Source organism: Gobius niger (genome assembly GCF_951799975.1).
Source record: "Gobius niger genome assembly, chromosome: 1".
Classification (NCBI taxonomy): Eukaryota; Metazoa; Chordata; class Actinopteri; order Gobiiformes; family Gobiidae; genus Gobius; species Gobius niger.
The window spans coordinates 38,487,480-38,607,558 of NC_136852.1; the positions used below are offsets into that span (position 1 = coordinate 38,487,480).

At 43.1% G+C, this 120,079-nt stretch overlaps 5 protein-coding genes across 5 annotated transcripts; 4 read left to right on the forward strand and 1 right to left on the reverse strand.

The window, feature by feature from the left end:
- Positions 1-40,022: 40,022 nt before the first annotated feature.
- LOC306973781 (nuclear GTPase SLIP-GC-like) lies at positions 40,023-52,346 on the forward strand (the record flags this gene model as incomplete). Its single annotated transcript, XM_079570776.1, has 11 exons — positions 40,023-40,231; positions 40,375-40,444; positions 41,719-41,791; positions 41,891-42,009; positions 42,376-42,540; positions 42,617-42,768; positions 46,052-46,169; positions 46,233-46,341; positions 46,442-46,569; positions 52,141-52,222; positions 52,285-52,346. The coding sequence occupies 11 exons, from the start codon at positions 40,023-40,025 to the stop codon at positions 52,344-52,346; spliced, it is 1,287 nt and encodes a 428-aa protein (XP_079426902.1).
- Positions 52,347-66,491: 14,145 nt separating this feature from the next.
- On the forward strand, positions 66,492-74,034 carry LOC306973792 (uncharacterized protein; the record flags this gene model as incomplete). Its single annotated transcript, XM_079570787.1, has 5 exons — positions 66,492-66,986; positions 67,777-67,991; positions 69,313-69,427; positions 69,986-70,151; positions 73,919-74,034. 5 exons carry the CDS (start codon positions 66,492-66,494, stop codon positions 74,032-74,034), a joined length of 1,107 nt encoding a protein of 368 aa, XP_079426913.1.
- On the forward strand, positions 73,979-79,410 carry dhfr (dihydrofolate reductase). The gene is made up of 8 exons (XM_079562768.1): positions 73,979-74,014; positions 74,078-74,131; positions 75,644-75,768; positions 75,843-75,892; positions 77,426-77,531; positions 77,609-77,732; positions 77,866-77,981; positions 79,276-79,410. Exons 3-8 carry the CDS (start codon positions 75,683-75,685, stop codon positions 79,352-79,354), a joined length of 561 nt encoding a protein of 186 aa, XP_079418894.1. The 5' UTR covers positions 73,979-74,014; positions 74,078-74,131; positions 75,644-75,682; the 3' UTR covers positions 79,355-79,410.
- Positions 79,411-91,491: 12,081 nt separating this feature from the next.
- Positions 91,492-98,302, forward strand: ankrd34bb (ankyrin repeat domain 34Bb). The gene is made up of 4 exons (XM_079570607.1): positions 91,492-91,697; positions 94,060-94,330; positions 94,502-94,658; positions 97,430-98,302. Exons 1-4 carry the CDS (start codon positions 91,513-91,515, stop codon positions 98,260-98,262), a joined length of 1,446 nt encoding a protein of 481 aa, XP_079426733.1. The 5' UTR covers positions 91,492-91,512; the 3' UTR covers positions 98,263-98,302.
- A 4,716-nt stretch (positions 98,303-103,018) lies between these two features.
- Positions 103,019-114,601, reverse strand: paxx (PAXX non-homologous end joining factor; the record flags this gene model as incomplete). Its single annotated transcript, XM_079570822.1, has 7 exons — positions 103,019-103,187; positions 103,293-103,383; positions 104,004-104,054; positions 106,428-106,603; positions 108,847-108,896; positions 108,967-109,027; positions 114,501-114,601. The coding sequence occupies 7 exons, from the start codon at positions 114,599-114,601 to the stop codon at positions 103,142-103,144; spliced, it is 576 nt and encodes a 191-aa protein (XP_079426948.1). The 3' UTR covers positions 103,019-103,141.
- Between the last annotated feature and the right edge of the window lie 5,478 nt (positions 114,602-120,079).

Here is a 120,079-nt window from a genome sequence, read left to right on the forward strand (position 1 = left end):
GTGTGTGTAACCCCTCGAAGTTTGACCCAGGCTGCAATGATGAGACAACTCGAACAGGTTTTGTGGCTTTATATGAATCTCTGGAATCACACATAACCAGGTGATTACAGGTGGTCTGATTCACTCTTCTGCCCCGTTGTCACATTACACAGCAGTCAAAGGGGCGGCATGATCGTGTAGTGATTTAAGTATTTACACAAAATTCAAACACAAACAACAATGAAACTGATATAACTGAAAATTACTAATATTACACCTGTGACGTGCAGTCAGTGGAGGCAGGGGAGGCAGAGCCTCACCTATCAATCTTGAAAAGAGGAGAGGGTTAATTATAAAATACAATAAATATTAATATTTGTCAGCTGGTATGTGTTCATTAACCCCTTTTTCCATTCGAATCCAAAATTAAAAATGATTTTTTTTTATGAAGTATTACAGAATTTCCGTACGTCCCATTCAGATACAGGGAGGAGACGCGCCGCGAGGCAGCACCTTGCAGTGCCGCTCAGTCAAGCGTGTATTCCGTGTAGTCCCTCATAAACTACGCGATGCTAAAACCCTCTGTATATCGCAAATAAAATGCTTTCAAATACTCCAATTATATGCTCTGTCTTTCCAGGATCATAAGAATGTATGAAATGTATTTATGAAACGTGTTTTAGGCTCGCAGATTAATCATAAAACCTCAGCAAAAAATCACTGGGTGCGGCAAACAATACGCCCGACTCATGGCAGAGGGCGCTTGTGAGCCCTCAGATTCTTGGGCCGCCGCCGCCAATCGCCGAAACACTACAATTATCTTCTTCGTTCTTTATTTACAATCCGTCTTATCAAAATGGAAGATTACATTCTCAAACTGAGAAAATTTGCAAATCTGGACTTTCAATCAAAACAAGAGGTAATAACCAAAGGAAGACCAACGCCGGAGCTGAGAGGATTACTTCAGACCACAGGAAAGAACGTCACTCAATCTTTTCAAACGGAGTGGTGCACCCGAAAAAACTGGCTGTGTGGATGTTCTACGAGAAACCGCCTTTTCTGCTTTCCTTGCCTTCTATTTTCAGCAAGTGACTGTGTTTGGACGCAAAATGGATATTGTGACATGAAGAATTTGCCCAGAAGCCTGAGCAAACATGAACGATCAACTACTCACATTCAAAGTCAGATAGCTTTGAAAACGTTTGGGGTTTCCCGGATTGACTTGGCTTTGAACGAACAGCGAAGACTTAACATTAGCCAACACAACGCAAAGGTAAAAGAAAACAGAGAGATCTTAAAAGACCTCATCAACGCAACCTGTTTTCTCGCTAAACAGCAGCTTGCATTTCGTGGCAACGATGAGAGTGGTGGCTCTGCTAATCGTGGCAACTATGTGGAACGACTGTATTTGTTTGCTGAGAAAGACGAAAGGTTAGCTAAACATTTAGATACATCCACTGTGTTCTCTGGCTTGTCAAATAGAATACAAAACGATCTCATTGAAGCAATCGGTGATGTCATTAGAAGTGATATTAAAAATGAGATTAACGCAGCGTTGTTTGTTGGAGTAGAAGTAGATGCGACAACCGATATTTCAAACAAAGCTCAGATCTCGGTAATTTTGCGTTATGTAGCCAAAACTGATGCGTCTTGTCAAGTGAAGGAGGCGTTTTTGGGTTTTGACGACGTGAGTGCAGATAGGCGAGCTCCCGCTATAGCAGAGTATGTCATGGGTGTGTTGGAGAAATACACTTGTGTTGAAAAGCTTGTGGCTCAGACGTACGGTGGGGCTTCTGTGATGGCCTCAGACTTGAATGGGGTGCAGGGTAAAATTAGAGAAAAGGTTCCCGAGGCAATGTTCACCCACTGTTATGCCCACAAATTGAACCTTGTGCTAATGCATTCAGCGAGGTCCATACCTGCATGTCGCGTCTTTTTTAAGACAGCTGAGGGACTCTGCGCGTTTTTTAGCAGGTCCACAAAGCGCAGCCACTTAATGGATGAGGTTGTGAAGCGACGTTTACCCAGTTACCCAGGTTCAGACAATAAGCATGCACCAACAAGATCTACGTACTTTATTCCACATTATGGAGGAAAACCCTGACAACTGGGATAATGACACACTGATGATGGCAACAGGATATGATCGGTGGCTGTCTAAAGCATCAACATGTTTCTTACTTATGATATACGAAGACATTTTTAGCGAAACTGATGCACTTTTTAGAGTGCTGCAAAGTTTTGGATATTCAGTATAGTTGTACGCGGATCAACGACACACTTCAAGTTCTAGAACGCAAAAGGCTGGAGTTTAACAGTTTTCATGATCAATTTGAGCAGAAATGCAGCGCACTTGACCTGACAGCCACAGGACGTGTAGAGTCAGTCAGAGACGAAAGAAGGCAATTGTTCTTTAACATTCTTGATAACATCAGCGATCAGATGAAAGCCAGGTTTGATAACTTTGGTGAGCTAGCTTTCCTTGGTTTAGTGGATTGCAGAAAATTCAATGAAATGTCACAACATTTTGACGACACAAAACTGCAGAGCCTGTCAAAATATGCAAGGTTTTTTGATTTTGTGAGACTAAAGGCGGATCTCATCGGACTGTACAGCTCAGAAACTGTGAGGAATGAATGCAGGTCTCCTGGACAGCTTCTCAGTTTTTTGGCCCAGAACGACCTCATCCAGACAGTTCCGGAAGCATCGAAGTTACTACAGTTGGTGCTCACAGTACCAGTGACAACAGCGTCTGTAGAGCGATCATTCTCTGCATTAAAGAAAATCAAAACATACAGTCGGAACAGGACTGATCAAGGACGGCTTTCATCCCTGGCATTGATATCCATCGAATCGGAGCGACTTTTAAAACTAAAGGACAACAAGGAGGACTTCTACAAAAAAGTTATTGACATTTTTGTTCAGAAGGATCGGCGCATGGATTTCTTGTACAAGTAAAGGTAAGGGTGAAGACCATAAACTTTTATTATTTATTATATAAGATATGAAACATGATCCATTGTTTGATGTCAATTAAATGATCAATAGAATATTATTTTGGGCTAATTTGTATTTGTAAATCTGATTCTAAAAGAGTCAGTGCCTCACCAGCTGCCAACCTCACCGCACGTCACTGTATTACACTCCCCATTTATTGCATACCTGGAATCACACATAACCAGGACAGGTGATTACAGGTGGTCTGATTCACTCTTCTGCCCCTAAACGCACCACACCAGATACAGAGTATTATTTACAAAGTATTAACTGTACATTTAATCCATGGAGCTATGGCAGTTACTCCCCTGACAAGCTAACTGACAACGATTGACAACATCTAAACTTGACCAAATGACAATATAAATCCTACAAAATTCAAATAATCACTTAAAACATAGATTTAGCAGTGTTATGTTGCAGATAAAACAAATTAAACTGATATAAAGTTGAGTAAAATTTCCAAAATGATCATAAAATCACAGAGCCAAACCAGTTACATACCGTTACACAGCAGTCAAAGGGGAGGAGCAAAGGGCGGAGCCATGGAAACCACCTCTGCCAGGCAAAATACACTCCGAATAAAAAGGGGGTTAAATCTGATTATGATTTTAATAATCGGATACATTTTGATGAAATTCAATAAATAACATTTCCTCGTTACATGTGGCAAGGATGACAACGGACAGATCAGTCACACAAGTAGCAACTGCAGCGTAACACCCAGCACCAATGCGATGGACAGTTCCAGGGCCACACCCAGCACCAGCACAATGGGCCGCTCCAGGGCCACACCCAGCACCAGCACAATGGGCCGCTCCAGGGCCACACCCAGCACCAGCACAATGGGCCGCTCCAGGGCCACACCCAGAACCGTTGCGATGGGCAGCTCCAGTGTAATGCCAGGCAGAGGTAGGACTGGCATATTAAGGGGGTCGTTAGAACTGCTATGGTCATATTCATGTGCAACGCCATATTTAGGGAAAAGGAAATCGGATGATTCAGAACTAGGACCTGGTCCAAACAAAAGGCTAAAAAGACTTGAACTTGGTAAATGTAACAAATGATATAATATTCACAGGATATTCACCTTCAACAGATTGGGCAGAATTCTTGTTTGTCTCATTTTTGAGCAGATCCGAAGCTGAAGAAGATAAAGGAGATTATGGGTCGTGTCAAGGAAAAACTCCCTGATGATGACTACAATGGTTTAATTGCTTTCTTACGGTGAGCCCCACCATCACCTGCATGTTTTATTTGTATTATGTGAGCTACATACTAGGTTCAGTAAAGGTGGAGGTCCTACCATTCTGTGCATTACAGCCAAAGATTGATGCCTTTATTGTGAAAGTTGTTCTAATCATTTTTCATGCATTTAATTACTATATTTATACATGTGAAGATGATTGACTGCTTCCTTGTTCTCACAGAGAGTTGATAGACAATCTGGACACGGACAAGAAAGAGCTGGTCGGGGTATTCGGTAAAACTGGAGCTGGCAAGAGCTCTCTGATAAACGCTGTTATTAGGGAAAAAGACCTACTGCCCACTGGGGATGGCAGGGCGTGTACCTCTGTCATCATCAAAGTGGAGGCCAACACTGAGAACCAGAAGTACATGGCCAGTGTTGAGTTCATCACTAAAGAGGTAATAAAGACTTCTAATGGTTAATGTTGATGGTATTCTGTTTAAATACAATTTAACAATACAAAAGAGAACTACACCATGGAAGACTTTGCATTTTATGAGATTGAAGTATAAAAGACTGTCCGAACTCACTGCCTATCTCTGCTACCTGCATTCACAAACCGTGGTCCACTCCATTAATAACAAGAGGGGTGCACAGACACCATGACAATAAGCTAAACCCTAAATATACTGTACATGTTCCGGAAAACACATTTGAGAGGAGAACTTTCATATAAAGATGGAGCTGTCAAGCATTGATTTCCTCGATTAAAACCCCAGAAAATACCACAGGTGTCCCCATACTTGGGGAACTGGGCCGTGGGCTGTCCAGGCTGCTGAGTTACCCTAGCCCATGAACATGAAATGATTCTGTTCACTTTTTACATTTAAACTGCAGCATTATGTGTAGTAGGGCTGAAAGATATATCGTTATTGTATCGATATTGAGATATGAACATTCAAAACATTAAAATAGAAAAAAGCAAGATATAAACAATATAGATTTTCATCAATAAAACTGCACTCTATATTATGGTATGTTTTCATTTTTCTGAAATATGCTTGGTTTTCACCTAACCCATAGTTGTATCGAATCGATGTTGAGATATCTGGCATGAATATCGAGATATGACATTTTGTCCATATCGTTCAGCCCCAATGTGTAGCAGCAGATGGAGTGATGTCCAAAAAGCATTAAACACCCATCCATCCATCCATCCATCCATCCATCCATCCATCCATCCATCCATCCACCCACCCAAAACCCACCCGACACCCCCCCATCCATCCATCCATCCATCCATCCATCCATCCATCCATCCATCCATCCATCCATCCATCCACCCACCCACCCACCCACCGACCCACCCATCCATCCATCCATCCATCCATCCATCCATCCATCCACCCACCCACCCACCCACCCACCCACCCATCCATCCATCCACCCACCCACCCATCCATCCATCCATCCATCCATCCATCATATAGCCCGATGTCACAACAGGCGTTTCCTGGGCTGCACAAAACATTAAAACAATGACACACAAAAACAACTAAATGTTCAACTATGCCATGGACAACTCTTTCTGTTAACTAAACAGAGTTTACATGAAGTTGCTCTCCTCAGGTTAGTTAGAAGCTGTCGATTGTTATCTTAGTTTTACCTTGCTTCTTGCTGCTGCATTATTTTCATGTGCGTGTCGCATTATGTGCTTGCTGTTGTGCCGCATTTGTAGTGGCAATCAAAGTCATACAAACGCAATAGGCAACATTTAAACAAAACATGCAAATGATACGTTTACCCCATAAAACTTAACATTCAACAAAACACAACCGACTTTGTGTGGCATTTGTGAATTAGAATGCACTGTATGTTGTAAGCTAACAATGTAAGGACAAAATAGATGTGTACTTTTTAAACCGACCCACCCACACCCGATGTTTGCTGTATTTTTAAGGTACCCAACCGAATCCACTACTGTGTATGTTTCCTCTGTTTCCCCTGCCATTAAAAACATGTACAATAGGCCAGGATGGATGTCAATCTGCCTGTCAGTCTGCCTAATGGGCAGCAGTGACTACAATAGTAGCTTACTACCACCTTGCTTCAACAAATGGGTAGTGATTGTAAACACAGCTCAAAATCCACAATGGACAACCTTAGGAGCTGCAGTCTTTGGCTCTCACAGTCGATGAACTAAACATCATTGAAGATTTGTGGATAAATCCCAAATTCTATCTATGACAGACAGCCCAGAAATCTCTCTGCTCTGGAAGAGTTTTGTAAGGAAGAAAACTCTTGAAAGATTCTTGGCTCCTAGAAAAGTGTGATACCTGCCATATTTGAAGGCTACGAGACATTAACTCATTGGCTGCCAGAACAATCAGCCTCATATTGTCAGGCATTTTAGATGATTTTCACTGATTTTCCAAGACCCACAGAATATTGTGTATTATGACTATGTCAAATCTAAAACCAGATTATGAAAGAATAGACTTTCTACTTTCAGCACTGTTGCCCCCCGCTGACTCAATAATAAATAATGTCTACAACTAAGATCTTTACATAGAAGGTGCATTAGGCTTTACTGCAGCCGTTCCCACTCAAAAACATAATAGACGTCAATGGCAGTCAATGAGTTAACTGCAGAGCACAAACCTTTCCTGTGGCCTTTTTACTTAAATATATATATATTTTATAATGTAAACGTTTGATTTACAGGTTATATTTATTTAATCTCTTAATCAGGGCAAATTTACCTGAAAAACTAAAGATTATTACAAAATCATTTTTATATAAAAGGTAATAGTTTGTAAAGTGGCATGAAATGGACCAAACAACAGACGTTACACACATGGGCATGGGCGTGTGACAGTAGTAGCGAACAGAACCATGGGACATGAATTTTGCAACACAAATGTGTTGTAACTCGGGCGTAAAAGTCTCGACTTATTCAGAGCATCATCTGCTCCTTAATATTAAGGCTCATATTCATACTCCAAATGCAATTTGGAGCAATATTCAGCCATTCACATGGTGTGTCTTTGAAGCCTGCACTACAGGATGACCAATCATTTTGTCTGAATTCTGATTTCGTAACTTTGTGCCTCAGGAGTTGGACGATTTGTTATGGTCCACACGACACCTTTTTGGAAACAGCTCGGGGAAAAACAAAGTTGACAAGGAGAACAAAGACAACTATGAAAAGATGAAAGCTCTGTTTGGAAACGACTGGTATAAGGATCCATATGAAAAATGTATGAAATCTGAAAAATACAAAAAAATCTCAAAAGCCATCACACAAAGAAAAGAACTGCTCGGTGACTCGGTGAGTGATTTTAAGTACCTAATGTCGAGAATGTGTAGAGTCAATGTGTCTGGTTTTCAAACCCACGATTTTTTGCTAATCAAGCGAAGTGCCCATCTTGGTCTGCGTGCTGCATTATGGGTAATTTAAATGTTTTGGCTACCAAACAATGCCACTGCCTACAGAGCAGCCGCCTCCGTCCCTTCCCTCAGTTATTTGACCAAATAAATGTGTGCAAGAAACGTCACTTAAGACTTAGGGCCCGATCTTGTGCATCAAAACGGAGACGATAGCGTGACATGTTGCCTCAGTAGCAGCACTTTGTGATCTTGCCACTCCAGACTTAGCGCATTTACGTGGGTGGAGACACACATTTTCCTCCAACCAGATCGACTCCGCGTCCAGGAGAGTGGTTGTGTGGGAGTGGGGGGTGAACATGTGCTTTTGTTTTGCTTCGCGTTCACGCCGAGCGCGGGCCGATCTGCGCCACAGCGGACGCTGTAGCTCTTTTTCTCTGGAGACGTGAACATGGTTTAGCTCACGATGGGGTAAATAAAGTTTTTAGTTTGACCTGTGAGAGCCTAAGGCTTAAGAAAGAACCCAAGACAGCGCAATGTAAACGAGGAAGTGAATGTCAGCCGTGTTTCCATCAGTGCAGTCACCTCCTCTTGTGACGCCCCCTCACAGGTGGCGGAGGCCAATGGCACATATAGCTCCGCCACTCGGAAAATAATTCGCCAAGAGCCTGCGCCGCCCCGTGCGCCGCCACAAGATCTGGCCCTTAGTCTTTAAACCAAAGCCTGTAAGGCTTACGGTTCATGGTCATGGCTCAATATACTTCAGTGTTCACGGTCCACTACCTGAATACATAACAATGGCGGCATGGATTCTTTGGTAGCTGAAATTTGGAAACTGGTTGACCCACGAATGCGCAGTCTAGATGGGAGCTTTGCTTATTGTTCACAAACATATTTATTTTCGTTACACAATCTAATTAAACACATGATACACTGATATTCAAAAATAAAATGAGGTGCCATTCATCTGCTGTACCACACTGACCTGGAAACTGGATTTATATCCTCCTAAGAGGAGAGCTAGGTGTGATACTAGCACAACCCTGTTTTTAAAGGGGGGGTATTATGCTAAATGGACTTTTTTAAGCTTTCCATCATGTTATTCTGTCATTCCCTCATTAAAAACATGGCTGAAGTGTTGCCTTGGCACATTCACGTACAGTATTTTTGAGTAATCTGTAAAAACTCTGATGGCGGCCATTTTAGGGATAGGTTTGCCTGAGTCCTCCTAGGAACGCCCCCACCTCCTGGAGACGCCTCCGAGCTTTTGTCACCAGCCGAGTAACCAACCACTGCTCCTCAGCAGAACCCCCTCCCCACTGATGCCACAGACAGCGTGTGGAGGGGGCGTGTCGGAAAGGCTCAGAGGTTCTTAAAGAGACAGAGGCCTATTTCAAGACATTCACTACAGCCATTTTGAGAGAGACATTTTATACAAGGCAGTTTTTCTAATTTACTGCATTAACAGACCAACAGAAGGTTTGCTCATCACTGTAGTGTGATATTCACCCAATGCGTGTGACGTCACGCCCCTCATTGGAACGCCCCTCCACTACGACAGACGTCAAAACAAACCGTGCGCGGCTAAAGAAGTTTGTGTGAAAAACTAGCCAAAGTTGCCCTGTATTTTGTTGATTTTTGTTGTTGTAAAGATGGTCATAGCTTGTTGCGCGGTCGGCTGCGTGAACAGACAAGGGTGTAAGCCCAATTTATCTTTTTACCACATACCTACTAATCGAGACAGAAGGCAACGATGGATAGCAGCCATCAGTCGTAAGGACTGGAAACCCTCCAAGTATTCACGTATTTGCAGCGAGCATTTTTTACAAGGTAAGAAGGTTAAACGTAAATATATTCCATAAGCAAGAAGACACAATCATAGCGTGTAAAAGAAGGTTAAAGATAATAAGCAACAATCAGTGACTGAAATATGTCCCTACAGATGCTTTGCTAAGTGCAGCCGCATTGGATTTGTTTGTTTATTTCGTAACGGACTATCTGTATCAATTATAGTGCATGTGGTTACATTTGAATTGTTCTTAGTAGCAGTAAACCATGGATCTATTAGTGGTTAACACACTGATGATCACTAAACTACTCATTTATTTTACCAGGAAAGAAGAGCCAGGACCCCTTGTCACCTGATTATGTGCCATCAGTATTTGCCCACACCAAGTCTCCGGCCAGAAGACATGCCCTGAAGACTCTCCAGAAATATGGTATCAGGCAAGAAATAAAGAGAAAAAGGAAGCTACTGTCATCTCAAAATGAAGACACTGGAGCACTCGTCAATCTCACTGTTGAGGCAACTGAACCTGAAGAGAACCATGAAAATGAAGCTAACATGTGTGAGAATGACACTTCCAATGGTGATGTGATGTGCCAAACGGACCTCAGTGCAGAGTACATTGAGGTACTTCAGAGTGAGTGTCAGGTTCTCCGAAGTGAGACATTTGCACTGAAAGAGAAGCTAAGCGTACACCTCCTTGAACAAAACAGTTTCAAAAACAAAGAAAAACTAAAAACACTTACAGGACTACACAGGTATGAAGTGTTTATGGCTGTTTTTGACCTAGTAAAGCCATTCCTCAAAGACACTAAACACATGACAAGTTTCCACCAACTGCTTATCACCTTAATGAGACTGAGAGGTAATTTGATGGTTTCACTTTTATCTTATCTTTTTGATGTTCATAGTTCCACTGTTTCCAGAGTTTTTACCAATGTGATTAATGTACTGAATGATATCCTTGTACCAGCATGTGTGGTATGGCCAGAAAGGGAGCATGTCGAAACATCCATGCCTATGTGCTTTAGAAAATCCTTCAAACATTGCATATCAATTGTAGATTGTTTTGAGATATTCATGGATAAAGCAAAAGATCTGAAGGCAAGGGTACAGACATACTCTCAATATAAATCTCACAACACCATGAAATACCTTATAAGCATTACTCCTCAAGGCGTAATTTCCTTCATCTCAAATGGCTGGGGTGGACGCACGACAGATGCACACATTACAGCAAACAGTGGCTTTTTGGATCACCTTCTACCTGGAGATGTAATCCTCGCTGACCGTGGTTTCACAATCCAGAACCAAGTCGGGCTGTACTGCGCCAAAGTTGAAACACCTGCGTTCACACGGGGCAAAAAGCAGCTGGGTGCAGTTGAACTGGAAGACAGCCGAAGACTTGCAGCAGTCCGCATACATGTTGAGAGGGTCATTGGACAAGCACGCTCAAAGTATAAAATGTTGCATGGACCGGTGCCCATTAGTCTTTTGTCCAGCGACGATGCAAAGTACACTACTTTGGACAAAATAGTGAGAGTAGCATGTGCCCTAACAAATCTGTGCCCTTCTGTTGTGCCAACTGATTAACAATCATCTTCAAATGTTTACTACACATCTACTGTACAGTTAGTAAAATGAAATCAGAAGAAAGAAGAAAGTGCAAAATCTAATTAATTTGTGTACTGTAACTTCACACATCAATGAAAAAAAATGAAATTGAACATGTGTGTTTTTGTAAAACAGGTAACATTGTGCAAGAACTGCAATTATTGACATATAGACAGTAAACAGTATATTCCAAATATAGACCCGATCAGTTAATATCTTACTATTTCAGCGATTAGTAGCTAAAACAAATCGATTTTAAAACTTGAACTATGAATACATTTTTTACAAATAGGTTGCGTTCACATTATGGAATTCTATTTCAGATGGAGGGTAGGTGTCAATACAACAGAGAGAAACAGTTTATGAAAGAAATTCCCAAAAAGAATATGTTCAAATGTTTTCCTTGATCATTATTTAAAGGAATAGGCCACCGTTTTTACATACTAAGATATGTTCTTACCTCACTTTAGTCGAGTTAATATATCCCCGTCTGGTCTTTGTCCGTGCGCTCTGTCACGCAAACGGAGCACATACGCAGCCTCTCCCACATGTCATATAGCTCCGAAAAAGCTCACGATAGAAGCTACCAAGCTCTTCCACGTGTTCCCTATTTAAATAAAGTTACGTGAAGTGTTTTCATGCGAAGTATATTTACCCAGAAATGTAACATGTCGATTTTATAAGCAAATAAAAAGGGGGACTATATTGTGAGGCGTAACGATACGAGGAGTAAAACGTCCGCGCAGTAACTCCTAAAGGTTATTGACGGAAGTGAGCGGGGGAAGTCTTTAGGAGTTACTACGCGGACGTTTTGCTCCTCGTATCATTACGCCTCACAATATAGTCCCCCTTTTTATTTGCTTATAAAATCGACATGTTACATTTCTGGGTAAATATACTTCGCATGAAAACACTTCCCGTAACTTTATTTAAATAGGGAACACGTGGAAGAGCTTGGTAGCTTCTATCGTGAGCTTTTTTGGAGCTATGTGACATGTGGGAGAGGCTGCGTATGTGCTCCGTTTGCGTGACAGAGCGCACGGACAAAGACCAGACGGGGATATATTAACACGTCTAAAGTGAGGTAAGAACATATCTTAGTATGTAAAAACGGTGGCCTATTCCTTTAACAGTGATTGTATTCAGGGTTCTCCCGCTGAATCATTGAAGTGCGTTGCTTTGTTTTGTATATTACCTTGTCTGTCAGCAAGACATGTTTAAGTTTGTGCTCCATACCAAGTATATGGTGTAAGAGCTAAAAAAATTAATGAAAACAAACCTGACCAACATCTCGCACGTGTTTTTGAATATTGTTTCTCCACTTTTTTACGCCTTTATGAGGAAACCATTAGCCCATAGTTCATATATGTTGGATGATATGAATTTGAACTTTGTGACAGTTTATTTTTCATGTGAATCGGCCCAATAATTACAGATAAATTGGCAATAAACGATAACAAAAAATGAACAGTTAAACTAGTTACTGCCAACAAATTTTCAGTTGCCCTCCATGTGACATATCAACATTCTACAGTTTAATATTGAGGTGAACACAACCTATTGCGCAGTCTTAACACAAACCACTGTAAACAAGAATGAAGAGAGCTATTATAAACTTGGCTTTACTACTCCTTCTCTCCCACCACTGACTCTGTGCTCTGTGTGGTGTCTGATAGTGGCATTTCTGGACATGTATATATTTTGGCCAATAGCTCAGGTAAAATTGCTGCCCTATAGAACATTTCTACATGTTGCAATGCTTCTGTAAAGAAGACACTATCAGGAATAATCCTTTGTAAAAAAACAATCTGATTCAGACCACACCATGAAGTCACAGTACATTCGCTCTGTCACAAACAACTGAGTTTGCACCTGGTAGTAGTACGCGTGATCTTTGCTCAGTGTGTAAATCCCATTTGTGTTGTCAAGGCAGAAAGTCCGGAGTCACAAACTCTCAGGTCCTGATGCTGTGGTCCAGCGATGGCTTCATGTGTCTGCCTCGCTATTTTTTCATGTTCGCATCCCCATCTAAACAAGAAAACCAAGTTATTATGATTTCAACCATTTCCTTTAAGGGTTTATACAGACAGAAGAGAGTTAAATTTAATGCTTTTTAATGTCATTTCTTAGAATTTGCAAACATTTCATCGAAAAGAGGAAAGATAATTGTGACTTCTATGTAAAAAAAAAAAATGTTAAATTTCAGCAAAAGCATGTTTTAGACCATCATTTTGGTATTTTTAATGAACTTATACAGTAAAATATGTTGAGTGATGCCATAATTTTTCCATAAATTAAATGCTTTTGAATGACAGCCTTGATTTTGGCTCAATACATTTTTTTGTACCCGCAGAAACCCTGTTCTCAGTCTTTAACTACAATTTTCCTACAAGCTCCTGAGACCGTTCCCTGAAAATGTCCTTAACATTGTAACACGTGTAAATAACCATCCATCCATCCATTTTCTTCCACTTTTCCGTTTCCGGGTTGTAATCCCATTGCACCAGCCCCGTATGGCTCCTCCTGCAGGTGGTGGGTCCACAGAAGGACGGCCTCACGATTAAACAGACCTGTTGGTCTCTCATAAGGGGCTTCTGAACTGCTCTCTGTCTGACCCGTCACCTATAGGACCTGTTTGCCCTGGTAGACCCTACAGGGGCACCAAGCCCCCAACAACAGAGCTCCAGGATCATTCGGGCGCTCAAACCCCTCCACCACGTTAAGGTGGTGGTTCCAGGGGAGACGTATAAATGTGCTAGTTCATATTTGATTTGAAAGATGTAAGCATAGTTTCACTATAAAAACATGTCTTGAATGTTCGTGTCATCATACACATGCCTTGTTGCCACTGTCGAAAAGCGGCCCTGGTTGGGATAACATATCTGCCTAATCAAAGATTTGGAAGGATTTGTAGGGTCGGTTCTTGCTGCTGATTTGAACCTGGACGCTGTCACCCTGCCAGCTCTCATGTCAAACCATAGCCTGGACTGTCCCTGTTGCCGTGTCTCTTCCTCTACTTTTACTGCCTACAACATTCAAAATAGCATTAAAACAACAATCGCAAATCAAATTTCAGTATATATAGCGTTGATTAAGAAAATCAGTTACCTGCTCCTGTGTGACTTCCATGTTCATGAATTCCTCATCACATTTCACCATGAGGTCAGAGGCAGACAACCCGCGGTTATGAGACTTGTATAACTCTGTCAGAGGCTTTGGTAGTTTGAGAGAAATCACCTTTGGCACGAACTGTTTACAGAACTCTGGCAATACCCTCAGGAGGCCACTCTTCTCTGCTGCTGTTGGGGCCGCATTGTCCAGATCTTTATAGAATTTTTCTATGGCAGCCGTAGACACATCTCTTTCCGCTCTTTTCTTTTCAGGTTGTCTTGTATGGGATTTGGTGTTTGTGTCATGTTTCTTGGCTGGATTTGAAAAGTTAATTGCGGTTGCTTCTTCATAAAGAGCTTTGCCTGTTTGGACAGGAGGAAGGCCCCACTGCCTAGGTCCATCGGTGCAACTTTTATCCTCTAAACGTTTCACCCCCGAGTCAAGTGCGTAGAGGAGCGCTGTGACATGAGAGCACACTTCTCCCAGACCTGCTTTGCATGTGCAGTGGCCACACATTACTGTCCCATCCTTTTTGACCGACACCCAGGGCTTGAGAGGAGCTTCAGACAGAGACTGACTGTGATGAACCTGAAATGATAAATAAAAGAGACTTTATATTGTTATAGTGGTGGACAGTGTTAGTCAAGTTTCTTAAAAAATGGAATATATTCTAGATTAGTAGTTACAGCTTTACTGTTTGTATTACATATTCCTGTATTAAAAATGTAGCCGAGTTACACTACATTACAAAAAATTGCAAAATATAGACTGAATATAGTAATGAAGCCACCGAGCAAAAGTGCAGTCAGAGATTTCCTTTTCATGCGCTTTCCTCCATTCTCTTGTGTTTTGTTTAGACGACATTAACTACAGGCTGCAGATCTTATTCACCAGTGTCCAACTTGTTTGGCATTTTTTCCTTCATACATTTAAAAGCTCTTGTAACTCGAGTTACTTGAATTGTAATGACTAGTATATTCCTGTATTTTGTATAAGTAATAGCTATGTTATATTCCTTAGTTTCTGAAAAAAGTTAAACAAAATTGTAACTCGCTACTTTTGTAATACGTTACCCCTCAACACAGTGCACATGCTTTTCTGTGGGTTATTGTAAAAATAATATTGATCCAAAAAGCCTAAAGGCGTACGTGTTAACACATATACTGTAATTAATAAGCATTGATTGAGCAGGTCTTACCTTTGCCATTATGAGATACATTGTCGCTCCAGTGTGACAGTAGCATCTCGTTGCGGTGACCCAGCCAGCAACAAAAAACTGGTAAGCGTCAAGACTTTTATAAGCTTTTAAATCAGCTCCAGTATAAGGAGATACACCGTTTACCACATAATGGTATAAATCATGAGGGGTGAATTCTGGCAAAGTTGGCGATTTGATCAAATCGGTAAACAAAGCAGGAGCGAGAAGGTACGGGTCTGTTGGCAAGCTAGCTATGGCTAACTTCTGTATATATCTCTGCCTGTGAGTCCCGACTAAATGTGCTACTTCAGCTGATAAGTCCACCGCGCTCGGACTTGCTGAAGCCATGGCTTTATCTTCAAAACAAAAACAACAACAATCGCAATCCTGGATCTTTCCCTCAGTGTAACACTTCCGTCCTGACTCCCGTCGCTCTCCGTGACGTCCGTTCCGGCTCACTCACATGATCACGTGACTATACGCAACGGGTCAATAGACTGGTGCTGTGTGACTGAAAAAAGCATAGTACCCCCTCTTTAAATGGCCTGGGGATACCCATGCTGCTTGCATGCTAGATTCATTTCGAACAGCTCAGCAGCCTGGAAACCAAGGCCGAAATCTTCGCATGGATTTGGGGACCAAGCGATCAAGCTTTCGACCGTTCTTAATAATTTAGCTTGAAAGTTCATTTTAAAATAAGACAATTGTACCCAATGACATACGCCATCGGGTGCAATTGATACGATTGGCTGTGGCCTCGTGCAGACGCATATGATAGACATGCGTAGCGCCCAATGAACGACTATGGACGATCGTAAACCACACCTCTCCTACGAGAAAATGAATTGGTGGTCCCCAGATGTTAGCCTGGCTAGTTGTTAAGTACAATGAAGGAACTTTTTACTGGTCACTTGCTTAAAGCAAGCTGGCCGAGCTGGCCTGGTGTCGCCTCGGGGTCCCCCCAGAACAGCTGGAGGAGGTGTGTGTGGATCGGGAAGTTTGGGCATCTCTGCTGAGACTGCTGCCCCCGCGACCCGGCCCCGGATAAAGTGGAAGAAGATGGATGGATGGATGGATGGATGGATGGATGGATGGATGGACTTGCTTAAAGGAACAGGCCACCGTTTTTAAATACTGAGATATGTTCTTACCTTGGCTTAGACGAGTTGAGTTAAATACGGTTACGTGAGTAGTTACACAAAATTAAACATGTCGAATAATGTGTAATAATACCTTAGGAGCACTTCAACGTCCACGCAGTAATGTCAAAGTGTTTATTTGACATGTACATTATTCAGCATATGAAGAGATTCTTGCCAGACTTTTCCATCTCCAGTCCCAGAGACATACAATTACAAAACACTACAAAAAGCATAAAACAATGCAGTTCAACAGGTCGGACAAACTTTTTTAGTGGTGGAGGTGCCACATTATTAACAATCTTGAATAGTAAGTTTAGATTGCCTGACTTAACTATATGTTCAAAACTGAGCATTTTACATTTGGTTAATATTTGACAGAGAAGATACTGTGATTTCCTATCTAGAAGTGCTGCTTACCTGTATCACACTGGTATATAGGCTGTAAGCTCTCTAGTCAATATGCTTTGATCTTTGGATATGCATGATTGTTGACAGGTTAATTGCATGGGTAACCACTCTGGTGGACGTTTCTACAGACAGCATGTGCCATTGTGCTGTGTGTAAAAGTGAACATTTCAGAGTTACCAGAGTGACAATATTTGTTCGTAGTTTGATGAATTTTATTTCAGCTGTTTGTTTTTTCAGAATTATGTAGGCTGGTGTTCCTATTTCTCATGGTGTGACCCGGGCGGGGGGTCACAAACCACTTTACTTGTTTTAATGGGGGTCGCGGCTCCAAAAGGTTGAGAACCACTGCTGTAGACAGCCTAAAGCACACCTGTGCAATATTCATGTGTCTAATTAGAATCTTGATTTGCCATAGCTGTGGATTCTCTAACAAAGGAGAAGTGCTCACTAACACATATTTAGACAGAATTGTGAATAATATTATTTGGGAGAAATGGGGCTATTGTGTTTATAGAAACACAAAAGTGTTACAATTTTTGTTGAGTGTATTTTGTACAGTAAAAAGGACCAGAGGATAGAGCTTAGTGTCTGACTTTTAGAAGCTTCTTGGGTGATTTGTATTTGTGCATCATTAAAGGTTTCGAACATGTGTTCTCTTCCTTGTAGATCAAAGAATACCTTTGGCGACCTGCCACTCATTCTGCTTTGTTGCTTTTTTGGCCATGATGGAATGTTATCTACCATGCTGGGTCTATGCTATCTCACACATTACCTTAGGCAGAATCAGAATCTTTATACCATGGTCTGGGTGAATACTGGATTCTGATTGGCTGGTGCATTATTTTGGTATAACCGCACACGTAGTCCGGTAGTTAAATCACTGGGATATCACTCCGCTGTGGCGTCGCCATAGCAACGCATGACACATCTGAATCAGATAAAGGCGTAATTAGTGACTGACAGGAACGTATGAGATGGATTTTGTTTAATTTCAACGTTTTTGTCCAAAACAAAGCGTTTGCTAAATGTTTGTAGAGGAGAGTGAGCAGCTAGGTTAGCTACTGTAATAACATATGAGCTTTACATTTCTATTGGAAACGGTTAAGGCTATTCATCATTTTCAGGCGTACATAAAATGATCCTGCATTTATACATATTTGTCTGGATTAGTAAAGTCAAACATAAAAGTTTCAGTTGGGGGGGCCCAGGTGTGAGCGACTCCACCGCAGCTGTTTCCATAAACAGTTGAGCTGGTTGAGCTAGCTAGCTAGCTTCAGGTTAAACAGCGTAAACGTGAAATAACTCCTGCCCACGAGTGCCGCATATTGGTGTTTCCTTCCAGGGAAAAGTGTTTCCGGGTTAGTCCTGTTGTGTTGTGATTCTGTGCTGATGTTGTGTCGTTGAGCCTGACTGAGATCCTCGTAATAGCTGCGGAGAATGACTCGCTCTGAGACCAGCCTTCAGTGACCGGCTAATAACCCACACAAAATAGTCCCGGTGGTCTGGCATATTTAGTGACTTTAGTAAATGAAAAAAACATTTATTATAAATGTTATGTTTGTGGGACCCTGGTATAAGCGGATTAAACAACGAGGAGCCGCATTAGACGCTTATAATGCGGGAGTAACTCCACTGTGTCGGGCGTTAGAACCGGCTAATGCACGGCTCCTCGTTGTTTAATCCTTACTTAAACACGACACACGATGTTAATACTGTCAATTGTGCCAATAGATGGTATATGTACACACATGAGATATACTTTGATGTGTAGAGTAGCAGGACTGTATTTGATATGAGAAATATGTAAATTCATCATCAGTAGTGTCCCGAAATAATGAGCCAAAACTTTCCTACACCACACCATACCGCCTTTGCTCTGCCCAATCCCTGGAAGCTCAGCAGGGAAGGGCCTGGCAGGACTTGGATGGGAGACCGTTTGGGAACACCAGGAAGCCTAGCGAATGGAGTGAGTGAGTGAGTGTTTGGTGGTGGTCGGAGGGGCCGATGGCGCAAACTGGTCGCCTCGCTTCCGTCAGTCTACCCTAGGGCAGCTGTGGCTACAATAGTAGCTTACCACCACCAGGTATGGAGTGAATGAATAATGCAATGTAAGCGTCTTTGAGTGTCCAGAAAAGCGCTATATAAAACCAATGCAGCATTATTATTATTGATTGACTGCGGAATTCTTCCGCAGTCAATTATTGGTTTTCATGTTCTTTATTATTATTCCTCTTCCATCTTTTTCCCGATTTTCTAGAGCTTTCAGCACCTTCATGCTTTGTATTTATGCAAGTTATGCATCAAAACGTTCCGCATGTTGAGGAGAAGGGTGCTATTACTTTTGGGACTTCTGCAACTTACGGATTTTCCGCAATCGGCCAAAATGTCGGAGATTTTTCCCATTGACTTATAATGGGGCTGCCGCAAATCCATGCTTTTCTGCACTTTTTTCTGCATTTTATGCAATTTCTGCACTTTGTGCATGTTCAGCTTCTGCAACTTGTGGGTTTTGAGAAAAAATTGTTCTTCTGCAGATTTCCATTTTTTTTATACGAGAGTTTGAAATTTTTGCATTGGTGTGTATGTGCGAATCCAGCCAATGGGGAGATTCCAGGCCTTTCAGCCATTTGTGCAGCTTCTGCCATTGAAGCACTGAGGCCATTTCAACAGTTTGACCAGTTTATGGAATTTAAAAGTTTATGCAATATTAACAATTTATGCAAATTAACCACTTTATGCATTTTAAACCGTTTATGCAACTTAAGAGTTTATGCCATTTAGGATTTATGAATTTGAAAGAGTTTGTGCAATTTACATAATTTATGTAAATTAACCCATTCATGCATTTTACCACTTTATGCAGTTTATACAGTTTATGGAACATGACATTTTATGCATTTTACCAGTTTATGCAAAATAGATTATGCAAATTAACCACTTTATGGAATTTAAACAGTTTATGCATTTGCATATAAAGCAGAATAATGCAATTTAATAGGGATTTTCACATATAACCAATTTATGAACAGTTTATGCAATAAACTGTAAAGGGGCGACAGTGGCACAGATGGTACAGTGGGTCGTCTCATGATCGGAAGGTCAGGGGTTCGAATCCCACCTCCTTAAAGTGCACATTGTCGTTGTGTCCTTGGGCAAGACACTTCACCCACATTGCCCCCAGTGTCTGCGTACATTGGTGTATGAATGAGAGTATGAATGGGTGAGTGGATCCTTGCTGTAAAGCGCTTTGAGTGCCTAATGTAGGTGGAAAAATGCTATATAAGTTGAGACCATTTACCAATATTAATAATTTATGCAAATTAACCACTTTATGGGATTTAACCAGTTTATGCATTTTAAACCGTTTATGTAACTTAAGAGTTTATGCCATTTAGGATTTATGAATTTTAAAGAGCTTATGCAATTTACATAATTTATGCAAATTAACCCATTCATGCATTTTACCACTTTATGCAGTTTATTCACCTTATTCCGGAGGCTCGCGTGGGCGCCGCCGAATTGTGCCCGCCCCTTTTCTCCTATCTGTTAACATGGGGCTGGAGAAGTCCACATAAAATCAGTCACTACATGAAAACAAAGCCGTTTTTCGGCCGCGCTGAGAAACGCTGCAGTGTCGACTGCAAACATTGGACATTTTACACAAATCAATCGACTAAACATTAGATTTGAGCGGAGAATATTTTCCCTCGTTCTCCGTTAAAGTGAACGGGCTTCGCGCTCGACCGGAAGTGTCTGGACAACGGAAGTGCCGAGACAACGCAAAAAGAGGTAAAAGTGGGCGGGGCGGAATAAGGTGAATACAGTTTATGCAACATGACATTTTATGCATTTTACCAGTTTATGCAAATTAGATTATGCAAATTAGGCAATTTATGCAATTTGAACATTTTATGCAATTTCTGCATTTGCTTCCCGCAATTCCGCAGTCAATCGCAATGGCGCAGCCATTGCATTTCTAGGTATTATTATTATTATTATTATTATTATTATTATTATTATTACACTCAGGAGGTGAGGTAAATTCAGTTTCCACATCAGAAGATCCTAAGAAGTGAAAATGCTTCTTGGTCAGAGAAGAAATACCTTTAAATAAAAACAAGCCTGTCAGGATGACTACTATTTAAAACTTGAACTTCGACTTACACCTGATTGCACAGGAGCCTGGTACTGAAATTGTTTATCTTCATGTTTTTCAGGCTAGTGCACTGGTAAAAAAACTTAAAAATTACACACAGAATGACAGAGAATCACGCCCATTGTTTTGGCCTGTTGTGAAGTGTGTCACAATCAAAGTGCCAAACTGTGATGTGCTCCGCCACGCAACGCTGGTGGATCTCCCTGGAACCGGAGACCGAAACAAGACGAGAAACGACATGTGGAAAGAGGTACGGCAACACTTTGTATGGGACTAACCCAGGGGTCTGCAACCCACAACATCAAAAGAGCCATTTCGGACCATTTCAGCCCCAAAAAAAGTCTCAAAGAGCCGCAGTAGTTCTAATGCTCAACCGACCGAACAAACTGATTGATTGACTGCGGAATTCTTCCGCAGTCAATTATTGGTTTTCATGTTCTTTATTATTGATTGACTGCGGAATCCTTCCGCAGTCAACCATTGGTTTTCATGTTCTTTATTATTATATTTTTTTCCAGATTTTCGGGAGTTTTCACAGCTTGCACGGTTTCAGCAATTTCAGCAACTTATACCTCAAAACGTTCAGCATGTTGGAGAGAATCCTGCTATTACTTTTGGGAATTCAGCGATTTCCGGTTTTTCCGCAAATCGGCCGGTCTTCGGCCGATTTTTCCCATTACTTATAATGGGGCTTCCTCAAATTCACAGATTCTGCAGTTTTTTCCGCAGTTTCAGCGATTTCTGCAATTTGTGCTTGTTCAGCTTCCGCAGCTTGTCAGTTTTCAGAAAAAATTAGAGTTCTGCAGTTTTCCAGTTTTTTTCTACGGGATCGGGAATTCTGCCATTGATTTGTATGGGGAATTCTGCCCATGCATTTTAATGGGACTTCAGGTCTTTCAGCCATTTCTGCAGTTCAAATACTTCTGCAGTTCAAATACTTCTGCAGTTTCAAATACTTCTGCAGTTCAAATACTTCTGCAGTTCAAATACTTCTGCAGTTTCAAATACTTCTGCAGTTCAAATACTTCTGCAGTTCAAATACTTCTGCAGTTCAAATACTTCTGCAGTTTCAAATACTTCTGCAGTTCAAATACTTCTGCAGTTCAAATACTTCTGCAGTTCAAATACTTCTGCAGTTCAAATACTTCTGCAGTTTCAAATACTTCTGCAGTTCAAATACTTCTGCAGTTCAAATACTTCTGCAGTTCAAATACTTCTGCAGTTTCAAATACTTCTGCAGTTCAAATACTTCTGCAGTTCAAATACTTCTGCAGTTCAAATACTTCTGCAGTTTCAAATACTTCTGCAGTTCAAATACTTCTGCAGTTTCAAATACTTCTGCAGTTTCAAATACTTCTGCAGTTCAAATACTTCTGCAGTTCAAATACTTCTGCAGTTTCAAATACTTCTGCAGTTCAAATACTTCTGCAGTTCAAATACTTCTGCAGTTCAAATACTTCTGCAGTTTCAAGGATTGGGACAAAGACCCAGAGCAAGACCCGAACCAAGACCAAGACCAGAGCCAAAAGCCAGACCCAGACCAAGACCAAGCCAGGCCAAGTCCAGAACAAGACCCGAACCAAGACCCGAACCAAGACCCGAACCAAGACCCAGACCAAGACCCAGACCAAGACCCGAACCAAGACCCGAACCAAGACCCGAACCAAGACCCAGAACAAGACCCGAACCAAGACCCGAACCAATACCCAGACCAAGACCCGAACCAAGACCCGAACCAGGACCCAGACCAAGACCCGAACTAAGACCCGCACCAAGACCCAGACGAAGACCCGAACCAAGACCCAGACCAAGACCCAGACCAAGACCAGAACAAAGACTCGAATCAAGACCAAGACCCGAACCAAGACCCGAACCAAGACCCAGACCAAGACCCGAACCAAGACCCGAACCAAGACCCGAGCCAAGACCCAGACCAAGACCCGAACCAAGACCCGAACCAAGACCCGAACCAAGACCCAGACCAAGACCCGAACCAAGACCCGAACCAAGACCCAGACCAAGACCCGAACCAAGACCCGAACCAAGACCCAGACCAAGACCCGAACCAAGACCCGAACCAAGACCCAAACCAAGACCCAAACCAAGACCCAAACCAAGACCCGAACCAAGACCCAAACCAAGACCCAGACCAAGACTGAACCAAGATCCGACCCAATACCTGGACCATGACCAAGTCCAGACCAGGTTACCATAGCTACCAGAATTAAAACCATAACCAGGTAAACCATATGAACCAGGCCAAGTCCCCATAGTCACCTGAATTAAAACCATAACCAGGAAAACCACAGAAGCCAGGCCAAGTCCAGACCAAGACCCGAACCAAGACCCGAACCAAGACCCGAACCAAGACCCGAACCAAGACCCAAACCAAGACCCGAACCAAGACCCAGAACAAGACCCAAACCAAGACCCAAACCAAGACCCAAACCAAGACCCAAACCAAGACCCAAACCAAGACCCAAACCAAGACCCAGACCAAGACTGAACCAAGACCCAAACCAAGACCCAAACCAAGACCCAGACCAAGACTGAACCAAGACCCAAACCAAGACCCAAACCAAGACCCAGACCAAGATCCGACCCAAGACCTGGACCAAGACCAAGTCCAGACCAGGTTACCATAGCTACCGGAATTCAATCCATAACCAGGAAATCCACAGAAGCCAGGGCAAGTCCAGACCAAGACCCGAACCAAGACCGCAACCAAGACCCAAATCAAGACCCAGAACAAGACCTGAACCAAGACCCGAACCAAGACCCGAACCAAGACCCGAACCAAGACCCGAACCAAGACCCAGACTAAGACCCGAACCAAGACCCAGACCAAGACCCAGACCAAGACCCAGACCAAGACCCAGACCAAGACCTGAACCAAGACCCGAAACAAGACCCAGACAAAGACCCGAACCAAGACCAAGATCCAGACCCGAACCAAGACCCAGACAAAGACCCGAACCAAGACCAAGACCCAGACCCAGACCAAGACCAGAACAAAGACTCGAATCAAGACCAAGACCTGAACCAAGACCCGAACCAAGACCCAGACCAAGACCCGAACCAAGACCCGAACCAAGACCCAGACCAAGACCCAGACCAAGACCCAGACCAAGACCCAGACCAAGACCCGAACCAAGACCCAGAGCAAGACCCGAACCAAGACCAGAACAAAGACTCGAATCAAGACCAAGACCCGAACCAAGACCCGAACCAAGACCCAGAGCAAGACCCGAACCAAGACCCGAACCAAGACCGGAGCCAAAAGCCAGACCCAGACCAAGACCCGAACCAAGACCCGAACCAAGACCCGAACCAAGACCAGAACAAAGACCCAGAGCAAGACCCGAACCAAGACCCGAACCGAGACCGGAGCCAAAAGCCAGACCCAGACCAAGACCTGAACCAAGACCCGAACCAAGACCCAGACAAAGACCCGAACCAAGACCAAGATCCAGACCCAGACCAAGACCAGAACAAAGACTCGAATCAAGACCAGAACAAAGACTCGAATCAAGACCAAGACCTGAACCAAGACCCGAACCAAGACCCGAACCAAGACCCAGACCAAGACCCAGACCAAGACCCAGACCAAGACCTGAACCAAGACCAAGACCCGAACCAAGACCCGAACCAAGACCCGGACAAAGACCCGAACCAAGACACGAATCAAGACCAAGACCCGGACAAAGACCCGAACCAAGACCCGGACAAAGACCCGAACCAAGACCCGAACCAAGACCCGAACCAAGACCCGAACCAAGACCAGAACCAAGACCCGAACCAAGACCCAGACCGAGACCAGAACCAAGACCCGAACAAAGACCAGAACAAAGACTCGAACCAAGACCAAGACCAAGACCGGAGCCAAAAGCAAGACCCAGAACAAGACCCGAACCAAGACCCAGACCAAGACCCGGACCAAAGCCCGAAACCAAAACCCAGACCAAGACCCGAACCAAGACCCGAACCAAGACTCGAACCAAGACCCAGACCCAAACCAAGATCTGACCCAAGACCTGGAGCAAGACTAAGTCCAGACCAAGTTACCATAGTTACCGGAATTCAATCCATAACCAGGAAAACCACGGAAGCCAGGCAAAGTCCAAACCAAGTTACCATAGTTACCGGAATTCAATCCATAACCAGGAAAACCACAGAAGCCAGGGCAAGTCCAGACCAGGTTACCATAGTTACCGGAATTAAAACCATAACCAGGTAAACCACAGAAACCAGGCCAAGTCCAGACCAAGTTACCATAGTTACCGGAATGAAAACCATAACCAGGAAATCCACAGAAAGCAGGCCAAGTCCAGACCAGGTTCCCATAGTTACCGGAATAAAAACCACAACCAGGTAAACTGCAGAAACCAGGCCAAGTCCAGATCAAGTTACCATAGTTGCCGAAACCAAAACCATATTCAGGTAAACTACAGAAGCCAGGCCAAGTCCAGACTAGGTTACCATAGTTACCAGAATTAAAACCATAACCAGGTAAACCAAAGAAGCCATGCCAAGTCCAGACCAGGTTGCCCTATTTACCAGAACCAGATAATTTCAGCGGTGTGGGGAATTTCAACAGGTTCAAGGACAATTTAAATTTCAGGCGTTTCAAGGATTTCAACTGTTTCAAGAATTTATCCAGTTCAAATGATTTCTAGAGTTTCAAGGATTTCAGGAATTTCAAGGATTTAAGGAGTATCAAGGTGTCAGAAATTCCAATGATTCTAGAACTTTTAGGACAAATGTTTCTGGTGTTTCAAGGTTTCAGGACTTTCAACAATTTTAACAGTTTCACGGTTTCGGGTGTTTCAAGGTTTCAGGAGTTTTCAAGGATTTTTCACCTAACTTTTGCAGCAACACTATTCCGCAGTCAATCGCAATTGCGCAGCAATTGCAAAATTTTCTAGTTATTCCTCTTCCATCTTTTTCCCGATTTTCTCCAGCTTTCAGCACCTTCATGCTTTGTGCAATTTATGCAAGTTATGCATCAAAATGTTCCGCATGTTGAGGAGAAGGGTGCTATTACTTTTGGGACTTCTGCAACTTACGGTTTTTCCGCAATCGGCCAAAATGTCGGAGATTTTTCCCATTGACTTATAATGGGGCTGCCGCAAATCCATGCTTTTCTGCACCTTTTTCTGCATTTTCTGCAATTTCTGCACTTTGTGCATGTTCAGCTTATGCAACTTGTGGGTTTTGAGAAAAAATTGGCCTTCTGCAGTTTCCCAGTTTTTTTTTTTGAGAGTTTGACATTTTTTGCATTGGTGTGTATGGGGGAATCCAGCCAATCGGGAGAGTCCAGGCCTTTCAGCCATTTGTGCAGCTTCTGCCAATCAAGCACTTTCAACAGTTTGACCAGTTTATGGAATATAAAAGTTTATGCAATATTAATAATTTATGCAAATTAACCACTTTATGGGATTTAAACAGTTAATGCATTTTAAACCGTTTATGCAACTTAAGAGTTTATGCCATTTAGGATTTATGAATTTTAAAGAGTTTGTGCAATTTACATAATTTATGCAAATTAATCCATTCATGCATTTACCACTTTATGCAGTTTATGCAACATGACATTTTATGCATTTTACCAGTTTATGCAAAATAGATTATGCAAATTAAGCAATTTATGCAATTTGAACAGTTTATGCAATTTCTGCATTCGCTTCCCGCAATTCCGCAGTCAATCGCAATGGCGCAGCCATTGCATTTCTGGTTATTATTCCTCTTCCATCTTTTTCCCGATTTTCTCCAGCTTTCAGCACCTTCATGCTTTGTGCAATTTATGCAAGTTATGCATCAAAACGTTCCGCATGTTGAGGAGAAGGTGCTATTACTTTTGGGACTTCTGCAATTTACGTTTTTTCCGCAATCGGCCAAAATGTCGGAGATTTTTCCCATTGACTTATAATGGGGCTGCCGCAAATCCATGCTTTTCTGCACTTTTTTCTGCATTTTATGCAATTTCTGCACTTTGTGCATGTTCAGCTTCTGCAACTTGTGGGTTTTGAGAAAAAATTGGCTTTCTGCAGTTTTCCAGTTTTTTTATACAGGAGTTTGAAATTTTTGCATTGATGTGTATGTGGACCTGTCGCATTAGTGTGTATGGGGGAATCCAGCCAATGGGGAGACTCCAGGCCTTTCAGCCATTTGTGCAGCTTCTGCCATTGAAGCACTGAGGCCATTTCAACAGTTTGACCAGTTTATGGAATATAAAAGTTTATGCAATATTAACAATTTATGCAAATTAACCACTTTATGCATTTTAAACCGTTTATGCAACTTAAGAGTTTATGCCATTTAGGATTTATGAATTTTAAAGAGTTTGTGCAATTTACATAATTTATGTAAATTAACCCATTCATGCATTTTACCACTTTATGCAGTTTATACAGTTTATGCAACATGACATTTTATGCATTGTTCCAGTTTATGCAAAATAGATTATGCAATTTGAAGAGTTTATGCAATTTCTGCATTCGCTTCCCGCATTTCCGCAGTCAATCAATTTTTTTTGGTCAATGTTAATACCATTGATCATTTCTCTTATTTATACGGTTCTTTATCGTTTCTCTTATCAATTCATTAAAAATAGGCTATAAATTATAATATGTGCTTCTTGTGTTTTTCTTTATTTAAACAGAAATGAAAGTAAATGTACCTATTTTGACATAAACTTCCTCAAATAATTGTATTTGTATAAAGGCTAATGTAGAATGTTTTTTAGATTAACGGGATTTAAAGCTATTTCAGTGGGGCAGACACTCTATTTTTCTATTTTTCTCTATCTTTTGTGAACGAGGGTCGAAGGATATTCTTGTCAGCCCTTTAAGCGTCGTAGTTTCTGAATGATAGGAGCGAGCGCGCAAAAGCATGTGTTTCAGCACGTGCACTTTGTTTTGGTTCTTAATAGCGTAGCAGCTGCACGGGGGCGGACTGGCCACATGTCCATTCTGGAAGAGCACAGAGGGGCCACCGGCTCTAGGGCCACCGGTCTGGCCCCTCACTTTACGTAACTGAGCTTTACCCAAATCTAAAAGCTTAGCATCCAAAAACCAAAATGTGCTGGAAAAACAACAAAAAAGTGACAAAAACACAACAAAAGGTGAAGAAAACGTGACGACAAAGCAATGAAAAAAGCGATGAAAAAACAACAATAACATGACCAAAAAAAAGACAAACAAGAGATGAAAAGACAACGAAAAAGTGACAAAAAAGTGACAAAAAAAGTAATGAAAAAGCAGCAAAAACATGACAAAAATGCAGCGACAACGTGACTAAAAGTTACCGTGACTTTTCAGGATTTTAGCTTTCAAAAGAGGCGTTACAGTGTTGCTCTCCAGTCAAGAAGCCTTTAGATTTGGGTAAAGCCGAACTGGAGGAAATGCTCTCTCTTTTCAAACAAAACTACTAAAACAAAGAGTAATATTAACAAGTTAATGCGTCTAAAGTTTATGCAATTTAAACAGTTTATGCATTTTTGCCAATTAGATTATGCAAATGAACAGATTTATACATTTTCTCATGCATCTTCAATTCCACAGTCAATCGCAATGGCACAACCATTGTAAAAAAAGATCTAGTTTCAATGTGGAATCTATAATAGAAAACGCTATCTCAATGGCCGCCGCCTGGGCGCCGCCATGTTTATTTCCCATACCGACTTTGAAGCTAAGCAGGGACGGGCTTGGTTAGGACTGGGATGGGTTTGGGAACACCAGGAAGCCTGGCGACAGTACTGAGTGCGTGCGTGGTTGGTGCTGGGGGCTGATCCGCCGTCACAACAACGCGAGTGCACGAGATCTGACTGCCGTGCGTGTGCGCGCATCCAAACTGGGCGATGTGTGTGTGTGTGTGTGTGTGTGTGTGTGCGTGCGTGCGCGCGCGTTTGTGTGTGTGTGTGCGTGTGTGCGTGAATGTGTGCGCGCGTGCATCCAAACAGGGCGGTGTGTGCGCGTGCGCGTGTGCGTGCGTGTGCGCGCGTGCGTGTGTGCGCGCGCACGTGTGAGTAAAAGCAAAAATGAAACTTTACGAGCGCATGGCCTGCACTGCGTCGTTTTTTTCTTTTTTTTTACGTTGCTGCTTTACCATTTGTTTTCTATTTTGCTTTCACGTATTGTGAGCCCAGAGCTACATTTTATTCTACAGCCGCTTTGAAAGCATTGCCAATTTTATTGTAAGGTTATAAATACTGTCTAACACCGATCATTAGTCTATCTCATTTCAAAACCTACGTATTATTTTTTTGATTGTGCTCTACCGTGATGCACCAAACCACGGGTCCTGCACCGTGAACCACACCGTTAGAGCTGAACCCCTAATATTTATCCATAATTATTCCACTGTCTCTTGAATCCTGTTCCCCGAGCTTAGCGAAAATATGGTCGTAGTTTATAAGAAAGGAGCACGGGTGCATCAAACACTCCAATTGCAGTTTGTTTGAAATTATTTTTAGCATTCAATATTTTACACATTTGTAGTGGCCATAGTTTTTGGAATGGGTTGGGAACCACTGGTCTACAGCTGAACTGTGTGACGGGTTGGACATTTCTTTGTAATCACTCATAATCTCAGAATATCAAATGTGGACACTAGCAAGGCCCGGCCAAAGGCCGGAAAACGCTATCTCAAAACGCTATCTCAATGGCCGCCGCCTGGGCGCCGCCATGTTTATTTCCCATACCGACTTTGAAGCTAAGCAGGGAAGTGCCTGGTTAGAACTGGGATGGGAGACCGTTCCTCGGATGCTAAGCAGGGAAGTGCCTGGTTAGGACTGGGATGGGAGACCGTTTGGGAACACCAGGAAGCCTGGCGACAGTACTGAGTGTGTGCGTGGTTGGTGGTGCTGCTGTCCGAGGACAACCCGCTGTCACAAAAACGCGAGTGCACGAGATCTGACTGCCGTGCGTGTGCGCGCATCCAGACAGGGCGATGTGTGTGTGCGCGCGCGTGTGTGTGTTCGCGTGTGTGTGTGTATGTATGTGTGCGCGTGCATCCAAACAGGGCGATGTGTGCGTGTGTGTATGTGTGTGCGTGCGCATCCAAACAGGGCGATGTGTGTGTGCGTGTGCGTGTGTGCCCAAAACCTGCTCAAACACGAGCCTCTAATCACACGCGCTGCTCCGACTGATTTATCCTCCGTGTGAGTAAAAGCGAAAATGAAACTACAACTTCACGAGCGCATGGCCTGCACTGCGTAGTTTTTTTTCTTGTTTTTTTTCTTTGCTGCTGTACCATTTGTTTTCTATTTTGCTTTCACGTATTGTGAGCCCAGAGGTACATTTTATTCTAAAGCAGCTTTGAACGCATTGCCAATTTTATTGTAAGGTTATAAATACTGTCTAACGACCATTAGGCTATTTCAGTTCAAAACCTACTCATTATTTGTTTGATTGTACACTACCGTGATGGACCAAACCACGGGTCCTGCACCGTGACCCAAACCGTTAGAGCTGACCCCCTAATATTTATCCATAATTATTCCACTGTCTCTTGAATCCTGTTCCCCGAGTTTAGCGAAAATATTGTCGTAGTTTATAAGAAAGGAGCACGGGTGCATCAAACACTCCTATTGCAGTTTGTTTGAAATTGTTTTTTGCCTTCATTCTTTTACTCATTTGTAGTGGCCATAGTTTTTGGAATGGGTTGGGAACCACTGGTCTACAGCTGAACTGTGTGACGGGTTGGACATTTCTTTGTCATCACTCAGCATCTCAGAATATCAAATGTGGAGACTAGCGAGGCCCGGCCGAAGGCCGGGTCTCAGCTAGTGCTATATAAATCTTTTAAGCTTGTTTCTCGAGTCATTATGATATTTTTTAAGTTGAAAACTATACCTACTCTGAAAATGTGGGCATATATTGAACAAGAAAAATATAACTAATATTCTGACAATCTGCCACAAATATTGCACTTGAACGTTACACTTAAAATTCCTACACATTTAAATTGCAAGCAAAAAAACATGAAATATTCACTCAATTTGCAGTGTAAACACAACTCGATGGTGTCAAAAGTTTAAAAAAGAAGAATTTGTCTCTGAAATACTATGCCAGTGCTTCCCATTAATAGACTATGGTAGCTCATCATACTAATTCCCCCCCCCATAATTTGAAAATAAGTTCAATCAAAATGACTCTTTTTGCTTTATTATACTGATCAGTAACACTTAATACAATAATTCACTATTTACTCTGGAGTACACATATTCCCCATAATGAGAATTCAGTGGAAAGCAGTACAAATAATGTCAACTGTCAAATACAAAAGTCTTTGTAGATTTGTGCTACATGTATTTACGAAGATTCAACACCAAGTTATCGTGCAAGAAAGTTAACATGTTCACTTTCTCTGGATCAAGTTGGCTCAAAAATGGGTTAGAATGTGCCCACTAGAACTAAACACTAGTTCTGAAGGGATGTTGGCAGCCGAAATACACAAGACACTTTTGCCAACTTTACCAAGAATAGGCAGCTCTTTCACATGACTCATCCACCATTCCTATGGGTTGGCACAGCCGAGGAGATGACAGGCTGTGCCAAGTAGGCCTACAGATTAACCTCATTGCGACATTTTCCACTTCATTATTGACTTGCTTTGCTGCTGTTGTTTATTTCAGCAACACAGACAGCACATTTTCTTCTTTGAAGGAGCGGACAATGGAGTAATAGTGCTGGTGTCGTTTTCTTTGCCTTCTTGAGTCGTGGTAGGAGTTTGTGCATCTTGTGGCAAGTCTTTCTATGCTAGTTTCACCGCCTCCATGACAATGCAACTCAGTGTTTGCATGTTCTCCCCGTGTCTAGGTTTCCTCCGGGTACTCCGGTTTCCCCTACCACTAAAAACATGCACAATAGGCCAGGACGTGAGTGAATGTATGGTGGGGGTCAGAGGGTCCGTTGGCGCAGACGTGTGTAGTCGCGAAAGCGCTTCTGACAGTCTCCCCCAGGGGAAACTGACGAGTTCCACCGACGAGTATGGAGTGAATGTACAATTGTCTCATGTAAAGCGCTTTGTGACTATGTCTGTGAAAGGCGCTATATAAATAAAGATCTTTTTCTTCTCTAAAGTTTGAGGACCTTTGAAATGGCTAGATTGAGGTTGTGGCCAAAACAACTCAGCCACACAAGGGGTCCCCACAGGGGACCACTTGAAAAGCATTCTTCATAGTCACTTTGTAGGTTGTAACGCATCACAGTCGGTCCTTGGGAATGTGCCACTCCAAAATGCTCTCAAAAACTCAAGGATACATTGACATATAATGATCCAGCAAGAATTATTTTGTCATTTTATTAAGTAAACAAATAAGCAATGACCTGAAATCATTTTGTAAAAAGATTGCAACCCTGACAATGTATATCCCCTGAAAATAATTGGTTTAACAAATGCTAAATACTACATTTGCTGTTAATTTCCACACAAATGTAATTGCAAAACACCATATCTGTGAAAGGGTGCATAAGGTGGAATAGTCTGATTGCTATTCGAGAGTCTTTCACCTTTACAGTGCTTAAAGGGACTATACAGAGTATAAAAATGTTAAAATAAAGTATTTTCCTTCCCCACATGTTCCAGCCAAGTCCTAATGTGTAGAATGAGCTCAGACCTGTTCACCACAACTGCCTCTAAAACCCTGCCCTGTCACTCAAAAAGTTTTTATTCGGGTTCGAATTGCCGTCATGCACGAGCTTAATATAGAAGCTGCAGTTACAGGTATGACCTGAGGTGGCAGTAGTGAGTATAAAATGGCTAACTTGCATCTAGCCCCTTTAAAAAAGAGCTTAGACCGTGGTTAAAAGCAAATCAATCTTTTGATCACCTGTAAGACCTGATTTACTGTTAGAGATTGGGGGACGTTTTATAATGTGTTATAAATAGTGTAAATACTATATGTCCATGATTGTTTGTTTTTATACATTTGTTGACTTAAATGTATGAGGATTACAGCTGGAAAGTAGCCCATGGCTAATTCTGGCGCATTTACACAAAGTAACTGTACATGTGTGCACTTTCCTCTCCATATAAACAACTAAAGTAAAGTATTGTCATTATTATTTAATACAAAATTTAAATCTGTGAAAAATAAAACTTTGCTTTTTATACAATGTAATGGTATAAATTAACGATCGATTTGCTAGCTGCACGCAACTTCACATCCACATTCGCAAAAATACATTGGCATGTGGAAAAATAAATGAGTAAACATGTGGGCTACAGATGGCATTAGCTTTGCTATAACGTTTTCTTACTATTGCTGGGTTGCAGGTGACATCACAGCGTTCTAAAGGCCTATACTATTATATAGAGGAAAAAATATTTTGTTTTTGAGGAAATTTTTGGTCTTGTACAGAGAGATCTTTGACCCAGTGACTGATATTAAAGATCATTTTTTAAATTCATATATTTTCTTTTTAGCTACGACTTGTGAAAGTGTAATGTTATTAATAGGAAAAACTGGCTCCTGCCCCCCGCTGGGTCCGATGACATCATCACATTCTAGAACCTGCAACCCAGCAATAACCCAAAACATCCTATACAGACTTTGTTTTTGTTGCTGGAGGAAATAATTCGGCTGCATCTTCGCTGTCGGCGGCATCCATGCTTGTTGCTTTGGCAAGCTGCTAGGCTAGCAGCTAGCAATGAGCTTGGGTGTGTCTTTCTTCGCGACGACTTATGGTAGTGTCTCTGAGTGGGAGCGGCAACAACGAGCAGTGCTGGTGCTTCCAGGCTACCTCTGATAAGGGTTGCCAAAACCATCAGCCATTACTGCCAGTAGGACAATTGTGAAGGTTTAGATACCGTGACTTTCCAAAACCGTGGTATACCTTGAAACCGGTTACTGTCCCATGCTTAGTAGACGTAAAATAAGAAGGTTGAAAACAAACGCCAAAATAGCCAAAACATTCAGCTGAGCAAGCAGACGTGCAGCCCTTCACACAGGCGCAGAAGCAGGGGCGTAGCACCAAATTCTGGGCCCTGGGTACAAACTATCTTGGTGGACCCCCCCATTTAAAATTCACATTCATATTCTATGTTCTTTGACCACATAACAGTGGTTTAGTGGTTTGACAGTGCAGTTCATTTATATTCTATTATAACTTTATCATATATACCTTAACTAAGGGAAAAAATGGCTTGGCCAAAAAGTGCTTCATATACAAACACATATCCAATCCAATGGGTACTGAGGTCATGGTTTGTTTTATTGTTTGTTTTATTGTTTGTTTGTTTGTTTGTTTCAAGTCAGTGTTTGACTTGAAATTGCATCTGATTTGGCTTCAGTTACAGAAATTGAATAACCTTTAATACTGTAGTGACATAGATATTTAGATTAAGGTGGAATATTCTACTTTCATTGGGCCAATTGAAATGGCTAGTTTTAGGTAGAGCATAATGATTATTAGCATCACATTAAACAGGAGGACTTGCACCAGGGACATGGGATATTTGTGCTGAGAATAACACATGTGTGACTTTAAAATAGGCATTAAAATGCTATTTTACAAAAAAAGTGATGATACTATGATGTCTCTGTGGCCCACAGGCCTGAACAAAAAACTCAAGGGCTTCAGTCTGATTTAGTCTCTCACATATTTGAAGCCTTCAAGTGTATTGTCAGTAAATTGTTGTTGTAAAAAGTTACGCTGGAATAGGCTAAATGGCACGAGCTCCACCTTTAACTAGAACCACGCTGACTCGTCTCCAAAGCTGCGCATTTATAATGCGTAATATCAAATGCGCGCGGCTAATTAGCATCATTAATTCGGCGAAAACGGCGTGCGCGACCTGTGGCTTTTGTCCCTGTATTGGCCTGATGGCTCAATTATAATAAATATAAGGAAAGAGAAACTTTAGAGGCTAAAACGAGGAGAGAAGGAGCTCTGTCTCCTCTTCTCAGAGCAGGCAGAGGCAGGACTCGCCTCACCTCATGTTTAAGTGTCATTTATGACAGAAAGTTGCATCTCAGCTCCGCTAGAACAGGCTAGTGTTAAATAAAAGCACATTAGAGCGAGGCAAGACTAATATCTGTCTTTCCTCATCGCTCTGTGTCATTACATTACAGAGTCCACCTCATCAAAGTCACTGCAGAGCTGAAGCGCACGGTGCTGAACACCGGTGTGTGGGCTGAACCATTTGGAAGATTTGTAAAGGGGTGTCAGGGCCCTGAGATATTATCAGTCATTATTGTTTGTGCAAAATTCTGTGTAGCAACCATTGTATTTTAGCCCGGTTGTTCAGTTCTTATAGTATCAATTATGAGGAAACTTAGAAAGTACAATACAGAACGCTTTCTGCAGCATTTTTGAGGGCCCCTACCCTGCTCTGGGCCCTGGGTACTCAGCACCCTTTACCCCCCCAGTCCGACGCCCCTGCGCAGAAGTGAAAGAAATTTGTTAAGTCACTCACTCAGTAGCATGTAGTCTCTCTCGTGTGTTTGGCCGCTTTGAAACTTCACAAAATCACAGCAGCTTCCCCACTTCATCTTGTGTCTCCAGCGAAACGTCCTGCTGCAAAGTGTGGTGATGCGAGGGTCAACTTAGCTGTTAAAACACAAAATATGCCAATCACGCCAGCTGGAGATGGCCAACACCAGAAAATAAAGTAAAGCACGTAGGTTTGTTGTTGAGTGAATAGATCACAGAGGCCAGGCACTGTATAGAAAGGTTTTACATTTATTTTCACATTCTTTAGTTCGTTACCCTAGTTCACTTCAGTTTTTAGTCACTTTGTTTTCACAGTCCATGTTTCGTTACATTTACCACAGTCCAAACGTATATATGTTGTGCTCACACTCGGAGCGCCGCACCGTTTCCAGCTTCCAGTGACAGGAACACGAAAGGGCGAAGTAACAGGTGTTAAGCCACAAATAAAAAAGCAGGCAGCAGTGCCCTTATCGTGCCCAACGACAGCCCCAGTCTCGCCGCCATGACAGCTGCGCCAGCGTGTGACGTCACGGGGTGGGAGGTCAGGTGAGTGAAAGTGCGGATGAAGGTAGTGGCCTTTTATAGGCAGGGAGGGGTAGCGCACCCCGAACTACCACAGTCACCCCCCCAAAGTGAATTGGCGGTCCGACGATTAAACATTTAAACCTATTATACGCTACGGGAAGGCACGGTGAAGCACTCCCTACCCCATATCCTACTTGAGCGATAGACGTGGCGGTGCAAAAAAAAAAACATTAAATGGAGGGAGGCCCCCAAAAGGCAAAGAGAAAGGTGTGTGGGTTAGACCCACTTGGTCCCACGTACAGTACAGTTGTGGCTCTACTTCACGTTCAAGCCCACACGTACGCCGCCCTGAAGGCTGGCACCATGTGATGCAGACCCAAGTCCCCATACCCCAAGTCTCCCCCAGCCACTCCTGAAAGGCCCATCCCCAACGTCTTTTCTACAGAGCCTCCCCCTTTTAGCTCCACTTTGCAATGTCTGTACGACAATCTCTCTTCTTCTACTGTGCTGCGATCTTGCTTGGCGTATCCATTTTATTTTATTTTATTTTTTTATTTATGAAATTTTTTAAAATTTACAAAACACAAACATGGGAGGTCACAGGATGATTCTTATGATAAAAGAAATGATAGAAAAAAAATACAAAATTCCACTTATTACTGAGCACTGTCACAGTTTGTGAAGTCAAACCACTTTTTCCAACGTCGTTTTCCTATGTCCCCGTAGAGACGTAAGCCATAAGTCATAAGTTCCATGACTTTTATAATTTCTACAATATATGTAAGAAGATTTTCAGAGGATAAACATCATTTGCAGTCATCTCATCCGGAAGGTATCCGAGATATAACAGATTGAAAGAGCAGTTGTTACAAACCCAATGGTTTAGAAATGACATTTGTTACATCTGTCCAATAGGGCTGAATGAATCGGCAAAACCAAAAAATGTGTCCAAAATTTGCAGTTGTTTCCCACATCTCTCCAGCAATGTGCCGGAGTCGTGCTGTATCTAGATTTCTGTAGTGTCTTCGGAAAACACGCAGATAAACCACCAGCAAAGAAGCCTCTGAGACTGTAGTTGTGTGTATTCTCCTTTACTGGATGGTGAAAACTCTGAAAACATACGTACAACATCAGCAAAATGGCTGAACTAGACATGAAATAAAATGCACTCATCAAAGTAACAAAAACAATACTGAAATACAGACAGAGCTAAACACATAAATAAAACAAATCATCAACTTACGGCATTGCCTTATTAATGCTTTCAGCGCGGCTGGCAACTGCTGAGGATCTGACCTGTAGCCTGTAGCATGGCTTTTGTTTACGTTCTAGAGTCGGGACCGCGAACCGGAAGTTTTTTTTAACGACAATATTTTTTAACATAAATTATAGAAAATTATATTAATTATTTATTTATGCAGATTAAGTGATTATTTAACTTTCATTATTTAACTAACATTTTAAACCATTTTAACCTAGATGAAATTACTTGTAGAATACTTACCAAAGAATAAACTGCCTTAAAGGCAACACAATTTCTCTTTAGGTGTTGTTAAGGCGTGCAGGTCGAGGAGATGGCTATTGTAAAAGAAACAATGCTCTCACGTTGGTATCTTTAGCCTCTTTGCTGGGCATATTTATTGTTGAACAACTTGGCAGCACGGGGAACCGCAGCCGTGGCCATGAGCGCATAAGGAAGTTAGCTTAAGGACATCACATCTACATCCTGTAAGCGTCTTCAAAATAAGAGCCTCCATTTAGACAGGGAGTAAGAGCGCTATAATAACATTGTTTAACAAGTGTTATGAAGAAACAAAATAACAGTCTCCCAACAAAAGTCCCTCCAGATGTTAGAGCTGGTAGATGAGAATTGTGCCCATTTTTGCTTTATATAGGCTTTTGAGTCTGTTTTAAGTGTTACTAAACTACGGTAAAGTTTACTAATAAGGCCTTTAAGACTTGCTGAATAATTGTGAAAGTTCTTGAATTGTTGTTAGGTATCTTTTTAGTGACAAAGTCACAAAGTTGCAGGAACTCTTGTTTATTTAAATTATACCTCCCACATAAATTACTAAATGACATTAAGTTTGATTTTTGACACTGTACACACAGCAGTAAGACCATAATGCCCACTGTCTAAATCTGGCATCATATAAGGCAGGTGGGAATTCAGTCATACGCTGGTCATCTAAGAAGTTTTACTTTTCTAATCTCTGATTTCCAAATCCTAAATGCCAGATTAACCCACTAGACGTTAGAAGGTTTTCATTTTCAAGGATGCCTAGTTTAGATTGAAGTGACTTTTATGAGAGGAATAATAGCTGTTTTTGAAACCCATTCTTTTTTATTTATCATGTTCAGAGTTAGACAAATGAGTTTCTTGCCAGTATGCTATATCTACGTTTTCTTTTTTCATTTTTACAACCAGCTTACTCCTTTTTACAGGGCTATTCAACCCATTAACATTTAGTGACAGTACATTGTAGTATTTAAAAGACATAGTTTAACATGAGAAAATGATGTGTCAACCTAGACCTCAAAACAATAACTTCAAAACAGGAACTCACTGAACAATGAAACAACATAACACTGAACAGGGCTTCCAAACACAAGGATAAAGTATGGTCCTTGAAAAATGAGGGGACTGGCCACAAGTTGGGCCCTTTTAAAGCCCCGCGTTGGGACCTTTGCGTTTCCCATAGCAGAAGCTGCTTCATCGTCTCCTCTGTCATCTTTTAGCCAGCGTTGCTCCTCGCGGTTGTAATCTGAACCATGGCGATGCCTCGTTTTTGTAAATCTTCTGCGACTTGTGTGGCATTAATATCAAAGGATACTTCCAGTAAATGAATGCCAATCTCCTTAAGAGCTCTTTTGACAGGTGCATATTCCTTTCTTTTTTTCTGCACTTCCAGCGCGTAGTCATGGTCAAAGTTCTATAAAATAATATAAAATACTTGCTTGTCATTGATGCGTATCACCTTTTTCCATGAAGTGCGGAGTACCTCTTCCTTAAAGGGGCTAGATGCAAGTTAGCCATTTTATACTCAATACTGCCACCTCAGGTCATACATGTAACTGCACCTTCTATATTAAGCTGTGCATGACAAACCTGCAGCCAGTCTGCTGTGTGCGCTCGAATCATTTGGAACCTGGGGACCATGGCCGAAATTTTCGCATGGATTAGGGAACCAATCACAGAACGAGGAGGGACGGCAAGATGATGACGAGCTATTCGATATATGGAAGCTTGTAGTTTATTTACAGATTTTTAAAAAAAATGTTTATTTACGGATTAAACATGACAGCAGCAGACGCAACGCTATTTTTCGATCAAGCTTTAGACGTGTTCTAAATAGTTTAGCTCAAAAGTTTACAGCAACACATCATCAGATATGATGATACGATTGGCTGTGGCCTCGTGCAGACGCATGATAGACATCCAGCACAATAAACGACTATGGACGATCGTAAACCACACCTCTCCTACGAGAAAATGAATTAGTGGTCCCCAGACTAAATATCACTTGTGATTTTAGTCTGGCGTTAGCCTGGCTTGTGCATGACGGCAATTCTGACCCGAAGTGACACGTTTCTGAGTGACAGTGCAGGGTTTTAGAGGCAGTTGTGGTCTACTCTTGGAACGGAGCTAAAACAGATCTACAAGATTTTCATCTGCTGCTTGTCACCAGAAGCTATCATTTATTTTCCATTTTAATCATAAACTGTGTACTGGAAGAGGATCAGTCCATTCCTTGCTCTGATGATGAGGTGTATGTCTGGTCTGTGGGAGAAACAGAAATGCGTTCACAAACTTTAAAAATAGTTTTATGCACAAACTTTTCAACAAACGTGAGACACGGCATGATCTGAGCCTCCTCTGTTCTTGGGGCCGTGATGTGTCCAACTTGATTCCAGGTGCTTTTCTCCGCTGACAATATTCAGGCGAGGATTTCATACACACCTTTAGGAGAAGAGAGGTAAAGATTGAAAAAGTCACAGCAACATCGCAAAATAAACCGCAATTAAAGAAACAAAGAAACCATCCCATTTGCACCCTCTGATAAGTTTGTGTTGTCCCAGCATCATACCGAGATGTATGTTGTGGGTTTTACTTCACTTGTCTTCCTTCAGATGGTGAGCAGTTGTGGGACGGTGTGGATTGTAACTGATTTGATTCGCCCGGAATCAGAAAAAGAACCCTGGGAGATCCTTGAAAGTGCTTGCAGCCTCCTGGGAAACGGAGGAGTGTGTCGCAACATTCACTTCATCTGCACCAAGGCCGACCAATGTCTGGATAAACTGTGGGTTACCATATACTTTCACACATTTTGTTAAAGTATGAAGAGAAGTGTGAAGAGACTGTGTGTTTTCAATGGCATGTTATTACGTACTGATGTATCAAAGCGTCAACACAGAGAGTTTGACAGAGTTCTGATTTATGTAGGTCACCAGAACATGTCATCTATGTCAAGAACAACATTTCCAAAGATTTTCAGGAACTTCCCGAGGTTGAGGTGAGTTTCTACTCTGAAGTTTATAATAGTGTTCACACATGCTTGCACAAAACATCGCAACATCAGCCACGTAACAACGATCAGCTGTTCAACTAACTTATTCCCATGACAACGGGCATCAGCCTGTCACACCGACGTGCACACGTACAGGCACACTTCCCCGAGGTTACGCGGGGGTCATTCCTCTCCCTCGTAGTTAAATACTACAGTGAGGGTGATATATACACAAAGCGTGGAGAAATGTACTTAATCAGCACACAGAGAGGAAAGTCTCACTGCAGCAGGAAGGGAAAGACGGAAAGAGCAGCGTACCTGATGATTTAAAGTTGATCCATTTTGCCTCGTCAGAGCAGTAATCCAAACATCCTCAGGCAGTGCGTAGTCATTCTTTCTTAGCACAAAAAAAGAGACATCAAAGTGAGTATAGGTCACCAGACGTCGGCCACATTCACACCACACCTGCAGACGCAGAAGGCGGCTCAGGCCGCTCCGAGACCACCTGTTTCAGCCGCAGTCAGAGCGCCTGTTTAAGCCGTCTTAAAGTGCTGCGCTCAGATTCACACTGACCCTAAAGCGCCGCTGTCGGGCCGAAAGTCCCTTAAAGTCGACCTAACACAGGCTGTAGATACACAGAAGATAACATTCCAAAGTCACTAGGTCACTGTATTCTGCTCTGCTTTACTGGAGAACACAACACTTCAAATATTAGTGCAAAGCTTAGTCTTTGTTTTCGCTATACAAATAAAGTTCTTCTTCTTCCATTCCAAAATCTGTTCCACATTACACTGTGTGCCATGCGTTGAGATAAGGTGGCATTCAGTTGTAGTGACAGAAGTAAAGTGCTGTAAGCGTAGTTTGCGTGTCCGTATGCTTTGTAAAAAAGCAATGCCACTTGATAGTAGTAAGTCGCATGACACATCTTCGTTCTACTTCTTTGACAGCATCGAGCATGTTTAGAAGAAATCCAAAGCCTAGTCTTGCTTCGGAATGCTGCTTGACTGTTTTTCAGTAGTTTTTCCCTTACCGTGGCTTAACCTGAAAACTAATCATCCCAGGTCTCTGAGATTAATGTCAATGATTCATAGAGCCCCAAGACACAATACCATCCATACCTTTTGACACAAAAATACAATTTGCATAATAATTTGGATCGCAGTGTAGTTACAGTACATGTCGGTTCTGGTCTGGGCTTTGGGTATGAGCGTTGTCTGCAACGTTGGGCGCTGGTATGAGCTTGCCCGTTCCATTCAACTTAAACTTAATTTCTGCTTCAGAGACATTTGCCAGACGACTGCTTCGAGGTATTTATTGTGAGTGCCACAGATGAGATGCCAGAGGAGAAAAACGGTACTGAGTTCTTAAGACCAGATCAAACCCTGTTGTGTTATTGGAGTGAATTAATTGTATCCATTATTCATAATTAATTATATATTGTTCATATTGCAGAAATCGACTACCTTATGAATTTTCTTCAAACGCCAAATGACCAACGAGACCGTGAGCAGAGATATCTGCCAGACGCCTTCGGGATTCTATCTCTGATGAAGGGAGCGCGCTCTCAAAATGTGAGTCAGGAACTTCAATCTAAAAAAAGAACAGCAGCAGATATTCCCAGTGTGACACGCACAGCTCAGACTGAGCACTTCACAGGGATTGAAAATGTGAAACTGAGGTGTATTTCAATATTACTTTAAAATTACTTTTAATAATGTTTTTCAATAATAGGTTTTTAATAGGTTTTTGAGTATTAAAGCTTTATTTTTTTGGACAACTAAATACCAATACATCTGAGTTTAGTTGATCACTTTCTAAATAACTGTGCACACACCCTCGAGGTAAGGGGTTTACATCAACAAAGAGTAAGTGAGAGTAAACAAGTTTGGGGAACTGATCTAGACTATAGTGCATGTTCACAGAGCTGTGTGTTTCAGACCCAACAGAAAACAGCAGTGTACACAGACCTTTGTGCAAGAAGAACGGATGAGCTCAACAAGCTCAAAAGCAAGATGACAAGTGTCTATGAGCGCTTTGAGGAGAGGCTAACAGAGGGAGTGAACACGGCCAAGAAAGAATGGGAATCTGCCTTGGATAAGAAAGTATGTCACTCTCAACCATGAACTACACTTTGAGGACAATATTTATGATGCTTTGTTTATTTGGTTCTTTTATCAGATTGGACCCATAAACAGTTACACTCAATTAAAGAGTATTCTGGACAATGACGGAGTTCAAAGTACTAAAACTGGAGACCATATCAACCTGAACACCACACTGTCCTCATTTCTGACCAACAGCATCGACCGCCAATTCAAAGAGACTTTTCCGTAAGAACCACATTCTACACGGTCATCTACAGCAGTAACAGCTGCACTGTGCCTTTTGTAAAAAAAATCCTAAATCTCCAGGACCATGTAGAGACCACAAAGGGGCATAGTGTAATACAACAATGTGACGAATAGATAGATTATTAGGGCCATTTTGAATAACGATGCACCCACATTTAATCACAGACAGAGCACAGCACAAGTGCTTTAATACAGCTGGGTCCAAAAATACTTGGATATTTCTAATGAAAGAACTCCGACATGAGAAAGACGCAATAACAGCTCCAAATCCAAACATAAAGTTGTGAGATGCTGGAGAGCTCACGCGGTTCCTTTAGGACGTACCCTACTCATCTGCACAATAACTGGGACACGTGGCAAACTCTATCCCTGTCTTACTCTAGGAGCCGCGACCCCCATAATAACAGTTAAAGGGGTTCGTGACCGTGAGAAATTCTAACATTAGCCTACGTAATTCTTAAAAAAACAAAGAAAAAAACAAATGTCTAAAATAAAATTCATCAAATTACGGACATATAATGGCCCTCTGGTAAAATAGCAAACACATGCTACAATAAAATATTAAAATTATATACGCTAAAAAAAGTATATATTATATCTACATGATCTGACCCCCCAAATTTGTCTCACGACCCGCTTGGGGGTCCCGACCCCCAGGTTGAGAACCACTGCTCTAGGCTCTAGCTCTGTCCGCAGTATTTACTGCACATTATGGAGAAACAAAGCGAAGTGTGGGTTAAAGTCTGCTTCAAGCGACAGACCCAGCTCTGCCACAAAGAGCAGCTTCGAACACTGAGAAACTCCCGCAACAGTTAGCGCAGACAGGCCGGGGAGGGACAGACAGGCCGAGGAGGGACAGACAGGCCGAGGAGGGACAGTCAGGCCGAGGAGGGACAGACAGGCCGAGGAGGGACAGACAGGCCGAGGAGGGACAGTCAGGCCGAGGAGGGACAGACAGGCCGAGGAGGGACAGTCAGGCCGAGGAGGGACAGACAGGCCGAGGAGGGACAGTCAGGCCGAGGAGGGACAGTCAGGCCGAGGAGGGACAGTCAGGCCGAGGAGGGACAGTCAGGCCGAGGAGGGACAGACAGGCCGAGGAGGGACAGTCAGGCCGAGGAGGGACAGACAGGCCGAGGAGGGACAGTCAGGCCGAGGAGGGACAGTCAGGCCGAGGAGGGACAGTCAGGCCGAGGAGGGACAGTCAGGCCGAGGAGGGACAGACAGGCCGAGGAGGGACAGACAGGCCGAGGAGGGACAGACAGGCCGAGGAGGGACAGTCAGGCCGAGGAGGGACAGTCAGGCCGAGGAGGGACAGTCAGGCCGAGGAGGGACAGACAGGCCGAGGAGGGACAGACAGGCCGAGGAGGGACAGTCAGGCCGAGGAGGGACAGACAGGCCGAGGAGGGACAGGTAACTCATTTCTTTGAGACAAGAGAATTGGTGATGCATGGATGCGACAGGTGGCAGTGACAAAGGCGTGGCTGGCGAGACTATACAGTGTTCCTATTCAAGACACTTTGATGACAACGACTCTATATTGTGAATATAGGCTACAGAGTTACTTTTTTTTAAATGTTCTGCTGGTGGTGTGTCTCGTGAGAAAAAAATGTGCCTTGGCTCAAAAAAGGTTAAACAACACTGGTTTAAAGAATAATATTATTTAATTTATAAAGTTAAGTTTCTAACACATGTCAATCAAAGTAAATGAACCTTTAGGGCAGCGTTCTTGTAGAACTTTTCCACAAAAAGTCCTGTATTTCCAGTGCACTGATGGAGCTCAAGATGTGCTTGGAGCAGTGTGGACAGCTGCGGCTTATAGACCAGTGCGGCGTATACACTTTATTCCTGAGGTTGGGAAATGCCCTTGGTTTCCAGTGCAAGTTTTCGTTTAAACATTTTTAGATGATTTTCTAAACTATCAGCTCCTGTAACATTTGAAAACATGTCCTCGTGCAGCTCAGGAACACGTTTCACTGATCGCGGTTGAATTAAAAACCAGAGACAGTGACATTTGTGGCTCTGGAACATGCAGTGTTTGGATCATGCTCCGACCTCTGACATACTGTAGTTAAACTACAGACATGGCATTTCTGTGTAAAGGCGCCGCATGTAATGAGACTCATAAACAGACTGGAGCTCAGTTTAATCTGAAAATGTGAAGAACTCTGCAGATATTTGACCAATCAACACAAAACTAAAAGTGTTTTTATGCTGGCAATCCTTTCTCTTCAAAATATCTCAGAATTAGTTCATTGTGAGCAGCTAACCACAGCCCGTAGTTTGGTCTCAGCTGTGACAGTTCGTGTTCCCACATAGTTTACGTCTCTAAAGCTCATGAAAAGTGGTTTAGAGTGGAACGGTCTAGATGCAAGCAGCAGTCCTAGTCATAATGGAAACCCTCCCATACTACACTCAAAGGCTCATGGGGCAGAGGAATAAGGTGGATAGATGTAATAAAAAACATCCATCCATCCATTTTCTTCCACTTTATCCGGGGCCGGGTCGTGGGGGCAGCAGCCTCAGCAGAGATGCCCAGACTTCCCGATCCACACACACCTCCTCCAGCTGTTCTGGGGGGACCCCGAGGCGACACCAGGCCAGCTCGGAGACATAGTCCCACCACCGTGTCCTGGGTCTTCCACGAGGCCTTGTCCCACTAGGACATGCCTGGAACACCTCCCGCGGGAGGCGACCAGGAGGCATCCGGAACAGATGCCCGAGCCACCTCAGCTGCTCCTTTCGACGTGAAGGAGCAGCGACTCTACTCCGAGCTCCTCCCGGGTAACTGAGCTCCTCACCCGATCTCGGAGGGTGCGCCCAGTCACCCTGCGAAGGAAACTCAGTTTGGCCGCTTGTATTCGCGATCTTGTCCTTTCGGTCATGACCCAAATCTCATGACCATAGGTGAGGGTGGGAACGTAGATCGATCGGTAAATCGAGAGCTTTGCCCCGACTCAGCTCCCTCTTCCCCACGACAGACCGATACAGCGACCGCATCACTGCTGACGCCGCACCGATCTGTCTGTTATAATAAAAAACAGTATAGTATAAATATGTTTTAAATGGGACCTCACGTCTGCGATAAAGGTTTGATGATGACGATGAGTCTGTTACACTGGTGGTACTTGAAGAGCCCAGAACCCTTTGAGGTGGTACTAGAGCTGAAAAGTTTGAGGTCTATTGTTGAAATCATTTCAAAAGTTTGAAAAGTGCTGGATAAAGATGTGTTTTGTTTGTTTTTTCTTTCTGGTGAATTTTTCAGGAATGCAGGAAAAGACAAGCCTTTCAATGGAGCCATTCATGATTTCTCTCTTGACTCTGAACGTCTAATTGAAAGTCATAAAGACGTAGAACTCCTGCTGAAATTTTTAAAGAGCGAGGTAAAGAAAAATCTGAAATCTTTAACAGGTCAGAGGAACACAGTGTTATTATTTTTCTTTAAGGAAGACAAACTGAAAGTGCAGCTCTGTGAAGAAATACGTGAACGCAAGAAACGGATCTACAACAGTCTGACAGAGACAGTGATGAGTGAGATGCTCCCAGCGTACAGAGGTAGGACTTTACAGCATGTTTGATGTTTCAAACTATTGATAGAAATCTATTTTCACTGAGAACCATTCTAAAGTGAGTCATGTACGTTTGTGAATTTCAGAGGCAAAAGCTGAAACTGGCGATGGTGCTTTGAAGCGCATGAAAATTACTCTAAAGAATCATATCCAAGCGAGCGATATGTTTGACAAGGTCAAACGTGAAATGTTAGAGCAACTGCAGACGCTTACGGTTTGTTTTCATCTCTCAGTCTACATGGAACATATATCTACATAGGATCCGACTGATATATCGGCCAGCCGATATGGCGCCCCAGCAGAATATACTGATATGACAACTTAAACATTTATAGTATAGTATAGTATAGTGTATACTACAAAAAGTGACTTTATGTCTACAACCAGCCATTTTTTATTTGACCTTTATTTAACCAGGATAGTCCCACTCAGATTAATCTCTTTTTCAGGGGAGTCCTGGCCCACGAGGAGAATCTATTGAACATGTGGTAGGGGAAACCGAAGTACCCAGAGGAGACCTTCACAGACACGGGGAGAACATGCAAACTCCACACAGATTGGCCCAGGTGGGAATCGAACCCGGGACCTTCTTGCTGAAGGGCACGAGTGCTAACCGCTGCACCACCATGCCGCCCAGCAAAATGTGTCCACTAGTCATCTGTCATCTTGTTCTGCCTGCACCTAGAGTACTGTGTGCAAAAGGAGTTGCATTAGTGTTCAAACTTTTGCATATGGAGCCCAGTTTACATTAGCAGAGGCCAAAACAAAATCACAAGTCAGTTAAATCAGCATCAGCAGAAAAGTAGGCAAGGACATGTACATCCAAAATAGGATGGCAGGTTGGCTACGTGCCATTCTTCTGGCACAGCTGAGCTTTAGGTGAAATAATCATACTGCATGTACAGTATGTGGAGTTCTGTGGTCAGTCTTATTAACCTCATGATGACCACAGGAGTGTCTGTCATATGTGGCTCTGAGCCATAAAAGGAGGAGTTAGTGCATATACATGTGCGCTTCATTCATATGAAACAGTAGGCCTGGAAAGTATACGTTTGTTAACTGGTGACGTCACATATAACATATAATATACTGGACAGAGTAAGGGACCAGACTTTTCGGAGGTCATTTGGCGACCCTTCCAAACCTATTCATGTTTTTGGGATAAATAAATGACAAAAAAAACAAAATAAACAAAAACATTTTAAATATATTCCAGCATTTTAAGTCCATAAAAAAACACCACAACAGCAGCAGATTACGACGCATTGAGTTGCCTTGTGTATGAAATGTGCAGTATAAATAATAATAATAATAATAATAATAATAATAATAATAATAATAATAATAATAATAATAATAATAATAATAATAATGAATCAGGACTACTCAGAACTAAACCTGGCTTAAAGAGACTAGATGCAAGTTGGTCATGTTATGCTCACTACTGCCACCTCAGGTCTTATGCGTAACTGCAGCTTCTATATTAAGCTCGTGCATGACGGCACTTCAGACCCTAAGTAACACCTGAGTGACAGTGCAGGATTTTAGAGGCAGTTGTGGTGAACAGGTCTGGGCTCAATCTACACATTAGGACATGGCTGGAACATGTAGGAGGAGGAAAATACTTAATTTTAACATTTTTAAACTCCAGTTTCACAACACCACTGTCACGACAGTCCGTCAGTTCCCAGCATAAGGTTATTATTGTTCATTATTTATACTGGTAGTCTCTTGAGACTCATTTCCAAGACACCTGTTTCAACAGTTTTACAAATTAATTAAAAACAAACAGTATAGATAACAATAAAAAAAAAACAATTAATCTAAATCTAAAAATCTCAATCTAAAATGACGGTATTGCTACTGCCTTTATGTTTGTTTGTTTCTTAAGTTTTTTCACTAGGGTCTTAGTTTTAGGATTTTTGGAATGTGTTAACGTGTCCTCTCGATATCTGACAAAGTTTTTGTTAGAAAAAAAATGTTTTTTGACAATGCTGAGCACTTCCCACTTAATTTTGGTTGACAATATACAGAGAAAAAATGTATTGCGTTCCAAATTATTATGCAAATGACATTTTTCTCAGATTTTCTAAATTGTCAACTCAAATGAGAGTCAGTATAATTTTTAAGTCTTTAACTGGTAGAGGATCATTTAAATGTGGTTGAAAAAATCTCCCAGTGAAAACAGTATTTTTTTCAAAAATAAATATAGTAAAAACCTCAAAATCTAATGTTCCAAATTATTATGCAACTCATCGTTTCAATACATTTTAAAGCTTGCAGTTAACTGAAAATGGTCATTTGTTGAATTTGTAGCATTAGGAGGTCATATTTACTGAAATCAAAAGCTATTTCAATCAAAAAAATATTAACAGGTCAAGTTATATTTTACCATAGGAGCCCTTGTGTGATAGCAGCTTCAAAATTCTTAAATCCATTAAGAGTTTTTGGAGAGTTTCTGCTTGGATTTGTTTGCAGGATGTTAGAATAACCTCCCAGAGCTGCCGTTTGGATGAAAACTGCCTCCCACCCTCATAGAAGTTTTTTGTTGAGGCTCCACGTTCTCAATAGGGTTGAGGTCAGGGGAGGAGGGGGTCCACATCATGAGTTTCTCTCCTTTTCTGCCCATAGCAGCCAGTGATGCAGAGGTTTTCTTTACAGCAGGACATGGTGCGTTGTCATGATGAAGATGATCTTGTTCGGGAAAACACGGCTCGGCTCTTCTTTTCTTCAGGGAGCCTAAAAGGACCTAAAGGGGTCGAGCAGCTCTCTCCCTCATGATTCTGGCCCAAAACATGACTCCACCTCCTCCTTACTGACGTCACAGCCTTGTTGGGACATTGTGGCCATTCACCAACAATCCACTACTCCATCCATCTGACCATCCAGGGCTACACGGCCTCATCAGTGAACAAGACTGTTTGAAAATGAGTCTTCATGTATTTCTGAGCCACTGCAGCCGTTTCTGTTCTTCAGCTTTTAATGAACAGTTCAGGAGAGGCCGGATAGAAGGTTAATGAGAGAGGCACCAGCAGCTTCAAATACATGTATGTTGCTTTGTGGCATCTGTTCTCTTAATCTGATGTGTTTGTCTGGTGGCAGAAACCGTCCTCATTGTGCCTTTATCTGCACAAACCCGAGTGTGTCTGAATCATCCACAAATCTCTTATCAGTTCGATGATTACGCTTCATCTTTCATGAAATATCGAAGGTTTTCATACCTAGACCAAGGCATTCAACTATTTCACGCTTTTCATCAGCAGAGAGATCCTTTTTCTTTCCCATATTGCTTGAAAATGATGATCTGCATAATAAAGTGGAACACCCTTTTCAGTAGTTTTTCCCTTAACTGGGCTCAACCTGAAAACTAATCATCCCAGGTCTCTGAGATTAATGTTAGTGATTCATAGAGCCCGAGACATAATACCATCCATGAGTTTCATTAAGTTTTTTTTTAGTTTTTTTATCTTTTTGACACAAAAATACAATCTGCATAATAATTTGGCACGCAGTGTACAACCCGCAAATCGGCGCAAATGCTTGATGTCACCTACAAGCCCCGCCTCCCCCGCTCGCTGAATGGTAGGTAGAATGTCAACCGATGTAACGCGGCCACTGAGATCAGACTCAGACGTAACATGTAGGGAAATGATTATTGACTGGAGTTTACGGATGGCCAAGGCCAGGCTATAATGGTCCTGAAGAAAGCAGCTTTTTCAAAGTAAACAAACTGCAGCTTATGAGCTAAAGACATTTGAGACCTACAAATTTCTACTTCTGAAACACTGAAGAGGCACCAAGAGCCCCCACACCTGCAGAATAGTGGAGGAAGCACCAGAGGAGCAACAGGAAACAAGGAAGGGACAAACGAGGAGGTATCCAGGCAAAACTCACAGCTAAGCCACACTTCTATTGTTCTGGCTAATGGACGTTCACTGGAGAATAAAACAGATTAACTGCTAAACTCTACTCAGAAGATGGTGAAAGACTGTTGTGGAGTGGAGGGAGCTGCGCAGGAGGAAGAGGAAGGAGGTGGAGGAGCTGACCAGTGCAGGACACCACACTCTGAAACAGGGACAAACCTGTCGGAGGCGCTGCACCGTTTCAGAGGATCAGAGGAGACTGAAGGCAGCCAGCCAGGTTTAGGTTTCCCCGATCTCCAAAAACATGCTGGTCAGGTTGAATCACAGCAACTCACGACTAACACCTGAACACTATTTCACTGTACGGTTGTACCATGGGCATAATTTACGGGAGGGACAGGGGGATACAACCTCCCCAATCTTCAGAACAACTTAATTTAACCCCCCCAATATTGCCCCCTAATGAATGAACATAATCAGTAGGCTATATAAAGGTATACATGCGTTGGCTTCTTTGACATTGGTTTCATATTTTAAACTAATCTTTAAAGCAGTACCAAGTAACTCTCCCCCCTAGAGGCCATAAGCACAACTGCAGGTGTAGTAGCAAGTTACGATTTTTTTAACTTATTAATTGTCTTGGAGAGTAAATACTACGCTGACAGGAAAGGCGAAGGGGGAGAGGGTTACTGTGCACCCAATTATACAATGGAAATATGTTTTTTTCACTCAAACTTTGTTGTAAATACTGTTTAAAGTGACGTTAGCCCGCAGTTAGCTTTGCCCGTTAGCATGTTAGCTTCTTCTTCGTGATTCCATTAGTGTGTATTGCTTTCTCCGGACCGGTGGCAGTCAAGTTGCAAACATGGTTTTCTGTCCAGAGACACCAGGGGGAGATGAAAGGCCCTCCAATCATCCCATAAACACTTGTATTACCCCCACAGGGACTACGGGAAGGATTTATTAAGGCAAACACGTTACTTAGTACTGCTTTAAAGCTGTTTGGGACCAAAATGGCTTGATTTGTTTTTGTGCATCAGTCTCTCTCTCCTCGTGCAGTGCACCGCTAGTGTACGTCCTCCAGGGAGAGCGTCTGAAAGCAATGTCACAGGGACTTTTTAAATACCTTAGCGTATGAACGCAGAAAGCTGCTGATGTACGAATGTGCGGATTGTGCTGTTGATGAAAAAAAATCTTGAAGTGATGATCAGAGGACGAGGAGAGCTTTGTGAAAGTCCTGTTCACAATGACACTTCTACTAGTGCCTATTGTGGTGTTTGTCAAAAGCTATAAAGCCAATGGATGACTATTTATCCCAATTTCAAAAACTTATGGAAATTAATGATAATTTTTTTGAAATGACTAAAAGGTGACTAAAACTACAAGCATTATCGTCCAAAAGACTAAGACTAAATGGGCTGCCAAAAACAACACGGCCTGTGGTGAATCTAAGTGCTGAATGGAAAACTGCATTCAGCATAATCCAAAATAGAAAGCAGCGTGGCTGGAATTAACTGGTCCTACCCCGTTCTAGGAGGGATACAATTTTTGTTCCTATAGAAAAAATACCATTTTGCGTGAAGTTTGTGTGTTTTTATGATCGGTCCTCGAGACAGGTGACCCATAGGGTGAGTAGGGAGTGGTCTAGTTAACAGATTTGCCTGTCCCATTTATGTCAGTCAATTAGAAGCTCTCCTGCAGTTCTTAATTATCACACACACCAACAAATCCATAAACATGTACAATATAAAGGCCTATAAAGATAGTAAATGTGCACTTTCTAGATAGACTTGCATGAGGTCAAGATAAAAGTCGGTCTCCCTTGACAGTGGTGGTCTGCAGCCAGACCCCTTCCCTCAAGGTCATGATGAAGAATGTCGTCAGTGGTGCGAGTGCATTTATACGATTTATTTGTGTTTCAGAGAGACATCATCAAACACATTGATGATCGTCTGATGAAGGCCATGGATATGTCACTCAAAAGGGACATCACGTCTGTGCCAGGTAAGAAAGGAAGATTCACCAACTTTCAAACATACATTTGATTTGATCTGACTCTTCTGTAGACGTCACCAAGGAATACAACGACGTGAAGAAAGTCTACATTGAAGAAGCATTTAATCATTAAACAAATGTTTTCCAATCACAATATGGTCAGATAATTTAACAGATGTTTAATCCTTGAGTGTGAGCCCATTGTTTGCAGTGTCATTAGAACTGAATGCTCTTCACTTTGTATTGACTTTTACACTTACTTACCTTAGTTAACTCTTACTTTAACTCTTTTGTTATGTTTGAGTACAAATGATTAATGTTGGTTCATTTTAAACGCAGCTGTAGACTGACAAGGGCTGTCAGATAGAGCTGCATTATGGAATAACTGTTCAATGTTGTAATAAAACTTTCACTTCTCTGTGTAAAACAACACATTTTGTAATCATTTTCTTATTTGGCAATAACCAATTATAATGCAGTAAAATGTGACACATTATGATGACTGCACATTGTTAAAAGCATTTTTAAAATGTACAAGGAGACCAAGACAAAGAGAGTTAAGGTTGCTTATTTGGAAAAAGTATTAAAAGTTTAAAATTGATTGGGGAGAAGCAGGTAAGTCTGATGGGGTCCAGCTGTTGGCTTGGGGAGTAGGAGGAGCTTGGTGGAATGACGAGCCGGTTGGTTAGGGGCTCCAGGCTTTTGGTTTGCAAAGGGAAGCTCTGCAGTCTTAATGGCTGGCACTGCTGGTCTGGAGCAGGGCCCCCAGCATGGCCTAGTTTGTCCGTGCAGAGGAGCCGACTCGTTTTCCGACAGAATGGACGACCCCAAACACCAAGGAGACAGAGGGCCAGATCTTGTGACTGGTGCAGTTCCTGCGCTACAGTTTTCAACTAAAAATCATCCCTGACTTTTTGCAGTGAGCGGCTGCAGACGCTTTATTTTGTCTGTGTGCCTGTCCACGGCTCCAGCGCCAGCTCTCCCGGGCCATGGGAGAGAAAAAGGCGCGTGAGTTCCGTATGTGACGAGGCGGTTACAGGAGCCCCGACACTCACATCGTCCACCTGTTCGCTCAGCTCACTCCACTCCTGGCCGCCTCCGAAGCGACATCACCGCGCCTCCTCCTCCTCCTCCGCCCCGGTCACCTCCGCCGCTGCTGCTGCAGCCCCACGAGGAGCTCAAAGTGAGCAGCATAAGGCAACGAGTTTGAGAAATAAAAGTCCTAATGAAATAATAAACAACGGTTACAGCAGAGATCGCGTTGAACCTAGACCTCTTTTACAGAGAAAAAGTAGTTATTACATTGAATAATCATTCAAAGTTTAATCATCAAACATGCTCTAACATACTGCAAAATACAGGGATCAAATGTTCATATTTTCTAAAGCTTGTGTAACCAGGTGGTTAAATATTGTTTTACTGCGAGTTTCAAAGTTCCTATCTGCCCGTGAACGCACCGCCACTCTCCGCCCGTGCTACTGATTGCGCGATTACAAAAAGGTGCGCGCGTGAGTTGGTTAGTGTCGGGGCTGGTATGCTGGCGTGTGGGCGCCTTTTTCGTGAGTACTTTTCCACCTTGTGTTATTTTAAAGCTATTTGTTTGTGCACTGGTATAATTTGAACTGTTTGGTTAGGGTTTTTGTGGAGTTTGCTGGGCTGATGCTGCTCCTCAGAGGTGCCCTGAGCCCCCTGTTTGTGTTCCTCCTGTCTGCCTAAGGTATGTGTCCGTCTTACAGCCTAGGTTTGGCCAATTGGCAGTGAACTGACGTTTTTCTATGCATTTCAGTCATGTCCACGCTGCTCAATTAAAGCTCCGAATTTGCCAAACAAACAAATTTTACCAAGAAATAATCCTGTAACTCAAAGCATTTAAAGCACTACAGCACCTTAGCTGGTTTTTGGGGATTTGTTTGAGTTTGTTTCCTATTAGCGTTTTTGTTTGAGTTGATTTATTAACATTTAGTTTGTTTGTTTTGTGAATATTTTCTATTGCTTTACATTCCCCATTTACTTTAGCTACGTTTTAAGTGTTTGTTGTTTTTGGGTTATTCGAGGGTTATGTTTTAAACAACTTTAATAAAATTGAACTACAAATGTAAAATAAAAGATTTATATTTTTACTTCCTCTGCTTTGGTTCCTTTGTTACCAGACTTACCTCGGGCATTGGGTTGGTTTAAATGGGGAACCCCTAGCCTAGCCCCGTGGTTACAAATTGGCGTTTGTTCGGCAGGATCTGGTGAACCAAGCAGAGTGTAGTTTTAATTTTTACAAGAGCTGTTTTGGTGCTTGTAGTGTGCGTTCTAGCAATTTAGAAGTTTTGGTAAAACTTTATAAAATTCGGAGCTTAATTGAGCAGCAGCTGGCGCGCCGTGGGACGGGGTCCGAGACCTTCGGCTACCGACGTCCATTCTACTAACCATGGCGGAAGAACTACAGCAGCTCCGGGACCGGATCCGCGAGTTGGAGACCGAGCGGGACCAACTACAACAGGAGCGGGATGTCGCCCAGGCAGGGCCTAGTCAAAGAGGAGCAGAAAACACGGGATCTACGGACCGGATCATCTACCTACCACGGGAAAGAAAGTGCCCCATGTTCCGAGGAAATCACGGTATCGGGATTGATGAGTGGGTTGAGGAGATTCGTGCAAGCATGCGTGTCAGGCATGTTGGACTGGCTGATCAGCCTGGGTTTATTTTTGATCATTTGGAGGGTGAAGCGCGGGATGAGATCAAGTACAGAACTGTTGGAGAACGTGAGAACCCTGAGACTGTTTTCAAAATTCTAAAAGAGCTATACGGGTGTCAGAAGCCTTATATCTTGTTGCAAGAAGACTTTTTTTCTAGAAGACAGTTAGAGGGGGAAACTTTACAAGAATTTTCACATGCACTGTTTTGTCTAATGGAAAAAGTGGTTGCCAATGCTCCCCATAGAATGACCAATTCACCCACATTGTTGCGCGATCAGTTTGTTGAAAATGTCAATAACCCTAATCTACGGCGAGAGCTCAAACGCTTAGTCCGGGAAAATCGAAACTATACCCTACTTGATGTCCGGTCAGAGGCCATTAAGTGGGAACGTGAAGGGGGTGTTGTTGATAGTAGGGCAAATTTCCATTCGGTGCCATCCTTGTGTGCGACTCAAAGCGCTAAAATGCCACCACAGGCCCCCTCTACTGCCGATACTGTTGCGCAACTGGCCGCTCTTACTGCTTTAGTTCAGAAGCAACAGGAACAACTTGCAGAGATTACTCAGGCCCTTACTGCTGTAAAATCGCCTCCACCGACTTCTTTGGGTCCCAATAGTGTTATTTGTCATCGCTGTCAGCAGTCAGGCCATATAGCTCGATACTGTAATGCCCCTTTTCGTTCCAGGCCCCCTCCTGTTTATTCCTCTCTGGCTGCAGCCCCCACTACCCTTCAGCAGACGGAAAACTAGCACCCCCTACTGTCAGGAGCCAGACATTAGGAGGGGGTGGGTTAGGCTCATCAGTCCCAGTGGTAGATGTAGAAGTGGAGCATTTAATAGCCCCTTGTCCCCAGGTTACAGTCAAATTGGCTGGTGTTCCTGTTCAGTGTATCCTAGATACTGGGTCAATGGTTTCAACCATTTCAGAGTCCTTCTTCAGGCAACATTTTCAGGATAAATTAAAGTCATGTAATTGGCTTGAGTTGAGGGCTGCTAATGGGTTAGCTATCCCCTACCTAGGTTATCTTGAGCCGGATGTAGAAGTGGGTGGGAGAGTGGTCTCCAGAAGAGGAATCTTGGTTGTAAAAGACCCCCCAGGACAGGATAGCGCTAATTCTGTGCCAGGTATTATTGGCATGAATGTCATAAAAGCATATTACCAGCAGCTTCATCACCAGTACGGCCCTGATTTGTTTGACCTTACCCTTGGGTTAGGAGTCCCCACCCCTTGGTTACCTGCTCTTCAGTTGTGCCAACAGGTTACTGTGCAGGATGGCTCCATTCGAAGTGGTTTAGCGAAGGTTCGGGGTCGGAGGCCTATCGCTATCCCTGCCGGAACTACAAAATTTGTTGCCGCCACTTGCTCTGCAGTAGATGGGTCTACAGTTGCTACCCTTGCGGAACCCCTGGGATATGGGTTTAGTCTCCCACCCGGGCTGTTGGTGTCGCCCACCCTAGTTAATGTTGTTAGAGGGACTGTTTATGTACCGGTGACCAATGTCGGAATGTCCACTGTAACTTTAAAGTCTCGCTGTCCCTTGGCCCTGGTGTCCCCTGTTGAGGTAGTTAGTCTACCGTCGGGATTGCATGAAGTTCCCGGTGAGCGCGAATCCACTATTGCTACAGTTCGGTCTCACACAGCGAAAGAGGGTTCGGTGCGGGAGAAAATATTGGGGCTTGATCTTTCCATGTTAACAGAGGCTGAGCAGCCAAAGGTCAGGGCGCTGCTACTTAAATATGTGTCAGTATTTTCCGCGTTCGAAGGCGACCTAGGTTGTTCTGGGCTTATTTCTCACGAAATCCCTCTTTTGGATAATGTTCCGGTGCGTCAGCGCTATAGACGTATTCCTCCATCAGAGTACGAGTCTGTTAAGGCCCACATAAACCAACTTTTAGACGCCCAGGTAATCCGAGAGAGCAGTAGCCCCTACGCCTCCCCCATTGTCATCGTACGCAAAAAGGATGGCAGCTTGCGCCTCTGTGTGGACTATCGGCAACTAAATAAGAAAACCAGAAAAGATGCATTTCCACTGCCCAGAATTGAGGAGTCCCTGGACTCGTTGTCTGGAGCCCGGTGGTTTACCACCATGGACTTGGCCTGTGGCTACAATCAGGTACCAGTTGCAGAAGGCGACAAACAAAAGACTGCTTTCTGCACCCCCTTTGGGTTATTCGAATTCAACCGAATGCCCTTTGGGTTATGCAATGCGCCGGGGACTTTCCAGAGGCTCATGGAGCGAATGTTTGGCACCCAGCACGGCCAGTCACTGTTACTTTATTTGGATGATATTGTTGTTTTCTCCTCCACTGTTGATGAACACTTAATGCGTCTGGAGGTTGTGCTGAACCGTCTGCAGCAAGAGGGACTCAAGGTGAAATTGGAGAAATGTGAGTTTTTCAAACAGGAGGTGCAATACTTGGGACATCGCATTTCGGAAGAGGGAGTGTCCACTGATCCTGGGAAGGTTTCTGCCGTGTCCAACTGGCCCCGTCCTGAAACTGTCTCTGAGCTGCGGTCCTTCCTTGGCTTTTCCAGCTACTACCGAAGGTTCGTGGAGGGGTTTTCCAAGCTGGCCTCCCCCCTTCACCGGCTGGTCGCGGAGCTGTCTGGTCCCAACAACCGTAGAGGAAGAAGAACTCGCTTGCATGACGCCTGGTCGGAGGAATGTGAGGGGAGCTTCCAAGAGCTGAAGTCCCGCCTTGTGAGTGCACCCACCTTAGCTTTTGCTGACTTCTCTCTGCCATTTATTGTTGAAGTAGATGCGAGCCACTGTGGACTGGGAGCGGTACTATCGCAGGAGCAAGGAGGGAAAGTGAGACCTGTTGCCTACGGGAGTCGCAGCCTGCACCCTGCAGAGAAAAACTATAGCTCCATGAAGCTGGAGATGTCGGCCATGAAGTGGGCCCTGGCCGACAAATTCAAGGACTACCTGTGGGGCCACCGCTGTGTCGTATGGACGGACAACAATCCGCTGAGCCACCTGGACACTGCCAAGCTTGGAGCCACGGAGCAGCGCTGGGTTGCGGAGCTGTCTGCATTTGACTACAGCGTGAGGTATCGGCCAGGACGGATCAACCAGAATGCGGACGCCCTCTCCAGGCAACATACTCTTGCGGGTGGTGATGGGGTCGAGTTGGAGTCCTACCTACCTGGCACCCGGGTTCCGGAATCCATTGCAGAAAATGTCTGCCAGCGTCCACAGTGGGAGGCCACTCAGTCTGCCATTACCGCTCTTCCGTCCCGCAGTCCAGCCGACCTGAGAAGACTCCAGAGGTCGGACCCGTCCATCAGTGCTTTCCTGCCCTTCTGGAGCCAACAGAGGGTACCGAGTCGTGCCGAGCAAGAGAAGCTAGGTCCTGGAACGAGGGGTTTGGTGAAGCAGTGGGACCGTGTTGTGCAGAAGGAGGGGCTGCTGTACCGTCGTCTGCTGAGACCCGATGGAGGGGAGGAAGTTTTCCAGTTGCTGTTGCCGGAGTGCCTGCGGCCAGAGGTGTTGCAGGAGCTGCACCAGAACCATGGCCACCAGGGGATCCAGCGGACTACGGAGGTGGTGCGGCAGCGTTGTTACTGGTCAGGAATGGACCGTGACATCAGGGACTGGTGCCAGAACTGTGAGCGCTGTGCGGTTGCCAAGGACACCCAACCAAAGGTCCATGCTCCCCTTGGCCACCTGCTTGCGTCCAAACCCAATCAGGTGCTCGCAATCGACTTCACCCTGCTTGAACCAGCCCGTGATGGAAGGGAGCTGGTGCTGATCATGACTGACGTATTCTCCAAGTTTACACAGGCTGTACCCACCCGTGACCAGAAGGCAGAAACGGTGGCAAAAATGTTGATCCGAGAATGGTTCTACCGGTTTGGCGTCCCGGCACGAATACATTCGGACCAAGGAAGAAACTTCGAGAGTGCATTGGTCCAGCAGCTGTGTGCATTGTATGGGATCCAGAAGAGCCGCACAACCCCTTACCATCCGCAGGGTAACGGCCAGTGTGAACGGTTTAATCGGACCCTGCACAACCTGCTCCGCACCCTTCCCCCGGAAGAGAAGTCCGATTGGCCTAATCACCTCCCACAACTGGTGTTCAACTATAATGCCACCTCCCATCAGACCACTGGTGAGTCGCCTCACCTATTGATGTTCGGACAAGACCCCCACCTACCTGTGGATTTCCTCCTTGGCAACCTGCCCGAGCCTGAAGCCGGAAGAGTGTGTGATTGGGTGGTGGAGCATCGGAGGCGCTTGCAAGTGGCTATGGATGTTGCACGGAGTCGGATGGAGTGTGCAGCGAAGCAGAGGAAGGAGAGGCATGATGACCGAGCTTTGTGTGCGTCACTGGTGGAAGGCCAAAGAGTGTACCTCCGGGGTGTGGGCCCGGGACGCAGAAAAATCCAAGATGCCTGGGGTTCTACCATCTACCAGGTCGTGAAGGCTCCTACCCCGGGAGGTGTGGTCTACTCCATTGCCCCAGTGGACGGGCTCGACCAAGTAAGGCAAGTGCACCGTACCGCCTTGAAGCCTGCGCTCCCCCCACCAGACACTGACCAGGAGGTCTGGCCACAAGGACTACCTTCAGAGGAGGAGGCGGCCAGTGATGATGAGGTTGAGTTGGGGGCTTGGCTGAGGGTTAGAGAAAGGGTCAGTGCTCCATCCACGCCAGTTGAGATGCTCACACACGAACTGCCTCAAATTCCACCTCCATCGGTTCCCGGCGTGCCTCACAACTCTGGGTCTGCACCAAGGAGGTCAACACGGACGACCGCTGGACAGCATACCAATCCGCATCGCCTCCCTGCTCCGGTCCGGGGTGAGGAAAATGGGGCTGCTGCCTCTCGGACCCAAGGTGCTAGCAGCCTAACCACTGCAATATTTCGCCCATGGTCATAGGTCATTTTCTAATCGTTGGGCCACCGATTCATTTGGGGGGGGTAAATGTAACCAGGTGGTTAAATATTGTTTTACTGCGAGTTTCAAAGTTCCTATCTGCCCGTGAACGCACCGCCACTCTCCGCCCGTGCTACTGATTGCGCGATTACAAAAAGGTGCGCGCGTGAGTTGGTTAGTGTCGGGGCTGGTATGCTGGCGTGTGGGCGCCTTTTTCGTGAGTACTTTTCCACCTTGTGTTATTTTAAAGCTATTTGTTTGTGCACTGGTATAATTTGAACTGTTTGGTTAGGGTTTTTGTGGAGTTTGCTGGGCTGATGCTGCTCCTCAGAGGTGCCCTGAGCCCCCTGTTTGTGTTCCTCCTGTCTGCCTAAGGTATGTGTCCGTCTTACAGCCTAGGTTTGGCCAATTGGCAGTGAACTGACGTTTTTCTATGCATTTCAGTCATGTCCACGCTGCTCAATTAAAGCTCCGAATTTGCCAAACAAACAAATTTTACCAAGAAATAATCCTGTAACTCAAAGCATTTAAAGCACTACAGCACCTTAGCTGGTTTTTGGGGATTTGTTTGAGTTTGTTTCCTATTAGCGTTTTTGTTTGAGTTGATTTATTAACATTTAGTTTGTTTGTTTTGTGAATATTTTCTATTGCTTTACATTCCCCATTTACTTTAGCTACGTTTTAAGTGTTTGTTGTTTTTGGGTTATTCGAGGGTTATGTTTTAAACAACTTTAATAAAATTGAACTACAAATGTAAAATAAAAGATTTATATTTTTACTTCCTCTGCTTTGGTTCCTTTGTTACCAGACTTACCTCGGGCATTGGGTTGGTTTAAATGGGGAACCCCTAGCCTAGCCCCGTGGTTACACTTGTGCTGCTTTTTGTTGGTAATAATTGGAATGACTGACAAACAGAGACATTGTGTCATTGTACCATTTGGCAGGGCTGTAGCGATGAAGGGGCCTCTGGGCTTTTGCTGAGTGGCCCCAATTTGAAAGGGGCCCAGAAATATAAATCTTTAACACCAGTAAATAGACCAGCTACAATTATTATGTATGATCTAATGCACCAGATTGCAGGAAATCATATCTGAATTATAAAAAAAAAATCCCCCAAACCCCCCTTCAGAGTGCCCTCCCACACTTTCAATAGGTTCTGATGGTCATGTGGGGTGGAGCCAAACCCCCTCTGATCCATTATGCAGCTCCTGATGTGCTCAGTCATGTAAAACGGAGACCTGTTTTTGGCTTAGGCCACCCAGCTCTTGACCGACCAAAGTCTCACTCCAAAGTTTGGTGAAAAGTTGGCAGCCCTGCAATACACACTCATGGAATCACGAAGAAGAAGCTAACATGCTAACGGGCAAAGCTAACTGCGGGCTAACGTCACTTTAAACAGTATTTACAGCAAAGTTTGAGTGAAAAAAAATATTTCCGTTGTATAATTGGATGTACAGTAACCCTCTCTCCCTTCGCCTTTCCTGTCAGTGTAGTATTTACTCTCCAAGACAATTAATTACTACACCTGCAGCTTATGGCCTCTAGGGGGAAGAGTTACTTAGTACTGCTTTAATTAATATTTTAGTGCAGTAATTCATCCCTGATTTATTTTAGGAACAATATATATTATTTTTATTCCATAGTCTTTTTTTTTTTAACTTGTCGGCAGATTGTCGGCGTGTTTGTTTATTGGAGAAAAGAGGACAATATTCAATCAATTAATCAAGAAAGGTTTATTCCCTATACAATTATAATTCTAGTACAAAATTACCTAAGCGCTTGTCTTTCCCTGTCAACAATACGTGCACGGGGCTTCGTCGTCCGCATTTGCCTGCGCTCATATATTTATACAATGATAATATTGAATATGCATGAAGAGGCGGTGCAGGGGGTCCTTCCTCCTTGGTACTTCTCCATCACGTATATCTGACTCCTTGACCTCGCACACTTGATGTTGCTTTGTTCACACCTTGCAGGCTTTCTCTGAATGGCAGGAAGTTCACCGTCTACATTAGTTCCCGTTTTTCTTCAACATGGTTACAAGAAAAGGCATAGAGCAAGTGTTTGCAGGTTGTTGCATGTGCATGCAGTTTCTAAACCTCCCAAGTGTCTGCAATATTAAGCATAATCATTAATGCATTTAAAACATTGGTTAAGCACATTTTATGGTTAAATTTCTCAACAAACTGAAAAAAAAAAGATTGAGATTTGGGTAAAGCCGAACTGGAGAAAATGCACTTGATTAAAGCTACACCGCGTAGAATTTTACCCAATAAATAAAATTGAAATACAAGCATTTATTTTATGACAGATGTTTTCATCATTGAAAAATACCTCATAAATGTACAAACAAATATTTATGAGGCTCAATTCTCCTAAGATCCATCCATCCATTTTCTTCCGCTTTATCCGGGGCCGGGTCTCGGGGGCAGCAGTCTCAGCAGAGATGCCCAAACTTCCCGATCCACACACACCTCCTCCAGCTGTTCTGACCCCGAGGCGACACCAGGCCAGCTCGGAGACGTAGTCCCACCAGCGTGTCCTGGGTCTTCCACGAGGCTTTGTCCCACTAGGACATGCCTGGAACACCTCCCGCGGGAGGCGACCAGGAGGCATCCGGAACAGATGCCTGAGCCACCTCAGCTGGCTCCTTTCGACGTGAAGGAGCAGCGACTCTACTCCGAGCTCCTCCCGGGTAACTGAGCTCCTCACCCGATCTCGGAGGGTGCGCCCAGCCACCCTGCGAAGGAAACTCATTTCGGCCACTTGTATTCGCGATCTTGTCCTTTCGGTCATGACCCAAATCTCATGACCATAGGTGAGGTCGATCGGTAAATCGATCGGTAAATCGAGAGCTTTGCCCCGACTCAGCTCCCTCTTCACCACGACAGACCGATACAGCGACCGCATCACTGCTGACGCCGCACCGATCCGTCTGTCGATCTCACGCTCCATCCGTCCCTCACTCGAACTGAGAACAAGACCTGAGATACTTGAACTCCTCCACTTGAGGTAAGGACTCCCCACCGACCTGTAGAGGGGAAGCACCTTTTTCCGGTGGACACACTCGGCTGCAAACCAGAGCAGCTGAAGGTCCTGGTTCGTTGAAGCCAACAGAACAACATCATCCGCAAACAGCAGAGATCTCCTAAGATATGACTGTAAACTTTACCGGGAGTGGGTACGTCTCCAGTTCGTCTTCATGGAGATGTGACTAAAGGCAGTAGAATTTGAGATTTAAACAGGTTTGATCCTCATCCAAATTCACTCTTTTATTACACACTGCAGTAATAGCATTTTCTGTGTTGAACTGGTCATTGGGAGCATGTTTTGTTATGCCGGCAACAGTATAGTCCAAAAAGTTCCGCAGTGTACCTTTAATACTGTTCAGTTTGACCTTCTTTTGTGATCCCCCTTGAGTTCCCCTGGTTTGAAACACTGATCTAAAATACTCCAGATTGCACTAAATTGCATCTGTTCAATTAAAACATGAATACGCACTGATTCTAAAATCCTGGCTCTGGTTTAGAACGAACTCAAGACCTGATTTACTGTCTCTCATTGTGCCCTCGTCCAATGACTACTGACAAATCACCCCCCCCCCCCGCTCTGTGTTCAGACAGCGCTCTCCAAAGTCACCTCGCATCACTTCCTCCTCAGCAACTCACAAGTCCAGCCCACTCTCTGCCCAAATACAAAACCCTTCGAGTTAACTTTCACTTCACCTGAAACAGCTCAGACACACAGACGCCCTGAGCTTCAACACGGAGACACGTAAGTTGGAGCTTCTCTTGAAACCTGCACTGTGTTTGTTTTAAAGTGAGTTTCATGACCCACAATAACAGAAACTTGAATGGATAAAGCCTGTGATTAGTGTTTATATCACTGAAGTAGGCATTTATGTGGATGAGTTGTGAAAGAGAAATGTTCCCGTATAGGAGCACGTTGATCCTCTGGGACAAAGAGTGGAAATGTGGATGAAAAGCAGAGTTTGGAAACAGTCGGTTTGGATATTGGCGCCAACAGGGTCTGCCGTTAGTGTGTGGAGAGGCAGAGCCACTCCCTCTTCCTCCCTCTCTCCCTCAGAGCTCAGATCTTTAACCTCTTAACCCCCTCCTGAACCAAGCACACTTTCCCCCCAGGTTTGGCTTCACCCAAATCTAAAAGCTTGTTAAAAATAGCAAGGATAAAAACACAACAAAAAAAGTGTGACAAATACGCGTCAAAAAAAGCAAAGCGGTAACGGAAGAGCGACAAAAACGCGACAAAGAAGCGACATGAAAAGAGACGAAAACGTGACACAAACACTTCAAAAATGTGACAAACCCGCGCCGACAACGTGACAATATGAGGTGTTACACTGTTGAGAAGCTTTTAGATTTGGGTAAAGCCAAACTGGAGAAAAGGCACTCGGTTAAGGCGGGGGTTAAGCGGTTAAGTTCAGCGGGTTATGACCAGGGCGATGCTTTTATTGATACCTATACAAAAATATTTGTCATATTGAGCCATAAAACTGATAACTAACGTTAATATATATTATTTTTCCTTAAATTTCATTTATTTCATAACTCACTTACTTGGTAACACTTTACATTACGGGCCGGTAAGTCCGTGGTACTTACAGTGGTAATTACTAGTAATGACAGTGGTACTTATTGTGGTACTTACAGTGGTATTTACTAGTAATTGGGGTTAGGGTTTGGGAGTCACAGAGTTACCCCTGTATCTCTCCTTACTAAGAGATACAGGGGTAACTCTTAGTAATGAAGTACTTCTATTTACTTTGGTATTTTAAGTTTCTAGTAGTTACAATGATATATCTATGGTACTTACTGATAATTCAAGGATGCTACAGCAGCAATTCATAGGTAGTAAATGAGGTACTTCTACAAACAGAAGTAATTTCTAGGATTGTGTGACTATAAAACAGCATTAGGGAAAACAAGAAGTACAACCTTCATTACTAAGAGTTACCACTGTTTCTAGAAGTACATATCTTGTAATTCTCACTATAGTATCCTTTAAGTACCACGATAAGTACCTAGAAGTACCGCTATTATTACTAGTATTTACCACTGTAAGTACCACAATAAGTACCACAATAAGTACCTAGAAGTACCACTATTATTACTGGTATTTACCATAAAGTACCATAAGTATCTAGAATTACCACTGTAAGTACCACCATAAGCACCACTGTAAGTACCACAATAAGTACCTAGAAGTGCCACTGTTATTACTAGAATTTACCACTGTAAGTGCCAAGGACTTACCGGCCCGTAATGTAAAGTGTTACCCATATTTGAGGTGAAACAACCAACCAACTTCCTTTAATTACAAAATTGCAGAAACTATACACTTTACACACTTTGCACATTTTACCTTCCCCTCCACTTTTGTCCACTTTTTCCCAATTTGCCTTTCACTTGTTTTCCTCATTTCCCCCCAATTTTTCTGCCTTTTTTCCCCCCAATTATTTCCACAATGTGTTTCATTTCTTTTTTTTTAACCCCCCCCATTTTTCTGTATCTGCTTTCGATACATTTTTTTTTTTTCATACCAGAAGTACTTTAAAGGATCTATATCATGCTATTTTAGCCATTCCAAAGTTAAGTAAAGGCATTTATATGATATATTGTACCTCTACCATTATGGAGCACTCATTTTTGTGATAAATATAAGTGTTTTCTGGAGGTATTTTTCGAACCCGGAAGACACAACGCTTCGATTCAGTTAACTCCGCCCCCTCTCTCCGCACATACAACTTTACCGTAATATAAATAAACAGCAATAAGTGAAATTACTTCAGTTGCAGTTATAAGGAGTTGACATCTGCAACACAGCTTCATAAATGGCTAACACACATGCTAATATGCTAACACACAAGCTAACACGCGTTTGGACTGACTCACCGCTCTGGTCCATCGCTGTTTACATTATGGGACTTGCGTTGGTTATAAAAGTTAATCCACTTTGGTTCTGGCGAAGGTTCACCAAACATCCATCAGAGACAGTCACAGAAAAACAATATTTTGGTGAAAGTCGCTGAATCCCGGAGAAAAAAACAGCTGAGTGGCCTCTTCCTGAAAAAGGTTGAATAAACTCCGTAGCCAAATGCGCTTCTTTTTCTCCGTGACATTATCGTTAGGTAAGAATAAAGAACAGGTGTGTCCAGTTATAACGAGCTCCATCTTCAGCTGCAGCGCAAACATGACTGATCTGTTCAGACGCTCAGGGGATGTGTTTGTTTTGGCCACAGCTGACCTGGAAGCACCTCGGGCACATCCTTTTTTTTTTTTTTTTTCCCTTCACTTTTTTTTTTCTCTTTGCATCTCTCTTACGACAGAAATAATGAAAAAGCTGTTTTACAAATTAAAATCCGGCCGTAAGCATAGAATTAAGACATTACATTACAGACGTTGAGCACTTCCGTTCCGCTGTTACGACACAACTAAACACTCAGTCGTTCACCAGGAGAGGGCGGAGCCTCAGAGAGCAGGATTCAGGAGGATTACTGAGAGCTGCGTGAATGAAGCCACAAACCACTCTGGGGGTGTTTTTGATAAGGAAATAGCAGAACAACATGGCTAAAAGCTCTAAAAAGTCGATTTTGCATGATATAGGACCTTTAACCTTTTTCAATGCTGTTGTGCTTGTTTTTCGCAGGACACACAATAAAAAAGGACAAACTTCTACTGGAGTGGACTGCATGGGCATGGAGACGTACAGTAAAGACGGCCAACACCTGCCTCTGAACACATTAAAGCAGGAGCTACAGAATGAAAACATAAGAAATGATTATATTTATAAAAGAATTCCAACTTACCCCAGGCCTGAGCTGCACGTGTCCCACGTCAGCCACAGCACTAACCTCAGGGCCTTACGAAGCATCAAGGCAGACGGAGGCTTCAGGAACCCAAATGTCATCCAGAAAGAAGACGAGATGATCTGGTTCAGTCTGACGGTGTCTCCTGAGGAGCTGCGAGACGCTGAGACCAGGGAGATGATGTTAGTCCATCCTGGAGGAGAAGAAGAACCATTTACAGCTGAGGACCAGGCTGAGGACCTGGCGGGGATGACTGTGTCCGAGAGCAGGATCCTCCAGGAGTTCGCCTCGTCTCCTGCCTTCAAGTCCAGCTCCAGATACGGCTCGTTTCGCTTCACCTTCAGCCTCAGGGACGTCCTGGAGAAGTACAGACTGCAGGTGGCGTAGTATTCATTATTTGTGTCATTAATTGACCATAGTTAGTTAATAAAGGCTAATGTTACACTCGCATTTCCTTTTTTGGGTTCATACATTTTTTGGACCGTTTTATTAAACGGGATAGTCCCACTGAGATCAAGAACTCTTTTTCAGGCGAGTCCTGGTCCCAGATGGGAACCTATTGTGCATGTTTTAGGGGTGGGGGAAACCGGAGTATCAGTCAGAAACGTTTTATTTCACATGGATTTGACATGAATGAAGAAAAAAACAGCTTGGATTATTGAGAGGAAGATATGGATTATTAACAGTTCAAGCTAAAGGTCCACCAGGCAGCTAACGCTAGCAACTTTGAACCTTCACCATTTATATATAGTTTATCAGTCCCTCCGGGATTTCGTGATGTTGAGATCACAACTATTAACGCAAAAACAAGCAAAAATAAGTGCGACCATTCCAGTAATCCGCAGTTTCCTTTGCAACTATTCCTTAACTCCACAACTTCTGCACAACTAAAGTGAATTTTCTGAGCCAAAGCTCAATGTCGGTGGATGAAACATATAGACATTCATCCTTTGGTCTGTTCTCCTCGGATTCACTCATGACTCATGGCTCTATTTGATCAGATTTGCACCTGCCTGTTGCGCTCACAGTTGGCTCACAGTCTCCTATTGGCTGGAGGAGACGAGGGGGAGCACATGGTTCTGTTTCAGATGATACAACTATGTAAAATAACAGATATTCAAAGTCTTTTCTGATTCTGAGCCGTTGTGTATTTCTTCTGTCTGTGCAGTTCTGTGGCGGACAGAAGCCGGTCCTGAGAGTGTACCGCACCGTCCTGTACAAACAGGAAGTGATGTATGCAGTGCTGGTCCACAGTCCGGAACATAACAGCAAGTTCTCAGAGCTCCCCCTGCTGGAGGACACGCCTCACTGCATCTGTGCCTTCAGAGCAGAGCCCGAGCCACACTTCGTCTGGAGACCACAGGCCATGAGCGAGACGCACTGGTCAGAATCAGAATTTGTGTTATTGCCATTGTTCGTGAACAGGCTCACAAACTTTCCTTTGGTTCAGATCAAATACTCGGCATGATGGCACAGACATAACAATCGCAGACCTGTAGCTATCTGAGCCTGTTCCTACAAATGAGCACATTTTGTTAGCCGTTATAGGCCACCGTTTTTACATACTGAGATATGTTCTTACCTAACCTTAGTCGAGTTAATATATCCCCGTCTGGTCTTTGTCCGTGCGCTCTGTCACGCAAACAGAGCACATACGCAGCCTCTCCCACATGTCATATAGCTCCAAAAAAGCTCACGATAGAAGCTACCAAGCTCTTCCACGTGTTCCCTATTTAAATAAAGTTACGTGAAGTGTTTTCATGCGAAGTATATTTACACAGAAATGTAACATGTCGATTTTATAAGCAGATAAAAAGGGGGACTATATTGTGAGGCGTAATGATACAGGAGCACAGCGTCCGCGCAGTAACTCCTAAAGACTTCCCCGCTCACTTCCGTCAATAGAAGCTGCGTGACTTGTACAGAGCCTTTTACAACGAGCAGAAAATATATATTTTGGGAAAGTGCTGCACATTCCTACCTCATGGTCGAGGTCCTGAGTCCTGTGTCGTCGTCCGGGGTGAGTTGGAAATCTGTGAAACATTACTACACTATATACTTTCTGCTTGTTATCACAGCCCGGCACGATGCACGTAAAAGGCATTGTTCACAAGTTATCCACGCTTCTTCAACTGTTCTCTGCGAGCTCTCTACAAGTCACGCAGCTTCTATTGACGGAAGTGAGCGGGGAAGTCTTTAGGAGTTACTGCGCGGACATTTTACTCCTCGTATCATTACGCCTCACAATATAGTCCCCCTTTTTATCTGCTTATAAAATCGACATGTTACATTTCTGTGTAAATATACTTTGCATGAAAACACTTCACGTAACTTTATTTAAATAGGGGACACGTGGAAGAGCTTGGTAGCTTCTATCGTGAGCTTTTTTGGAGCTATATGACATGTGGGAGAGGCTGCGTATGTGCTCCGTTTGCGAGACAGAGCGCACGGACAAAGACCAGACGGGGATATATTAACTCGGCTAAGGCTAGGTAAGAACATATCTTAGTATGTAAAAACGGTGGCCTATTCCTTTAACTGTCCCTCCCCATACAAATGAATAAGGAAGTGACGGAGCAATACTAATTTATGGGGAGGATTCACAGGCTTGACATATTATTTTAATGGCTGAAAGTCTTTTCTGTTGGCCAACATTGTGCACATGTTCGGAGCAAAACACTGTAGCTGCATCTGTCTCTTTTAGGCTTCAGCTGAAGGTGGACCATGGAGGAAACATGTACATTGAGGAAATCCCACAACACTGCCAAGAGTTCTACGTGTGGGACCACGTGGTCCTGGCTCTGCACGTGGACGACCAGGCATGTAGTAAACACGCCAGAATGTAGCTCTGGGCGGATTTTTCGTTCTTCTGGGCCTATTGTACATGTTTTAGTGGTAGGCGAAACCATCCAGAGAAAACCTGCACCCTTCGATGGTTACAAGGCAAAAATAGGTAACACGATTACAGCCCACAAGGGCCATGTGCAGGTACAGGTAACAAGAAAGTAATTACACGTGTAAGTACAGGTAAACACACATTCAAGTGCAAGGCTGAATAACTGTGTTGGAAGAGTAATAAAGGTGTACAGCATGAAGGTGTATGTGTAACAAAGGTGTAATAAAGGTGTACATGGCGTCTGACTTTAGATTACGGCCCGCGCTCACGTGCACTTACATACTACAAGGTTTATGCCGGGCATGTTAAAGCATTAAAAGACTTTAAATTGTGCCAAAAGCAAGGCGATCGCAACATTGCGAAATCCTGGAGGGCGTTAAGTGTTTCCCAAAAATGCCTTAATTTTGTTCTTACAGCTCTCGGTGTCAGAACAAAGACACCTGATGGCTCTCGTGTGACGTACAGCTGTGTGTGGTTCCAGGTGCTGAGGTTTGAAGACCGTGAGCTCAGACATCACCTGAGGTTCTGTGAAAGGGACCCGCGCCCTGTGAACGACGGCGTACGGTATCAGTCGCAGGGAGACGCTCGATTCCAGGTGAAGACCCTGTGGCCTTTGGAGATGTTCAGCCAGTCACAGTTCCACATTTGTCCAAGAGGCTGCAGACTGCCATACCACTGCAGCTGTTACCCCTCGATTCCACGTTCTCCGCGTCCACCCCGACCTCCTCAGCAAATGCATTATTATTATTATAACCATTAAGAAACATTCCACATCCTCCCGTCCGCTCCGAGGGGCCTCTCGCTGGCCCGACTCTCTGCCTCCGATATGAATGCGGATCAACTCTATTTTCAGCTCTGTCAGCCCCGGCCGAATCAGGCTCTGAACTGACGGTTTTTTAACAAAAATATCACTATATCACACCATATAACAATGGTATTTCTATTAGTTCTATTAGTTATCACAAAAACAATCACACAATCGGATTAAGCTTCTGTTGCTCTCATTCACACAACTTTTTTTTCTGCCCTCCTTTACGCAGGAGGGAAAAAACCTGTGATAGTGAAAGAGAAGTGGTCTCATCTGCCTGTAAAGAGATTTTTTATTAGTCTGTAGAAGAACCACACAGTGATGGAGCTGGTCAGGATGCTCCTCTATAGTCCCTCTGTAGAAGAACCACACAGTGATGGAGCTGGTCAGGATGCTCTCTATAGTCCCTCTGTAGAAGAACCACACAGTGATGGAGCTGGTCAGGATGCTCTCTATAGTCCCTCTGTAGAAGAACCACACAGTGATGGAGCTGGTCAGGATGCTCTCTATAGTCCCTCTGTAGAAGAACCACACAGTGATGGAGTTGGTCAGGATGCTCTCTATAGTCCCTCTGTAGAAGAACCACACAGTGATGGAGCTGGTCAGGATGCTCTCTATAGTCCCTCTGTAGAAGAACCACACAGTGATGGAGCTGGTCAGGATGCTCTCTATAGTCCCTCTGTAGAAGAACCTCACAGTGATGGAGCTGGTCAGGATGCTCTCTATAGTCCCTCTGTAGAAGAACCACACAGTGATGGAGCTGGTCAGTATGCTCTCTATAGTCCCTCTGTAGAAGAACCTCACAGTGATGGAGCTGGTCAGTATGCTCTCTATAGTCCCTCTGTAGAAGAACCACACAGTGATGGAGCTGGTCAGTATGCTCTCTATAGTCCCTCTGTAGAAGAACCACACAGTGATGGAGCTGGTCAGTATGCTCTCTATAGTCCCTCTGTAGAAGAACCACACAGTGATGGAGCTGGTCAGGATGCTCTCTATAGTCCCTCTGTAGAAGAACCACACAGTGAATGAGCTGGTCAGGATGCTCTCTATAGTCCCTCTGTAGAAGTTGCACATAACGGAGGCTGGGTGATGTAGTGTGCATGGTCCAGGAGAGCTTCTCTGTGATGTGCACACCCAGGAACTTAGTGCTGGTCACCCTCTCCACTGCAGCCGTTGATTGTTAGAGGAGCATGCTGGACCCGCGCTCTTCGAAGGTCCACAACAATCTCTTTGGCAACACATACATCCCAGACCCTCATGAGCCTGAGGACTTCACTTGTAATCCAAGGTTTCTGGTTGGCCCTGATAAAGATGGTCTTAGCACCCTCACCTGGTGATGTAGGCAGTGACAGTCTCCGTAAACTCCTGGAGATCAGTGATGTTGTTGTGAGTGGCAGCCTCCTTGAACATTTCCCAATCCAGTGTGTGAAAGATGTCCCTGGGTTTCTCTAAAGAATCTTTGCTCCACACTTGAATATGTCTCCAAACTGGTTTAGTGGCTCTAGCCAGTGGCCTGTATGCTGACAGCAACAGTTATGTGGTCCGAGGCAATAGTTGTTTATTATTTTACAAGTTTATTTCTCAAACTCGTTGCTTTGCGCGGCCCACTTTGAGCGGACCAGGGCGGACTGAAGAGGAGGCAGTGGGCGTTGATGTCACTGCCGTTCTGAGCGGTGGAGCTAAGCGAACAGGCAGAAGATGTGGAATCAAGGGGTTAGACTCTGGCACACTTTACTTATCCAAGAGGAGAAGGCTCGGTCTGAAGATGATCTCACCCAGAGAGAAACCGTCATCGTCAGCCTGTTCATCCTCTGTCACCATGTCACAAAATAAAAAACATTCTTTTAAACCTGGCTCTAGCTGTTATTCAGATGAAGTCGCCCAAAATACATTATGTTCTGGCCATTATGACACATAAAATGCCTTCTCATCAACCTACACGATACCCAAAATAGCAAAGAAAACTGCTCCCAAAATGTTCCAACACTGCCCCCCCCCAGCTGACTGAGATGTGACGAGTGTGGGCTCTCCAACCTTTTTACCCGGCGAGCTATGCTGCAAAGACCATTGTGTAAAATGTGACTTTGGTGGAGCTCACCGTGAGAATTAGTCGGCAAGATGATATTTAAAAGAAAATGACTTGAATTTTGACTTTATACGTTGGATGGATTGAGCTGGATTATTTATTTTTTTAATTATTATTCACATTGATTTCTTCGAGTCCATTTACCATTTATATCAATTCATTTTTAAAATAGACAAAAATGGGGTTTACGTTCAGGAATCTAGATTTATGTAAATACAGTTTACTCAAAAGTATTGTTATCAAATTATTATGAATATATTTTTCAATACACCAAATCGTACACTATTATAGTCTAACAAGGGCACATTGTTGTTAGCAGCCAAAATATTTACTCAAATAAGAGTAACTTCACTTTGACTCAATTTTCGAAGAAGGACAACAACTTTATTTTGTGAAAGGCACTGTATAAATTATATTCAGGCCTATTGTGCATGTTTTTTGTGGTAGGGGAAACCAGAGTACTCAGAGGAAACCTACACAGACACGGGGAGAACATGCTAACGCCACACAGAAAGGCCCCATCCAGGTGGGAATCGAACCTGGGACCGTCTAGCTGTGAGGCACAAGCGCTAACCACTGCACCACCGAGCCGCCTTGTAATTTTACTTAAGTAAAAAGTACTGCCCCAAATAAATACTCAAGTATGAGTAAAAAAAAATGTACTTTGTTAATTGAGTTCTGTGTAAAACTCTGGTTTATGTTTCAGTTGTGACACAAGTTATGAGAAATCAAACCTGTAACTTGTGAAAATCCTAATGTTTCCAAAGAAAACAAACGTATGAAAATATATATTTCTGAAGAAAAAGGGACACGAAACAAAAAGAATAAATGTACTTCAGGTCGAGTCTGAGCTTTGTAACTTAAAAATGTTCTTCCAGCAGCACAAGTAACTCATGTTCTTACTCAAGTAGGAGTAAAGATACTTACTAAAGTACTAAAGTACAAGTAAAAAGTACTGAATGATATAATAACTACTGTAATAAGTACAATTTCTTCAAAAAGTTACTCAAGTACTTGTACTTTTATAAAAATGAATGTTCTCAAAACGTGCATAGGCTAAGGAGTACAATTACTTCAAAAAGTTACTCAAGTTCATGTACTTGAGTAAATGAAATTGAGTACTCATTTTTTTTTTTAGCTCCTGTAAAAGAATAATGTGGATGTGAATGTTGTAAAAAGTGTAAAATGTAAACAGCTCAAAAAATAAATAAAAATAAATAAATAAAAATAAATAAATAAAAATAAATGAATAGGTTATTATGAAGTTGGTATGTAACTGTTGAGGATTTTAAAATGAAGAGACGGTGCACGGTATGATCCAACAGGCGGCGCTGTGTTCAGTCTGCAGCAGGCGGTACTCACGAAGAAGAGTTGTTTCCTGTCTGTGGCGGCGGGAAACTTGTCAGATCATAACAAACTTCAGTCTGAGCCGCGGACTTTGCTCCGACGAGTGCGTTCTGCGCCTGCGCCTCCGTGTGTGGACAGCACGCTCCCCCGTGACCGCGCTCTCCCCCGTGCAGATACCGCTCTGACTCTGCGAAACATCGGCCCGTTCATCCTCTGTGTGCGGACCTCCGGGACTCCCCACCGTGACTGCTACACTGCCTGTTCATCCTCCGTGTGCGGACCTCCGTGACTCTCCACCGGGACTCTCCACCGTGACTCCGCTCTCCACCTGCCCGTGTGTGCGTCTCTGCGGGGAACGCGCACAGGACGCTCCGCTCAGGCCACAGGTAATGAGTAAACCACTCTCCCGGGTCTAAGAGTCAGAGAAAATACAGTTTATTAATGCTGCCTTCGTGTGCTCTCAGAGCCGTGGGAAGATATTTTAGTTAGGGGGCGCTAAGGGACAAAATTTACCCACAAAATACTTTTTCTGTGCATAAATCCTATTTATTTACCTCTTAACTCCCGCCTGAACCGAGAGCATTTTCTCCAGTTCAGCTTTACCCAAATCCTGTAGGCCAGTGTAACGCCTCATTTGAAAGACCTACAAAACTAAATGGATCTTTTTCCTCACATCCGATTTTTTTTCATCCCTTTTTTTGTTGGGCAGACGTCTCATTTATGTCAAATTTTCGTAACTTTTCTGTCACTTTTTCGTCAAAATAATTCGCATTTTTTTTTGTCATTCTTATCACTTTTTCGTACATTTTTTCCTCAATTTTTCGTCAAATTTTTCTCACTTTTTTCTCAAATTTTTGTCCATTTTTGTCATTTTTTAATTTATTTTTTGTCACTTTTTCGTCAAATTATTCGATTTTTTTTTTTGTCAAATTCTTATCACCTTTTTGTCCATTTTTTCCTCAATTTTTCGACAATTTTTTCTCAAATTTTTGTCCATTTTTGTCATTTAAAAAAAGATAATTGTCACTTTTTCGTCCAATTATTCGCATTTTTTTGTCAAATTCTTAACACTTTTTCGTCACATTTTTCTCACTTTTTTGCCAAATTTTTGTCCATTTTTGTCATTTTTTTGTACATTTTTTCTAAATCTTTTGTCACCTTTTCGTCAATTTTTTCTCACTTTTTTCACATTTACATCCTTGTTTTCGTCTCAGTTCTGTCGCTATTTTCACACCTTTTTTCCAGAAGCTTTTGGATTGGGGTAAAGCTGGAGAAAATGTGCTCGGTTCAGGTGGGAGTTAAGGGGCTAAAGAGACAGAGGCCTATTTCAAGACATTCGCTACAGCCATTTTGAGAGAGACATTTTATACAAGGCAGTTATTCTAATTTCCTGCATTTACAGACCAACAGAAGGTTTGTCATCATTGTAGTGTGATATAAACTGGTGCTATGGGACTGAAAAAAGAATAATACCCCCTCTTTAAAAAAAAAAGTAGGGTCCGGGTCCCCCTGGGGGCCTCAGAGCCTCTACAGGGGGACCCCCAAAACTTCTCTACAAAATAATTGTACTGAAAAAGAAAATATTTTGAAAGGAATGAATGAATAATGGGCTTATAAGACACCGATAACACCAACAATCGAAATAGATAATAGAAATAATAATAGAAATGCCAGCAGATACATGTAAGCAGACAGAAGCGGCTCAGCTAAGCTAATCTAACTTTAGCAACATCGCCAATTCTACAATTTCTATAAAAATGGCTAAGCCTTTTAGACCTGGTCCAGCAGCAGGATGAGGAGCAGGATTTCAGTCAGATGCTTGGAGACATTTAGCCTTAGTAAAAGTTTGGGCGAACACTTTGGAAGAAGGAGGTGCTAAAGATGTTTTGTGTCTTTAGGTGTGCGAGCCGCGGTGACAGCGCCCCCTGCAGAGCGCCATGTCCCGCGTCCTGAATGGGATCGTGGCCGTGTGTCCAGACCTGGGCATTGGGAAATGCGGAGACCTGCCCTGGCCACGCCTCGAGTGAGAAACGGAGACATTACCAGACGAGCCTCTGAACGTTTCCTTTCACCGGTTTCAACTGTTTTCTGTTGCAGCAACGAGTTCAAGCATTTCCGGAGGATGACGTCCACGCCGTCAGAGGAAGGTAAACGTCCTTCACTGTAAAAGCTTTTACTGATCTCAAAGGTGACTCAGTAAAGTTAACGCGCCTCACTCAAACATTTACAGAGGGATAAAAGTCACATGTTCTTTAGGCGGTGGAGACTTTCATACTGCTATAGGCGGTATCATTTTCACGCGCACCACAGCTGATTTGAACTGGAGTCGGGACCAGGAGACGGCAGCTAACGCTACGCTCAGTGTCATGATAAACATGACAGTAGGGAGGCACCGATACCACTTTTTCTGAAACCGATACAAGTGCGAGTACTTTGATTTAAGTACTTGCCGATACCGGATACCGATACGAGTATAAGGCATTTGTAGCAGCTATATTAGAATTGTGCTGATGCCATTTATTTATTTGATTTTTTTCATTCAATATAATTTTTAATTTTTATTGCCCTGTCCATCATAGACAGAAAAGCCCATGTCCTAAAGCTCCCAACGCCTGTGCTTTATTCATTTATGTGTTTTTATTTAACAATAGTATTGAGATGTTACTTAAATGGTCTCTTTTCGTCTTTACTTCAGCTCCTGTAGATTTTCTCGTGTGTTTGTAGTAACTTAGCAAGAAGCTACAGCGTTTTCATTGTTCTGCTGCAGCTCATTTTGGCTCAATATAAACATGCTGTATGACTTTAATGTGGATTTTCTGAGGACTTTTTAGTTGCTGGGTTAGTTTTTCAGATGAATAAACCCCTGGGCATAAAACGGCGTCAAAACTGCTAGCCGCGAGTTAGCAACGTTAGCCTGTATGTTGTAAACACTGCAGACGCTGCAGCTCTAACAACATTAAGCTCTGGTTAAATCCAGCACAGACTCTGATTTAGAGAGCGCAGTCTGTAATAAAGTCGGCTCTATGTGGAATATTGGATTTCCACTAAACAATTCTCTCCTCAGCTGAGAGCTGCGCCTCGTAGCTGCGCCTCGTAGCTGCGCCTCGTAGGTGCACTGGCCGCACGTCAAATGGTATCGGTTTCTGGTATCGGGACCTCATGAATGAGTACGAGTATGACTGGTACAAGCATGTGGTATCGGCCCGATACCCGATACTGGTATCGGTATTGGTGCATCCCTCCATGACAGCGGAGGCTTCAGGGGCAGGCGCTGAAAGAATCCAATGACATGAATGAAGAATGTCGCTTCAGTAGCTCATGTTCGCGAGGAAAGGGCGTCTTGGATGAGCTCTGACAAGTTGTAGCGTTGCCTAGCGAGCTAACTTTCCTGATCTTGAGGTAAGACCACAGATTTAGATGAATAAAGAGAATAAAACGGCTAGCTAGTCGTTTGTCAGATGTTGATTATATGTATCGTTACCGTGATATTTGTTTTTTATGCTATAATGTACATTTTTGGCCATGTCGCCCCGCCCTAGAGGTGAGCAATATATGTATTTGGGATAATTATCTCTTTGAGCAACAAAGCAGTTGAAAATAAGCTGATGAAATTTCTCCCAAAATGTTGAGATAGTAGTTTATTTGTCAGCATGGCCGTTGTCATGGTAGCTGTGTTGCAGGGCGGCAGAACGTGGTGATCATGGGCAGAAAGACGTGGTTCTCGATCCCGGAGAAGAACCGGCCCCTGCGCGGACGCATCAACGTGGTCCTGAGCCGCGAGCTAACGTGAGCTAACGTGAGCCGCCGAGCGTTTGTCAGTGAGCGGAGTACAGAGTGACTCACCTGTGTGTGTGTCCCTGCAGAGCGCCCCCTCCTGGAGCGCACCACCTGGCGTCGGACTTTAGCTCCGCCCTCCGCCTGGTCCACACCCAACTGGCCAACACGGCGGACCAGGTGTGGGTCATCGGAGGCAGCTCGCTCTACAAGGTACAGCTGCTCTTACAAAGAAGCTATCTTCTCCAGTTCAGCTTTGGTCTGATCCTCTTGTGCGTTCTGCTCGAAGAACTCCAGTTACTACGATAACTCCAGGTCATGTACTCGAGTAACTGTGCTGTTGCAGGAGCTGATGGAGAGCCCGGGGCCGAAGCGCTTGTTCGTGACTCAGATCCTGAAACAGTTCGACTGCGACACTTTTCTTCCCGAGATCCGCCCCGACAAATACAAGCTCCTCCCCCAGTGAGTCTCTGTTTAGCCCTTACTCTGGTCTGTGTTTCCTTAGGTTTAGTCCTTACTCTGGCCCAGGGGCGGACTGGCCATATGTCCATTCTGGAAGAGCACAGAAGGGCCTCTGGCTCTAGGGCCACCGGTCCCGCCTTAACCGAGCTTTACCCGAATCTAAAAGCTTAATATAACCTCCTAACTCCCGCCTGAACTGAGAGGATCTTTCTCCTCACGTCATCAGATTTTTTTTCCATCATTTTTTTGTTGGGTATTCAACTCATTTTTGTAACTCATTTTTTTGTCAAATTTTGATCAAATTTTTGTCACATTTTTAATAAAAAGTTGTCACTTTTTTGTAATTTTTTTTGTCACTTTTTGCCACTTTTTCATCAATTTTTTGTCACTTTTTTGTCAAACTTTTCTCACTTTTTTGTCACATTTTCATCATTGTTTTCGTCTCAGTTTTGCCGCTATTTTCACACCTTTTTTCCAGAAGCTTTAGGATTGGGGTGAAGCCAAACTGGAGAAAATGTGCTCGGTTCAGGTGGGAGTTAAGGGGTTAAAAGAAAAGCATCCAAAAACAAAAAATGCGCTGGAAAAGCAACAAAAAAGTGACAAAAACACAACAAAATGTGACGAAAACGTGACGACAAAGCAGTGCAAAAAGCGATGAAAAAACAACATGAAAAAAAAAAACGGAAAACACAACGAAAAAGTGAGGAAAACACGCCAAAAAAGCTACAAAAAAGTAATGAAAAAGCAACAAAAACATGACAAAAATGCAGCAACAACGTGCCAAAAAGTTACCATCACTTTTCTCGATTTTAGCTTTCAAATGAGGCATTACAGTGTTGCTCTCCAGTCAAGAAGCTTTTAGATTTGGGTAAAGCCGAAATGGAGAAAATGCTCTCAGTTCAGGCGGGGGGTAAGAGGTTAATATGTATTCGTGGAAGTGTCACATTTACGCTGATTTGGGCCAGGCTGACCAGAGTCCAGGGCTGTTTTTCAGTCCCAGTCGGCCCCTGCTCTGGCCCGTGTTTCCATAGGTTTAGTCCTTACTCTGGCCTGTGTTTCCTGAGGTTTAGTCCTTACTCTGGCCTGTGTTTCCTGAGGTTTAGTCCTTACTCTGGCGTGTGTTTCCTGAGGTTTAGTCCTTACTCTGGCCTGTGTTTCCTGAGGTTTAGTCCTTACTCTTGTCTGTGTTTCCTTAGGTTTAGTCCTTACTCTGGCCCGTGTTTCCTGAGGTTTAGTCCTTACTCTGGCCCGTGTTTCCTGAGGTTTAGTCCTTACTCTGGCCCGTGTTTCCCAGGTTTCCCGGGGTGAGTGCGGAGCAGCAGGAGGAGGCCGGAGTCCAGTACAGATACGAAGTTTACGAAAGCATCGACTGACGACTGAGCAATATTTACTTCTGTTTTAAAACGTTTCAATAAAAATGTAAATCATTCACTTCATCGACTTTTCACTTTTGTGTCGAAACCTCAGAATATCTTTTCCAGACGGACCCTATTGCACATGTTTTACCTGCAGAAACCTCCACCAACGCAGGGAGAGAAAGAAACTCCACACAGGGATCTATTTTTACATTTGTCTTGTAATCTTGAAGACTTTCACTCTGACATGAGTAAAAATTCAGTATTGTACTTGGTTTCATTACTTAAGTAAAAGTACAGATACTACTGATCAAACACAGTATTACTCTAATAAAGGCAGAAGTTGCTCATTCAAATTTATTAGGAAATATTATGCGAACGTGGCCTTGCTTAACCCCCTCCTGAACCGAGCACATTTTCTCCAGTTTGGCTTTACCCAAATCTAAAAGCTTCTTGAAACAAACAAGGATGAAAACGCAACATGAAAGTGGGAAAACGCGACAAAAACGTGCCAGAAAAGTAACAATGACACAACAAGCAAGGGACAAAAACAAAACAACAAAAAAATGATTAAAAAAAGTCACAAAAATGTAACAAAAACTAAACAAAAATATGATTAAAAAGTGATAAAACCTCCAAAAAAATGACCAATAAGAGATACAAAAAGTGACATAAACGTGGTGGCAATGTGACATCAAAGTTACAATCAGTTTTGTAGGTCTTAGCTTTCAAATGAGGCATTACACTGGCCTATGAACTAATCGCCTGTCCAGAAGCTTTAGATTTGGGTAAAGCCGAACTGGAGAAAATGCACTCTGCTGTGGGGTAGAGATGTATCATTGGACCCAATTTGTGGGAAATATTGTCCTGAAAAAGAATCTCTTATGAAGATTTTGGAAGGCTCGGATTAGATGGGCTGATAGATACAGACGGCATCTCGTCATAGAAAGGGGCGTGGCCTCGCCAAGGGGGAAAATAGAATCTTTTGGGAAGCACAATTTTTCACTCTTTTTAGACATTTTCTGGTGGAATATGAACTTATTTATCACATACAAATAAAGTCAAGTGTAAATCGGGCCCATATGGATATTTTCTCACAGCAGATTATTCTGCAAAAGTTAAAAAACGGCAGTTCTAGCTAACGCTAGCTAACTGTTAGCATTAGCCCGATGCTAACATGTAGCATTATGTTAGCATTCTCCGGTCTTTATGTGTTTATGGGCAGTTGAACCACTTTGCTCCTCTCCATGTCTTTGTATCTTTATTGTTTGTATCTTTGTATCTTTATTTAGAATAATTCAGTGTTTGTTCAAGTAGTTTTTGAGTAAGTAGAGAAAATTTACATTTTTTCAAAATTGTTTTCCCTCTTAACTGTTTTCAAACATGACCATATATGGGCGATTCCAGAGATGCCGTCTGTATCTATAGTGTGTCTCACCGTATTACTGTTGGTTGGCGTCATTGTAGAGGCGCCCTCTGGTGTTGATAAAGCGTCACAGCAGTGAGCCTGATTACAGCAAACTCCACACTGAGCTCATTTACTTCAGACCAGTGGCGGCTGGTCCATTATGGGCGGTGGGGCGCCGCCCCTCCTATCAATTATGCAAATAATATAACAAGTTTTAAGCTTAGCAAAATCCTAACTTTCTTATATACAGGTCTTTTATACAGTGGAGGGAGGGGGAGTGGAGGTGAAGGAGCGTGTCATTTTGTCTGCCTGGTTCATTGTGTGCTGTAACCGCTGTAACAGCCTCATAAATGTGTAGTTTTGTGCTTGGGGCGGCGAGGAACAGCGCCCCAAACATCTAACCAACGGCGCTCTACTATGGTATAAAAACGTCACTGTATATCATTAATTCAACCAATCAGAGACGCGCAATGTTAAATCTCCGATGGGCGCTGAGGCCGAGCGCCCATCGGAGATTTAACAGGTGAAAGACGAGGAAGCTCTACTGTAAACAAACACGAGTAGCCCGTTGTGGGAGCAGCTCTGAGCTCACGGACGATCGGAGGAAAAACTTCTCATTTGAGAGACGGAGGAGCTTCGTGTTGTTTCCTGAGAGGAGGTGAAAGGACTTAGTCAAACTAATGGACTTGGGACAACTTTCTTCGTCAGAAGTCACGTCTAAACGGACTTTCCTGGAGGTAGCATGACGATGCTAACTAGCTCGTCTGCTTTAGCTGCTGCTTGTTTATCTCACACTTTGGGACAAACCCTCGCTGACTTGGACAGACAGTTCTGTCCCAGGACGTGGACATTTGATGGAGAGAAGATTCAGGACCGTGAGGAGGAGCTACGACAGGAGAGGGGAACTTCATTCATTCACTGAGGGAAACAGAGGTGGAGCTCCAGGTGCAGGAGGAGGAGGAGGAGGAGGAGGAGGAGGAGGACTCTCTTCTAAACGTGAGCTGCACATTATTTCTGAGCGGATCATTTGTCTGACGGTTTATACGGGTTTAAACCTGTGGCTCTGAGGCTCATAATGAAACCACAGCAGGTCTGGGACTAAAACTGTACATGAAATCAAAGAGGAAACACCTCCTGCCTTTGTTCTGGTTCTGTTGGTACAAAACACATATCAGTGGTGCACAATACAAATATGTATAGTGACTATCACTACACTTTAGTCAGAAATGATTTATTTTTTAGTTGAATAAAACTAAACAATAAGTTTTAAATATATTCTACATAAAAATAATAATATTAAATGCCCCAAAGATAACTTTCTTTTTTAAGTTAAAAACAATGTTTATAAGTATCTTCTAAAATATAATTGAAGTTAGGTCGAGGCAACAGCCCCCCCTGGTTTTCACATCACCAGCCGCCACTGCTTCAGACATGTGGCCATATGTCCTGTATTCTGGAAGAGCACAGAAGGGCCACTGGCTCTAGGGCCACCGGTCTGGCCCCTCACTTTACCTTACCCTTACCCCCGGGCGTAACCGAGCTTTACCCAAATCTAAAAGCTTAAAAGAAAAGCATCCAAAAACAAAAATGTGCTGGAATAGCAACAAAATGTGAGGAAAACGTGACAACGAAGCAATGAAAAAAGCGATGAAAAAACAACATGAAAAAAAAGCGAAAAACAAGAGACGAAAACACAATGAAAAAGTGACAAAAACACACCAAAAAGCCACAAAAAAGTAATAAAAAAGCAGCAAAAACATGACAAAAATGCAGCGACAACGTGACAAAAAGTTACCATCACTTTTCTCGATTTTAGCTTTCAAATGAGGCGTTACAGTGTTGCTCTCCAGTCAAGAAGCTTTTAGATTTGGGTAAAGCCGAACTGGAGAAAATGCTCTCGGTTAAGGCGGGGGGTAAGAGCATATGTATTTGTGGAAGTGTCGCATTTACGCTAATTTGGGCCAGGCTGACCAGAGTCCAGGGCTGTTTTTCAGTCCCAGTCCGCCCCTGGACATGTGACCCGAATCCAGCTGAGAGTGACCATGTAGAGCAGGGGTGTCCAGGCCTTTCGTCTCTGAGGGCCAAAATAAAAAAGTGCCTGTGGGTTGTGGGTGTGAAACACATATAACTGCATATAATAATAGTTTTTATAATATATTAATAGTCTTTTTTTGGTATACAGTTGTATTGAATTCTATCTATGCAAATAACATGCTACATTAAAACAAATGTTAACTATGGTAAAAGCCGAGTTTTAGTAGAACCAACTCAATAACTGTAGCAATATAGTGCAAAATGTAAACAACACCTGTATCTGCAGTAATACAATGACTTTGCCTCATTCATTTGTTAACTCAAAGGAAATGCCATATTAGATCATTTTGAAAGTGTCAGTTCAGCATAAATTCTTCTATAAGTCAACTTTCAACATGTCCCTTTGTTGATGTCACCGACCATCCATCCATCCATCCATTTTCTTCCGCTTTATCCGGGGCCGGGTCGCGGGGGCAGCAGTCTCAGCAGAGATGCCCAAACTTCCCGATCCACACACACCTCCTCCAGCTGTTCTGGGGGGACCCCGAGGCGACACCAGGCCAGCTCGGAGACATAGTCCCACCACCGTGTCCTGGGTCTTCCACGAGGCCTTGTCCCACTAGGACATGCCTGGAACACCTCCCGCGGGAGGCGACCAGGAGGCATCCGAAACAGATGCCCGAGCCACCTCAGCTGGCTCCTTTCGACGTGAAGGAGCAGCGACTCTACTCCGAGCTCCTCCCGGGTAACTGAGCTCCTCACCCGATCTCGGAGGGTGCGCCCAGCCACCCTGCGAAGGAAACTCATTTCGGCCGCTTGTATTCGCGATCTTGTCCTTTCGGTCATGACCCAAATCTCATGACCATAGGTGAGGGTGGGAACGTAGATCGATCGGTAAATCGAGAGCTTTGCCCTCCGACTCAGCTCCCTCTTCACCACGACAGACCGATACAGCGACCGCATCACTGCTGACGCCGCACCGATCCGTCTATCGATCTCACGCTCCATCCGTCCCCCACTCGTGAACAAGACCCCGAGATACTTGAACTCCTCCACTTGAGGCAAGGACTCCCCACCGACCTGAAGAGGGGAAGCCACCTTTTTCCGGTGGAGAACCATGGCCTCGGATTTGGAGGTGCTGATCCTCATCCCAGCCGCTACACACTCGGCTGCAAACCGCCCCAGTGCGTGCTGAAGGTCCCGGTTCGTTGAAGCCATCAGAACAACATCGTCCGCAAACAGCAGAGATGAGATCCTGAGGCTCCCAAACCGGACACCCTCCGGCCCCTGGCTGCGCCTAGAAATTCTGTCCATAAAAGTAATGAACAGAACCGGTGACAAAGGGCAGCCCTGGCGGAGACCAACACGCACCGGGAACAGGTCTGACTTACTGCCGGCAATGCGAACCAAGCTCCTGCTGCGGTCATACAGGGAACGGACAGCCCTTAGCAGAGGGCCCCGGACCCCATACTCCCGGAGCACCCCCCACAGGGCACCACGAGGGACGCGGTCGAATGCTTTCTCCAGATCCACAAAACACATGTGGACTGGTTGGGCGAACTCCCACGAACCCTCGAGTACCCGATGAAGGGTATAGAGTTGGTCCAGTGTGCCACGACCAGGACGAAAACCGCATTGTTCCTCCTGGATCCGAGGTTCAACTATCGGCCGGATCCTCCTCTCCAGCACCCCGGAATAGACCTTACCGGGGAGGCTAAGGAGGGTGATTCCTCTGTAATTGGAACACACCCTCCGATCCCCCTTTTTAAAGAGCGGGACCACCACCCCGGTCTGCCAATCCAGGGGCACTGTCCCCGACCGCCACGCGATGTTGCAGAGACGTGTCAGCCAAGACAGTCCTACAACATCCAGAGACTTAAGGTACTCAGGGCGAATCTCATCCACCCCCGGAGCCTTGCCACCAAGGAGCTTTCTCACCACCTTGGTGACTTCAGCCCCGGTGATGGGCGAGCCCACCTCCGAGTCCTCAGCCTCTGCTTCCTCATTGGAAGACGTGACGACGGGATTGAGGAGGTCCTCGAAGTACTCCTTCCACCGCCCGACGACGATGTCACCGACCTTTGCAATAAATGTTGGAAAAATGGGAAAGTTGATGCTACGACGCTCTGTGATTGATGAACACCAAGACACCACAACAGTTGCTGCGTCCGAAACCAGTAAATTGGTGAGGTCTTATACCAAACCGGATGCGCGTCATTGTCCGCCATGATAAGGAGCTTCCGAATTGGGCTGTCAGTTAGGAAGGAGTTAGGAAAAGGAGCCTCGATGCTAACTAGCATAGTCACTTTAGCATAGAGACCTCTGGTGCTAGCTAACCGGTGATTTGGAGTTATGTGCCATCCCATAAGCCACTGCGACAACAGCCCACCCCCCTCGCCCCCACCCTCGAGTGCTTTATGCGCAACCACTGTTGATTGACAGGAGCACATTAAAGGTAAAAAAAAAAGATAGGATAAGATTCTGCACAAGCCAAACTTTATAAAAGTGATAAATCCATGTTGTCGTCCCCACAGCTCAGTCACATGTCAGTGTTAAAGCGGAAACTCAGGAAACAGATTAAATGCTTTTGTTTTCATTTAGTAGAAACTTAAGCCACATGGATCATTTGCTGCTGTAGCTTTATGAAACAGCTGTTGAAATAAAATAAGACTAAAGGGAAATGTTTGGATCATTTGGATTTTATTTCTCCTTAAATGTCTTTGTTTGGACACTATGTTGTTGTTGGACACTAGGGGGCGACATGCACTTTTGTTTGGCCTGCACTCCACCAATAACTTTAAAGAAGAAGAAAAACAGCTGTTGGTGATGTCACTTCCCCTTCGGTAAGGATGGTCGGATTGTGCAAACAGCTCTGAAGCTCTAGTTCCCTAACTGCACAGAGATCTAACAGTCGACCCCATGAAAGGTGAAGGATTAGTTGTTAGTGTTTGTACCTAGAGGCTATGATTTGATGGTTTCAGACGCAGCCAGTGTTTCCTTAACTTTGCGAAAGGAGTGAAACAGTGCCCCCAATTTGACTCTGGTGGCCAAAAAGTGTACTGCATCCATATTTACCATTGAGAATGAAAGGGAGAGAGTTAAAGGAATAGGCCACCGTTTTTACATACTGAGATATGTTCTTACCTTAGCTTTGACGAGTTCTTTAGGACCTGTCTGATCTTCCCCCGTGCCTTCAGTCACGTAAACACAACTCAGACGGCGTTAGCATTTAGCCTCTCCCTCTCTCCACTATAGCTCCAGTACGGTAGAGTTCGGCGGCACGGTAGCGCAGCGGTTAGCGCCTCCGCTTCACAGCTAGAAGGTCCCGGGTTCGATTCCCACCAGGACGGGGCCTTTCTGTGTGGAGTTTGCATGTTCTCCCCGTGTCTGCGTAGGTTTCCTCCGGGTACTCCGGTTTCCCCTACCACTAAAAACATGTGCAATAGGTGAATCCTCCAGCCAGGTGATTCTGACCATCAGCCTGGCTCCACATCATGGAGATGGGTCCCCGGGCGCGGCACTGCCGTCGACCACTGCTCCTTACGGGTTGCCCCAGTGGCATCGAAGGATGGGTTAAATGCAGAGGACAAATTTCCCTACGGGGACAATAAAGTATACAAACAAACAAAACAAACAAGTATTATATTCTCAGCACAAATACTACTCGAGTAAAGTACTCAACAACTCTATAAGTTGTACATTACTGTTACTAAATTTACAAAAACTGAAAAGTTGTCAATTCAGAATGAAATCTGGTTTAAAACTGATCTCCTGAAGTCCAGTCATGAGTCCATCTCACAGATCCGGGAGTGATTGTGGGGTATGCAGATGATGTCACTCATTCTCTTTTGCAGATTTCCCAGGGTTCCTCTGTGTTCTTCACTGATCTCTTAGCAACAGCAGCAGCTCCTGAAGAAAGTTGGAGCTCAGACTTTGACCTTGGACCGCTTTGTGTCTGAATCCTGCGCTCTGATTGGGTCCCCCTCTCCTCCGACGCTGCGCTCTGATTGGGTCCCCCTCTCCTCCGACGCTGCGCTCTGATTGGTCGGTCTCTCCTCAGGTCTTCTCTGTATGAGGCGCTTTATTTCCACGGTGCGACCGGTCCTCGTCTCTCCTCTTCTGCTCCGTCTGCAGCCGAAAGCCACGACATGACGACACCTCAGGTGAGGTCCACATCAGTCCTGGTTTGAGACTTTTTACAACTGTTTTTAGCACCAGCTTGGTCCTGTCTCTCGTGCAACTTTTAGTGCAGTGTAGCCCTGGTTTACTCCAGGTTTAGTCCTGGTTTTATCCTGGTTTAGTCCAAGTTTTAAATTCTTCTTTAGCCCTGTTTTTAATCCCAGATTAGTCCTAGTTTAACCCCGTTTTATCCGGGTTTAGCCCTAATTTAGTCCCAGGGCTAGTTTAGCCCTACAGTTTTTATCCTGGTTTATCCAAGTTTTTTATCCTGGTTTATCCAAGTTTTTTATCCTGGTTTATCCAAGTTTTGTATCCTGGTTTATCCAAGTGTTTTATCCTGGTTTATCCAAGTTTTTTATCCTGGTTTATCCAAGTTTTTTATCCTGGTTTATCCAAGTTTTTTATCCTGGTTTATCCAAGTTTTTTATCCTGGTATAGTCCTAGTGTAGCCCTGGTTTAGTCCTAGTTTAGTCCTGGTTTAGTCCTGGTTTAGTCCTAGTTTAGTCCAGGTTTAGTCCTAGTTTAGTCCTGGTTTAGTCCTAGTGTAGCCGTGGTTTAGTCCTAGTGTAGCCCTGGTTTAGCCCTGGTTTAGTCCAAGTGTAGCCCTGGTTTAGTCCTAGTGTAGCCGTGGTTTAGTCCTAGTGTAGCCGTGGTTTAGTCCTAGTGTAGTCCTGGTTTAGTCCTGGTTTAGTCCTAGTTTAGTCCTGGTTTAGTCCTAGTTTAGTCCTGGTTTAGTCCTAGTGTAGTCCTGGTTTAGTCCTGGTTTAGTCCTAGTTTAGTCCTGGTTTAGTCCTAGTTTAGTCCTGGTTTAGTCCTAGTGTAGTCCTGGTTTAGTCCTGGTTTAGTCCTAGTTTATCCCGGGTTTAGTCCTAGTTTAGTCCTGGTTTGGCCCTAGTATAGTCCTGGTTTAGTCCTAGTTTATCCCGGGTTTAGTCCTAGTTTAGCCCTGGTTTAGTCCTGTTTATACTCCTGGATTAGCCCTGGTTTAGCCCTGGTTTAGTCCTGTTTTTACTCCTGGATTAGTCCTGGTTTAGCCCTGGTTTAGTCCTGTTTATACTCCTGGATTAGTCCTGGTTTATCCCTGGTTTAGCCCTGGTTTAGTCCTGTTTATACTCCTGGATTAGTCCTGGTTTAGCCCTGGTTTAGTCCTGGTTTAGTCCTGGTTTAGTCCTGGTTTATCCCTGGTTTATCCCTGGTTTAGCCCTGGTTTAGCCCTGGTTTAGTCCTGGTTTAGTCCTGGTTTATCCCTGGTTTAGTCCTGGTTTAGTCCTGGTTTATCCCTGGTTTAGTCCTGGTTTATCCCTGGTTTAGCCCTGGTTTATCCCTGGTTTAGTCCTGGTTTAGTCCTGGTTTAGTCCTGGTTTAGTCCTGGTTTATCCCTGGTTTATCCCTGGTTTATCCCTGGTTTAGCCCTGGTTTAGTCCTGGTTTAGCCCTGGTTTAGCCCTGGTTTAGTCCTGGTTTATCCCTGGTTTAGTCCTGGTTTAGTCCTGGTTTAGTCCTGGTTTAGTCCTGGTTTATCCCTGGTTTAGCCCTGGTTTAGTCCTGTTTATACTCCTGGATTAGTCCTGGTTTAGCCCTGGTTTAGTCCTGTTTATACTCCTGGATTAGTCCTGGTTTAGTCCTGGTTTAGTCCTGGTTTAGTCCTGGTTTATCCCTGGTTTAGTCCTGGTTTAGTCCTGGTTTATCCCTGGTTTATCCCTGGTTTATCCCTGGTTTATCCCTGGTTTAGTCCTGGTTTAGTCCTAGTGTAGCCGTGGTTTAGTCCTAGTGTAGTCCTGGTTTAGTCCTGGTTTAGTCCTGGTTTATCCCTGGTTTAGTCCTGGTTTATCCCTGGTTTAGTCCTGGTTTAGTCCTGGTTTAGTCCTGGTTTAGTCCTGGTTTAGTCCTGGTTTAGTCCTGGTTTAGTCCTGGTTTAGTCCTGGTTTAGTCCTGGTTTAGTCCTGGTTCATCCCTGGTTTATCCCTGGTTTAGTCCTGGTTTAGTCCTGTCTATACTCCTGGATTAGCCCTGTCAGTCTGTCTGGCTCCGTTGTCATGGCTCCAGCCTGTGAAGTGTCAGATCTTTGTAAAGTTCCTTTGAATCAGATCGACCTTGAGTCCGATAGTGATTCATCACTGCAGCGACGCAGCCCGGTCCAGACGCCTGCATCCTGAAAACCCTCCACAGTCTGTGTTCTTCAGCTCAGCGACCGTTTAAACCCGAACATCGACGACCCAAGCCTTTGTTCTGTGGAGGTGACCTTTCTGACCAGCAGGGGGCGGCGCCGAGAGTTCACACAGAATCACTAACAACTGGAAATGTCACTGTGTGAACGGAAAACCTCTAACGCAGAGACATCAGCCCCAAAATCTAAATGTACAGAGAATCTAACTGTACAGAGACATCAGCCCCAAAATCTAACTGTACAGAGACATCAGCCACAAAATCTAAATGTACAGAGACATCAGCCCCAAAATCTAACTGTACAGAGAATCTAACTGTACAGAGACATCAGCCACAAAATCTAACTGTACAGAGAATCTAACTGTACAGAGACATCAGCCCCAAAATCTAACTGTACAGAGAATCTAACTGTACAGAGACATCAGCCACAAAATCTAACTGTACAGAGAATCTAACTGTACAGAGACATCAGCCACAAAATCTAACTGTACAGAGAATCTAACTGTACAGAGACATCAGCCACAAAATCTAAATGTACAGAGAATCTAACTGTACAGAGACATCAGCCCCAAAATCTAAATGTACAGAGAATCTAACTGTACAGAGACATCAGCCACAAAATCTAACTGTACAGAGAATCTAACTGTACAGAGACATCAGCCACAGAATCTAAATGTACAGAGAATCTAACTGTACAGAGACATCAGCCACAGAATCTAAATGTACAGAGAATCTAACTGTACAGAGACATCAGCCACAGAATCTAAATGTACAGAGACATCAGCCCCAAAATCTAAATGTACAGAGAATCTAACTGTACAGAGACATCAGCCACAAAATCTAACTGTACAGAGAATCTAACTGTACAGAGACATCAGCCACAAAATCTAAATGTACAGAGAATCTAACTGTACAGAGACATCAGCCCCAAAATCTAAATGTACAGAGAATCTAACTGTACAGAGACATCAGCCACAAAATCTAACTGTACAGAGAATCTAACTGTACAGAGACATCAGCCACAGAATCTAAATGTACAGAGAATCTAACTGTACAGAGACATCAGCCACAGAATCTAAATGTACAGAGAATCTAACTGTACAGAGACATCAGCCACAGAATCTAAATGTACAGAGACATCAGCCACAGAATCTAAATGTACAGAGACATCAGCCCCAAAATCTAAATGTACAGCTTTCATTTGTGACATGTTGGTTCCAAAGATTTGCTGTGGAGGATTTTGGATCTTGTTAAAAATTCAAATTCAAAGCTCAATTAATCAGCCATTTTGAAATGGAATTGGGGTTGATTGACAGACGAGATCAACCAATTAGAGAAACACTGGATATGACGCAGGAGCAACCCTTTTTAAAATGTCCTTTTCCACAAGGAACGCTTCCAACACTATTTCTTGCTCCGGTTTTAGGGATTTTGTTTTTCCCAAAGTATTCAAAACAGACGAAAGAGCAGAAGAAAACAGCTGCACCGCCATCTTTAACGTTTTGGAGGAGGGCAGTGACTTCCGTCTCTTGCGATGAACCTCTCGGTCTGTGAGTGGACTGATACAAGTAAAATCGGGAAATGATAGGCTGCGAGCAGCTGTCCAGATGATTCTTCTTTTGAACAGAAAGGAAGAGCATCTGGCTGGACAGGTACTCCAGTTTCCCACTAAAAGCCTCTAAAAACATGTACAATAGGCCAGAATGAATGAGAGTGCGAGTGGGGGACGACTGGTGTAAATTAGTCCAAGGTTACAATCCGGTGTGGCTTATTTACATGTATGAGTCCCCATGTGTTCATTTACTCATTGACTGCCAATGACGTTTATAGACGTCAATTAGGTTTTTCAATGGGAACAGCTGCAGCAAAGCCTTGAGCATGTCTGGTGTTAAAATCTTAGTTGTGCTGCCACCTAGTGACTCAATAACAGAACTACAAGTTCTTTTATTGAGTCACTAGGTGGCAGCATTGCTGCAGCATTTTGCATTTTGGGTGATTTCACCTTTTTCTACAGACGATTACTAAAGAGTGGAAAGAGCTACAAACAAACTTGTTTTTTTAGATGAAAGAAGAGAGTCAAATCTTTCTTTTGGTGGGTTTCGTGTTGACATAGACCTAGACCTAAATTTTCTGTGGGTCTTGAAAAATCAGTCAAAATCCTGAAAAACCTCTGGCAGTGGGGAGCTCTTTGATTTGAAAATGGCTGGCAGTCAATAAGTTAACATGCACTGTCCCAAACAAATAAAGCAATATATAAGAGTTTAGTCACAGATTTGATCTAAAGAACTGTTCCTTTTTGTCACAAAAACATGATTTTGACTAGAATGATTATATTTTAGTGGACGTTGACACGCTTGTCTCTCCAGGCGGGGAACTGAACCGGCGGTCAGATGGACTCGTGCTGGGACCCGCTGCTCCGAGCCGTGTTTCTGGGTCGGCTGCGTTTGACCCGGCTGCTGCTGGAGGGCGGGGCTTACATTAACGAGAGCGACCCCCGAGGCCTGACCCCACTCATGGTGTCCCTCCGCTCCTCACACCGGGACGCTCAGAGCTGCGGCCGCTTCAGGATGGTCCGGTCAGTCACGGCTTCACATCTGGACTGGTCTTGGTTTATTTTAGTTACAAAGATGGCCTCATCTTTCAGGTTTTTTGTTTTATTTGTTTAGTTTTTTGGATCATGTTTTTATTTTTATTTTTTAACAAAGTTTAGTTTTTTGGATCAAGTTTAGTTTTTTTGGATCATGTTTAGTTTTTGTGGATCTACTTTATTTATTTTTTAATCTAGTTTATTTTTTCGGATCTTGTTTAGTTTTTGAAATCTAGTTTAATTTTTGTTGAGTCTAGTTTAGTTTTTTTGATGAAGTTTCATTTGTTGGATCTGCTTTAATTTTTGTTCAATCTAATACATTTTTTTGGATCAAGTTTAATTTTTTGGATCAAGTTACATTTTTTGGATCTACTTTAGTTTTTTTTAATCCAGTTTATTTTTTTGGATCTTGTTTAGTTTTTGAAATCTAGTTTCATTTTTGTTAAATCTAGTTTAGTTTTTTGGATGAAGTTTAATTTGTTGGATCTACTTTAATTATTGTTAAATCTAATTACATTTTTTTGGATCTAGATCTAGTTTTTTTTTTTTTAAATCTAGTTAATTTTTTTGGATCTTGTTTAGTTTTTGAAATCTAGTTTCATTTTTGTTAAATCTAGTTTAGTTTTTTGGATCAAGTTACATTTTTTGGATCTACTTTAGTTTTTGTTGATCTACTTTATTTTATTTTTCTATCTAGTTTAGATTTCCGGATCTACTTTAGTTTTTTAAATCTAGTTTAGTTTTTTGGATCTTTTTGACTTTTTTTTAATCAAGTTTAGTTTTTTGGATCCAGTTTAGTTTTTTTAAATCTAGTTTAGTTTTTTGGATCCAGTTTCGTTTTTTAAAATCTAGTTTAGTTTTTTGGATCATGTTTAGTTTTTGTTCATCTACTTTAGTTTTATCTAGTTTAGTTTTTTGGATCAAGTTTAATTTGTTGGATCTACTTTAATTTTTGTTAAATCTAATTACATTTTTTTTGGATCAAGTTTAATTTTTTGGATCAAGTTAAATTTTTTAGATCTACTTTAGGTTTTTAAATCTAGTTTAGTTTTTTGGATCATGTTTAGTTTTTGTGGATCTACTTTAGTTTTTTTTAATCTAGTTAAGTTTTTTGGATCATGTTTAGTTTTTTTTTTTAAATCTAGTTTATTTTTTCGGATCTTGTTTAGTTTTTGAAATCTAGTTTAATTTTTGTTAAATCTAGTTTAGTTTTTTGGATGAAGTTTAATTTGTTGGATCTACTTTAATTTTTGTTAAATCTAATTACATTTTTTTGGATCTAGATCTAGTTTTTTTTTTTTAAATCTAGTTAATTTTTTTGGATCTTGTTTAGTTTTTGAAATCTAGTTTCATTTTTGTTAAATCTAGTTTAGTTTTTTGGATGAAGTTTAATTTGTTGGATCTACTTTAATTATTGTTAAATCTAATTACATTTTTTTGGATCTAGATCTAGTTTTTTTTTTAAATCTAGTTAATTTTTTTGGATCTTGTTTAGTTTTTGAAATCTAGTTTCATTTTTGTTAAATCTAGTTTAGTTTTTTGGATCAAGTTACATTTTTTGGATCTACTTTAGTTTTTGTTGATCTACTTTATTTTATTTTTCTATCTAGTTTAGATTTCCGGATCTACTTTAGTTTTTTAAATCTAGTTTAGTTTTTTGGATCTTTTTGACTTTTTTTTTATCAAGTTTAGTTTTTTGGATCCAGTTTAGTTTTTTTAAATCTAGTTTAGTTTTTTGGATCCAGTTTAGTTTTTTAAAATCTAGTTTAGTTTTTTGGATCATGTTTAGTTTTTGTTCATCTACTTTAGTTTTATCTAGTTTAGTTTTTTGGATCAAGTTTAATTTGTTGGATCTACTTTAATTTTTGTTAAATCTAATTACATTTTTTTTGGATCAAGTTTAATTTTTTGGATCAAGTTAAATTTTTTAGATCTACTTTAGGTTTTTAAATCTAGTTTAGTTTTTTGGATCATGTTTAGTTTTTGTGGATCTACTTTAGTTTTTTTTAATCTAGTTAAGTTTTTTGGATCATGTTTAGTTTTTTTTTTAAAATCTAGTTTATTTTTTCGGATCTTGTTTAGTTTTGAAATCTAGTTTAATTTTTGTTAAATCTAGTTTAGTTTTTTGGATGAAGTTTAATTTGTTGGATCTACTTTAATTTTTGTTAAATCTAATTACATTTTTTTGGATCTACTTTAGTTTTTTAAATCTAGTTTAGTTTTTTGGATCTTTTTGCCTTTTTTTTAATCAAGTTTAATTTTTTGGGTCTACTTTAATCTGGTTTAGTTTTTCAGTTCTAGTTCAGTTTTTGAAATGGAGTTTATCTCCTGAATAGAGTGTTTTCCTCAGGTACCTCCTGGACTGCGGCGCTGACCCCAACATCGAGGACAGCGGCGGCCGCTCGTCTCTGGTCCACGCCGTACTGGAGGGAGTTGAACCTGAGACCCTGTCGCTGCTCTTGAGCCGCGGCGCTGACCCCTCGCTGCCTGACCGCCACGGCTGCTCCGCCCTCGTCCACGCGGTCAGAGGCGGAGACCGCGGCACGCTGCGCCTCCTGGTGGACGCCTGCCGAGCGAGGGGGCAGGAGGTCATCATCGTCACCAGCGACTGCCTGCACGCGGTGAGCCAGAAGCCCTAAAAATATATAGATTTTTCATATATTTGTGTCTGGTGAGAGATCTCAAGCATTTTTCTTTATTAATAATAAGAAACATTGATCACGGCCTGATTAAAAGTGAACACTTTTATCTAAATAAGTTGGTCTAATGAGAGATGAATATTGTGTTATCAGAGTCAGCAGCTCCTCAATGCCCCTCCTCCTCTGGACCAGCAGGGGGAGCACTCCTCGCTGTGCTGTGACTGTCAGTACCGCTCTCCACCACAGGGGGCGTCGGCGAGCACGTCCCCTCAGCCCGGGAGCCCTCTGCTGGGGGCACACGGTACTGCAGGTATTTACAAACTACAGTAGTTTGGGGAATAGTAATGAGCACAGCTGTTGTACTTGTCTCAAAGGTGAATCCACACGGGCGTGACAAGTTACTTTTGGTAACTGTAACCCAGTTCTCTGAATGGGCATTGGGCATGGTCTAAAACGAACTACCGTCAGGCTAATTCTCAGCGGTAAGAAAGAAATAGCTTTCAGTTAGTTTCTAAATCAGCGGTTCTCAAACTGTGGGTCAGGGAGAGAGGATGTGACCATTTACCATTGAAAAAGGTCAATGATGAGTGGTTCTCACACAGAGGGGCAGTGTAGCTGTTGTTGACCGTAAATGGGTTCACCATTATTAGCCTCGGAATGTGCACTGTGGGGCCCCTAAACACTGTGGTTCCCAAAGTGGGAAAGTTTCATTAAAAACAGCATATTTTAGTGAAATGAAGCCAATCAAATACAGTAACTAACATCATTAAACCAGATTTTGAATGTTTTGCACCTTAACCCGTTTGGCTTTACCCCAGTCCAAAAGCTTCTGGAAAAAAGGTGTGAAAATAGCGACAGAACTGAAATGAAAACAATGATGAAGATGTGACAAAAAAGTGAGAAAACTTTGATAAAAAAGTGATGAAAAAATGACAAAAATGTGACAAAAAATGACAAAAAAATGCCCAAATAATTGACCCACAAATGTGAAGAAAATGTGAAAAAAAATGACCAAAAAATGCCCAAATAATTGACCAACAAATGTGAAGAAAATGTGAAAAAAAATGACCAAAAAATGACAACAAAAAAAAGAATGAAAAAAAGGATGGAAAAAAATCTGATGACGGGAGGAAAAAGATCCATTTAGATGAGCTTTGTAGATCGTAGCTTGAGGTGTTGCACTGGCCTACAGGATTTGGGTAAAGCTGAACTGGAGAAAATGCTCTCGGTTCAGGCGGGAGTTAAGAGGTTAAAGGGGGGGTATTATGCAAAAACGACTTTTTCAAGCTTTCCATCATGTTATTATGTCACTCCCTCATTAAAAACATGCCTGAAGTGTTGTCTTGGCACATTCACGTACAGTATTTTTGAGTAATCTGTAAAAACTCTGATGGCGGCCATTTTAGGGATAGGTTTGCCTGAGTCCTCCTAGGAACGCCCCCACCTCCTGGAGACGCCTCCGAGCTTTCGTCACCAGCCGAGTAACCAACCACTGCCCCTCAGCAGAACCCCCTCCCCACTGATGCCACAGACAGCGTGTGGAGGGGGCGTGTCTAAAGGGTCAGAGGTTCTTAAAGAGACAGAGGCCTATTTCAAGACATTCACTACAGACATTTTGAGAGAGACATTTATACAAGGCAGTTATTCTAATTTACTGCATTTACAGACCAACACATTTTTTCTCTCTTTTTAGCCATTTTCTGGTGGAATATGAACTTATTTATCACATAAATACAAGTGTAAATCGGGTTCATATGGATATTTTCTCACAGCAGATTGTTCAGTAGAAGTGAAAAAACGGCAGTTGTAGCTAACGCTAGCTCACCGTTAGCATTAGCCCGATGCTAACATGTAGCATCAAGTTAGCATTCTCTGTTATTTGTGTATTTATGGGCTGTTGAACCACTTTGCTCCTCCCCTTTGTATCTTTATTTAGTTGAAAACTATATCCATAATTCAGAATTTGTTAAGAAGTTTTTGAATAATTAGAGAAAGTTTAGATTTTTTCTAAATTGTTTTCCCCCTTAACTGTTTTCAAACATGACCATATATGGGTGATTCCAGAGATGCCGTCTGTATCTATTGCAGTGTGCTATAGACTGGTGCAATGTGATTGAAAAAAGCATAATAGATACAGACGGCATCTCTGGAATCACCCATATATGGTCATGTTTGAAAACAGTTAAGGGGGAAAACAATTTAGAAAAAATCTAAACTTTCTCTAATTATTCAAAAACTACTGTAACAAATGCAGAATTATGAACTTAGTTTTCTACTAAATAAAGAAACAAAGACATGGGGAGGAGCAAAGTGGTTCTGCAGCCCATAAACACATAAAAAAACAGAGAATGCTAACATGATGCTACATGTTAGCATCGGGCTAATGCTAACAGTTAGCTAGCACTAGCTACAACTGCCATTTTTTCACTTTTACTGAACAATCTGCTGTGAGAAAATATCCATATGGGCCCGATTTACACTTGACTTTATTTGTATGTGATAAATAAGTTCATATTCCACCAGAAAATGGCAAAAAAGAGTGAAAAATTGTGTTTCTCTAAAGATTCTATTTTCCCCCTTGGCGAGGCCACGCCCCCTTCTATGACGAGATGCCGTCTGTATCTATACCCCCTCTTTAAAGGAACAGGCCACCGTTTTTACATACTGAGATATGTTCTTACCTGAGTTTAGACGAGTTGATGCCTCGTACCTGTCTGGTCTTTGTGTGTGCTCTCAGTCTCGCAAAACAACCAAAGATGTTGTTAGCATTTGGCCTCTCCCAGCATATTCCTTTGGCTCCAAATGGGGGTGAAGTTAGAAGAGACTCTTCCACGGGCACAAAGACCAGACAGGTACGCATCAACTCGTCTAAGCTCAGGAAAGAATTATCTCAGTATGGAAAAATGGCGGCCTGCTCCATTATGCATTTTATGAAACAAAAAAACTTGATATTTGTGCGTATTTGACCTTGGAGTGACCCAGCGGTTGTATGAGTGGTCAGCATGGCGCCTTTACTTTCTGTCATGGTGGTCTCTAGCAGAACATTGGGACTGAGTCTGGTGTTGTTTGTTTCTTCTGCAGACGAGGACAAACCGTCTCCATTGCGCAACAGCGTCTCCTGCCCGGGCGCCGCGGAGGAGCGCCACGGGAAGCGCTCGCCATTCTCCCGCCGCCACAGCATCGACACCAGGGACAGCATTCTGAGCGCACTGCAGGACCTGTCCGACCCGCCACAGGGGGCGCTCCAGAGCCTGCCCGACCCGCCACAGGGGGCGCTCCAGAGCCTGCCCGACCCGCCACAGGGGGCGCTCCTGTCCGAACAGACCCGGGGCCGGAGCGCTTTGGCGAGGAAGATGTCGTACGATAGCGCCACGGCCTCACGCCCAGATCTCCAAAGAGAAACAAATCCGCTGAAGTCCGACAGCGCCGTCTCCGGTCTGGAGAACGTGATTCGCCGGCGGAACATCGGGGCGGATCACTACAGCTCGGACTCGCAGCTCGCGCGGGGCGGAGTGGGCGGGGCCAATCTAAACTTGAAAAACGAGAGGCGTAAAGTCGACGGTAAGTCCTCGCCGATGGAGAAGGGGTGGACGTTCGAGCGGCGCGGCTCCGGAGCGCTGCTGCTGGACCACATCGCCCACACGCGCCCGGGCTTCCTCCCGCCGCTCAACCCGCACGCGCCCATCCCCCACATCGGCGTGAGCGCGTGTGCGGCGCATCCGTGCGGCAGGAGGAGCAGCCTGACTCTGTCCAAGCCGCCGCCGCCGCTCGGTCCGTCCTTTCCCAAAGACTTGAACGTGAAGAAGACGCTGTGGAGGCGCCACTCCATGCAGAGCGAGCAGATCCGCCAGCTGTCGGACTTCGAGGAAACGTTCAGCCGCCAAAACCACATGCTGCAGGTGGAACATTTTTAAAGATATCAGCGTGAAACTGACATCAATATGAGGGACAAATGTGTTTCTGTCGTTCTATTATTATTTGATGTTTTCAACAATAATCAAACATGTTATGTGTGAAAATGACCAGAAATGCATGTATTTCTGACTAACTAAAAGTTCTTGATTTACCGATCGATCTACATTCCTGCCCTCACCTTTGCTCATGAGCTCTGGGTAATGACTGAAAGGACATGATCGCAGATATAGTGAGTTTTCTTTGCAGCATGGCTGGGGGGATGGAGCTCGGAGTAGAGCCGCTGCTCCTTCACGTCAAAAGGAGCCAGCTGACGTGACTCATCTGTTTCAGAGCCTCCTGATCGAAAGGCCACATTTGCATATCGACTCCCTGATTGGTCAGATTCGTACTTGAAAGTGATGTAAAAACAAAAGGGGCGGCATATTCCATGCATGAAAGACAGCGTGTGTAAACGCCACTATCCTTAGGATTAGGGTCAGGTGCGGTTAGTTTGGGTTAGTTTGATGAGTAGAAGCTCTGCACACCCGAGAAGGCGACAGGTACATAGAAAATAGATTACTTAAAGGGACTATGCAGAGTTTAAAAATGTTAAAATGAAGTATTTTCCTCCCCCTACATGTTCCTCCATGTCCTAATGTGTAGAACGAGCTCAGACCTGTTCATCACAACTGCCTCTCAAATCCTGCACTGTCACTCAGAAAGGGGTTAATTCGGGTCTGAAGTGCCGTCATGCACGAGCGTAATATAGAAGGTGCAGTTACACGAATGACCTGAGGTGGCAGTAGTGAGTGTAAAATGGCAAACTTGCATCTAGTCCCTTTAACTTGAAAAAAAATAATAAAGCTCCCGCAGTTTGGGTTTGTTTAAACTAGTGTTGTTTTGTGGAGGTGACGTCATGGATAGAGCTCCACTCATCATTGGCTGCCATTGTTGCCGACTGGCCAATCAGTGAGCGACTGGCCTTTCCCATCCTGGAAGAAACATATCGCCTCCTGGTGGCCTCCCTGGGGAGGTGTTCCAGGCATACCCTATTGGGAGGAGGCGCAGACCCAGGATGCGCTCGAGTGTCCCTGAGCTGGCCTGGTGTGGCCTCGGGGTCCCCCCAGAACAGATGGAGGAGGTTGGTGGATCTGGAGGTCTGGGCATCTCTGCTGCCTCCACGACCCGGGTTTTTGAATATCACTGGATAAATGACCTTCAATCTAAGACAGCAAAGACTTAAAAGTGCTTGAATCATCCGTTTGTGCTGACTTTAGAAGGATTTTTCCTGCCTTTGACTCTTTTTTTGTCTCATTTGGAAGTGTTTTGTCTCATATTAATGCTTCTTCCATTGGCTCTTAATTCAAGACCGTCCAAACCTACTGAAAAACAGCACTAATTGTCTTAAAGGGACTATATATACGGAGTTTCAAAATGTTAAAGGTAAGTATTTTCCTCCCCCTACATGTTCCAGCCATGTCCTAATGTGTAGAATGAGCTCAGACCTGTTCACCACAACTGCCTCTGAAATCCTGCACTGTCACTCAGAAAGGTGTTACTTCGGGTCTGAGGTGCCGTCATGCACGAGCTTAATATAGAAGCTGCAGTTACACGTATGACCTGAGGTGGCAGTAGTGAGTATGAAATGGCTAACTTGCATCTAGCCCCTTTAATGCAAGCACATTTCAAGCCATTTCTCCAAGATCAGATTTCACATAAGTTGAGTGGGAGCCTGTAAAGTGTGGAGTCTGAAGGAGCGACTAAAGTGTAGGTGTTACAGAGTGGCCCCTCTGTCCTGGCCCTGCAGCATCACGGAGCCCCTAAAGACTGTGGCACAAAGGTGAAAAACAAGAGCTGAGAGATTTGTGACGTATTTCGATCCAAAGTTTGTGCTGATGAAAATGTTGTTTCCTGTCGAGCGTCTTTAAACCGAGCTTTACCCGCTGCGGGAATGAAGGGTTGTGTGATGTGTTCATGCCCAGGATGTGTGGGTTAGAAGAGTTAAAGTCATGTACGGGTGAATACGCCTCTCTGCTAAAACACTATAGGACTAAATAAATGAAGACTACAGGAAAAGGAGTGACAAAACAATTCACTATTTCTTTGCTGTGTGTGTAAAACCGCGTCAAGTCTACAGCAGTGCTAGTTTCTGCTCAGCTGCATCAGAGTATCATGGTCTTGTAAATGGCAGGTCTGGAATTCAAACCCTGCAGAATGTGCATGAGAACGACTAACTTTGTTTTAGTTAATTAAGTTTGGGATGCAATAAGGCTTGGAATCTATTTATTTATTTTACTTTAAAACTTTATTTTCTGTTTTCTAAGATGTGTTCCAGTTTATTATTACCAAAACAAACCACTGATGGCGCAGTAGAGCAAATGTATCAGTGTTAAAGCAGTACTAAGTAACTTGTTTACCTTAATAAATCCTCCCCGTAGTCCCTGTGGGGGTAATACAAGTGTTTATGGGATGATTGGAGGGTCTTTCATCTCCCCCTGGTGTCTCTGGCCAGAAAACCATGTTTGTAACTTGACTGCCACCGGACCGGAGCCACCAATACACACCAATAGAATCATGAAGAAGAAGCTAACATGCTAACGGGTAAAGCTAACTGTGGGCTAACGTCACTTTAAACAGTATTTACAGCCAAGTTTGAGTGAAAAAAAATACTTCTATTATATAATTGGATGCACAATATCCGTCTCTCCCTTCGGCCTTTCCTGTCAGCGTAGTATTTACTCTCCAAGACAATTTATAAGTAAAAAAATCGCAACTTGCAACAACACCCGCAGTTGTGCTTATGGCCTCTAGGGGCAAGAGTTACTTACTACTGCTTTAAGTTGGCAGAACACTTCGATGTTCTGCTGAATGTCAACAAAATGGCACATATAGATACAGACGGCATCTCGTCATAGAAGGGGGCGTGGCCTCGCCGAGGGGGAAAATAGAATCTTTAAAGAAACACCATTTTTCACTCTTTTTTGCCATTTCCTGGTGGAATATGAACTTATTTATCACATAAATAAAGTCAAGTGTAAATCGGGCCCATTTGGATATTTTCTCACAGCAGATTGTTCAGTAGAAGTGAAAAAACGGCAGTTGTAGCAAGCGCTAGCTAACCGTTAGCATTAGCCCGATGCTAACATGTAGCATCAAGTTAGCATTCTCCGTTATTCATGTATTTATGGGATGTTGAACCACTTTGCTCCTCCCCATGTCTTTGTATCATTATTTAGTAGAAACTATGTTCATATTTCAGCATTTGTTACAGTAGTTTTTGAATAATTAGAGAAAATATATTTTTTTTCTAAATTGTTTTCCCCCTTAACTGTTTTCAAAAATGACCATATATGGGCGATTCCAGAGATGCAGTCTGTATCTATGTGACACAACTCGATTTTGGGGCATTTTGAGTCGGACATAGATTAAGAAAGAGTCGTCTCCAAAGTTTCCAACACATGGAAATCTGATCATATTTAGAGGAGATGTGGCAGGTTGAATGTAGGAACACAAAATATCTCAAAGGTGAGAAAACGGCCTCTAAAGTTTGGGTTGTTCTCACCTCTCTGCGAGTGACAATAAGGCTCATTTACATGTCTTTAGAAAAGCCATCCCGCTGTGAAGCCCCGCCCCCTGTGGTGTCATGTGTGTGGGGTTTCAGAGTTCACTCACTCAAGCGCACAGAAACTGATCTGGGATTTAACTTCTGTCCTCATTTACCCTGTTACATTAGCAGGATTTAGTGAGGCACGGGCGTAGATCTGTTATATTATGATGGGGAGAGAGAGAGGATCCTCGAAATACCATTCAATAATCAATCGCCATTTATTTTTTAAAAATACGGGATAATTCCTGGGGGGGACGGTTGGCAACCCTCCCCTGAACAGTGGAGGACAACATAAAACAAGACTAAAACAACTGAAACAATGCCAGGTAAAAGTGAATGTCAAGACAGTATTATTAACAAAAATAACAAATACTAGACCTTAAAGCTTTCCATCATGTTATTCTGTCATTCCCTCATTAAAACCATGCCTGAAGTGTTGCCTTGGCACATTCACGTATTTTTGAGTAATCTGTAAAAACTCTGATGGCGGCCATTTTAGGGATAGGTTTGCCTGAGTCCTCCTAGGAACGCCCCCACCTCCTGGAGACGCCTCCGAGCTTTCGTCACCAGCCAAGTAACCAACCACTGCTCCTCAGCAGAACCCCCTCCCCACTGATGCCACAGACAGCGTGTGGAGGGGGCGTGTCTAAAGGGTCAGAGGTTCTTAAAGAGACAGAGGCCTATTTCAAGACATTCACTACAGCCATTTTGAGAGAGACATTTTATACAAGGCAGTTATTCTAATTTACTGCATTTACAGACCAACAGAAGGTTTGTCATCATTGTAGTGTGATATAGACTGGTGCTATGGGATTGAAAAAAGCAGAATACCCCCTCTTTTAAGGAACAGGCCACCGTTTTTCCATTCTGAGACATGTTCTTACGTGTGCTTAGATGAGTTGATACGTACCTGTCTGGTCTTTGTGCCCGTGGAAGAGCTTGGTCACATCCAACTTCACCCCGTTTGGAGCTATAGGAATACACTGGGAGAGGCCAAATGCTAACAACATCTTTGGTCGTTTTGTGTGACTGAGGGCACGCGCAAAGACCAGACAGGTACGCATCAACTCGTCTAAGCTCAGGTAAGAACATCTCACAGTAGGAAAAAAACTTATTTAGTGGCTTCCGGTTTCATTGATGAATTAAAATAACAAACAGGAGTCGTGTGAAAAAGCATTCCTTTATGTGAGCGAAGAACAGTTCATAAATAGTGTAAGGCTTCAGTGGCTTCAGTTTAATTCATGTTTAAAAAGCTTTAAAAGTTCTTAAAATATTTCCGTGATTAAAAAGGTTCAGTCGTCTGGGTCGTCGAAGGCCACTCCGGTCGCCGCGCGTTTCCTGTGAAAACAAAATCAAAGGTGTTTGAATAAGACATTACCGATAAAGTACTTCACTTGTGTATTTCTACATGAAGTACAGAGTAGGAGCCGCGGGGTGAGGTACTTTTTGGTTCCTGGGTTGATGAGGGATGATCCGGGCTGTCGTTTCTTTGCCGTCACCAAGGGGGCGCTGTTCTGCTGCCGAGGCTCGAAATCTGCAGAGACAAAACAGGAAATTACAAACTCTAGTTTCAATTTGGAAATGGAAAAATCTAATCCAAATGTTGTCGAGTCCAAGCCTGTAAAGTTACAAATAAAGTTACACAACTAAAATGATTAAAAAGAATCCGGCAAATTTTGAGCCGGGCACACTTCTCCATTTTGGCTTTACCCAAATCTAAAGGTTTCATGAACAAAGTGTCAAAATAGCAACAAAAACGAATGGAAAATGAGGATGAAAACGCAACAAAAGGGCAACAAAAACGGGACAAAAATTGAAAGAAATGTGACAGAAATGCAATAAAAGAGCCAAACAAAAGAGCAACAGAAAAGTGACGTTAAAGTGACAAACAGCAACAACAAAAAGCCTATGAATATGTGGCAAAAATGTGATTGAAAAAGAAAAATCTAAAAAGTGACGGCAACGCGAGGAAAAAGATCCATTCCGATATCCGTCTTAGCTTTCAAATGAGGCTTTACACTGGCCTATAGGGTGTAACTGAAGTGGAGAAAACACACTCGGTTGAGGCGGGGGTTCTGAGGTTTTTAAGTGAACCAGTTGCCGCTGTGCTGGCACTTTTACCAGAGTACGTTTTTACAGAGTCTGGGGCGTTACCTGTTGGTCTTTGATGGTTCTTGGGTGGAGTCTTCGTGGAGGAAACTCCGTCTGAAACACAGTCAGGTCCAGTTCAAGACAGAGGTCCCCAATGTGACAAGTTATGATTCTATATTGTTTGAACTTATAAAAACATCAGTGGCGGCTGGTCCATTATGGGCGGTGGGCGCCGCCCCTCCTATCAATTTTGCAAATAAAATAAAAAGTATTAAGTTTAGCAAAATCATAACTTTCTTATGTACAGGTGTTTTTACAGTGGAGGGAGGGGGAGCGGAGGTGAAGGAGGTGTCATTTTGTCTGCCTGGTTCACCTTGTGCTGTAACAGCCTCATAAATGTGTAGTTTTGTGCTCGGGGCGGCGAGGAACAGCGCCCACGAGATCTAACCCATGGCGCTCTACTATGGTATAAAAACGGCGCTTGGCCTCAGCACCATCGGGGATTAACAGGTGAAAGACGAGGAAGCGTCTCCTGTAAACAAACACGAGGAGTTCGTTGTTGGAGCAGCTCTGAGCTCACGGACGATCGGAGGAAAAACTTCTCATTTGAGAGACGGAGGAGCTTCATGTTGTTTCCTGAGAGGAGGTGAAAGGATTTAGTCAAACTAATGGACTTCGGGCATCTTTCTTCTGTCAGAAGTCACGTCTAAACGGACTTTCCTGGAGGTAGCATGACGATGCTAACTAGCTCGTCTGCTTTAGCTGCTGCTTGTTTATCTCACACTTTGGGACAACACTCGCTGACTTGAACACCCATGTCCCAGGACGTGGACACTTGATGGAGAGAAGATTCAGGACCATGAGGAGGAGCTACGACAGAAGAGGGGAACGTCATTCATTCACTGAGGGAAACAGAGGTGGAGCTCCAGGTGCTACAGGAGGAGCTCCAGGTGCTACAGGAGGAGCTCCAGGTGCTACAGGAGGAGCTCCAGGTGCTACAGGAGGAGCTCCAGGTGCTACAGGAGGAGGAGCTCCAGGTGCTACAAGAGGAGCTCCACGTGCTACAGGAGGAGCTCCAGGTGCTACAGGAGGAGCTCCAGGTGCTACAGGAGGAGGAGGACTCTCTTCTAAACGTGAGCTGCACATTATTTCTGAGCGGATCATTTGTCTGACGGTTTATAGGGGTTTAAACCTGTGGTTCTGAGGCTCATAATGAAACCACAGCAGGTCTGGGACTAAAACTGTACATGAAATCAAAGAGGAAACACCTCCTGCCTTTGTTCTGTTGGTACAAAACACAAATCAGTGGTGCACAACACAAATATGTATAGTGACCATCTTTACACTTTAGTCAGAATTTTTGTTGTTGTTGTTGTTGTTGAATAAAACTTAATAAGTTTTGAATATATTCTACATAAAATAATAATATTAAATGCCCCAAATATAACTTTCTTTTTTAAGTTAAAAACAATGTTTATAAGTATCTTCTAAAATATAATTGAAGGTCGGTTTTCACATCACCAGCCGCCACTGAAAAACATCATTGTATTACGCAACACCAAGTTTGATACAGCTTTTTATTCAGGACAAGAACGTGTACTTTCATCATGTTTCTGCTGTAGTCCCATTGAGTTGCCTTGTGTACGAAATGCACTGTATAAATAAAGTTGCCTTGCCTAGTGCAGGAGTAAAGCAAGTTTTCTTTCTCATTGTAAAAAGACCGAGGGCTGAAGCCGCCGATTTTTAGCCCAAAGTAAAGCACTGGAAAAATGACCACCTCAAATCAAATAAATAAACTCTTTGTGTTGAATCTGAGTCGGTTTGAACTAATCTAAGATAAGAGACAAATTCTAAAGCCAATAAGCAGTAAATCCACTTGAAATCAGAAATCAATTAACTTTCAGAAAACATTATTTTCACTGGCAATACGAGGTTTTATCTTATCCAACTTCAGATCGAACCTACTCAAACTTTAGATTAAACCTCTTAAAGGAACAGGCCACTGTGTTTCCATACGGAGATATATTCTCACCTTAGACGAGTTGATGTGTAGAAAAATTGTAGGAAATTTAGGAAAGAAAATTGAAAAAAATATGGAAATTGGTTTTGGGGGAAACCGGACACAATGTGTTAAAAATGTGTGGTTAAAGGTTGACACTGACTCTGCACATGAGATGTTTTTTCCGCTGTGACAATGCAAACGGCTGCTAGTTTCACAAAATGGTGTTTGCTCAGCGAGATCTCGCGTTTGCGCATATAAAAACAAACGTTTCTTGGTTGTTTCACCTCAAACAAATGATACAAATGCAAATGAAATGGAAGGAAAAGGAATACATTATCATCATTCATCTGTTTTATGGTTCTATATGACAAATATTTTAGTACAAGTATCAACATAAATGTAACGGTCCCCAGTCCTAAGGAAGAGACACTGGTGTCCTAAACCCCTTCCAAAAGTCTCTGCTGCACTAAGCGTGCGTGCTTTACCGTCAGGGCTGTGGGAGGCGCTGTCGGCCATCATGAACAGGAGCCGCTTCACTTCCTGTGCGGCGTCGGCGGCGTCCATCTTGTCCAGGTCCAGGAGTACGGAGTTTGAACCGGAGATCAGCCGCATCCAGGCGACAGTCTCCTTATGCTGCACCTCGAGCCACACTCCTGCACAACTGAGAGAGAGTTCACCGTCACTGCCCCGTCTGTGAGTCCAGCTCTGAACCCGCGTGGGACGTCCAGAGCGAGCAGGTCCACCGGGACAAAGCAAAAACACTTCACCTCCCCAAAAACAATATTCATTATCTTTCAATATTTCTGTATTTTATTAGCCCTACATTTGTATAGATTCTGCTGCCTTCACTGAGCTAACCATTTCAATTTGACATTAGCTAAACTTTGGTTTGTTCATTTTATAAAATATCATGTGATTTTTGTTGTTGCTTGTGTTACCGTTGGGCATTTCTCTCCCAGTTAGCGTATGTTACTCCGAGGAGAATGACAGCTCACACTACAGTCCAGAGAGTAGCAGAGTTTTACTAAAACCAAGATAAATAAACTGTTCAGCTGATCGTTTTGAGGGCTGGGCACCGCTACATTTTTTTCCATACCGATAATTAAACTATACCGATACTTTTTTTGAAACCTACCAGAATCAGAAAACAGAATATGACATTGGAGATGAATTGACAATAAAAAGAATATAATTTGGGGGGTAAATTGGGGAGAATTGAGAAACTGTGGCAAAAGAACAAGGTAAAACTGTGTAAAAAACAAAAACAATTATAAGGCAAAAATTCAGGGAAAAACAGAACACAAAAATTGGCAAAAAGAAAGACATTAAAAAATAATAAATGGGGGAAATAAAAAAAAAACTTTGAACTGAAACAACCATGACACTTCCTATAATCCTGACCAATAGCACCAATTTCCCCCTGGAACCTGCTTTTGATACTTGATACCTTTTTGATCCCATAACGGTAACGTTCAACTATTTGAGCTGCATTTTTACCCAGACAAGACTAAATTGTTTTCATGTGGAAAACTTCATTTTAATAATGCATAAAATATATATTTCATTTAGTTGTGAGCTTTATTCACTGACAGTAATTTCCATCTTCAGCCATAAGAAAACACAGAACTTGATCTGATTTGACCAGGACAAAGGCGGTGCCGTCAGGCAAACGATCACGAGGACTACACCGCCTGTTACAGCTGAATGAATCACGTTCCTCCTGGATTCTGGTCCTGTTGTGCGGTCCTCACGGTCCTCACGGTCCTCACGGTCCTCACGGTCCTCACGCTCCTCACGCTCCTCACGCTCCTCACGCTCCTCACGCTCCTGAATCTTCTCTCCATCAAATGTCCATAATGGGACATAATTGTCTGTCCAAGCCAGCGAGGGTTGTCCCAAAGTTTGAAATAAACAAGCAGTAGCTTAAACACAGGAGCTAGTTAGCATCTTAATGCTACCTCCAGAAAAGTCTGTATAAACATGACTTCTTACTGAGGAAAGTTGTCAAAAGACAAAATCCTTTCAGGCAATAAATGGAAGCTGCTCCTGTGTGTCTGCTTTGTTTTCCCTGCAGGAATAGTCCATGTGCTCAGCGCTGCTGCTCATGTTTGTTTACACTAGAGGCCACTGTCGGCCCACAATTAAAGCTCCAATGGGTACTTGCACATTCAGTTTTAATTTGTGGAGATTTGGGACAGGACAGATTGAAGAGCCTCCATTACTTTCGTATCCGCCGCCATTGCCAAACTACAACCAGCAAATGCGGCGCAAATGCCTGACGTCACCTACAAGCCCCGCCTCCCCCGCTCGCTGACGCCGGGCTCACACCTAGAGAGGAGAGTGGCGAGCTTCCATTCATTCCCTATGCTGCCTGGCGACCGGAAAGAGGCCTCCGGAAATCCACAGGAGAGCGGCGAGATACGGGCGGCCGGGGCGGAGACTAGCGTCAAAATAATACAGAGCCATTTCCGGCGGCGGCTCCACCAACCACAGCACAGGATCTGACAGACACCTGTGCGTAACTGGCTCATGCGCAAAAGCTGCGTCTCAAACCCGCCTCCACGCGCTCCTGCACACGGGTGGGGGGCTGGCCAAGGAAGTGGAGCAAACTGAGCAACGGAAAGCATTTTTTTCCTACTTGGTGTGAGCCCGGTGTAAATGGAAGTTTTTCAACCGATGTTACGCCAGGCTCACACCAAGCGGCAAAAAAACGAACATGCAGGGAAATTATAATTCACCGGAGTTTACGGATGGCAAAGGCCAGGCTACGTTCATTGGTTTATCAATTAATATTAGGGCTGCTCGATTATAGAAAGAATAATAATCGAGTTGTACAACAAATGTTTTCTATAAACTATAGACTAACAACAGAAAAGTCAAATGACTGAAGATCTTGTGACAAACCTGAGTTTTTGACAGAAATCGTCGGCGCACATCAGCGACAGTTTCTCAGTCTGAACAAAACAAGGGAAAAGTGTTAAAACAAAGTTAAGTGGAAAAAAAGAGCTGTTAAAATAAACTCACAGTGGTTTCCGTTTCTTCATCTGTAAAGTGTTTGGTCCAAACATCTATGCCGTCGGTCAGACTGCAACAAACACCGACAGAAGCCGTTAGAAAAGTCACGACAGATACAAACGGCAAGGCGTCATACAGGGGGGCGTGGCCTAGCCAATAGGGAAGTAAACCTCTCAGACAGAACTGCGCAGAAGATGTAACATTATAACCAGTGGGGGGGTCCGCCCCCCTTTACTCTGAAATGAGTAGTGCTAGTGGCAGGACGTGATATTGCAGCCAGCAGCCCAAAAAGCCCTTTTGATCATAGACACTCGTGTAAAAGGAGCAGCCTGTAAAATGGTCCACAGGCATCTGGAGTTTCAGACTGAGGCAAATATATTTCTTTAAAATTACTATTTTTAGGACATGGACTTTTTTTCTTAGTAAAAAAATTGTAAAGCATCAAAAATACATTTTTAAAAGTTTTCTAATGACGTGACGTCACCAGGGCCGCAGACGTGCGCGAGCGTGTGCGTGTGCGTGTGCGTGTGCGTGATGACTCATGAACGAGCAGATTCTCCCTCGTGTGATTTAGCGGCTGAAGTCTGAGCAAAATAAATGAACGGACTGGACTAGAAACAAGGATAAACGACAACTAACAAACATCTCAAGTAAGTTTATGTTTCTCTCAGTCTTTAGCCCAAAACTAAATACGAAATGTATGATGAATATAGCATGTGTTTACAGCATTGGATTATGGTTAATAAGAAATAACTCCTGGTACACTACATGTTACTGTGAGCTCATTTCTGAAAATTACATCATGGCACTAATAACCTGTAACTGTTAGACTAATGAAAAAATACTAGCAGCATTTAATGCACTTGGTAAGTTTACTACTTATATTATTTGTGTAAGTAGGCTCAGTAATCTTTGTAGCACCTTTCACAGACAAGAGCCACAAAGTGCTTCACAACAGTTTAAAATCAGAAAAATACACACAATAAAAGGCCAACGACAACACAAAAACCACAACAGCCCAAGAATCACTGATTAAATGCCCGAAGAAATAAGTGCATCTAAAGTTCATTCTTAAAGATGTCAGAGTCAATTGAACGCAAAAAGTCATTGCGCTGTATGTCACAGGTCAAAGTGTAAACTCACTTGTTTGACTCCTTTGTTTGACTCCTAACGTCAAAGCAGAAATGGAGCAAGGGAGTCTTTGAAATATTGATGGAATTCGCTTGTTAGGCCATCGTTACCCGGAGATTTGTTATCTTTAAGAGAGTCAATAGATTTAGATCACATCATCAGTAGAGACTTTTCGGTCACATTCATTTTTAAATTCATCATCAATTGTTTTTGTGACGTCTTCTACGTTTTGGCAGGACACATCCATTTTATTTTCATCAAGATTTTCCTTGGAGTATAGTTTTTTTTAATAGAAGTTGGCTACGTATTCAGCAACAGTTTTATCATCTTCGTAAACCACATCATTTACACATCATTCTAGTTTCTTTTTTCCAAATTGAAAAAGTATTTGGAGCATTTCTCCCCTTGTTCAAGCCATTTCCTTCTTGATCTTATAAAGGAACCTTTTGCTTTTTCTTCATAGATTCGATCCAGAGAAATTTGTAGTAATTCCAGATCTGTTTGTTCGTCCTCAGTTAAGTTTACACTTTCAGTTAGTTTCATAATTTGTGTAATAATTTGCAGCTCATTTTCCTTCTTTGCTCTAGATATTTGTTTGCTCAATTCAATAGCCAACTTTCTCATTTCAAACTTCATTCGTTCCCAGGATTGTCCATATTGGCTCGATGCTGTGGCCATATTCCAATGTTTTATAATAAGACTCAGAGTTTGTCTTGTAAAGCCATCATTATTGAGTATATTCTCATTGAATTTCCAGTAGTCAGCATTTAATCGAGCCCTTTTAGGTAAGAGATTGATTTCAATAATAATGGCTTTATGGTCAGTAAATACAGTTGGTATAATTTCAATAGATTCAACAGTCTCGGTCATATTAGCTGAGATAAGCCAGAAGTCTATACGGGATTGTAAGGACAAATTCTTGTTACTCCATGTGCACATTTTGGTGTTTGGATGTTTTTCTCTCCAGATGACCGTTAAGTCCATCCTGTTACATATGTGATTTAATTCATTTATTCTTTCATCTCTTGGAGGCAATCTATCAACTCTTTCGCTCATCACGGTGTTAAAATCCCCTCCCCATAGGACTTAAAGTCATCCATTTCCCTGCATTCTAGTGCAATTCCAAACGTGAGAATGGTCCTAAGATTTAGTCACTTTAAAAGGAACATTTTTTTAGTTTTAAAAGTTTAGTTTTACCTTTGAAACAACTTTAGCTCACACAATGTAACTCACTAAACATCTCACTTTTAGCTCGAATGATATTTCTGAGCATCACAGGCTCCATCAGCGTGGAGCAGAGGGGGGGCAATAGTAACATTTAGACTCTGTACAATAAATGGTACTTCTGTGAGCTGTTCTGTTATTGACTTGTACTTGAGTAATATGTAAGAAAAACAGGCTTTCTGCTAAATATTATGGTACATGAGGGGTAATATTTTGTAACTCTGAGGATTCACATTTTTATTGTTATTAGCCTGGATTTTAAACAATGGTCGGCTATGCTTTGTGCCAATAGTTTCTCACTGGAGTGAGCAGTGACTGCAAAAGACACAGCCAGGATAAAATACTAATCCTGTCCACGCCTGATGTTATAGCTTTGTTGCTGTCTTGCCGGCCTCGCGTGCCCTCTTGACATGAGGCCACAGCTTCATCCTTCGCTCTCGGTCCCCTTTGGACAGGTCCACCTTGAACAGCATGTCGTGTTGTTTCAGGTAAGTCGATTTCTTCGCTGCGTCCCAGACGGCGTCTCTGCAGTCCCAGGAGACGAAGTGCATGATGACGGTCCACGGTCTGGATCCCTCCTCGGCGTCGATGCGTCTCCTCAGGCGGTGTGCAACATCAATGTCGCGTGTCAGCCGGTCCTGGATATCAGGTGCCAGCTTCTGACAGATGTTGATCACTTTTTCGCGCAAGTCCTCCGCCCGGATAGACTCTGGTAATCTGATTTTGTCTTCTCATACGCGTCTCCATTTCATCCATCTTCCTTTGGATGCTTGCGTTGGGCTGCCCCACTTGCGTGACTTTGTGTTCCAAGGCGGTCACCCTGGTGGTAACAGCCTTCAGGTCAGAAGATGCACGTTCAAACTCTTCCTCCAATGTAATCATTCTGCATTCAATAGAGTCCGCTCTAGAGTTGATCAAAGACTTGAGGATTTCGAATTGAGCGAGCATAGCAGGATCCATCTCTGTGTCCCATGCTTTCTTTTTCATTGCCGGAGATTTTGATGGCGTTACGGGTAGCGTTGGAAAGTCCCATAGACTGTAGAAAAAAATAGACGTCTTCTGCTCACTCCTCCCCGTTTACCATAATGAACACGGCCGTGGGGGAATTCATGGAGGATTTACAGACTCCCCCTCCCCAGCTCTGACGAAGCATGTTCCTAAAAAGGACATACGGGCGGGATCTTCACCGTAGACTCGGCCCTTGTGTGACGTGTAGCTCGCGCTGCTCCAATGCTAACAGTCCGAGCCTCATTAAGTACGAGATTTCAAAAATTCATATTACGAAAACCAGCCTGGTTTCATAAATTGTGATTAACCCAGCGTTATCTCAGGAGGAACATCTAGCCTAGTCTAGTGTTGAAACAATTGAAACCAGGCTTTAAAGTAGTTTTTAACGTGTCTAAAGTCCAATACTTTTCAATGGGGGCCAAGCGGCGATATGGAGGTACTACAGCAACGGCGGAGCAATGGCGGCCCCCACGTTTGTGGTCAAAAAGCAGGGCAGCCAGTGGCCATTGGAAAGTCCTCCTCGAAGCTGCTTGCGTAGTCATGACCGGCAGCGCCGAGCGCCCAGGTGGTTTGGTTAGGATTGTGTCTTTTTGTGCCACCTCGGGCGTTGCGACCACCTCGTGTATTCATTTAAAGCAGTACTAAGTAACTCTTCCCCCTAGAGGTCATAAGCGCAACTGCAAGTGTAGTAGCAAGTTACGATTTTTTAACTTATTAATTGTCTTGGAGAGTAAATACTACACTGACAGGAAAGGCGAAGGGAGAGAGGGTTACTGTGCATCCAATTATACAATGGAAATCTTTTTTTTCACTCAAACTTTGTTGTAAATACTGTTTAAAGTGACGTTAGCCCGCAGTTAGCTTTGCCCGTTAGCATGTTAGCTTCTTCTTCGTGATTCCATTAGTGTGTATTGCTTTCTCCGGACCGGTGGCAGTCAAGTTGCAAACATGCTTTTCTGTCCAGAGACACCAGGGGGAGATGAAAGACCCTCCAAACATCCCATAAACACTTGTATTACCCCCACAGGGACTACGAAACGGATTTATTAAGGTAAACACGTTACTTAGTACTGCTTTAAAACAGTTTACGTTGTCCGTGAGATTAGAAGTAGGGTTCCTTTTGTTGGTTTGCATAAAGTTTGGTGCGCATTGTCTTCACCTGCTCTTCCTCGCGTCGCCATCTTGCTCCGCCCGCCGGCCCCTCACTTTCCCAGGAATGGCGGACAAAACTGGTTTCACTGAGCATCCCATGTAAAGAGACAGGAGCTGCGACATCACCATGTATAGAATTCTATGATTATAACCCTGAGCTTGTAGAAAGTGAAATCTCATTTGATATATAATTAGTATACTTTTGGTACAGTTTAGGGCTGCACGATATATCGCGAAAAATATCGTATCGCGATATTAGCTGATGCAATATCCGTATCGCGAGAAGCCACAATATATCGCAACATCACCATAGCCTTCATCTGACTGAGATCCACCCATTCTTTTTTTTGCAAACTCAAACTCATGCATCGAAGTCATGTGGAAAAGTTCAGTTTTAGTTGAACATTTACTCGCTTTGTTCAATTCTACCCTTGTTTTGGTCCTGATGGGGTGTTTTTTAAGTCTTCTTTTGACACAATTTGATGAAAAAAATGGAACATTTCGTGTTTGGGGAAATAATATACATACAATAATATCGTTATCGCGATATTGCACAGCCGTATCGCATATCGCAAGTCACTTCAATATCGTGCAGCCCTAGTACAGTTTATACATTTTGGGCGGAACTGTGAACTGCTACATTGATTTCTTGTCACAAAATAAAGTGCAAATATATATACAGAATTATCGGTGTCATTATCGGCTTATCGGTATCGGTTAAAATTTCCATTACCCGTGCATCACTATTTATTTTTTTATTTTTTTTTACTCGATAGCTTTAATACGCCACCGTACATGTGCTAGTTGCATGAATAAAATAAAGTTTACATGAGCAGCAGAGCCTGATGTTGTCACCCTGGCTTTTCTTTATTTATCCTTTGTTTGTGCCGGTTTACCCCGGAGACCGTCTCTCGGATCCAAACTTACTCTCAGCACAACACGACATGGCAACAATGTCCGTCCGTGAGGGTAAACTCATCATTATTCGGATTTATGAGGTTAAATACAGTGTAGAGGAAGGTTCTGACCTGAGGCTGAAGCTGAAGATGCCGTGTTTCCTGCGGCTGAAACACACGAACCTCTGGCCCGAGGTTTGGTCCGACACGGCGCAGAAACGACACGTGTCCATCCTCCGGGTCCACTCGGGTCCACTCGGGTCCACTCGGGTTCTCTCCGGGTCCACTCGGGTCCACTGAGTTTATAAACACCGACTCGCTCCGTGAGCTGGTGGAAAGTGCATAGAAAGAGTCGCGCTGCTGCTGCTTCTTCTTCTTCTTCTTCTTCTTGTGTCTTTCCGGCAGACTCAGGCCAGGCGGCGCATTGCTGCCTCTCTCTGGCTACTCATGGTTATTACACCCCCAAGAGTCGCGCTGCAGAATTTACAACAAAGGTTTGAACTGATAAGAAATGCTCTAATCAATTCATTTGACCAGTGTTTTTCATCCTTTGTTGAGCCAAGGCACATTTTTTTCATTGAAATAATCACGAGGCGCCACCAGCAGAAAATGTTCTCATCAAAGTGTCTTGGCTCGGAACACCGTATGGTCTCACTCGCCACAATGCCTCAATACATCACTAATTCTCTTGTCTCAAAGAAATGAACTACCTGATATGGAGGAGTATCAGGGGCGGACTGGCCATATGTCCTGTATTCTGGAAGAGCACAGAAGGGCCACTGGCTCGAGGGCCACCGGTCCCGCCTCAACCGAGCTTTACCCGAATCTAAAAGCTAAAAAGAAAAGCATTAAAATGGCGAGAAAAAGAGGATGAAAACATGAGAAAAACACGGACAAAAAACACAACAAAAAATGATAGAAAAAATAATTAAAATTCAACAAAAATGTGACAAAAATGCAACAAAAATGCAACAAAAATGCAACAAAAATGTGACAAAAACTCAACCAAAAAGTGACAAAAATGCAACAAAAATGTGACAAAAATGAAAAAAGAAAAAAAAAAATACAAAAGGTGACACAACACAGCAACAGCGCGGGGAAAAAGGTCAGTTTTGTGGGTCAAAAGACGACAGAATGCATTTGGTTTAGGCGGGGGGTAAGAGGTTAAAATATGGATTTGTGGAAGTGTCGCGTTTACGCTAATTTGGGCCCAGCTGGTCAGAGTCCAGGGCTGTTTTTCAGTCCCAGTCCACCCCTGAGAATATAATATGGTTACTCTGCCGATCACTAGACAGCACAGACACTTGAAAACGGTACATTATTTGTGGATAATAATGCATTTGTTTGAAAAAAACACTTGGTGAGATTGGATAATTTCCCAAGGCACAGCAAACAACATCTCACGGCACGCCTTACAGAGACTTTATTCCCTGGGAAAATGAACAAAAACAACATAATTTATACATTTGATAAAAAGTCCATTAGTAAACTAATGACACTGTTCTTAAAACTTCCTATTCAACCAAAAGCCAAAGAGACACACTTTAAAATGATGAATGCTGTTTATCCCTCAAAAGAATTGCTAAAAAAGCGTTTTAATATTGATGATGATACATGTACTTTCTGTGAGAACAATGTGGAGACAACGGATCAGATTTTTTTTGAATGTACCAAGACTCAAATATTTTGGAAGAACATACAGGACTGGATACGACGGCAAAGTGAAATCCCAATCCCCATCTCGAGAGACAACATTACTTTTGGAACTCTTCTTCAGAACAAGAACAATGGACTGTGCTATAATTTAATTCTCTGTCTTGGAAAATTCTTTATACATAAACAAAAAATACTTAAATCATCCCCAAACTTTAAACGGTTTCTTGTGGACTGACAGTTATTTAAAATCCCTCAAATATATGAGCACCAATGATAACGAATATATTTATGAATCTGTTTATGAACTCCTGAGTGAGCTACCCAGAACTGTATAACCCCTTGGAAGTACATTAACCTCTAACTATACTGCATCTTGTTGTTTTATTTATGAATGTTTTTTTTCTTTTACTGCTTGTGAACATTGTAATCTGAACAGATCATCAATAGTGCCCTACTTGTTTTGTACATGGAATTGTAAAAAAAAAAAAAAAAAAAAAAAACAAAGGTTTGAACTCCGCAGACTGAAGGGCGCCTCGCTGCTGCCCCCTGGAGATGAGGAGCTGCACCGCCTTTTACAGCCTGAGACGTCATCTGCAGACCCCGCTGGGATCAGAGGTGGGGTAGAGCAGTGTTTCCCAACCAGGGGTACGGGGAACCACCTCTGCCTGGGATGGAGCACTTAACAGGTTTCTTCATTTCAATATCTGTCTAATAGTATTTTTTCCAATAATACCTGGCTATTCAAAAGCTAAACAAGATCCAAAATCCACTCTACAATGATTCTAAAATGCCACAAAATAATCCTGTGAATGCAGACGTGCCTCTGTCTGTCTATTATTCAGACTTTGTTCCCCAAAATATAAGCAGCTTTGACCATTTCTCCACATGCCTTTAATTCCAAATGTAAATATCAATAAAGAAAACTTAAATAAGTCAGTTTGTACAGCAAAAGTGCAGGTCCAATAAAAGTCAGACAGATTTATTTCAGAATAACCTATTTTCTTCAACAAATAACCGAGATAATAAAAGAAAAACAGCACCGTCTGAAAGAGCAACAACCCCACATCATTCAGCTTCAGAAACAGATACAGTAAGTCATTCAGGGAGTAATGTGAGTGTTATAGTAACAGTTATAGTATAGTCATAGAAGCAGCGTCAGTAACAGTATGAGTGACACAACATTAAACGAGGAACAAGAAATCCTTCAGTAAAGGTTACATTTTTGAGCATAGACACAATGGAAACAGACCCATGTGTTTGTGCGTATACAAAACTCCAAAATGCACCTTAAACCCGTGGTAAATAATCAGTGTATTTATTTTTTTGTCTCTAGACACATCCATTTTTGCGTATTTTTCTAGTCTTTTTCTTCTAGGTATATTTTTCCCTTCGTTTTTGAAGTATCTTTAGTTTTTTTGCCCTATTTTTAGTAACTTGTTTTGGCTGTTTCTTCTGTATTTAGTTCCTGGAGCGCTTCCTCTGCCTCCTCAGTCTCCAGGTGCGTTCTCTCTCCTCCCAGCCCCTCGTCCTCGCTGTACCTGTGCACACACCAGTCAGCTGATGTGCAGTCACTAAGGGTTCTGGTTTGTCCCATCTATGTCCGAGACACGCTCTTAAAACTCAGGGCTACACGTGATTCCTCAAGTCTTCAAAATCACTGTAGGAAGCAGAGCCTTTAGCACCAAGCTCTGGTTTTATGGAATCAACTCCCAGCTCACGTTGAAGAAGCAGACACAGTCTCTACATTTAAGACTAGGCTGAAAACGTACCTCTGAGACGCTCTGACCCACAAGTAAAGCTGCCTTAAGCTGGGGGTACACTGTGCCATTTTGGCCGCCTGTGATGAATGGGGAAAATCTTCGGTCGTAGCTCAAAATCGCAGGTCTTAGGTCATACAGTGAGACGGGGACAAAGATTTCAAATAGAACCGTTGTTCAACCAAAGACGAGCTACGAGCGCCATCAGGCAGTGTCTGATCTTTTGGAACCGTCTCAGAGTGAGCCTCCAAAGAGGATCTCTGTCAAGCGTCTGATCATCAGGATACAACACGAGCTGCACCGCCGCCAGAGTCACAAGCAACAGAGGCCAGGCATGAACGCGTCTGATTCTGCATTTTACAGGACTTTCCCTGCACTTTTCCACATAAATAAACCCTGCTAGCATGGCCTCAGCTAAACACACTGCTCCAGAAACTGCTGCGATGAAGCTTTGGTCGTAGCAACGATAAGAGCAGCTCACGATTTTACTATCCCCATGTTGCGCAATGTGACATGTAAAAATCGTATAAGACAAAAACGTCGCACAGTGTGCACCAGCCCTCAGAGGAACACTGAGTGCTCTCCTCTAGTTCTTCTTACTCCAGGCTGTCTTTATTATGATACAGTATTTCTTTGATCTGAAGTCTGTTCATCACTATCCACATGGTGTCCCTCCTCTGTTTCAGGTGGCTGGTCGTTAGTATCACAGTCTTCAGCCCAGTCCACAGAGAACTGAAGCTCCATCAAGGACTGGACGTTCTTCGATCATGGCCCGTCTGCTGAGGGACTCCCATCAGCCCTGGGTCTATAGCCTGTCCGTCCATGGGAGTGGATCTCTCCTGCTGATGACGCTTATTTGACTTAATGTTTTCCTGGATACTTCACTTGCCCGAGCTTAACTTTGTCTTGTGGTTTTGTTTTATTGCTTTAATGTTTGGTGCAGCTGTGAGGAAACTCCTGTTGTGATATTAGGCTGTACAAAACAACTGATGGATTGAAAATAACATCTTAAACATGCTCTAACAAAAAAGTATGATGTTTAAATAAAAAAGATCATGTTGAACTGTTGTCCTGTTGTCCGTGTCCTTCCTAAATATGTCGTCACAAACTGTCCTCAGGCTCCGCCCTCTGCTCCACTACAGGGACGTCTCCAACAAACACCTCAAGTTTGCACTAACTATGTATGTTTAATATTCTGCTGTGGGGCTGGGTATCGTTAAGGTTAAAAGAAAGTTTAGGTTCTACCAGTATAAAAGAAATGAAAGTATCGAAAGCAAGTTTGATGCTGTTGGTTCAGGGACAGCATTAAAGGTGCATTATGCAGCTTTTAATGTGGAAAAAGACATTCATATTTGCGCATATCTGACCTTGTAGTGACTCAGCTGCTGTATGAGTGGACAGCATGGCGCCTTTACTTTTCATCTCTCCAACGGTCTCTACAACGCTCCTGCATAGCTTGTTTTGTAGGTTTTCTCGCGAGAGGGTCCGTCAGCAGTGAAAACCTTCCAAACAATTGGTCCTGGAGCGTCATAGAGATCACTGTGATGGAAAGTAAAGGCGCCGCTGACCACTCACACAGCCGCTGCGTCACTACAAAGACAGATACGCACATGTCTGACCTTTTTTCTCCACATCAAAAGTTGCACAATGCACCTTTAAAAGAAGTGACTTGGTTGTTTCAGATCAAATAAAAGATTTATTTTACTTTTTGGTAACACTTTACATTACGGGCTGGTAAGTCCGTGGTACTTATAGTGGTAATTACTAGTAATGACAGTGGTACTTACAGTGTAATTACAGTGGTTCTTCTTGGTACTTATTGTGGTACTTACAGTGGTACTTACAGTGGCCAGTACTAGTATTTACAGTGATAATTCTAGGTTATTATTGTGGTACTAAAAGTCATAATTACTAGTCACTAGGGTTAGGGGTTAGGGGTTAGGGAGACACAGAGTTACCACTGTATCTCTCATTACTAAGAGATACTGTGGTAACTCTTAGGTGAAGGTCATACTGTACTTTGATACTTTAAATGATAGTTTCTAGTAGTTTCAGTGATATAACTATGGTACTTTTTGGTAATTCAAGAATACTACAGCAGCAATTCATAGGTAGTAAATGTGGTACTTCTACAAACAGACGTAATTTCTAGGATTGTGCGACTATAAAACAACATAAAACAAGAAGTACAACTTTCATTACTAAGAGTTACCACTGTATCTAGAAGTACATAACTTGTATTTCTCACTATAGTATCCTTTATGTACCACAATAAGTACCTAGAATTACCACTGTAAT

Excerpts from the sequence above, each read along its gene's own strand:
- ankrd34bb (XM_079570607.1), top strand. The coding sequence starts at position 91,513 with ATGGACTCGTGCTGGGACCCGCTGCTCCGAGCCGTGTTTCTGGGTCGG. Across the intron at positions 94,331-94,501 it reads CCAGCGACTGCCTGCACGCG|AGTCAGCAGCTCCTCAATGC; the intron begins GTGAGCCAGAAG and ends TTGTGTTATCAG. Across the intron at positions 94,659-97,429 it reads GGGGGCACACGGTACTGCAG|ACGAGGACAAACCGTCTCCA; the intron begins GTATTTACAAAC and ends TTTCTTCTGCAG.
- dhfr (XM_079562768.1), top strand. The coding sequence starts at position 75,683 with ATGTCCCGCGTCCTGAATGGGATCGTGGCCGTGTGTCCAGACCTGGGC. Across the intron at positions 75,769-75,842 it reads CTGCCCTGGCCACGCCTCGA|CAACGAGTTCAAGCATTTCC; the intron begins GTGAGAAACGGA and ends TTTCTGTTGCAG. Across the intron at positions 77,532-77,608 it reads GTCCTGAGCCGCGAGCTAAC|AGCGCCCCCTCCTGGAGCGC; the intron begins GTGAGCTAACGT and ends GTGTCCCTGCAG.